The 128,126-nt window shown below is 40.0% G+C and overlaps 3 protein-coding genes across 4 annotated transcripts; 1 reads left to right on the forward strand and 2 right to left on the reverse strand.

Moving 5' to 3' along the window:
- Window positions 1–5,763: 5,763 nt before the first annotated feature.
- On the reverse strand, window positions 5,764–27,476 carry LOC136054131 (V-type proton ATPase subunit S1-like protein). Its single transcript, XM_065745212.1, has 8 exons — window positions 27,433–27,476; window positions 24,327–24,611; window positions 18,682–18,722; window positions 17,828–17,889; window positions 15,973–16,214; window positions 8,850–8,900; window positions 7,361–7,604; window positions 5,764–6,105 (listed from the first exon to the last, which is right to left on the reverse strand). The coding sequence occupies exons 2-8, from the start codon at window positions 24,605–24,607 to the stop codon at window positions 5,803–5,805; spliced, it is 1,224 nt and encodes a 407-aa protein (XP_065601284.1). The 5' UTR covers window positions 24,608–24,611; window positions 27,433–27,476; the 3' UTR covers window positions 5,764–5,802.
- Window positions 27,477–29,732: 2,256 nt separating this feature from the next.
- Window positions 29,733–31,081, forward strand: RPS23 (ribosomal protein S23). Its single transcript, XM_065745218.1, has 4 exons — window positions 29,733–29,807; window positions 30,038–30,197; window positions 30,409–30,529; window positions 30,887–31,081. Exons 1-4 carry the CDS (start codon window positions 29,804–29,806, stop codon window positions 31,031–31,033), a joined length of 432 nt encoding a protein of 143 aa, XP_065601290.1. The 5' UTR covers window positions 29,733–29,803; the 3' UTR covers window positions 31,034–31,081.
- A 6,046-nt stretch (window positions 31,082–37,127) lies between these two features.
- ATG10 (autophagy related 10) lies at window positions 37,128–121,316 on the reverse strand. 2 transcript variants are annotated; one of them, XR_010622712.1, is made up of 9 exons: window positions 121,193–121,316; window positions 120,087–120,209; window positions 115,209–115,325; window positions 69,498–69,624; window positions 62,321–62,418; window positions 41,799–41,896; window positions 41,392–41,523; window positions 40,909–41,006; window positions 37,128–37,301 (listed from the first exon to the last, which is right to left on the reverse strand). XR_010622712.1 is itself a non-coding variant. In XM_065745186.1 (8 exons), the coding sequence occupies exons 2-7, from the start codon at window positions 120,207–120,209 to the stop codon at window positions 41,406–41,408; spliced, it is 681 nt and encodes a 226-aa protein (XP_065601258.1). In that variant the 5' UTR covers window positions 121,193–121,316; the 3' UTR covers window positions 40,820–41,006; window positions 41,392–41,405. The 2 variants fall into 2 exon arrangements, 1 of the variants encoding a protein (XP_065601258.1); XM_065745186.1 differs by lacking the exon at window positions 37,128–37,301 and having other exon boundaries at window positions 40,820–41,006.
- Between the last annotated feature and the right edge of the window lie 6,810 nt (window positions 121,317–128,126).

Below are 128,126 nucleotides of genomic sequence, written 5' to 3' on the forward strand. Positions count from 1 at the left end.
TGTCAGGGCCCTTGATGGCTGTAAGAAAGTCTTTGTGTCCCAGCCTCCCAAACCTGTTTATTCTCTACACCCCTACTCAGAAATGTTACCCAGCCTTCTTTCACAATTCCCAGGTCCCTCTTGGCAGTGCGTCCTGGTAGCAAAGAGACATAATTAAGGGATAAGTCCCCTATATTGAACTACAAATCAAGTTTTTGTTTGGAAAACGTGAGTGAGAGCCCAGCTCCGGGCCCAGAAGCACACCAAGTGAGGTTGCAGTGCTGATACAAACAGCGTAGCAATACTCTCCAGCTTGGCGTCATGGGCTGCAGAAATGCTAAATTCCTTAGTGCCTGATTACGTTTCATGTGTGTAAGACATCAAGTAAGACTACTGCTAGTGAGAGGATGTGGTAGGGTTAACCAGGAAAGGAAGCACAGGGTAAATACTGAAGTATTTATTTATGTGAGCTTCTTTACGCCCCGTGAAACCCTCCTGCGCGTGGGGTTGCGGTGCTCACATTTGCCCACCAGGGGGCGGCCGTGTTCCAGGTGAATGAAACGCACCAGGCTTAGGCAGCCCCACTCATTAGACAGCCTTTGCGTTTGCTCCTTCGCAGAACAAAAGAAAATAAAACGTGTTATAACACTACCTAAAAAATATATCCTTCTAGCACTTGGCTAAAGAGCACATTCAGAGAAATATGCGTTCGGACACTGCTTGGATATGATCCTCCAGCTACTTCCACACAAACTGCTCTAAGGGTACTATACTAAGAAGCTGCATGGCACATCTTGAGAACAGAGGTCTCAGTGTGGGATAGCAGAGCATCAGTTTTAGTGTAAGCATCCATACAAACCGTTTCAGCTCCTAGACATTCCCAGCCATCCCTACAGGCAGCAGCCATGCTGACTAACAGGATCCGTGAGCTGAACAGCTGGATTTAAAGTACTTCTCATGAAATGAAAGTAGCCAAGATGTTTCAAACCAAATGGAATGAAAGCATATTTGAAACAGAGGAACATTAGCTTTGAGGCTTTGCTCCCTTGGAAATAGGCTTTGGGGCTTCTACTGATTGATAAAGGGAGCTAAGTGGAAGGACTTTCCACCAGGGCAACACTAAACATTATAGAGACCTGCATAGCAACCTAGGCTGCAAAACCTCTGCACTGTGATTTCTAATACTGTGTGTTTCAAATTCTGCACCATTTTCTCTTTTCTGCCAGCTCTCCCTTGGGCCTGAAAGTTTGTCATTTTTGTATGTGTTTCTTTTCTCTGAAAAGTGGCTGTGCTATTAAATTGATATTGCTGCCTAGGGTAAAATGTGATGACCATCTGTGTTTCACAAAGACATCACCTTGCCAGCAAGAAATTGGCTCACTGTGTTTAGTTTTGGGACTTCACACAGTGGATGTTGCTCTTCCACCCCTTGAGAAGCTTTGGTTAATACTCCGTGAAGGAAATCCACCACTAGAAGTGAGAAATCTGCTCACTGTTGATAAGGAAAAATGCTGCAGCTTCAAGGACAAGGCTTCAGGTTGTGGGAAGCCTCTCCTCAAAACCAGAAATAGAACCACAGAATCACAGAAACGTTAGGGTTGAAACAGACCTCCAATCCAACCATCAATCCATTCCCATCACACCACTAAACCATGCCTCTCAGTGCCACATCTACACATTTCTTCAGCACCTCCAGGGAGACCAATTCTTCCACTTCCCTGGGCCACTCCTTCCAATGCCTCACCACTCTTCCTGAGAAGTTTTTCCTTATTTCTCCCTTGGTGCAACTTGAGGCTGTCCTGCTCTGCTCTGCAGGCACCTGTGGAGCAGCAGAGCCTGATGGAAGCTCAGCAGCCCTATGCTGCTCCAGTGCAAGGCACCAGCTGGCCCTGCCTTGCTTAGTCAGGAATGAGTAGCAGTGCTTAAGTCTCTTTATTAAATATAAGCATTGCTGGCAGTGTTCGTCCTGAAGTGGGGGAGATGGGTCCTTTCCTGTGCCCTCTCCACGGGAAGACCAGTTGTAGATGGAAGAAAACAGCAAGTCTTGTCCAGGCCTGGAGCAGCAGCAGGCTCGTGGCCCCTAGGGTGCTTTCTGAGAACAAGATGAAGGAAGCTACATGCAGCAAGACTGATGGAATAAATGGAAAAACACACCTTGCTCTGACTGGGCACTGTCAACTTAGCTCGTGAAGTTGGCTTGCCCAGTTATGGCATTAAGATGAGGGAAGAGTTGTCATGCTTAAACAGAGGGTTATAGAGTAGATTATTGAATGCAGAAAGCAACGTAGGCAGCAATCAATGCAGATTTCCATCCTAAATCAATATTCTCTTATGTTCTCAAGCAGCAGCGCTCACCTACAAACAGGCTCAGAAGCTATCCACAAATGTCAGTTCAAATCTTTAGCTGGCACAGGACATGAGAGCCTACATGAAATTATCAACTGTAAAAAAAAAAATAGAAAAAAAAAGAAAGATCCAGAGTTACGGAGAGGAAAAGCATACAGGAAGGTTGAATCTCATTGTGAGGCATCAAAAACAATACGTATCTCCAGCAAATTTACATCACTTACTCAGAAGAATAAAAACAACTACATTTTCTGTCAAGAGATAAGCTATCAGCTGGGAGGAGAAAAGATGCAAAGGTGTACATACAAGGTTTAGCACTCTCTTCTGTCTCTTATCACGAGTGGCTTTACGTTAACAGGCTGCTCCTCTGAGGACAAGCCTTTATCTCAAATTTTGCCACAAAAATGCTATTTCTTATCTTTTGTTATAAGTTGCCGTGGAAGGCAACAAACACCTGTCATGAAAAATAGAGTTCTGAGCAGATTTTCCATCGGTGCTGACAGATATCCTTCTGGAAAAGCTGATTACTGCATAGCTGTTTTCCCTTCTCTCTCTACTGCTGCTTTCCTCTCCAGAAACAGCTGTGAATGCACCAGCTATGGCCTATGCCAATACTACATATATTACAGTGCTATTTAAGGAGGAAGCTTTCTTCAGGTTTGCAGGAATTCAGCACTACTTTCTGGACTGTGGGCACGTGTTTTTCCTCCATTTTTGCAGTCACCACAGTCTCGTGCACTGATAACCAACACTCAGCCAACAATCCACCACTGCAGCTCAATGAGCAACACTTCCAGAAAGGTACTTACAGAAATCTTTGTTTTCTGCAAGTGTAAAGTTGGCTTACACCAAGGCGTGGGGGATTCATATAAAAATTAAACGACTGCAACTGAAATATATGTTAAATAAGCATCTCTGCTGCTTGAGTTTTGTATTATTATTGCACAACGAGAACTGCAGAGCCCATGAAATTATAGAATCATAGAATCATCAAGGTTGGAAAAGTCCTCTCAAATCTTTCGGTGCAACAACCAACCTATCCCCACCGTGCCCAATGACCACATCCCCCAGTGCCACATCTACACGTTTCTTGAGCAGCCCCAGGGACAGTGACTGCACCCCCCCCGGGCTGCCTGTTCCAGTGCCCTACCACTCCTTCTGAGAAGAAATAGATCCCAACACCCAAATGAACATAGCAGCAAAATGACGCAGCATATGGCTGTGTAAAAGAGGTTTTCTTTTGTTCATGAGCCTGTTGGTGTGAATGTAGCTTGTTTTTGTAGCAGGCAGTGTTAACTTGAATTTTCTTATGTCAGAAGCAGAGTGATGGAATGCCTCAGTTGTCCTGAAATGTGCACTTGATAAGGTTTGCTTATCTGCCTCACAGAAAACAGTCTATCGGGAATGCAAAAATCCAGGTTTTGCCTTTTTCAGCCACAGTGCTTGCTTTTATACTGATGGTTTTTGATTCTCATTCTGCACCTCCACTAAAACATCACTAACGCTTTACAAATACATGGTTCCTAATTCCTGAACATCATATTTCTTCTCCATCAAACTCAACTAGTGTATTTATTACCCTTGCAGACCGTTGCTAGCACACAGGTGTGACGATTCTGAGCATTTTCACTGCCAGGTGAGAGGAGATAACCACCAAGTGTACTCCATCACCCTGACACATTGGGTGTAACACCAATTCTGACATCCTTTTGAGAAAGCTGAGGAAACAAGAGATGTTTTTTGCCTTACTTCATTGTTGGTTTTGCTTGTTTGTTTGTTTTCTCCCATGAAGTTTGCCTTGCATGTAGTGGGGTGCAGTCATCAATCATGTCCAAGTGCCTCACAGTAGGAAATGCACACACACGCACCCATCTTTAATTCTGCACCAAAATTCTGCAGTGATATGAGGGCAGAACATCATGTAGACTAGAGAACAGCTAGGGGAGGAGGTAACTTCAAAGGTCAGGCTGCCACTGACAAGTGTCAGTTTTTCACTGCCTGAAGGGAGAGAAGATCCCAGGCACAAGAGCACTGCTCTCCCAGCTCCGGAGAACATCACCTATTCAGCACGGACACCCCGAGCTCCCTCTAACACTGCCATCAACCTGTGTCTGCCACTGCAGTGTGTAAGGAAGGGGGACCAAGCCAGTGAGTGTTTCACCACCTCATGCAGAGTGCCATGGGTTCTTTATTTGCACTCCAAATCTCATTCAGGTTCCCAGACATTTCTGTTTTTGCTTGTCTCCCTTATGAAACTCTTCATGTTTGGCAGAGACCGGCCACAGGCAGCCCTGCCAAGTCCCCAGAAGCTTATCTCCTACATCTGCTTACAGTTCAACGGTGACTTTTATTTTCCCCTGAAGTGCCTTCCTAAGTCAACTAACTGCTTCGTGCTTCAAGTCTGGCCTGTGTGTCGTCTGTGCTAGTAAGTAAGAACTCTTTGGGCATCTCTGAAGGTGTTTAAAGAGCAGTGGCAGGATAAGTAAAAAAGACCATGAACAACTAACTAGCTAGGCTATTAAAAAAACTAACTAGCTATTAAAAACAAAAACAACAAAATAAGGCATTTGATTACTAAATCTGCTTTTTCAGGAGGTTCTCTAACATTCTGGATACTCTTTTTGCTGCTGGGGAGCTTCCACTTCTACTATGTTTGCATGTATTTTCAATCTTAGCATTAAGTATTCTCTATTCTAGGTGAAATACTGGAAGACTGGAGGGATTTGATAGAGAAGAACAGAAATATAGAATTATAGGGCATAATGCTCATAATCCTTCTTTTGGCATAAAGTTCAGCTGGAAAGTTAAGCATAAGCCTTTGACCAGATGTCTGCTCTTCTCCCACCAGATCTTTACAGTAAGCTTTCAGCTTACAGAGAAGTATCAGAAGATGCCTCTGTGCCATAACTATCACTGTTTCATCAGTGTAGTGGGTAATACATAGCTCAATGGCTCTCAAGGAAGAGTTCATACAGATGAAGAGGAGGGGTGTAATTCTGAATGCCAGAATTAAATACAGTTAAAAACACTGTAAAACGAATGGATGCTATTTTGTTAGGATACATAGCAGAACAGCTGAAGCAATCACAAAACCAAGAAAACTCCTACCTTCTGTAAGAATGAGCCAAGAGATTTTAGTTTTATTTTTGTCTCTTTATTTAACTTCCAAAAAAACTCCATTACTGATTCTTCTCTTCAGAACTTGGTGAGCTGGCTGCAAGGTTATGCATTCTGGTTTTCTTCTACAGGAATGAACTCCTATCACACTACATCTGTTACTCACACTGAAATCTTTTGCCCTGTTTTCAAAGGAAACTTTGAGCTGGCTATCAATATATAACAGGATGCACTGGATAAAGAGTCTATTACCTATTTTTCTTTTCATCAGCTGGTGAAAAATTTGCACAAACGACACAGAACAAGGCCAGTAGAAAAACAGTACCACTTTCACTGTTTCACTGAGACAGATGCACACTGCTAAATATAGATTTTACAGAACTGTTGGCTTCTAAGTTCATAGGATTCATTTCCACTACTTCTCAGCGGTTCTTTCTCATCTCCCATATCATTGTCTTTCATTTGTGCAAAATAGGCAGGAGAAGCTTTGCATTCGTAGTGCCTGTCAAGAGATTTCAGGTGGAGCAACATATGAAGAGCATAGGCGAGAACCAACAGCAGGATCAGCGACATAACCAACCCCATAAGAATTGCTGGAGACAAAAAGGATGCACAGTCTTTAGCATAAGCAAAATGTCCTTCTTGAATGTTAAAACCTTGAATCTACAAAGAGAACAAAAGGGCTCATATTAAATCAAGTCTTTGCAAACAATTTTGTGAATTTGCTCTGGTGCCAGTAAAAATCGTGCCACAAAATTATATATAACAGTGCTAGCTGGAGTTCATTCTGAGCTTATCCAGGTTAATCTTCTGGAAAACCAGAAGTTATTCTAGTTTCCATCACTCTGCTGCCCAAGGAATTTGCAGTTGTATTTTAAACAACATCTTCCATGACTACTCTCCACAACTTGGTCACATTTAATTGTAAGCGCGGTACCTTCCAGGTACAGTGTACTTCCAGGATCATTTGTTGAGAATTTACAGACTCTGTGTTTTAAACTGTGCGATTTTCCATGCACCAAACACACAGAATTACCTACCTTAGTATTAGACTTTTATCACTTAGCAGCCCAATCACAAGAAGAATTCATCTACAGCCAGTACAAGTTTTACTTGTGGCTTCAGTTCTAATTGTGAAGTTTACCACACTGGCATTCACAGACTTGACTGCTTCACTAAAATGGGTCCATGGACATTTACCAAATGGGGACTAAAAAGGGGAAAAGTCCCATGTCTGCGTTTACTTCCTACATATTTGTCTTGTTTTGCTTTACCCTCACTTAAAAAAAATAAACAAATTAAAAAAAAAAAGAACCAATACTGAGGTAGAGAAGTACTCAGGTCTGTCAGGGCTATCAGGCAGTTTGGGCTGGGGTTCATCCCCTAAAACTTAGGTATCTGAAAGCAAAATATCCGAGTCGAGACATTATGGGATCAATTATTGCCAAATTCAGAAATATAGACACTGTCAGATGATGATTAATCTCATCCTAAAGTAAGGACTTAGGATGAGTCAGAGGAATTATCCATTGGCTTTAGAGGCAGACTGGGGTGACTGTAACCAGGGCACAAGGTTAACATTTCTTGTCTTCAGAAGTTGAGTTAGATGAATCCCAACCTCGATGACTAGTTTTAAGAGTCTAGCTTGGACACATTTAATATTGACAGTTAATTTTACTTCCCTCATTAAGGGGAAACCCAAGCAAAACACTACAGAAAAGCTAGACAGCCATGCATCTCCCTTGATAGGGGAATGACTGCAGTAATTTAAATCTCAATCTCTATTTAATTTGTTTGAAGCTCTATGGAGATCACAAAAATTGTACATGGGAGATCATAACACTTTCTTGGAACTTAAGTACAAAACTTCCCATCAGCCTACCTGTGGGATCCATCTGGTTTAATTCTACAACATTACCTGGAAATCAATGAAAGTAACTTCCCAAAGCTTTGAAATATCATTTGCAGAGCTTGGTATCAGGAGTGCATCGTATCTCTGCAAGCTGCTCACATGTTCACAGTGGAAGGAGTAACTTGCTGGTGCATATATTCTTGTTGCATTAAATGTTGCTTGTACAGAGTGGTTGTAAAGAAGCTGCAGTCTCTGTAAGCTGAACCAGTTCTGAACAGACAGCTGGTAATAGCTGGTTGTTAGTAACAATCTGAAAGTATTTTATGGGGGAAAAAACGAAGAATATGATAGCAAGTCTAAGAGTTGGAACGATGAAGTTCACATGTCAATAATCTGAGAAGACCAACCAATATTATCAGTTTTCTCCATTTATATCATTCCAAGCTCTCACTCTGCTGAGTCTGGAAAATAATCTGTGTTCTTCCGTATCATGGCTGAAGGATTTTGTTGCTCTTCCCTACAGTGAGAGGAAAGGCAAGGGACTTTCCTAAAAACTGAAATCTGTATCCAACATTGGCATGGCATTTCCATCAACAATAGGAAAGTCTCTCAAACCACAGCCTGCTGATACATACACTCATGTGCCCACTTCCTCAGGACTCCATTGATCACAACCCGAAGTTCACAAGAAAACAGTGCAGATTTTATTGATGTTAATGAGAACATTTCATGTGTGAAATGTGTCTGTCATTCCAAGTGTACTAAATTGTTGTAATGGAAAAGGTAAAGCTCTTTTGTCACCTACACTAAAGCCCATTTTTTGCTCTCTGTGTACTATTGTTTCCTACAGTTCCACAGTATTCTATTGGTTTTACAGAGAACACTACAGGTTCATTACATATCCCAAGATGCTTAACTATCTTAACTTTAGTCACAGGACAGTAAATTAGAAAGAGTGGGTGGGTGTGGAAGAAAAGTCTAAATCATTATCCAATAATCACTCAATTTATGCATGGAGTCTTGGTAAAATTCAATCACAAACAAGATTATTTACCAGGAAATGCTGTCTTCTTTGTATACCAACTAGCAAATGTAAAGTAGGTCACAGTCGGATGCCTGTGCAGCCTACACTATCAGTTCTTTCAACAAAATTCCCAAACAAAAATTCATCTAATTGGCAAGGTCTACCAAATATCTCGGACTACTCAATTGAGATGACCTGAACTTTTCTCATGAGTAAAGACTTCAGCATAGAAGAAAAAATGCCTTAAGAAAATACAGTAGGGAAACAATACAATTGAAAATGAAAGCTCTGTTAAAAGAAAATGTCTTGGTTATATCACAGATCTGTAAAATATCTGGGCTGGAAAGAACCTTTGAAGATCATCTTGTTCTGAGCCCCCTTGCAAGGACAGGGACACCTGCCACTAGCTCATCATATCAACAGTTCTACCACATCATTTTTATCATCTTATCATCTCTCACCCCCAAAAATCACACAAATAATTGCACTAACATATGACTGCCTAATATTATTCTTTATCATGTAACTTACCTAATAACAAGTCCTTTCAGATTTCCAATATCACCAAACTTCAGAGAAAGCCTAGATCAAAAAGCAAGTAATGTCAGGCTAGATAAAAACGTCAAAGTCTTCAGAGAACAAAACAGCACAGAAAATTAAGCAGAGTTACACACAGACTTTTACTCAGCATACCTTTAAAATCTATAGAAAAAAAACCTTACAATTATTAAATCTTCCTCCATTTCAATCCATTAGTTTATATGTTAATTTGAATGAGGCCTGGACTATCCAAAAAGAACACAGCTGAAGTCTCACTTTTCAGCCATACTTAAATCCCACTGTTTCAACCTCAGTTGATAATTAGGTGCATCTGATCTACACTCACCTTTTCAAGTCATAACAGCTGATCTGTAATACATGTATTGGTCAGGTATAACCCATACATGTCGTTAAAAAGAGCTACATGTAAACAGGTATGTAATCCTCATCTTTCTAGGTACTAGACTATAATAAATGCAGATACTGTGGAAGTTCAAATTTTACACATGTGCATCATTACAGCAAAACACACTGGCTGTGAGGTAGCTCCATAAAGCTTATGTGCAGTCAGCACAGGCAATAGAAGTGGAAAGCATTAGCATGTACAAAACTAATCAGAAACATACCGCAAACTATTTAAAACCTTTTGTGAGCTTTTTGAGATTCTGAAAATTACAAAATTTGTCAGCACTGCATGAGCATTTGAGATATTTCTTCCATGGTGAACATGCATTAAATTATTGTGCAAAATGATATAAGCTGAAGTTCAATAATTTAGTAAGAAGACTTACATGACAACTTAATAACAAAAATTGCACGTTTTCACAGGCACATGCATATGCAGGTAGGCCTAAACATTGTCAGTAATCACTGTATTGTATTCACCAAGCTGCACAAGTGAAAGGAGGGTTTCAGTTTGACTATGTGTAGTGGGCACAAGAGGTGGAGCCAGCTCTGCACCAAACCTTCCCCTGTGCAGAGTCCCATTCTCACCTACACAGTCGACTCATGAAAATTACCACTAAAAATCATACAATAATGCCACGTTTCAGACCATGTGGGAGCCCCATTACTCGCCCTCCAGGGCCACAGGTTGTGGGTATCCCCTCCCTCAAATCTAGATCATCCCCTGTTTTATTATAAAGGCATATCCATAGTCCAAGGGTAGATGCATCACAAGAGGGGATTAGACACTGGCAAATATAACATTAACCTTAGTTGCCCGATTCAGGAACTGGTGCTTGAAAATCAAACAAATCACTGGCTAGTTTGTTTTATTATATTTACATACCAAATGCATATGCATTTGTAGCCAGGTCCTGGCTCCAGCTATTTTGCATTGATCAGACACTATAAAGCAGCTTGAAAGCTAATCCAAAGCCACAGCACAGGACTGTCTTAAAGAAGGCTGCAGATGAGAGAAGTTTATGGGACTTTGCTGGGGTGAGAAAAACAGGGCAATTCATCATGTGAACACTCAGCCAGATAATCCACTACCTAAGTTGCTAAGCCATTATACATCGTATCTCAGAAGTCATGGCAGTCTGGTGAAATTCCCAGTGACTGGAAAATGGGAAATTTAGCCCTAATTTTTAAAAAGAGAAAAGAAGAAGACCCAAGGACTACAGGCCAGTCAGACTCCCCTATGTGCCTGACAAGACCATGGAGCAGATCCTCCTAGAAACTATGTTAAGGTACATGGAAAACAAAGAGGTGGTTGGTGACAACCAATATGGATTCACTAGGGGCAAATTGGTGTTCTTCTATAGAGGGCTTACAGAATTGGTGGACAAGGGAAGAGCAACTGATATCATCTACCTACAAAGCATCTGACATCATCCCACACAATGTCCTTGTCTCTAAATGAAAGAAACATGGAGTTGACAGAGGATTCAGTGGAACTGGCTAGCTGGTCTCACTCAAGGAGTTGAAGGCAATGGCTGAATGTCCAGGTGGTGATGAGGGGTGCTCCTCAGAGGTCTGTATTGGGTTTGGTACTACTAAATATCTTTGTTTGTGACACAGACAATGGGACTGGGTGCACCCTCAGCAAGTTTCCAGATGACATCAACCACACAATCACAGAATATCTCAAGTTGGAAGGGACCCATAAGGATCAACAGGTCCAACTCCTAGCACCACACAGGACTACCCAAAAATCAGACTATATGACTGAGACTGTTGTCCAAACACTTCCTGAACTCCAGCAGCCCAGTGCCATGACCACTCCCCTGGGAGTCCATTCTGATGCAGTCAACACACTGAAGGGGAGGGATGCCATCAAGAGGGACCTAGAGGTGTGTCTATGTGAACCTCCTAGAGTTCAACAAGGCTAACAGCAAAGTACTACACATGGGTCAGGAGAATCTCAAATATGAATACAGGCTGGGTGAGGAATGGCTTGGGAGTAGGCCAGCAAAGAAGGGCTTATGAGTTCTGGTGGACAAAAAATTGAACATGAACCAACAATGTGCACTTGCAGCCAAGAAAATCAACTGTCCTGGGCTGCACCAAAAATAGTGTCAATAGTTGGTTGAGGGAGGTGGTTGTCCCTCTCTACACTACACTCAAGAGGCCCCACCTTCAGCACTGTTTTCAGCCCTGGGGTACAAAGGACACATGGATGTGTTGGAGCGGGTCCAGAAGAGGCCACAAGGGTGCACAGAGGCCTGGAACACCTCTCCAAGAAAGAAAGGCTGTGGAAATATCTCTAGGAGCTAAATGAAACTGCTGTTTTCAGTCACAGTATTTTTACTATGTATAATTACAGATTTGAATACTATTCAAAGGTTTGATCTAATGCTTATGTTCAAGTTAGGTACACACTGCCTAATTTCTAGACTCCTGCCTACTAGAATGGAACCAGTAACGGTGTGAGACACGAAAACAGATAATACTATAGTACATGGAGGGAAAGAAGTTCATAAGTTCATAAGTTCATAAGGTTGGAAGGGACCTACAAGATCATCTAGTCCAACCATCCTCCTATCACTATCTCTACCCAACTACTAAATTAAGTCCTTTAGCACCTCATCTAAACGCTTCTTGAACAGCGCTAGGGATGGTGCCTCAACCACCTCCCTAGGCAGGCCATTCCAGTGCCTGACCACTCTTTCAGAAAAGAAATGCTTCCTCAGGTCTAATCTAAATCTTCCCCGGCACAACTTGTGGCCATTCCCTCTCGTCCTGTCATTACTTATCAGGGAGAAGAGGCCTACCCCCTCCTCACCACAACCCCCCTTCAGGAAGTGGTAGAGTGCAATAAGGTCTCCTCTGAGCCTCCTCTTCTCCAGACTGAACAATCCCAGCTCCCTCAGCCGCTCCTCATAAGACTTGTGCTCCAGACCCCTCACCAGTTTTGTTGCCCTTCTCTGAACACGCTCCAGGGCCTCAATGTCCTTCTTGTAGTGAGGGGCCCAAAACTGAACACAGTACTCGAGGTGCGGCCGTACCAGAGCTGAGTACAGGGGGATGATCACCTCCCTGCTCCTGCTGGCTACACTATTTCTAATACAGGCCAGGATGCTGTTGGCCTTCTTGGCCACCTGGGCACACTGCCGGCTCATGTTGAGCCGAGCATCAACCAACACCCCCAGGTCCTTTTCCTCTCTACATTCTTCAAGCCATTCTGCCCCAAGCCTATAGCATTGCATGGGGTTATTGTGGCCAAAGTGCAGGACCCGGCACTTGGTCTTATTGAACCTCATCCCATTGAGCTCAGCCCAGCTGTTCAGCCTATCCAGATCCCTCTGAAGGGCCTCCCTACCCTCAGGCAGTTTGACACATCCTCCCAGCTTTGTGTCATCTGCAAACTTACTGAGCTTACATTCAATTCCCTCGTCTAGGTCATCAATAAAGATATTAAACAAGATGGGCCCCAAAACTGACCCTTGGGGGACACCACTCGTTACAGGACGCCAGCTGGACTTAACTCCATTAACCACTACCCTCTGGGCACGGCCCTCCAGCCAGTTCTCCACCCAGAGAAGAGTGAACCTGTCCACACCACGGGCTGCCAGTTTCCTTAGGAGAATACTGTGGGAGACCGTGTCAAAGGCCTTGCTGAAGTCCAGGTAGACTACATCAACAGCCTTTCCCTCATCTACCTGTCTGGTCACCCAGTCATAGAAGGAGATGAGGTTGGACAAGCACGACCTGCCCCTGGTGAACCCGTGCTGGCTGGGTCTGATCCCTTTATTGCCATGAACGTGTCGTGTGATCTCCCTCAAGATCATCTGTTCCATAACTTTCCCTGATACCGAGGTCAGGCTGACAGGCCTGTAGTTCCCCGGGTCTTCCTTACGGCCTTTCTTGTAGATGGGAGTCACATCGGCAAGCCTCCAATCTTGTGGGACCTCTCCAGATAACCAGGAATGCTGATAGATGGCAGAAAGTGGCTCGGCAATCACCTCTGCTAGCTCCCTCAGCACCCTTGGGTGGATCCCATCTGGCCCCATGGACTTGTGGCAGCTCAGATGGAGGAGTAGATCTCTGACCACCTCTGCTTGAATCACAGGGGATGCATTATGCACCCCGTCCCGGACTTCCAGGTCAGGGCAAGTACCATGTGGATAACTGTCCTGTCTATTAAAGACAGATGTGAAGAAGGCATTGAGAACCTCAGCCTTTTCCTTATCATCTGTGGTTATATTGCCTGCCTCGTTGAGTAAAGGAGGGAAATTTTCCTTAGTTTTTCTCCTGCTGTTAATATATTTGTAAAAGGGTTTCCTGTTCTCCTTTACAGCAGTAGCCAGCCTAATTTCAAGCTGGGCTTTAGCATTTCTAATTTTCTGCCTGCAGATCTTGGCCAGTTCTCTGTAGTCACCCCAAGTAGCCTGACCCATCTTCCAGAGGACACAGACTCTCTTTTTCTCTCGGAGTCTCAACAAAAGATCCCGGTTCATCCACACTGGTCTTTTGCTCCTCCGGCTTGACTTACGGGACTCCGGGACTGCCTGCTCCTGTGCCTTTAAGATTTCCATCTTGAGGAGCATCCAGGCTACCTGGACCCCTTTACCCTTCAGGAGCAAGTCCCAAGGGACCCTTGCAACAAGTGTCCTGAACAGGTCAAAGTCTGCCCTCCGGAAGTCCAAGGTAATAGTTTTGCTAGTCACCCACTTGACGGCACCGAGAATAGCAAACTCCACCATTTCATGGTCACTCTGGCCAAGACAATCTCCAACCTTCACATCCCCTACTAGTCCTTCCCTGTTAGTGAAAAGTAGGTCAAGCAAGGCATCTCCCCTGGTAGGCTCTTGCACCAGCTGTGTCAGGAAGCAATCATCCACACATTCTAGAAATCTCAAGGACTGCTTCCTCTGCGCAGTATTGTATTTCCAGCATATATCAGGGAAGTTGAAGTCCCCCATGAGAACGATTGCTGGCCATTGTGCAACATTTACGAGTTGTTTATAGAACATCTCATCTATTTCTTCATCCTGACTAGGTGGTCTATAACAGACCCCCACCACGATGTCACTCCTAAAGACTATCCCCCTGATCCTTATCCATAGACACTCTACTTTGTCATTTCCAACCACTAGTTCTTCAACATCAAAACACTCTTTGACATAGAGAGCTATGCCACCACCCTTTCTTCCCTGTCTATCCCTTCTGAAGAGCTTGTAGCCATCAATCCCAGTATTCCAGTCATGGGAGAGGTCCCACCATGTTTCTGTAATAGCCACAAGGTCATAGTTAGCCTGCCTCACAATGGCTTCAAGCTCTTCTTGTTTATTGCCCATGCTGCGTGCATTGGTATAGATGCACTTCAGCTGAGATATCTGCCTCACCCCTTTCTCCAGCACAGCCTCCTTAGGCTCTTTACTGGAGAGCCCTGTTTTATCCCCTTCCCCCGTCACAGCTAGTTTAAAGCTCTCTCAATGAGTCCAGCTAGCTCCTGGGCTAGGATTCGTTTCCCCCTTTGGGATAGGTGTGTCCCATCAACAGATAACAGGCCAGGAGCTGAGTAAACCGTCCCATGGTCAAAAAACCCAAAGTGTCTATCTCTACACCAACCTCTCAGCCAGTTATTCATCACCTGTGTTTTCCTAGCCCATTCTGTGTCCTTCACCGCCCCAGAAGGTATGGAAGCAAACACCACTTGTGCTCCCACCCCTTGAACTAATCGCCCTAATCCCCTAAAATCTCTTTTCATAGTTCGCAGACTTCTCTGAGATATTTCATTGCAGTCTGCCTGAACTACTAGTAATGGGTAGTAGTCGGTGGGGCGTATCAAGTCCGGGAGTCTTCTAGTAATGTCCCTGATCCGAGCCCCAGGGAGACAGCACACTTCCCTGCGGTTTGGGTCTGGTCTGCAAATGGGGCCCTCAGTTCCCTTTAGAAGGGAGCCACCCACTACGATCACCAGAAGTTGTCAGGCAGAAGTTCAGAAGTTGTCAGGCACACTGAAAAGGACCTATAAGAAAAAAAATGCACACCTTTCCAGTATGGCTATGGGATGGGAGGTCAGTCAGGTTAATTGGTAGGAGTGAGACAACAAACTGCTCATGCTAAAGTAATTCATGCCAGACTAGTATGCAGATTTCAGGGTTCTGGAGTCCAAATCACATCCAAACCTGTAGTGATTTTACCTTTAAGATTCAGCAATTCATAAATCAAATTCTGGGACATGGGGCTACTTAATTCTCTTTCTAAAAGCATCTTGTAACGGTGGTTTACATTACTGTAAACCATTACAATAACAGCACATATCCTATGTAGAGGTTAAGTAGCCCTCCACCCAAAGTCACATACACCCAGCCTCTACATCCCAACATTTATCATAGGGCCCATTATTCACTTTCCCAAGCAGCTACTGAAAACAGCCAGAGACTGAAGAGGTCAATAGCTCCAACCTCACAGGTAATAAAGGGAAACATGCTGGCCAAAAGGATTGAGATTACTGAAGATGAGGACAGCTATGTACATCTATATGTCCTATGAAATACTGATGTGAAAGCATCTAATTACACTGCCTTGCCGGCTGTAATGTGGCCCTGATGGGGTACTGGGTACATGGTACTGGGGCTCTATACTACATATTACAAGGTTCGTTTCTTCAGTATTTACTTACTAGACTTGTTATCTGGTACTAGTTTCACTGACATCTTACATTGCATTGTCTTCACTGCAGTTTGAATCTCCAATATCCACTGTTGCATGGACACCAAATGTCTTCTCTGTCAAATCCAGCTGTGTGTGGTTTTCAAATTTTATCATGATCCTCTTGGCCCAGAAGAGAATGCAAGGGATGCCGTTAACTGTGACATTGAGAGGGCTGTAGTGGCTGTGGGTGAATGGCCTCCAGGATGCTCTTTCCAACTGTTCCTTTCTGCTCAAGTTGTAGCTGACAACCTGATGAACCATACAGAAGACAAGTATCAAAAGATGTTTACTGCAGGAGATAATTCTCCATCCTACTAGAATAAGGTGAGCACTCGGAAAGCGTTGCTGGATGCAGCAGTACTGAGCAGAAAAGTCCCTGGCTCACACCTCACTCCCAGCACTGGGCAGTAAACCATACAGACTTAGCTCCAACACAACTAGCAAGATAGCCAATAGAAGCTAGAGTTGTTCTTCTAGTCACTCAGTAATTATTAGGACAATCGACATATTTTTCATCCCATCTCAACCCAGCACAATCAGAGTTGCCCAATATAAAAAGATGAAGCAATGCTAGAATCACAAGCTGCTTAGCCCTGTGAAAGTCTCTCTAGGACTGAGCTGTGGGAAAGCATGCAGCCTACCATACCAAAAGCATATTGGGCAGTTGTGAAGGTGAAAAAAAAAATCAATTTTAAATTGGCCTGTAGACAGCTGGGCCCATAGCATGGCTCAGTGTGGATCTCTGCTTTTACAGTAGTTCATAACATTAAATGCTGGGAACAGCAGCTTCCACCATGTTCTCTAAGCATGTCAGAAAAAATCCTATCCCCTCTGGGCCAAAGAAAGTCTGTGTGACAATATAAAGTGAGACAGTAAGTGAACAGTTCAGAAAAGATTTCAAAATTCATCATTCTCATATTTTAAGATTTCCATATTTTAGCTCTTTTTCAACTAAACACGTTTCTTGTCTAAACCTAATAATGCATGTTATGTCTGCATGGCTGTCTTGCAAGGCATATGATTGAGCAAATTCAAAGCATGAGCAAAAACAAAGCAGGTTTTCTTTCTAAGTTTCAGTCACAAACAGCACCTTGTCAGGCTACAGAAGGGACACAGTTAAGCCCCAAAGCTTTGTCTTGGCTTAAACAGAGATGGGTTTTTTGCTGTTAAGATTAGCAAATCACATCTCCCAGCTCAGACCCTGAAAGACCCTTTTGATACTTGACCTCACATATGGCACAAGGCTGCTTTAGGAATTAAAATTAGTAAGTACTCACAGCAACAAGCAGAAAGCAAGGTATGATCAGCAAGAAACACTGACTGTGAATGTTATTTGCATAAGTAATAAGGCTGCTTTCTCTGAATTATCAAAAAATAAATTTTATAAACCAGCTGTTTACATTTGAATGCATCACTTGCAGAGCTTTTGATAGGGGAATCTTTTCCTCTTCATTTCTGACAAGACCCACAGACTGGACTCAGGAAAAACTGCAATGGAATTTAAACCATCAGCAGTTTTGCTGCAGATATTCTTTTTGTAACAAGCAAAATATTGGGCACTGCAGTCAAATGGAATGGTACAGAAAAGGGGGAGAAGAATTGGATTCTTCTAATACAACCCTGTGTCTGAACACAGTGCCAGTCAGCACCAGCAGCAAAGCCTTAGCTCACTTCTCAGAAAAGCAGAAGACACTATAATGAACGTTGGGAATCCACACCACAATGACTCAGAATTCTGTTGGCTGTTTCTTGTAAATAATAGATTATTTAATTCAATAACACAAGTTAAAAGAGCTCAACATGCTATGAATTAAAAAAAAAATAGGACAAAGCTTTTCTGATACAGTTCCTTCAAACAATACCTGTGCAATTGCCACTTGATTTACATTGAATTTTGGCTTCACACCACCATCATAGCGTCGACCTGCAGATAAAAGTGTGTTATGAGCACACAGAGAAAGCATACAATCATCATGCAACCATAATCTTGCATGTTCTGATGCAAGTAGCTTTGAACAAAATCCTTGATTTTGATTTAGAATATACATGTCTTAATGTAAATATCACCTTCAACATCCATCTTAAATTTCCGTTTACCTTGCTCATAAAATAAAGTCTCCTTTCCACTCCTACCCAGCCATCCTAACTGGAAAGAACTCCAGTGGCCAAACATGACAGGATTTAGCCTACCCGCATATACATGTGTATACATCTCAAACAATAAAACCTTTTTTCTTTATGCAGCGAACTATTTTCAGAAGGTGTGTGTAAGCCTGTGTCTAGGGGTGGGAATTTCTTTCCCTACATGGGACAGAGACGGGAACATGTGACAAGAGATAGTCTGCCTGTCTTCACTGTCAGGACAGTGAAGATTCATAGCTGTGGACTCACTTCATGGACATACATCTTCACGCTTCAAACATTTAGTTCCGTTTTCTTTTGGTTAAAAAAAAAAAAGTGAAGACTTCTTTGTTCTATATTTTCACTATATTTCAGAGTCAGTCAGTACGTGACTGTTTTAACCTTGCAAATCCCTTACAGGGTACCTTGTTAAAGATGATGTTTTAACAAACGTTTTAACAAAATCAAATGTTTTAACAAAACATTTGACAAAATAGTCAGCAATACCAGAAGAAGCAATTCCTGGGAATGAAGCTTTTTTACAGCTGCACTGTGAGAGCCAGTATCCAGGCATTTAGCCTTGTGAAAGCCTTACCAGTTCTTTGCAGAGAATCTTGATCGGAAATTACACGTGAACTAGGAGAAAAGAGAAAAATATTTACTTTACAGCACCTGAAGTCTCCAAGAGGTTCACTAGAAAGAGCTCCTGCTGCTATGTTTCATTCAGTGTAATATTCACAAAGCAAAATAATTGAGAAGATGCATGCAAAGACCAGAACAATGTAAGGACAATGAGCAAGAGTGACAACACTTTAAATGCCTTCACAGCATCCTTTGTGGCAGGATGGAGTGAGTCGGAGCATCATAACCTCATGGAGAAGGAACACAGAAAGGCCTTGAAATCCACCCTACCACATCCAAGCAGCTCTAGCAGCAAGGGAATTTGATCCTTCTGCCCCTGGCTCAGTCGAAACCCATGTAATTTCGTGAGCAGGCAGAGCACTCAAGTGACCAAGAAGGCCAATGGTATCCTGGCTTGTATCACAAATAGTGCAGCCAGGAGGAGCAGGGAGGTGATGGTCCTCCTGTACTCTGCTCTGCTGAGGCCACACCTCGAGTACTGTGTTCAGTACTCATTACAAGAAAGACATCAAGGCTCTGGAGCGTATCCAGAGAAGGGCAGCAAAGCTGGTGAGGGGTCTGGAGCACAATTCCTGGGGGAGCAGCTAAGGGGACTGGGTCTGTTCAGTTTGGAGAAGAGGAGGCTCAGAGAAGGCCTTAATGCCCTCTACAACTGCATGAAAGGAGGGTGTAGCAAGGTGAGGACTGGCCTCTTCTCCCAGGTAATGACAATAGCATGAGAGAAAATTGCCTTAAGTTGCACCAGGGGAGGTTCAAGTTGGATATTTGTAAAAAAATTTCTTCTCAGAAAGAGGTATTGGAACAGGCTGCAGAGTGAGGTGATGGAGTCACCACCCCTGGAAGTGCTCAGGAAGAGGGCAGATGTGGCACTGAGGGACATGGTTCGTGGGCATGGTGGAGGTGGGTTGATGGTTAGACTGGATAATCTTAAAAGCCTTTTCCAACCTTAAGGACTCTGTTATTCTACTGTTTCACATATAACATCCTGTTTATACTTGTAGTTTGGAAGAAGGATGCTCCTTCTTCCCATGAGTGCCTCCCAGCAAAAGCATCTTTTCACAGGCATACTCGGTGCTGCCATGAATAGATCTGTTGTGTGCCTGTGCAAACTCCTCAAACCCAGAAGGCAAAACAGACAAAAGTAAGGGGAGTCCATATCTCAGCTCGTCCCTTTCTCACCAAATACCAGGCCTGATGAGCAGTTCTGCTCCTGACCATACAGACAGTCCCTTCAGCAACTAACGCAATAAAACAGAGACAGTCTCCAGAGAAAATGTGACACAGTGCAAAAAGACAGCTATGATCTGCAGCACAATGTAGTGACTCTAATCTGAGCTGAATGAGCCAAAAAGATTTTATGTTATAAAGAGTTCAATATAGATAAATCTGTTCAAAATCAGTCTGGCAGTTTTAATTAGACAAAGTGAGCCCAACTCTTTCCTCAGTCAAGAGCTGTCAAATCCCATAGACTTCAATTAGATTGTACACTTTCAGCACTGGTCCCACTGTCACCACGTTTTTGAGTCAGGTGTTAGCACTAGGCCAAGTCCTCAAAGTCATGTGGAGGTCCCACACCAAGTGAGAAGCCTGCCTTTATTTTCTTCCCTTTTTTAAAAAAAAAAAAAGAAAAATAGCTTCTCAAGAAAGGAGCAGAAGCAGAGTGGTTTTGCTATACTTACCAAACCTAAGCATTCCAGAGCATAATTCCAAAGCAAAATAATGAACTGTAACTTCAATAGGATCCCACTGAGATGTGTGTACTGGGCTTGTGTATCAACTGCCCTTAACCAAAGGATAATCACAGCCCAAGCTGCACCAGAAAGCCAGTGTCAGATCACAAAGCAGATTTCAGCATCTCCAAGAGTTCCAGTGCAAGGAATGAAAACTGGCTGTCACAAGGTATCACCAAAACAGACTGAATTTTGTTCTCTTAACCAGACAGAGCTCTCACGAAGGTTCTTTACTGACTAGGAGCTTGGGTTTGTCATTTAGGCCCAACAGTAATTTCTTTTTCCAGCTTTTCATGACAGGGAAGGCAGTAGCTCATCTGGGCATTTTTTCATGACAAAAGCTATAAAAATGAGGCACATCAAAAAGAAATTAATGTGAATTATTTAGATACTAACTCTAGTTATATTTAGTTATATCCATATATATTTAATTATGTTAGTTATGTAGTTAGCTTCTTTACTTACATATAGTTAAAAGCTCAAGGCCCATTTTTCCATTTTGGAAATTGCCATGCTGAAGCAAATAGACTAAAATTAGGATATGAGGAGACAGGTGAAATTGCATAATTCAGTTAATTTCATCACTGGAGTTTAAAAGTATTTATGTTGCTCTGGAAAGAGGAAGGGCTGTTTTTGGTATTAAGATCGTTGACAAAGAAGTCATTACTTGTCTCCCATGTGGGATAATGCTAATTCCATGGCCATGCCAAGTGGTTCACCTTGAGGAATACTCATTGATAAGCAACATCAAGCCTTCAGGAGAGCAAAGAATGAATATACGAAGCATCGTCCTCATGGCAAAAAACCTCTGCAGGGTTATACCTCAAACAGAGGTACAAATGCTCTCCACACAGCCTGTGAGGCTCAGGGTGAAGTCAGTAACAGTGCAGTCTGACTCCTTCACATCACATAAAATATACCACAGCAACTCACAGCCATGCTGCTCCCGAAGGCCAAATTGCTTCTCTCAGCACAAAGATACTCAAATATAGATGAATGTGCACAGTTGATGAAATATTCATGCTTTCATGAGGAATGAAGTAGAGAGCGTGACCCAGGAATCACCACTAAGTAACACAGCACAACAAATGCTGTCAGCCACATAGCAGTCCTCTCACGTGCCTGGGATGCAGGCAGAGGCGCAGGAGTGGAATGTCTCCACCCGGGTACCACTGTTTCTTACCCCACTCACCAGCAATGCCAGCTGCCTCCTAACCTCTTGTATACTGTGTGAAACCCCACTACAGGGTTTGCTTTGTCTCACAACCCAACTGCTGTGGCACAGGCAGTGGAATATGGGAAGGAACACCTCTATTTCTCTGAACAGAAAGAAAGTCTGTTGGTTTTATCAGGTCCACCAACTGTTTTTGACATTTATAACTGAGGTTTCATGGAAGCATACGACCTCTGACAGAAACAGGTGATCTTCAATAACCATCCCGTTGTCAAATCAGTGTCCCCTTCAGCCAAGAGCAATTGCCAGGTGACTTCTGACAGCCAGCTGCTTTTACCCTCAGCTAGACCATGCTTCGAAGGATGAAAGCATTGTAAGAAATAATGGGAAAAATAACAGCAAAATAAGAACACATATTTGTTTCTATACTCAATATGCTAACTAGAGTAAGGGGAGAAAGGAAACTATCTCTAGCTACCCTCAGAGCTTTCTTCTCCACTGCATGCAAAACTGCTAGCAGAGGGGTTGCAAATCAGTTGCAGAAAATCATTTTTAACAAACAGAAACATGCACTCGACTTAGAAAAATGTAATTCTTTTTCAGCCATCCTGTCCTATAATAACTTCAAGTCGAGGAGCACACATGGTGTGTGCTACAAGGACTACCATATCTCTTTACCAATTCAGAAATAACTAGCCCAGACACGAGAAAACAAGTATGCTGTATGTTGAACTTAATCACTCCTGGTGTGTCAGGAGCCCACATGAAATTGGCTTAGCCCTAATACAAAGTACTGGGATGACTAATCACTATGTAAAACCCAATTAAATAAGATTATAAGAATAAAGAAGTGTAAATTCCCTCTTCTCAGACAACATTATCCATCTATATAAGATAATAAAGTCTAACTTGTGTATCTAAAATGTTCACTTTGACTCCATCCCTTTGAGACCCTCATGTGAGTCTTCTGGCCACTGAAGTGCACAAAATGAATGAAGCTGGGATGCAAAAGAGGTGAAGTGTGGAGGCCACAGTTCTCATGCCATCAGCTTAGAAGGTTGTCTTTTACTTTTCATATTAACTGCTCTCACAAACTGCATCAGGTGCCAAAATACACTCTGCTGCAGTACTCTATCACTCACACATACTGTCCAGCTGCAGACCACCTCACTGACTACTGAACTAGTTTCCATAATTTATGAAATATTTATTTGAAAAATAATGTGAACCTTCATGCATACTAAAAATGAAATTATGACCAAAAGAGAGGACTGCTTGCTGAGCAGCAATGAACAGATTGTAGTCCCAGGGATGCTGTTCACAGGTAATTTCACCAAAGTTATTAAATTATAATTGTGAGTCACATTTGAGGTAAAATCTAGTTTCTCCTAAGAAACATACCTAACCAAAACTGTAATTAAATTTAGAATGTATCTGCTGAAGTTATATCATTTAAAAATATCTACAAAGCCTGTATCTCTTTACAAATTCTACATTTTAAATATTCAGAGTCACATTTTGGTAGCTCTATCTGTGATGGGATGTGGGGAGACAGATTTACATAATTGTTTTATTTTGCACTGAGTACTGTTTGATCTGTATTTGAATGCATGTCCAAACAGCTTTAGTACCTGCAAGATATTTTGAACATAAATAACAAAATCAAGCTCACAGAAAGTCTAGCAAATTACAGACATGATCTCACCTCCGCTGAATACAAAAGTCCCATTCAATTCAACAGCATTAGAAGCATAACTAAATGTCTTAACTTTTATTAAAATAAAGTTCATGCAGTGTTTCACTTCCTTCTCTCAAATTTTGATCTGATTGCAGAGAAGTGCAATTATACTAAGAAAGCACTGACAAATCTGAAAACTGGCAGTGGAGAACAAGAAGTAAGCTATTTAAATGAAAACATATTGTGGCACTTAATGGTAACTGACGACCAGCTCCCTTAATACAAGCTTAAGCAAATCACCAAATGTCCTTCTTCCCTTAGTGCACAGATTTTATTGCCAGCTGTGATCTCCATCACCATATTTGATGTGTGTTATTAGTGACCTGGGGGCATGATTCAACTAATACAGTTTAGGCTCTTAACACCTTTATAATGTTTGGCGTTAGAAAGCCCTCTTTCCCCTTCTTTGATTTGGGATTCCTATTAATATTTCATTACATTTAGAAAGGGCACAATAAACAGTGATGAATCCAAACTCCTTGCAAACTCAACTCTAAGTCTTTTTAGCAATGTTGAATCCGTGCTTCTGCACAAGTAGAATATTTTAGCACCCACATTTCATGGAGCAGTTTTCACACCTTTGCTGTTATTCTATTTGTATTTCTTAAAAATAAAAAAATAAAAAAGCCAGGGAAAGTCAGAGCAGGAGAATCATGAGCAAGAGAATCATTACAAGTAATGTAAGACAGATGCTCAGAAAACATTCATTTTAAACCATTCTTAGTGTTATACATAAAATTGCTTTAAAGTTGCATTTTTATACACCGTAGGCTTCAAAATTATTAATTTCTACATTCACCCCAGCTGCTCTCTGACCCAAGAGGAAAACTGAAACCATGCTCTGATATTCTAACCCACAGCCAAATCTTCCACACGACACACACCACTAAAGGACAACATTCAACAAAAGCACCCAACTTCACCAAGGGTCAGTCAGCAAGCACTCCATCACTCACCTGCCATCCACTGTGGCAAGCATTTTCTCCACAGATGCTGAGAAGCCCAGGCATGAGAACAGAATGAACAACCTCAGTGCAGCGTTTCTTTCCATGGAGAAGAGCCGGTGCCTCCACACCGAGCACATCTGCTCCTCTGGGCCGGGGAGGGCTGCACGGCGGTGTGATGGACAGCAGATGCAGCCAACGAGAGTCGCTCTGCTCTGGTACCCAACGGGAGAGTCTCTCCGTATGCTCTGATGTACACTGACTGCGTGCACTTGGCCGTGGGCAGGGCCCATGTCCCTGCAAAGATTACTGGCTTGGGGAGAAAAAGGCATTGGGATGTGAGATGTCTTTCAGGAAAAAAAAAAAAAACAGATAAAAAAGAAAATGTGTGGTCTCTGCAAGCTCTGACTACACTAAAGCTGCACTGAGGACTGCTTGTTATGTGCACGCAACCTAAGCCTTAAAGAAAGGTGAAGGCTATGTTTCCAAACAGCTCATAAATTTCTCTATCAGTAGGATAACCTGATAAGGATTGTATTCTAACGAAGACTTATAATATCTTTAGAGTACTAGTGCTAGCTGCATTTTAATGATGGAAAATGGACATGAAGAGCTCAGAAGTCAAACATTCAAAGTTGGTTTACTTCAGTTTCACTCCATTTGTGTAAGTCCACTTCTCCGGCTCAGTTGTTTACATACCTACATACAACATGAAGCAGAACTAACACTGACAAATGTCCACAACATGACAGTGCCTCCACTGGGGAGCTGTCAGACTGATCTGTCTGATCTGCCTGAGGATCCAGGCTCCACACCTAGCACAGGTTGGATCAGGTCATTCTGACAAGGACAGGTGGACCATGGGCATGGGCATCTCCTTCCATAAGTCTCCTGCCCTCATGAGACTCATCAGAATGGACTTTCAGGTTGGATATTAGGAAAATATTTATTCACTGAAGGAGTGGCTGGGCAGTGGAAAAGGCTGCCCAGGGTGGTGGTGGAGTCGCTGTTCCTGGAAGTTTTCAAGAGATGTAGAGACGTGGCAGCACTGAAGGACACAGTGGGCATGGTGGGGATGGGCTGAAGTGTTGGACTTGGTGATCTTAGTGGTCCTTTCCAACCTTAATGATTCTAGGATTCTACTACTGCAGTTCATTCTGTGCAGAAGAGGGTAGGACACAAATAATTGTTTCATAACGACTACTGTCCATGTGACTTCTTTACATAAACTAACAGCATAATACTTACTAACTTGAATTCCAAGTTAGGAATGCAGGGAAAGCTGAAATCAGAGCAGTTACTGGTGGATCCAGTGTCAAAACTGTGCTCTTCCACCTGCTCACATCCAGTCTGGCCTCAGTTATGAGCCCACCTATGAATGATAATCAAATTGGGAAAAAACAGAAATGACTTCTTAGTATAGGCCTTCAGCACAGACAGCCCATTCTTGACAGATCGGTCTTGAGAGAAAGTCTCAATCAGTGCTCAGCTCATATTTGAGGTCATGTTGCACCCAATTCCATTTAGGTATCCAGACAGGAGATAGCCATGACCAGTTCCAGCCAATAGCCACCTTCATACACCTGTCTATTTATCCTCATACACCGTACCCAACTCAAACCAAACCTGTACCCAGCCCTAAGGCATGCTGGTACCTTGTTTGGCAGCTAATGAATGCTACCCACTGATGTGATCACAGAGTAAGACCTACTACACTGATTAAGAGCTCCTGTCTATTACATTCCAGATACAAGATTAAGACAGGGGCTTTAGTATTGTAACTATTCAGAAGGATTTGCCATCTTAATTTCTCTTTCAGGGATACAGAGAGTATTCACTAATCTTAAAAATCTCCCAACAGCCTGCCCATAGTCTTCTATCTAGATGCTTCTATCCAATTTAAGGTGGAATCCAGATACTTAGGAGAGTCCTCACTTGAAAAATGAGGTGTGGGAGAGCAGTGAAAAATAATGACCAGGTGACATTAAGCTCTACATTTTCTGAGAAACATCAGAAATTTATAATGGAGTGAATACAACATCACGAGAATCACAGAATCACAGAACTGTAGGGTTTGGAAGGGACCTCTAGAGATAATTGAGTCCAACTCCCTGCCAAAGCAGCTCCCTAGCCCAGGTTGCACAGGTAGGCACCAGGTGGGTCTGGAACATCTCCAGAGAAGGAGACTCCACCACCTCTGTGTGCAGCTGTGCCACTGCTCCGTCACTGCACTGTGAAGAAGTTCCCAGGCACATTTGTGCAGAACTTCCTATGCTTCAGTTTGTGGCCATTTCCTCTCATCCTATCACCACACACTGCTGAGAAGAGTCCAACCTTGTCCCTTTGCCTCACACTCCTTAGATATTTATAGACGTGGATCCCCTCCAAGTGGCTCAGCTGAGAATTTTAAGAAATCATGAAAGGAGGCAGAAGTGTCACACACATTTGTAAAAATCAGCAAAGGACATGTTAAATCTATACCACCCCTGCTGCATAGTTCCTTTCAAGCAAGTTTTTTTGTTGTTGTTTCTAAATAAAAAGACACAGTCTTCCTATTTCTGCCCTGAGATTTCAAACATGTGGGTATTTTGTATGTGTTCATTTTTCACAAATACAGGAGCAAATGCTGAGAAAGAAAAATAATGTAATTCAAATACTTGCTGCACAGATTAACAAACTGTGCATCCTTTGAAGCAGAGGAAGGGAGACAAAATGGTATCAACATTTGGCAGACCATGGCTAAACTAAGTCTGTGCAGGCTGAATACAATGAGACATCCATTCTCTGTCAACAGAGTGTATATTTAATTGTACTTCCTGCCTGCACGTTTCTGTGGGATTCTCAATTTTACAGGGAAAACACTTTCTCAGTCGACTGTCTCACAGACTGAGGGGAAAAGTGTATATTAGTGTGCTCAGAAATAAGGTTCTTTTGCAGACAACCAAGAGAACACATAATGCCAAACTTCTAACACGGGTTAAACCGATATAAATCAGTGAAAATATACTGACTTTCTCACTATGTGCTACTAGCACATGCTGATAGTAATTTACTAACTAGCAGTCATCACCTGACCAACTGAGAGAAACAATAAGCACTAACAAAAATCCTTCCTTACCTCTTGGCAATTGTTGATAATACAAACCATTCTATACCATGTTTAAAAAGGTTCCTTTTGTGAGAGCTTCAAGAATAAACAGACTACACTGAAAGCAAAGAAGCCATCCTATGTGTGCACTTTGTTCTGGTGAAGAATTACAATTAAACATCCAACCCTGCAATAAAACTTCTATAAAACCTGTAAAGAAAACTTTTTGAATAGAGCCCTTATGCAGTAATCTTGACTAGGACTCTGCAAATGCATCCCAACAAATCTCCTATGGGACAAAGCCAACAATAAACTAACAGTTTTGTTTACACCCACAGGATGGGCTAGGGTGGGCTGAGAGTGGCTAATATTTCAAATAAGATTGAAGTGCTGATTACTGTCATGATTTTTTCATCTGACAGCAAGGAACTACTTAGGATTATTCTTCATGCAAAACTTGTCCTCTGATCATAAAGCTGTTATACTTGTTTGTTCCTTAGCATCATGGTATTTCAAACACTTCTGCTGCAAAATGTATAGCAGTCAGGGAGAAGACGCGTCAGATCTCATCGTGCCTCTTTTTGGATCTGCTCCTTCACCACTCTTCTTGTTTGGGATTTGTCTTGCAGAAAAAGTAGTAAAGACAGCAGTTGGCAATTACATTCATCCTAAGGATTCAGAGTTTTATGTGGTTTGTGAAGCAAACAATCACCGAGACCAATAGGTAAGCCAATCAGCATTCCTGGCCTTCCACACACCCCAAATGTGTCACCACAGTTCAGCAAGCTCTCTGTCAAAGAGGATGATTACATAAATGTTGATGGAGGCCTGGAGATGACAGCTGTTCTGCCTGATGCTGCAGTGATTATGTACGCAGTGAGTTTGCATGCAACGAATGAGAGTGCAGACCATTTTAAACATGGATAATTTATCTCTTTGGAGGGCATATCCTCAGGCTGACAATGGCACTATTTATTTTCAACACAAGTTTACCTTCAGATGACACATCAGGTCACTGTGATCAGAACAGCTTTTTACAATAATGAGGCTAACGAAGTAAAAAGTATGACATATAAGCCACTGTACAAACACTTCTTAAGAAACCATTCCTATTTTTGTAGGTTAAGGTAATGAGGCGTTTCTCTGGTTCACGTCCAGCTACAACATATCGATTCCTGAAATACAATGAAGGTAGGGACAGAAAATTGGCTTTGTTACAAAGTTTATCCCCGTTTCAGTAAAACCTCCTCTTGGCAGCTCATTCGCCTATGACATCTTCAGCCATCTACACCACACAGACTGTGGTGCTAAAAAACTGAATTGTCACAACACAGCCACCTTCTCACCCCCATTCTACTACTGAAATCCTTCCCATTTACCTCAAAGGATCCCAGTCTATCCCAAGGAGTCTTCATACACAAGCGGGACCTTGCTGCAGCTGGTTGGTGGGGACGGAGACCAGCAAAGGCTGAGGTATGCTTGTTCAGCCTGGAGAAAGCTCAGGGGAGACCTCACCGCAGCCAAAAAGCTCCCTGGAGAAGCATTTCATACAACTACGCGTAGCAACGGGCCAAGATGGCATAGTTTTAAAGTGGCTAAGGTGTTAGGAGGAAACTGCACACAATGAGAACCATAGCACAGCTGCTCAGAGAAGCCGTGGGTGCTCAGGGCCAGGATGGACCAGCCTCATCACGGGGGTGGGGGGAGGGGCAGGCGGCCTGCACGCAGCAAGTCGGGCGGGCTTTAAGATCCCTTCCAACCCAAGTCACTCCGGGATTCTACGATGGAGAGAAAACAAACACCAAAAGCGCAGCCTGTGTCACAGCGCAGACGTACGCCGAAAGGAGACCCCAGCAGAGCGAGAGCACAATCGCACCAACACGTGGCGCGCTCCCCTCCCCCCGCCTCACAGCGCCGCAATGGCGGCGGCCGCGGAGGCGCGGCGGGCTCACAGCGCCCCCTAGCGGCGGGCGGACCGCGGCTGCTCGGGGAGGGTCACGTGTTGCAGCCTCGCGCCGCTCTCTGCGGGGGGGGGACGCGGCCGCGGGTGCCGTGTGTGCTGGGTCGCGTCACCGCGCCTTCACCCGCTGAAGGACAGCGTTTGCTTCCCGTTTCCGTTCCCTTCCTTTTATACACTCGACGCTATTTTAAGATTGTAAAACACTTCCACAAATGTAACTTCCGTGTAATTTTTGAAGCTATCGGGAGCTCCGTGACGCTCACCCGCCGGCCCCGGCGCGCCCACACCTCAGCCCGCTCACAGCCGAGCACGCCCTCCGCCTGCCGGGCTTTTTCAGTCAGGCGCGGCGCGGGCAGCCCGCGGTGGGTCCTTGCTTCCGCAGCTAGGCGGCGCGCAGCGGGCGGCTCGCTTCCTTTTGCGCTCGGCAGCCGCGGCGGAAGGATGGGTGAGCGCGGTGGGGCCGCGCCGCGGGTTTGGGGAGCGGGGGATCGGCGGCTGGGCTTGAGGGTCGGGCGGAGTGGGAGGGTTCCGTGCTTTGTCTGCGAGCCTGCCGCCCTGGAGCGCCGCTGGAGTCCTGCGGAAGCGGCGCGGCCGTTTCTCGCCGCGTGGCCGGGCCTCTCCGCTGGGCTCGGGCCTGGGAGCGCATCCTCACCTCTCCCTCCCGCCCTCCCGCAGGGAAGTGCCGTGGTCTCCGCACCGCTCGCAAGCTGCGCAGCCACCGCCGCGACCAGAAGTGGCACGACAAGCAGTACAAGAAGGCGCACTTGGGCACGGCGCTGAAGGCCAATCCGTTCGGGGGAGCGTCCCACGCCAAGGGGATCGTCCTCGAGAAAGTGTGGGTGAAAGCTGGGGGGCGGACCGCGGGATGGGGCTGAGGAACAGGGCTACGGGGAAGCAGCGAGCAGAGCTGTTGGATTTTCTGTGCGGGGTAGCGCTAGCAGTCTGTGGATATCAGATTTCTGATTACATGCTGCGGTGTAGTAAGGGCCTGCTAGCTCATCGAACGATTTTTTTCGCTGATGTGTTTTTGTGTCTTTCCATTTCAGCGGAGTAGAAGCTAAACAGCCCAACTCTGCCATCAGGAAATGTGTGAGAGTCCAGCTCATCAAGAATGGCAAAAAAATAACAGCCTTTGTTCCCAATGATGGCTGCCTGAACTTCATTGAGGTGAGTGATACTGACTGATGATATATTGCATGTCAAGGTAAAGAAACACTCGGTGGATTTAGGTGATGGTTAGGCAAGGTTTCATGTCATCCTGCACAACGTGTATCCTAACGCAGTAGCTGCAGAGTGAGACAGAAGACATCAGAGGTGCTTGTGTGCTTTCCATTTTGTTGGCAAAGTCATTTTTTCAGCTACCCTTTCCAAAACACTGAAGGGGATATTAATCTGTGTGTGTATTGAAAACCTTCAGTATTTTTCCCTGGAAAGTTTGCGTTGGGGCTCAGATATAACACAGATTAGGAAGTGTGGATGGGCTTGTTGCTTATACTTTTGAAACTGCATGTTTTTTCTTTGCAGGAGAACGATGAAGTGCTGGTTGCTGGTTTTGGTCGGAAGGGTCATGCTGTTGGTGACATTCCTGGAGTTCGCTTCAAGGTTGTCAAAGTAGCCAATGTTTCTCTGTTGGCCTTGTACAAGGGCAAGAAAGAGAGACCAAGATCATAAGTTTCTATTAACCTGCCAAGAATATCAATAAAATTTTTCATTGGAAGAGCTTCTGTCTCATTCTTTAGTTTATAGTTCTTTTTAATGTGGTGTGTGATGCTAACACGTGCATAGTCCAGCAGAGCTGACAAGCCCTGTGTGCACAGTGAACACAAGTGTCTGCAGCAGCTACAGTTTCTGATGATGATGAGCTCAGTTTTCAAGCTCCACGCTTAAGTCCAGACTGGCTTCTTGGTGTCCAACCTACAGTGGTTCCAATGGAGCTGCATCAAAGCCAGTGTCAATCACTATGAGTTGCTTCTCTGCTGGAAAGGGTCAGGGAGTGAGAAGTTTCTTTGTGCAGTGAAATTGTTCCCTCTGTCAACACCTAGATAGTGTGGAAAGAAAATTTTTGAAGAGGGCGTTTCTAATCTGGTGTGCAGCTCTTACAGAATACAGCAGAGCTGCTAGGATCTTTCACTAGTCATGATATTTTTTGAGAGAATTCCTATTTTATAAAATACTACTGAACTCCAGAAAGGGAGATCCACTTCTGGAGTATTGGAAAATAGAAGTGTTGCTTCCAATTTTATGATGGCCCACAGTGTCAGAGGCAGACAGTGGTGACATGGCAGGAGAGGTTGAACCTTACAACCAACAGCAGATGGCAGCAAAGTGGTGTCTGACAGGAAGGTCACCTGCACCAGTCCTTGTGCACAATATGCAGGTGCTTTTTCATCACCAGTGAAATTGCATACCTGGTGGTGGTGACTGCTGAAAAACAGTTCTGTAGCTGTGAATTTGCTCTATCAAACGGTGGCACTGAGCTCTTTGTAATGGTTGTAGCTTCCATGGAAATAAACAGGAGGCAGTACTTGCTGAGCAGCCTGCACACTCCGTATTCAAATAATGGCACTGATTCCAGTTTCTAGTGTGAAGGCAAGCAGACACACCTGGCACACAATTCATCACTTTGGTCCTGAAGGGATTCCTAAGGGATTTACCTAATTTCATCTCTGTCCTCCTCAGCCCCCAAACTTCACCCAGCTGCTTTCATGTTACGTGAAAGGTGTTAAATAGTTTGACTTGAGCAAGTCTTGATGATTTGAAGGTACTAATTTCTTTCAGTGCATTCCAGTTATTATCTGTTAACTATTGTCATACTGACTTAATATTATCTTTGAGCAATGCTTTTTGCTTTCCTTTTGCCACATTAAAACAAACTAATTAGTTGGGATTTTTTGTTTGCTTTGTGATTTTGAGTTGGTTGATTTGGCATCTCTCAGGGGTCACTATACCACGATCAAACTACTGAAGCTTTTATCACTTTGTATTTTTAATCATTCTTATCTCTGTATTGCCCAGTTGTTCAATATCACATTAAAAATGGATGTTAACATAGAATTATAAGACAATAAATAAAGAGGTCAAAACATCCCTCTATGTTGGCCTTTAAACCACTGCCAAATCTTTTGTTCTGTCAATACCAGCACTCTTCTTATCTCAAGTTTGGCCCTTTGAAATTACATTTCACATGGAGCTTACAGTGGAGCACTGGGTTCTTAGTTTCATGCTAGAGCAATCTTATGCAACACAAACTAAAAATATCCATTTGGCTGAAGTTATGAGTAAACAATTCCCTCGTTAACACCATGGTCCATCTGTGTGTTCATCCATAAGGCTCTGCTGCAATTAGCATTCACTCGTTTATACGGAAGAGGAATAAAGTTTAAGAGCAGGCTGAGAATCTTTGCCACTGTTTTGCAGATTAGTCATCTAGTTGTCTGTGGGATTTAGACTCAGATCTTTGCTCAGATCAGGCACAGAGGCAGTGCTGAGCTTTGTTTTTCGATGGCCTTGCTAACGCTGTAACTGCTGTCTTAGTGAAAACGTATTTGTATCTCCTTCCAAACTTGGGGAAAGTTGCTGTCTGTGATTCCAGATTTAGGACTCCCTTAGTTGCAACCTGACTTAAATATTCTTGGATTTTCAGACCTTGACTTCAGAGGCACAGTTCTCTTTAGTGCAGAGAAACTGAGGCTGAGAAGACCAGGGCCACAGTGAGTGGGGAAGACACAAGAGCACAAAACAGAAAGAAGAGGGAGGAGTTTTGCAGGAGCTCCACCAGTCTGTAGAAGCAGTGTACATGCACAGCACCACAATGTACGCCAGCCAACCAGCACACCGGGATCTGGTGAAGACTCCAGATGGACACCACACCATCAGCTATCCCCACAGCTTTGGTACTCACTGCCACCTCCTTACTTCACTGAGATGTGTGGTTTGATATCTCATCTTGGATAGTGGATGGTTAACTGGTTAACAGTTAACTCCTGGCATTTTTGTTCTTTCCTGAAATCATGTGTGTTTTCTGGCTGCGTTCTCTTTTCACCCAAAATATTAACGTGGACAGATTTTAAGGCACTCTACATCTGCCCAATAATCCCATATTTGTCACTACCACGTGTCTGCTGTGGCTCTGTGCACAACAGAGTGTGCACACGGTAGAAATGCACACATATACCACTGTGAAATCTCTGAAATTTAGCCTTAATCTAGGAGCAGAACTGAGTATGGTGGCATCCTAACCTGAAAGAACTGGCTGCCCGTAGTATTTATCCTTAATATGCACGTAATAAATTATATTATTTATCCATAATATGCATCAAACCAAGCACATGTAAACAGGTGACAGAAATAATAAATGATTACATGCAAACCAGACCAGTGAAAATGTGATTTTGTGTTTTTTTTTTCAGGTGATCCTTGGTTACAGTAAGATTAGAACCTGCTGGATTAGCAGATCAGCCACTGCACTCAAGGCTGTGATTCCCACTTGCAGACCTGACAGCAATTCTGGTGCAAGAGGCAGATCCCTGTCAGTTTAACCAACAAATCAGTCTCGTGTACACTGCTGGTGTTACAATATTTCACCCGAGTTTATCGCTAGCAAACTGAGTCTTATCATTCCTATTGTGATTTCCTTTTCTTCGTCAGCGAAAAATATCAGAATGGCTTTCAGCAAAAAAAGAAAGTAATTATACTTCAGCCATCAAAGAGGACTGTTAAAGAAGAAGTTGTAATTCATATTCTTTTCAAGCTCTGAAGACAACCTGGCAATCGAGGAAACCAGGGTTTATCAGGGGGCGAAAGGAGCCGACTGTGAAAGCTGGGCACTGCCGTGAGATGGTCTCGCCACTAGATGTTGCTGTTAGTATGATGGAGGGGAAAAGCTGGAGCACGAAAGGTGTAAACCAAAAAGTTGCTCATGCGCACATCGACCGAGGAAGTCTTCGAAATGGGAAAGTTCGCTTTCCAGTGCTTCAGTGAGTTCCCATTAGGGCACTTACTGCCTTATTGTCTTTGTGTACCCACTTGGGGGAAAGATGCCACACAGAAACACCGGAGCTTACGGTGTGAATTCACTGCCCTTGTTAGATCAAAAACATGGAAGAGTACAGAAGATTACTACCCATTGGGCATGTGGACATTTTCCAGGCTTGGTTAAATTAGGTTGTTTTTTGTTTTAAGTCTTGCAAAGACAATATTTGATAATATTTAGTTCCAGAAAGTGAGCAAACACACAGAACTGGGAGCAGGAGAAGCAAAGCACAAAATTATTAAAGGTAGTTGCAGATTTTCGGTTGCATTTTGCCACTAGTTTCATCAACATGTTTAGTTGTGTCTGGTCAGAATTTGAGCACCAGAATGCTTCCAGGATGTATATCTGCAAAACCTGTCAGTGCTCAAGAACAACTTCCATTATTTGAATGCTGCACAAAAGAATTTAGAGGAAGATGAGCCAAGCCAGACTTTTATCACAAAGTTGCTAGTAAAGTGGTTCAAAGACTAATTAAAAGACACTATGTGTCTTTAAGACACTGTCTTAACACAACCAATTCCTCCAAAACAGAAATCAGAGGTAAACTTGTGCAATCAATACAGCAGACATGTAAATGTTGAAGCAGTTAGTTAACCATATGAAGCCTGCCTGACTGCTGGATGCAGGAGAATGAACCTTACAGACCCTGGAGAATCAGTATTTGGCCCACAGAGGCCTGGATGGAATTCACTGAAAATCATGACTTTGACATGGATAAGATGCAAAGAAAAGAAGGATTAGTTATTTCCTACAGGCTGCCAGACCTTCCACCTCTGCTCAGCCTGGATCTGTGGGCTCTACCTGCGCCTGATGTGGGGTGACATCAACTGTGACACTTTGCAATTTGCAGAGACAAAAGTCATGAAGACATGCCTCTGCATTGTAAGGTGATGGACTCCAAGGGATGGATTCCAAACTCAACACTGAAGATTCATTTCTCTGGTGATGCAGAGACCGTCTACTGTGATCCTTCTCTATCTACTGCCTAATCCCAGACAGCAGCAAAGCTTGGGAAACGAGGCACCTGAATACTATCTACCTGTCTGTCTGTCCATCCATCTATCCATCCATCCATCCATCCATCCATCCATCCATCCATCCATCCATCCATCCATCCATCCATCTATCTATCTGTCTGTCTGTCTGTCTATCTATCTATCCTTCATCTGCATGACTCCTGAGCCTGGCAGAGTCACGGGGAAGGACATGGTCCAACTTTTTCAGACTGAGTGACTTCCTCTAGCGTGCTGTACTAACAACATTATTGAAAAATAGTACTGCAGGAAAACATGCTGTTTCCTAGCAGGCCAGAGGAAAAAAAGGTGGTGTTCAAGGTGAGACTCTGTAAAATCACTCTTTCCGAACAGCAGTTAACTCTTCTCCCACTTCAGGCTGAAATTCATCTTCAGTAGGTGACATTTTCAACAAGCTCTCTAACATTTAAGTGAAAGTTTGCTGTTTTTTCCAGGCACTTCAAGACATGAAGGTAACTGCTGCTACATCTTCCTAACTCTTCCTGAGCACTCAGCCCAAAGCTACTCTCTTCAGGGCTACACTCCTAGCATGCATCTCCTCTGTAATTAGCCTGGCTTTCTAAATTATTAATTAATGCTGCAGCTACTCAACAGGGCAGCTCTGAACTTTATGCATATACTTTTTATTCTGGATGGTACAAATTCATTGCTAAGAAATGGTTTAAAATCCTTGAAACACTTTCTAAAGCCTACATGTGATAAGAAACATACTGAAATCACATGCTGTATTCTCTAGAAGAGAGTACTGTGGAAGAAACAATTGCAATTCACAGCTCAGGGGAAAGAGCAATTGTTTTCTTTCGTGCTAGAGCTGGAATTATATGCAATATAAATACAGATGTCCAAACAAACTCATTAAATTGTAGTCACAGCAAACAGCAAAAATAATAATAATAAAAAAAGATATTGAAGAAGTTCTGCTGAAATTCACAGAGTTGCTGCAAGAATTGATACTGATACTTCACCATATTCTGCTCTAATTAACTAGCACAGCACTGACTGTTGTGAAAACAAGCATGTGATTTGACCCAGTAAGTGTTTCTTTTAGTAACCAAAACCAAACAACAACAAACCTTCTGGCTGACCAGATGGAGGATAAATTCCAACCTGATCATTCTGACACAAATGAGGGATTATGTAGGTTGGATCTGCATTCTAAAGCAGAGCATGTTTTTGGCTTAGCTGAACACATATAGAATTCATTTTTCTTGCTGATTCCTGTAACTAAGGGCAGTTATGAACTGGTTCCCTTAAAAGGAGCCTCCAGAAGCCACGGTCCTCAACACGACTTCCCAGATTAGCAAGGATGAATGACTGAGCAAATTTACAAAACTCTTTCGGTCCAGAATTTTTTATTTTTTCTAGTCTGCAACATTTCAGATACATATTCAAAACCCAAGTTTAGATCAACAAATTTGCTAAGTGAAGCTGATAAATACTGTAGCACTTAATTTGATTTTGAAATAAAACAGTATTTCTATACATATGCAATCTCTGTAATACATCCTCTAGGTTTTTAAGGCACAGAAGCAAATGGGGAGTGATACCTACCTCTATTTAAGTCACTAGAAAGTAGATTGTTAATCACGGTAACAGCTCGCTTTAATCCCAAATATTTAGGTTACCCTGTATTGGTCTCTCAATCTAAGCTTAGAGCATTTGTACTAACTTAACTGAATTTTTGTTTGGTGGTATTCTGGGCACATTTCAAGGAAGTACTGACTTTGATGATGTTACTGCTCTGTTCTTTAGTTGCTTATGATGTTAAAAGGTTAAGAACTGTAGCAAGGCAGGAAACTGTCAGTTTGCTTATCCACTTCATGCTCTCTATTATCACCATCGTGTCCAACAAGCTGGGAACAGGGTCAAGGCACTGCAAGGGAATTTGGAGAGGTTTTATCAGCAGGAAGGAAGAGAGACATTGCTTCAGAAACTAGGAAGAGCTATGAGTTTGCAGCTAAGTGAATGTGAGGATATAAGATATGCAGGAGGTAGGGTGATTACCGGCAGAGGATGTCTAGAAGCTGGAGTGTGACTGTCAGGACACTGACAGAGCAGTACCCTGCTGGGTGAAGCCATCCATTAGCAAGTGCCTGGGGTTGTCTCTGACAGGGGAAATCTTCAGTGTAGTATAATTGCTATGCTCTGTCCAAATAACCCTCAGTTTTGTTTACAATTGATAAATTAATGCAGAAAGTAAAAGCTGTTGAGAATTCCTTCACATCAAATGAAGTATATCTCAGAATGGTTTGGGTTGGAAGGGACATTAAAGCCCACCTAGTTCTAACCCCCTGCCATGGGCAGGTTGCCACCCATTGGCTAACACTGTCTAACCTGGCCTTGGGAGCCTCCAGGGATGGGGCACCCCCAACTTCTCTGGGCAGTCTGTGCCAGAGTGTCACCACCCTCTGCATAAAGAATCTCTTCCTAACATATAACCCAAATCTCCCCCTTTAGTTTACCTTCATCCTATCACTATCGAACAGTATAAAAAGTCCTTCTCCCTCCTGATTGTAAGTTCACTTCAAATACAAAATGGCCACGTCTCCCCAGAGCCTTCTCTTCTCCAGGTAGAACAAGCTCAGCTTCCTTAGACTTCCATACTGGAGAGGTGCTCCAGCCCTCTGGTCATCTTCAAGGCCCTCCTCTGGACTTGCTTCAGAAGCTCCGTATCTTTCTTGTGCTGGGGGCCCCATGTCTGGAAGCAGTTCTGCAGATGGGGCCTCATGGTGACAGAGTAGAGGGGGACACTCCTCCCCCCTCTTCTGGCTACTCCACTGTTGATGCAGCCCGGAGTACAGCTGGCCTTCCGGGCTGCAAGCACACATTCATTGCTAGTTCATGTCCAGCTTTTTGTCCACCAGGACCCCCAAGTCCTTCTCTGCAGGACTGCTTTCAAGTTCCCCCACACTGTACAGATATTTGAGATCACTGTGACTGAAGTGTAACACTTTGTATTCGGCCTTTTTGAGCCTCGTTATGTTCCCAGGGGCTCACCTTTTCAAGTCTGTTCATGTCCCCTTGGATGGCATTCCTTCCTTGTCATATCAACTGCACCACTCAGTTTGGTGTGATCTGCAAACTTGCTGATGGTGCACTCAATCCCACTTTCTACATCACTGACAAAGATGTTGGAAAGCACACAAATTCATTTTTTTATTGCAGTTATTGAATGGCAGAATGTTAAGGTGCAGTGGAAGGCTGGTGGAGTGGGAAAGGTGATTTGAGTGTATTTTCCTAGACATTTCTTATTTATTTCTCCTTGTCTATAATTACAGTTAGTTTACACTGTTTAGTTACACTGTCCAAAGAACAGTGTCCCACAGATAATACTTAACATACTTACTTCTAATAATAAGCCTTTGCAATGATAATGAAGGAACCCAACTGCTCAAAGCCTATTTTAAATAGTAGTACTCAAAACCAGCTTCTGCTTTTGAGCCAGAAAAGGCAAGAGCTGATCTCAAAAAAAAAAGTCTATGAAACTATGCTTATAAACTTTGCAAAGCAGGAATTTGGCACTTGAATCTTCTAAAGGTCTAACAATTACTCCTGAAAACAATATTCAAGGGTGTTCAAGGCTCTTTTCATTTCCTTTATCAAATAACAGCTCTTGTCCAGTATTTGGAAACATTAATACTAACATGACATCTGTACATTGTTTCAAAACCACTCTGCACTCAGGATTACATCTTTGCTTTATATTCCTTAAAAGTGGAATTTCTTCCCAGGAATTGACTGTCAGCACAGTACCAGGAAATACCAGGAAAATGAGCACGTGCAATCCTCAGGTACACTGATGCAGCGTTTGATTCAGCGTTGATGGCTGATATGAAAAATTCCATCAGTCCTTTCCACTTTGCTGATCCTAAGAACAGCAGCAGCTAATTCAGACCTTAATTAAAATAACAATTCCTGAGTCCAGTTCTTAGTTATCCAGGGAACAAAGGTCCCAGGGGCTTGCATGCACAGAGCGAGTGTACCACTGTGCTGTGCAGAGGCAGCAGAGCTGGCCAGCAATGCTGAGCAGCTGAGAGCAGCTGACTGCTTTCACCCCTTTGTTCTACTGCATTGCAGACAAAGATGACAGAGTAAGGATGAACAGTTAACAGCTCTTACAACTGCTGTTAGCTGCTTTTTTGTTTTCCTCCTGTGCGAATATTAAGTTTCAAAAGGGGCTAGGGATGTAACCATCAAGCACATGTTACTGAAAGTGTTAAGAAAGATAATGTAGATGCTCTTATGGTACATGAATGGAAGTCCATGTTTTACACATCTTACATGGGAAAATGCCTTTTCTGATTGGTGTGACCCAGACTAGGATAAATGAGGTGGTTTTATTATTAATTTCAAAGGGTTGGCAAAACAATACTGCACCAATGAAATTTCAAAGGCTTTATTTCAATCCACTATAAACATATGATGCAAGTTTAAAATATGCAACCAATCACAATATCAGGAAAAAAAGCAAAACAAAACAAAAGAACAAACAACCAAAATTTGAAAAGTGCTGCATCTTACATTTCCAGCTCTGATGTGACATACATTAGATACTGCTGAACATAAAAAGTAAAATTTGCAATTCCATCCTGCTTAGGACTAGTGGACTGTTTCATATTACACATAAATGTGACTGGGAAGGAATCCAAGATGGCTTGTACTGAAGTTAGGTCTGTTTCTCAGTGACTGCACTACTATGTGATTCCTACTTGTGCAAACTTCAGCAGCTGTCAGGGGATGCCTGCACAGAGCCTGCAGGATAGGGACTGAACACGTGAACAACTACTAGTACAATGATAAATACTAATTGACTACAACAGTTACTCCCTCAGGGAATGGCAAAGCTCCCTTCAGAGGCACTGAGGCAGGTAAAAACCTGATGTTCACACAGCATAGCATTAGGCACCTTGAACTCCAGAACCATACCTGCTTAGTAACAGTACAGACTATAAGTACTCTCTGTTCACAGAGGCCTGATCTAGTTTGCTTTATGAAGCATGGCATACAGAATATCTTCTTAGAAAAGTTTCATTCAGCCCTGGGATTCGGGTATCTTATGTGTGTGACGTGGAATACAAGGAGGGTCAGTGTATCAGGCTATGCTGGAGAAGGTTGTTCCTAGGCAGTGCAGTCCCATACACTGATTGCTACAAGCTTAAACCACATTCTGCAAGCCCTTCCTGTATATATCATCACACACTGTGCAGTAGAAATGTGAAAGTAGGTACATTTAGTAGACCCAAACACAGCAGTTCAACCCTTAATCAAGGAACTGCATTTCTGTGAAACCCAATTAAGGCCACAACCACTGTAAAGCAGAAGAAAATGAGTGACTTCAAAGTGTCAGTGCCATCACAAGGGCATGCAAGTATTGGTGGTGTTTGGGCAGCCAACTCTTAAGGCTTCACCTGTAACGTGAAGGCAAGTGCTTGCAAAAGAGAGAGCCTTGAACAGTCATCTTTTGGTGTTGTACTGCTTACCAATCACACAGAATTCCTTCAGTCTTTGTTTCTTCTCTACTGAAGTCTGCAGTAGCTTTACTACATGGCTGTTATCACCTGTCCTCAAGCTCAGGGGTCTGAAGTGGAAACATCAAACGGGAAAAAGAGAAGGGATGAAATTTCTGCAGCAGAGTTTTGATAAACTGCACCATCAACAGTGAGCTGGGAGGTCCACCATAAAACGCTCTTATACACCAGAGAGATACCTCCCTCTCAGGAACCTTCTGGCAGTCAGGAAAAGTCACAGCAACATGCCACACAGACATCTCTCAGTGCAAATTTCTAATGCAAAGCAAGATATGTAATAAGGCAGTTCTGTAAGCAAAACACCAAAATCTGAGTCCTAAATGAACTGAATAAAGAGCTGCAAAGGCAAAGATAATGTTTTTGTCAGTTATCTGATTTTTTTGTAGTTTTGGAGGATGATGTGAGAAAAAAAGAGGTGATGTAACTTTCTCTTACCTCTCAATAAAATTTCAGTCAATTTTAGCATCTGTATTCTCCTCAAGTCCTACCTTTGCGTAACTCAAGGGTAGATTTAGACCCACGACTGGGCCTACAGTACTTAACCACAATACAATGTAATTTCTATGTCTAGGAAAAAAAAAAAGACATTAAAGAATCCATAAATATCTCATTCAACTTTCCCTGGATTACAAATACAGTTGATAGCCATGAAGTAACTTAAAACGGAGCTACTCCTTCACTTCAGCTATATCAAGTGCGTTAAAACTTTCAGCAGTGAAATGACTGTACAGAATCCCCTTCCATTTGGGCCAAGAAAGTTTATCTGCCCATGTCCACTTCCTGGCTAACTTCCTTCATCCTTTATGCACATAAACCCTGCAAAGCACAGTAGTGTTTCTCACCTGTTCTCTTTTTGTGAACTGGTCAGTATAGAGCACATGAACTCATTAGTCCGGCAGGGGTGTAGAACAAAAAATGGCTGTCCAAGTAAGGGATGCTCCTAAGAAAGAATGACATTTGTTTTATTATAAAGAAAACAGAAAATACATAAATACAAAAGATGTAGTGCTGTTTCTATTCAGAAACATTCAAGTCTTGACTTCAGAAGTACTGCTTTAAAAACTGTTTACAGGCCACAAGATACGTTTGTGATATTGCAGTAAATGATAGAATTACAATAGCCTAGCCAAAAACTTCAATGTCATTCTAACTTGAACTCAAACCTGTTTTGTTTCCCAGCAGTATGGAGACTGGAAATAGGTACTTGAGCGCTGCAGAAGGGTGCATTTGATGCAATTTTTCTCTTCTCAAAACTTGACCCACACTGTTCTTCTACTAAGTCATTACCAAATCAATACTTAACAGTATGTTATCTCACCTAAAAAGAGAAATAAAACCACCAAGTATGCTATGCCACAGTTCTAGTTCAAATGCAGAGGTTCCCAAAAGCAGCTCATGTTACTGTATCAGTATCTCTCCAATGCAAGTACACAAAGCTATTGTATTTGATCATATGTAATATATAAAACAAAACTGCTCCATGGAAAATATCTATAACATAAAGCACTGTCAAACTTCTGCGGGGAAGAAAACAGAGTTTAGTGTGGAGCTTGCAAAGGAAAGCAAGGATGAAGAGCCATGGAGATGGCCTTATCTTCCACTAGATGGCATATTCTTATTTAGGCTATTCTACAGAAAAATGTCCTGAATTGTCACTGCTTGTTAGGAAGCCCAATCAAAACTGTCCTGAGAAAAAAAAACCTTATTTGGTTTTTAGTTAAGTTTGCAGTCAGACACACTCCCCACAAGACTTTCTGTGTTCCTTTCCAACTTCACACAGCACAAAGTGCTGCTGAAAACTTAATCCCACGTTCCATAAAGCTTTCACTTTCTTCTCCAACAGGCACTCACACTGAGTATGTGTTCTGACTTAATCAAGCTTGCACTCAATCCCCGGCTGTAACAGGGATATCACATCTGCTTTTATCTGAAGTGATACCAAGAGATCAGCAGATCTGACAGTCTCATGCACCATGCCCTGGGGAACTGATTTTCTTCAATGCTGCTGAGGTCACTTTTCCTGCTTTCCACCAGAACACTCTTCCTCACCCTCACACTCAGTAAGGGCATAAGCACTTAATACAGCACAGCAGGGAACAGCTAGGGGGTGATCCCGGACAAGGAGGATGTCAGACACAAAGGGCTTGCCTGTGTACAGCTGAGCACGGTGTGCGTGGCCATCTGCTGAAGCTTCAAAGCATCACACATCATGCACAGCAGGGGTGAGGAGGGAATCAGGCACAGGACACCCAAACTAAACAGCAGGATCATCGCCTCCATACTGCATCCTCCCTCTGTGACATGAGCCTGGCTGGCAGCACGGGGCTGCTCATCATGGCCTCAGTAATAACAACAAGCACTGATGTGATGGGTGACTGATCCTTGGCTAAAGACCCTGCTCACTTTGCTTCTTGTGGTGGCTTCATTTCTGGTTCTCCAGAAACTGCACCAAGTTTACGCTCTGAGACATATTTTTTTCCTCTGCCCATGCTGCTGCAGCCAAAGTTCCCATGTTCTGTGACTGCATTTTGTGACTGCATTGCCTTCACTGAAGAAAAAAGGCTCATCAAGACTTCTTGCCAGGCAGTTAAAATTCCTTCTACAACCTTTTGCTTACAAGCAGAAAGACTGTCCTGTCATCTTCAGCAAAGAGGGTATATCCCATAATGCCTCTTTCAGTTAAAGGACACATGGTTCTCATGCTAAAAACACACTCATGAGTAGCCACTATTTTTTGTCTCAGAGAACTTCAGAACACTTCCAAAAGCTTCAGAACACATAAAAATAATATTCAGAAGGCTGCGTTTTTACACTGCAGTGCAAGTAGATAAGTTATGCATTAATGCTACCATCTGCTGTTGGTTACAGTGAACTGATGCTTTCTTCCATTTAGAAATACTGGCAGTTTTAATCAAAAAATCCTTTCAAATAATTTGCTAGCTTAAACCAGTTTACATCTCTAAGAAATTCTGAAAAACACACAGCCTGTGCCAGTGTTAGTCCTCAAAGACAGTAAAGACTTTTAGTTAACAATGTTTACAAAAGAATTAAACAAAGAAAAAAGTAGCAATTTCAGGCTACTTTCTTAGAAGAGCAAAGAGTGCAAGGAGTTAATACACACACCCAAAAGAAGATCATTTGAGTTTTAAATATCATAGCACTCTGAAAACAAAGCATAATTTTCCAAAGCTTAATACTGAGCCTGAAGTCAATCCCAACTATCAACATAGTACTTCATTCTATCCCCTCCCACTTCATGGTTGAGACAACTACCAGTGAGTGACAAATGGATGCCAGAGTTCATTTCTTAAAATAACTTATTAACCTTATGTTCTACATTTCTCTTTTAGTTTCTCTTCTTCTTAGAAGATGACATAGTGAGACTGAAAAATTCCCTAACTCTAACAACGAGATGTCCATATGGATCACAGAATCATAGAATCACAGTGTTGGAGAGGACCTACAAGATCATCTAGTCCAAACATCCATCCATTACCATAGCTACCACAAGCTACTAAACCATTTCTTGTAGCTCCAACACTGCCAGGACAGCAACTCCACCACCTCCCTGTGCAGGCCATCCCAGTGCCTGGCCACTCTCTGAGAGAAAAAGTTTTTCCTTATGTCCAATCTAAACCTTCTCTGGTACAACTTGTGGCCATTTCCTTGGGTCCTGTTTGTTGCCTGGGAGAAGAGGCCAAACCTCTCCCCATCACAACTGCACTTCTGGAAGTGGTAGAGTGCAGTGAGGTCTCCCCTGAGCCTCCAATTCTCCAAACTAAACAAGCCCAGCTGCTTCAGCCACTCCTCATCAGACTTGTGCTCCAGACCTCTCACCAGTTTCATTGCACTTCTCTGGACACATTCCAGAGCCTCAATGTCTTTCCTGTAGTGAGGGGCCCAAAACTGAACACAGCACTCAAAGTGAGGGCTCACTAGTGCTGAGTACAGGGGGATGATCACCTCCCTGCTCCTGCTGGCCACACTATTCCTAATGCAGGCCAGGATGCTGTTGGCCTTCCTGGCCACTTGGGCATACTGCTCACTCATGTTCAGCTGAGCATCAACCAACACCCCCAGGTCCCTCTCCTCTTCGCACATCATCCAGCCACTCATCCCCAAGCCTATAGCGCTGCATAGGGTTATTGTGGCCAAAATGCATGACCCAACATGGTCTTGTTGAACCTCATCCGATTCACCTCAGCCCAGCAATCCAGCTTAACTAGATCCCTCTGGAGGGCCTCCCTACCCTCAGGCAGATCCACACCGCCCCCCAACTTGGAGTCATCTGCAGTCTTACTGAGGGCTACCCCTAGTCTAGGTCATCAATAATGTACGTGGAACACCACTTGTAACGCATTAAGCTGGACTTAACCCCATTAACCACTACCTCACAACCACAGCCCTCTAGCCAGTTCCTTACCCAAATAAGGGTATACCTGTCCAGCCCATGGGCAGCCAGTTTCCCCAGGAGAATACTGTGAGAGACCGTGTCAAAGTCTAGGCAGACTACAACATCAGCCTTTCCCTCATCTACTAGACTTGTCATTCAGTCATAAAAGGAGATAAGGTTGGTCAAGCACAACCCGCCTTTCATGAACCCATGCTGGCTGGGCCTGATCCCCTGGATGCCACACATGTGCTGTGTCATCTCACCCAAGATGATGTGCTCCATAACTTTCCCTGCTACCAAGGTCAAGCTGATGGGGCTGTAGTTCCCCAGATCCTCCTTACAGCCCTTGAAAAAGCACAGGGCATTGCTACTCAGTTTTCAAAGAGGGTAAAATCCTTGGTTCTATCTTTAGTCTCATATGACATATATGTAATAAAGACATAAAGGCTCTGAGAACACTTGGTTTGGGTTAGTCAAACCCTCCTCCTCCCAAGTCTCCCATACTTGTCAACTTTTCAAGGGTTGCTTCATACATTTTCTGAAGCAACAGAAGTGCCAGAGTGGTCCAAATCTTGTTACAATACCCATCATTTCTAATGTCAACAATGAAGTGTCTACAAAGTCAGAAGACTTTATTACTGCACAGATACTTCAACAAGACAGTACATCGGCATGATGTCAAGCAAACAGTAGTGCCTAAAGTGGGAATTTTTCAGTAAGCTTACTGCATTAGTTTATCTTTCCCACCCTAAATAAAAGAATGAAACTGCAAGAATCCCGTACCATTCAGAACTGTTCAAAGCCTGAAAGATAGGAATACATCACACACTGCGTGTCTGATGGGAAAAACACAAAAGCAGAAGAGATTAAAAGGAATAACAAGTGAAGGCCCATAATCAGGAGTCTCTAAAAAGGGAAATGGCTGAGGTAAGGAAGAGAACTGCTGAGTGGTCAGTGAAAACATTCTGAGAGCACCAGATCTGATTCAGTCCAATTCTGAATTCCAAATCGTGTACATAATGGACTCCCCATGAGGCTTAATGTATACTCAAGGTTAAATGACTGACACAGCAGCACTGAGGAACTACCAGACAGCTGCCTCCCCCCCAAAAAAAAAAAAAAAAAAAAAAGGAGTTATCAAAGCTCTGAATGATTTCAGAATGGCTAGCAAGCCATAGAGCCTTTTTATTGTCAGGTCACCAGTTCAGATTCAGCCTGGGCTGCCAGTAGCTAGAACTCATTATTATATGATGGCTGTATATGCAACTGTTGGACTTCAAACAGGCCAACTGGCATTAATTAGTGCCTTGTTGGTGGTGGCTGTAGACAAGTCCAGAACTAAGGGTAGTAGCTTATCTTGTCACTCCAGGGGTATCTCAGTAGGAGTGATGTGCTCTGTCAGGAAAAATAGGCAATATGCACGTGAAATAGTACTCTGATGAAAATACTAGGGCAGGAACGCTAGCCTTCAGCTAGCCTCTTCTGTGCACCTATTAAGAGGAAAGCATCAAGTCCTACTAAAGTTTTACACACACACACACAAAGATCACATTAAGTCTTAAGTCACATAAGTCTTTTTATTTTTGATTGGTCATGTAGCAATGCCTTTTACTATTTATGATTTTCAAGTCAATTCTCACGATTAGACACTGGCATTCTGTAGAAAGAATTGTTTAGAGCTTGCTCTCAACCCTTCTGGACAGCAATACCTGGGCAGTTTATCTGAAATTTGCGATTTTATATTCTTGCATCTATCTCTACACTGCCCTGTAACACTGCTCAGCAGCAGGCACTGCAGTCCACCACACATCTGTGTATCTGACTCTCAACCCAATTTAAAGGAAAATGAGATTTTTACAGGGAGCAACTAGCTCCAGTGAATGTGAAAGCCCAAATCATTGCCAAGTTTACTCCCTGAAGGAAACTGTCTTTATTATGTAACTTCAAGAGTGACCCAAAAGGATGATCCACACCCATTTCTGTAGCTGAAGAAAGGCTAAGTGAACTGGGTCTGTTTAGCCTTGAGAAAAGAAGACTGAGAGGGGACCTGATCCAGGTTTATAATTATCTGACGTGTGGGGGACAAAGTGGCGAGGCCAGACTCTTTTCAGCAGTGTGTGGAGACAGGACAAGGGGGAACGGACAGAAACTGCAGCACAGGAGGTTCTGCACGAATGTGCACAAGAACTTCTTTACAGTGAGGGTGATGGAGCACTGGCACAGCTGCACAGGGGGGTGGTGGAGTCTCCTTGTCTGGAGATATTCAAGACCCACCTGGACGCCTACCTGTGCGACCTGGTGTAGGGAACCTGCTTTGGCAGGGGGGTTGGGCTCAATGATCTCTTGAGGTCCATTCCAACCCCTGTGATTCTATGATTCTATGTGAAATATTTCATTGGTGGTTTGGTGATGAATGCACCTCTGTTTAAAGACACTACAGAAGACTGAATGTGACTGAGCAGCGTGATAGCTTCCTACTTGTTAGCTGAGCAGCTAAAACCATCCCTGTAGCTGGGGTTATGGATTATGAGGTCAAACTGGCAAGCTTAAACTTCTTTCACTGAGGTCTATGTTAGGTAGCGTGCCCGAGCTCTTGGCAACAACAACGAGAAAAAAACACTACAGGCTACCAGAGACTGAAGAACAGCTCTGTTTTAGAAGCAGCTTTTTCTACGTGCTGTAGAAAGGTCTGCTTTTGAAGTCTGTCACGGATGCAAAGGCTCCATTACTGCCTTTCAACCATTCTGTCATCATTTACTAACACAACTGGATTTCCCTCACAAAGTTACAAGGAGTGAAGGTGTAAGCTTCATCCCCTCCCTGTGCAGTGCCTGTAACACTGCAAAATGTTAGACATGAATCTGGATAGTGGTAAAAATTTGTGCAGTTCCTAAGTGCACGCAGAATAAAATACAAAACTTCCATTAGATTGGATTATGTCAGTTTATCTAGCAGTGCATGTAGGAAATACTATCCATGTCAACTTTAAATTAAAAATAAACATTACTTCAGGTAACGGGTAATTGCTTGTAGGTAGCTGTATTGTGCTCTGCTCTTCTCTTCCCCAGTCAGCAGGTACTTTGTTGTCAGTACATCTGTTGTAACAGCACCATTTATCTTCTGTGTCATAACTGGAGATTGTCCAGTAGTAATAGCTTCTATTTTCTCCAGTGCTACATTAACCTGCCTCCGAGCATACATCATAACTTTTATGGCCATTTATGATAGAGCAAGGGATTTGTGTCTGAACTACCTTTGCCCAGATCTAGTTTGCATGATGTCACTTTACAAAAATAACTCACTGAGGGGTGTCAGAACTTCCACGTGGAATATCTTATCAAACAAGCTAACACCGATTGTTTTCAGGTATCTTCCCAGCAGGGTTTGCAATCCCAGTTATCAGGTCAGAAAAAGATGGTAGGATTAACACATAATGTCCCCAAAATCTCTTCCACTCGCAGGTACAGGAATGGTGAGTCGATGAAAGAAGCTGCATGTCCTTCCCTTTTCTCCAACTCTTAACCACAGTTACTCAAATGTTTGTTTTTAAGTAAAAATCCCTCACTTAGGATTATGGTGCTAGAAGTATTTTACAACCCTGAATTCACAAACTCCTTTTTCATTCCTTATTTTTATATATGCCAACACTAACTTACTTGTCAACAAAATCAAATTCCTCTCATTCAGAAAGATGGTAATTAAATTTTGCTTTTCAAATTGAACACATGTCCCACAAGCAGAACAATAACTGTACACATGTGAAACTTAACATGTACTGAACTTGAGGTCAAAAGACTTCATGCTTCAATTACACATGCATCCCAGTTCAGATATAGAAAAAAAAAAATAGCAAGTAACAAACCCCCATGAATAAGAGCTAGGGAACCTTTAAGCCATATGCATTACAAGAACCAGCAATGGTGCTAAGACAACAGGACAGCAACAGCTGTCAGATGAAAAATATTCCAAATGTCTCTCTCCTACTGTTTCCTTCTTCTTACACAAGTTTTTCCTCTAATAATGCAAACACTACAACAGAAACTCAATTACTGCGTTACTGCTATGTTGCAGAAGCAGCGTTATGGAAGTGCAATCACACCAGGAACTTTTATCACCCAGTTAGAAGGTGCAGATCTCAGCAATAAACTTGTTAGAATACTAACTGTGTAGGACTTTTCCATTCTACTGACATAGGTCACAACATTACTATTAATGCAGCCACTTCACAAAAATAATGTTTAAGTAATAGGACTGGTATTGCTTACATATAAATGATAATTTAAAAAAATAAAAAAAAACCTTCAGAGATGGCAAAAAGGCTGGTGAAAGAAATGTGCTTTCTGTAATAGCTGCCAGATTAAAAAAATTTTAAATTCAAAAGCTTCTCTTATCTTAGTGGGCACAGGATACAGTTTAATACCTGGGATGGGTAACATATTTGTCACCTTGATTCCAATTTAGAATGGAAGCCAAGTCATCCTCCTGTTACAACTGAGGAATGTTTCTGTAACTTTGCAGTAAAACTACTGCACTTCTCCCAAGCCTGCTGAAGATGAAAGAAGCTACTTCTGCCTGTAAAGACTACTAAAGAATGACTATAAAAGTGCAGCAATCACTGTTTTCCTGCATTTTCTGAGATAAACAAAATAAATCTGCACTGATACTGAGCTGGGGAAAACTACAGACTGGCTAAGGAGTCCAATGGAACAAAATAGTAAAAACAGACCAAAAAAGCAAGTTTCTGTAATTACTGCATCACTTTTTGGAGAAGTCTACAGAGGAATTCTCTTCTATGCTCAAGTTCTTTGCAGGAGAGCATTTACTATTGTCCTTATGACGTTAGTGGATGTGTTTCCTGTGTATCTCTAAAGACATACCAGCTAACTTCAGCGGCAATTTTACATTAATCCATTACTATGAACCCCTCACAGTCAAATGAAATTTCTTTTTGCATCAAGATTAAAGACTTAAGCTGAAAAGGCAATTAATCAAACTGCTAAGAGGAAAATGGAATTGCTTTGGCAGATTCCACAGCACAAATACATGAGGTTACTCAATACAGCCAGAAATTCTGCAAGATGAAGCACACCTACCACTTTGTACCTGCTGCTTCAAATCCATCGTGGTCAAGAAGACGGAAATGCAGGCTCCAAAGAAACACTTCATGGCACAAACTGACAATGCCCTTTCCATAAATGACATTTAAAACCCTGCAAACGACATTAAGCCTGAATGTAGCCCTTTGTCTACATTTCACAGTAAAATTGTTTTCTTGCTTTGGACAAAGCTCTGACCACCATGTTCCACACATGCTAACTTTTGCTACTTGTGCTGACAGCTGCAGCTTTTGCTGAATGTGACACTTGAACATTTCTGCAGTCAAATGCCACAAACACATCAATCTTTCTTTTCTGTTTGTAAAGCTATCTGAACTATCAGAGTGTATCCAAAACCAGAGCAGTACTTCTGTCCACAATCTCTGAAGACAGCTTTGCTTCTCTTGTCTAATGCACAGCACAAGTTAAAAATTCACAGACAAAGCCAGTTATCCAGAAACTGGGTTTTCAAGGGCAGCAGATGGAAATGAGTTTAAATAGGAGCTTTTACTTCAGTTTGCTTAACATCGTTAGGTCTCTTTTACTTCAGGTGTATTCAAAAGATAAATATAATCTCCACACAGTGATTTCTCTAACTATAACGGTGGTAACAACAGAAACTCTCTAAGGTCTGATGTGCATGTGTACCTTTTGAGCAGAGTTAACTAATTATGCTAATGCTTTAAGAACAGAGAATAAAAAAATGTAATAAATGAATAGATTACCAAGATCTACTATGTCTCATTCCTTAAACCAATTAATCTGGCCAATTCTAAAGCAATGAGGCGATTATCCTTTTTTACGATTAATAAATGAATTTAGTAATTTATTTAACCCATAACGCAATATCCTTGAAAGGGATCCAAACACAAGCATAACATAAATCAAGAATAGACAACAGTACTAACATGTACATGTGTAAAATAAGGTTTCAGTTATTAAATTTAAGAACAATTGGAATCAAAGCACTAGGTGACGCTCAGACAAAACTATGTTTTCAAAGCCTAAACTTCTCACAAGGATGTAACTTGCATTTAGGATTCTTTAAGAAAACTCTATAGCTAAAAATTGGCAGGTCCATAATTACATTGTCAAGAAATGGCATCTCAGCCATTTTTCCAAGAAAATAAACAGATGATTCTTCTTCCATGCTTGCCAAAATGAGATTAATTCAGTTGTCACAATTTTAGTTATGTAGCATATAGTCTTAATTAATTACTATTTAAAATCTGTTCTTAAGTGAAGAGATTCATCTAAGGCGCAAAGCTGAAAGATCCAACAAGCTGTGGAAGTATGGAAAAGATACCAGGGACAGACTTCCCACCCTGATTAAAAAACAGTACATTCAGAAAATAATAATCTGTAATAACATTTGACAAATGCACCCCTAAAGGGCTCACTTTATAGTTCCAGGAGTTCCTGGACAAAAAGACCTTGAGAAGAGAGATTTCATTGGAATTTTGAGCTTGAAATACTGTAACTAGCAAATGTGATGGCAAATATTTCTATCTTCTCTTTACAATTTACCAGTAAGGTAGTATGACTGATAGCTACAGCACAGTCAGTTAATAGATCACAGGGTAATGAATGGAAAGCAAAATTCTGCTGCAGCAAAGTAGCAGAATGCTAATTTAACTACATCAGATATAAGGAGGCAATGAAGAGTCCAAAAAAGTGTGAGACAACCCTCAATCCCAGTTTGGGCCAAGGGAAGACTATCTTTACTCCTCATCTCTTCCTATAATGTCAGATGACTATGTCCCTCTCCTTCTGTTAAAGCACTTTGTTGCCTATTACTTGAAATACCATCTGTTGGAGCAGTACTCTGAACAACTACTGAAACTGCAAATATTATATTCTTGCTCAGACATTGTAACACCATCTACTCGTGGCAATTTTACTCATGACAAGCTTCACAGAAGGCTACAGACACTGTATAGCCTACAAGCCTGACCTGTCACGAGTCTGCTGAAGGTAGTCAAGGATCTTCATACACAGGCTGGCAAAGGCAGAAGTTGAAACTGGGGTTCATATCCAAGAGAAAAGGAAAGGCACAACAAAGGTGGACAACAGAAAATGTCCAAAAGAACTGCAATTGTCCCCAGAAAGGCTGAAGACCCTCCTCAGGACTGCAACTGAGTGCTTCAATGACATCAGTATCCAGAGTTTTAAACAGTCTTTGAACACTTTGGTGTCTGTAACAGCACAAGTGAAACACCAAACTCTCTCCTAAGACCAAAAGTGTATGCAAGTGTAAACTCACCTTTTCTGCAAGGGCATTTTGGGTGATGTATCTCCTTATTCGTGAATTAGGCTGCAATGCAGCCAGAAATGCAACAAGGGGAGTCAAAGCAGAGCTCCGATCAACTTTCAACTCTAAGAGCTGTCAGCTGGCTTTGTGAGCTTTGGAGTCTCCATGCATTTTCATTAACTACTCTGACTCTACGGAGAACATCCATCTTCTCTAATGATTTCATTATTTTACCTGAAGCTCAGACTGCCTTAAGAATGGAAGCAGCACCTTGCTGGAATGGACTAGAGGTCTATCTAGCAATGCACCTTGTGTCCAGCAGCAGCAGCCAGAAAGGCTATTTTAGAAAAACACAAGCCTGGCTTTTCTCTGCCTTGATTCCTTCTGTACTGTTTCAGCATGTTGTATTAGAGTGCGTGAAGTAATTTTGTAGCCAGCCATTTATGGACAAGTGGTTTCATGAATTTCTCTAACTGCTTTCAAACTGCTGATATCATCTGCTCCTAGAACTTGAGAGCACAGGTACTTAGGCATAAATACCTAAATACCATTTTAAATGGCAATCTAGGAGCTTTACTAATAATATTAAAAAAAATAAAAGTCTGCAGAAGTGCTTGTCCAGAAGCCCCCATGCCATAGAAATAAAACTGGACATTCATACAAAGTTCACAACGGTTTTATGACCATGCCAGTTGTCTTTCACATGGATGTTGCCGCATAATTTAGAATTTTTCATTAAAACATTCGATAAGATGGGAACATTCAGTACCAAGCTTCATGCCAGTAATGAACTGCTGGATCTATACAGGTCTGCTGCATAGGAAAGACACCTCAGCTCACTATGAGTAATGTCAGACCAGGTAGAAAATACACAATTCCATCTCTTTCAAAACATCTCTACCAGAGGATATCTGTGAAATTTCTCTTATCAGAGAAACTGCAAATGTAGCATTGACACCATTTTTCTATAGAACAATGAGGATCAATACTATTACACTGTAATTCATTCAATTAATTATGAATTGGTGTTGAAATATTACTAAACCTCTATTTCAGAATAACTGATCAATTCAAGTACTAGGCTTGAATAGCTAACCTGAACTGTGTGGAAATTGGCAAGGGCCCTCCTACCACTTTTTATTTCTACATGAACATTTTCAGCTAAGCCTCTTTTTTAGTTTGGTTTTTTTTTTGTTGTTTTTTTACATCATTTAGTATTAGTCTGCTGTTTGTTCTTTTCCTCCTATGAAATTGGTCAGACTAGGTTTATGACCATAACATCTTACTGGAAGAAACTTGACTCATTGTGACTATACATTATTTATTAATGCTTAATTTTTAAACAAAACCCACTTGCTAGATCATACAGTACTGTTCCTTGTTTTCAGCCACAGAAGCTCAATATATCACAGAAACTTCTTGTTTTAAATACACATTTGCCCACTTCTCCATTCTTAGATTTTCTTTTTCCCTCTGAAACAACCTTCCAATCCATGCTGGTAATACTCCCTTTCCTCAGGATGTTGTACTAATAATTTTCCAAAAATATTAGCAGGGGATCCATAGCAACTGTTGATCTGACTCAAAATGATTTAAGAGCAATCTTAGCAACCTTCTGTTAAGATATACTTTATACAGCCTCCCCCACTTAGCAAAATCCCACAATATGGCAAGAAAGATTTGTATGTCTAAGAATAGCTACCTACACACATTTCTCAAGATGACTGAGCCATAATGATTTAAATCCTCCCTACCACAGTTTCAGCAAGATGTGACTCTACAACACTATATCAATGTGTTCTACTCAGAGTTTTGAATCTTTTTCCTTTTCTAAATCACACCATTAACATCCCTGCCATTTTAGAAATAATGTTTATTGATTTTTCTGTTAACACTGCTATAAATTAAGTGATGTAATGGACAGGATTATTGAAGTACTATAAAGAATATGTCTTTCAGATACTTAACTACATACTGAAAAAGCACAGACACTGGAAAAATAATGCAGTTCTCTGCTGTTCTTCGAAGTTTAGGTTTGGAAAGCTACTTTTTATATGACAGAATGGACACATGACAGAGATGATGTTACAACTACCTGCTAAGTACCGAATGACAGAAGAAAAACACATGATTCAGAAGAAATTGACAAATAAATATGAAGAAAAAAGTCAGAAATAAGAAAATTCCTTATCACTTATGATTCTGAAACTTAAGATTTGTAATTTTGGGGACATAGCTGCTAAAATCCCTTTTTTGCAGTAGAGGTGTTGTTAGAAAATGCCAACAGCTTTGATCATTGTAGGTGAAGAATCAAAAAAGTGCTAAGTACTCTGAAACTGAAGATGGACAAACAACACAAAAGAAAAATAGTAGAATCACCATCAGCCTTCCAGAATTAGTTCTGGTTTCTATTTACGGGTTATACAAGGTGAGCTTTTAAACTAAAATTTGAAACATTGTGGAAGCTCTTTCAGCAGGTTATCATGAAGCCAACAATGATCTCCCAGTTTCAGGAATTTATTCAAGGTTACAGGGCAGCAGGAACATACCAAGGAAGAAATAACCTTTTAAAAAAAGTGTATTCATGAAACAGAGCCATGAAGCTGTAAAGGGTCTGCTGCACAAGTCCTGTGAGGAGCAGCTGATGAACTGCAATTGTTAAGTTGAGAAGAGGAAGCTTAGGGGAGACCGTATCACTACAATTGCCTGAAAGAATGTTGTGGTGAGCTGGGCATCAGCTTCTTCTCCCATGTAACAGCGACAGGATAAGAGGGAATGGCCTCAGGTTTCACGAGGGGAGGATGAAGATGGATATTAGGAAAAGAAATATCCTCAAAAGGAGTGGTGAGGTATTGTAACAGGCTGTCCAGGGAGATGGTGGAGTCACTGTCCCTGCAGGTGTTTAAGAGTACACGTGGCACTTATGGATCTTGTTTAGTAGGCATTGTGGTGATGGGTTAATAGTTGGATGGGTTGATTTGAATGATTCCATGATAAGTTAGATCACTAGATTCCTCTTTTCTGCAATGCCACAAAAATGGCACATACTTCCACATCAGTGTAACCACTGGAAACATAGGAATCTTAAACTTTTTGCACCCATTTGGGTGTGAAATTTCAGGCTGACAATCTGAGTTCCTAAAATTCAGGCCTGTAACTATCTTTACCAATTACTGCATTTAGAGTCAGTATCAGAATGCTGTCAATGTTTTTCTTTCTAGGGCATCTCCAAAGCACTAAAACAAGCAAAACATCAAATCAATATGCTATACATGAAACTCGTCCACTCCCATGCTTAGGGACATACACACAGATTATGAATTCACATTTTTTTGTAACAGATACACTGGGTCTGAATAGTTTATAGTTAAAGCTGGCATGGCACAGAGAAGGAGGGAGAGAACACGAAGTCTATAACTTCCATAATCCTTCAGTGCTCCGAGTCACATATTTGTTCTTTTAGACTGTTTCTACAGGACCTTCAATTCACCAAGTTTTCATTCTTGTCTTATTGGGCAGTTTTCCAGCTGCTGAACCTCCCATTATAACACAATTTGATTTCTATCCTTGGATGTTTGATTTTACATTCCATTATCGCTATGCATTGATTAAGCCTGGGCTCATATACTTGATTGTATATATGGGTTTCACAGAGGAAGGTCATGGTTTATGACAACATAACACTCATAAGACAACATAACACAACATAAAAGCTTTGTTTTCATAACAAAACTTTTGTTGATGCTTGTTCCTGTCTGTGATGATGTTCATTCACCAGATTTAAAACTGCTTCAAAACACTAAACAAATAACAGAGACTGGCACAACTGAGAATAACAAAAAATGGACTTGGGCACACATTTGTAGGGGTATATATCTGGCATCCTCTAAAATTCTCACTCAACTTCTTCCTAGCCTTCAGAATATTTCTTTTTCAGACTGCCAAGGCCCTCCTCCCAGGAAAAAAACAAAAAACAAAAAAAACAAAAAAACAACAAAAAAAACCACTTTTCTGCTTCTCACCACGTACATAAACAACTACAACTTGTGAAGATCAGCATCTGGTCTATGCCTGATTTTACTCCTAGCATTATGTCTGCAATGTGAGTACACCAGAGCCCTTAAAACAGTATGCCTACCAAACCTGGTCTCACATAAAACAGGGAAACAGTACTTTTACCTCACTTAACTCTACAAGTAAGAAGAGAACTCATCTGAGATGCGAGAGACCTAGATTCAGCTTTCTTTTCTGTTTGCTTTTCCTAGGAGAGCCATTCACCACTGACCTACATGGTATTTTGAGGTGGTAACATTTTACTTTCCGTTACCAAAGTTGTTCTATCCTGGACACAGTTTTATAAACATATGCCAGGACAAAGGGAAGATGGAAGTGAACACTGCCTTCACCTACTGCCCAATCCAATAAATATTCAAATACTTCATAACAACTTCTAGAAGGTGTCTGGAAAATAAATACAGCTTTATAGTTCACCTTTGAATAGGTAGCTGTATGCATAACCAGGCCGTAAGTTAGAAAGGCAGGTGTGTAAAACTAGAAGACAAAATTTGACATTCACAGGTACTTATGGGCTGGCTATAACTATGTAGTCACTTTTAATTGCTGCACATCTCCTATTCACATCAGGGGTGATTTCTAAAATGACAGCAGATAAAATACAGTCTTTTAAAATGAACTTTAGATATCTCTTTTCTATAAATTCTTGGTAGTTAAACCACACACTACCTGTGGTAAAATGAGTTCACTTGAAGAGTAGGATTTCTTCCCCCTTTCCTCTTTTCCATTCTTTACTCTCCACTGTTCGGTTTTGACACTCCTATACTTGTGGGTCCTTTCCCTTTTAAACTGTCTCATCATTTATCATCACACCATGTCACTTTTGGACTTCTGACAACTTTGGATGCATCTGGTACATCACACCTGGATTATCATATGGTGGATCCGACATTGACTTTCATAAAGGAGGACCATTAGGTTGGAGCTTTCATACACAATGCCACTATGTATCTACCCAAAACCATACTGGATTTCTCTGCTAAATATCAGAACATATGTGAGAGAAGCACGTCTTTCTTGCTGGCATCCATTACCATGGTGACTTATTTCATCAATCCTTCGTATAGACCTCTATTATCATTTACCTTAAATTTCTTTTAGCTGGATACACTGACTCATAGCTATGGGGAATGTTTCCTGTTTTGTTCTCTATCATAAACTGAAATCTCTTCAGGACTTTCAGAGTTATTTTCACATTCATCCTGTTTTCAACTTCTCTTGTGATATTTCTGTTTCCCCCCAGTCCACCCTCCTGAACATTTACATCTCTTATTCCTTCTAAAACCAATATATATCTGCCTTAATAAGTACTTTTGAAATGCCATGAAAGCAGAGGGGGGGGAAAAAAGAGGGCTGGAAGCCTGAGGTGTCCAGAAGGTCGCCTAAGATGCTGACAAGAGGGATGAAGGGCTGGGATTTCATCCTAATTCTCATAGATCCTAATAGAACAGAACAAACCAGCGAGAGGACAGCTGAGGAAAGCTATCTGTTTGCATTTCAGGAGAGAGTACAGCAGGCACTCAGAAAGCAGTTTCTTCTAAAGACCCCATTTCTACCATCCATTAATTCAAAAAGGCAAAGAGTCATTCTTCTGAAATACATAGAGAGTAGTAACTAATACAGGATATCCTCACAAGCACTCACCAGGTAACAAGAAAACTATTCTGGACACAGACAAGCAATGTCTGCAATTCCATTTCTTACTCTTCATAAAAAGAAGCTAAAATCACAGTTGGCAAGGGTTCTAAAATGCAACAGTAATCCATAAATACTCCTTAATTTTCCTGTCATTGCAGAATTAAGCTACTTCCAGCTCACACAGATCTTACCAGGTGTGCTAAATTGATGTCATTATAAACCATCAGGAAATACCCACAGAGACCTGTAGCAACATTTAGAAGTTTTGTTAAACAGCTGTGTGTTGTAATTGATTTGTATTATTTAGAACAGCTAAAGCAAGTTATCTCCGGATGTAGAAAAGGGAAGACTGAAGACTCCAGGGAGATTTAACTCACAAGAAAGCCAATCATAAGAACTTCATTTGAGCATTTTAAGATTATTACTAGAGGAAGTGCAATTAAATCATCACCATTTATCAATTATAATCATAAAATACTATGCACCTTATCATACTTATTTATTTATGAGAAGGTAACCAGTTGATTTCTGCTTTCTGCAATAAAAATCATCCAGTCAGTAAAAATGTCTTAAGGCACTTTCTCTGAAAATTAATGTGACTTTCCAATGGTAATCAAAGGTAACAGAAAAACTTTATCTGAAATCTGTTTTTAACTCATCAGCAATGTAGCTGCCAAACAGCTAAACTCTTTAGAGTTTAGGCAGTGTTGTACTTCTGCTCTCAGATGTATCCACATAGGATGAGCCAAAATACAGTCATATCATAACTACACATGGCACATTTCATAAAACACACAGGATATAAGACCCAAATGCTTAGTTGAAGATTGTGGGTCTGTGACTTATAAATGGCAGCATTTTTTTTTCCCCTAGCCTACCAACCCTTTAAATCAAGGGTTAAAAGTTAAGTAACTTTATCCAATGACAGTTTTTTGTTCATTTTTTTCTCCCAAAAGTGAATTGCTTATAGAGCCTAAAATTTTTGCTCTACTCTGGAGCAAAATCCTAAATGTTCTTTCTCTGCTATTCACGTGTACTGAGAGTTCAAGACTGTTTTGATGAGTTTGCCCAGTGACTTGCAATATATGATCTGTGTCCCTGCAGGCAAAGCCTAACCCACATAACAAAATGGGTCAGCAGAAAAGCGGAAGAGAAGATAAACTGTATATTTCAGTTCAGAACCCTGACCCACTTGAAGGCATAAACACACTTTTTCTTGTAGACCTAACTTGTTTTGATCTGAGCCTTGCAGGCTATTGCTTACAGTATGTTTGTGTTATCTTCTATAATTCTTTTGAGAATTCTCTGATTTTCACTGTTGTCTTCTATATGATCTGGCATATGTATCTCTTGATTTACGAGGGGAAGCATTATACCAGCAGTTGCTGGCACTTATAAAACTACAGTGTTGGCACTGATAATTGTGCCAGTGCTTTTCCTACCCTCTGACTTGGTCAGAGAGGTACCAAAAACCATGTATTCCTTTTATATTCTGATTGCTTGACTGAATGACCACAAGTGAATGCATCCTTGCTGCCTGGTGCCTTTCTGCTTTCATCTAAAATTAAAACTACAGACCTCATAGTGCTGCTTTCCCAGAGGCTCTCTCGCAGACATGTAGAAAAGGACAATTTCAATCCAGGAACACAGTCAGGGCCCACAGACCCTGTTCAACACTGATGTGAAACAGGCTTACCTCACTCAAGACAGTGAAATTCAACAGCTTTAAGCCACAGAAGACATATGTACAAAAGATGTAGGAAAAAGAAAAAAAAAAGGTAATTCCAATATACATATTCAGTAGACCTGCTGAAGGATCTTACCATCTCCAGCTTCCACCTGCCTGCAGTTCCAATATGCTTCAGGATCAGTCTGTATTATTCTAGAACAGTTTAACTTAGTCCTCAATGTCCTTATTTAATGGCATATTACCTTCATGTGCTATATTCAAAAATATTTTGCTGCATAACTAATAATTTCTCTGAAATATACTTTCTTATATCCTAATTTCTGTTTGTCACAAGACTCACATGAGCTGAAGTGCCTCTGGAAAAATGCCACCAAGTCAAGAGGTTCAGCACACCATACATTTTAGCATCTGTAAAACATGCCTCTGTAAGCTTCCATATGAATGGGTCTCATACACATTTCTAGCTATAATATGCAGGACAGTTTTACTCTACTGTTCATTAAGAGTGATGTCCAGGTGGGAGTCTTCTAGTTTTCCTTTCAGCTTCCATTACTCTGATTTTACGTATTTCAAACACATTCTTTACACTTTATTCTCAGTAGCTCTGTGTTATGATTTATTACCTACACAGGGTTGTAGGTTCTTGCACTGCTTTGCATCAAATAGAAAGAAACTGTGCTTCCTTCTGAAGGTGAATGTGGCTTTAAGCCACAGAGGAACCTGGAAGGGTGTAGAGAAGGCAAAAGCACCTCCAAACTGCACCACCTGCACACTGCAGACACTTCTATACATCTCTGCAGGTGGGAATATAAACTATCCACAAGCCAAAGCGGCTCAGCTGGAACACTAGAGATGTTAACCCTGAAGGATTCCTACCATCTGACTTTAGAATGAGTGGTCTCTACCCACCAGGAATGCAAGAAGATGGAGGCAGAGTTAACTGAATCCTCTGCTTCTCTATGCAGAAACAATGATCATTCAACTACAAATCTTACACTTCGGCTATAAATCACAAACTTTACAACCGGAACTATAAAACTTCCATGTACAGATAGGCAGTTACCTGCTATTATTCTACTGAATTTAAATTTCTCATTTTCGTTCTGCAGTAGACAAACTCGGTAATTAACACTTTATTTAAAAGTATCTATTATGAGAGAATCTGCAAACTCATAATTAGAATTCAGAAATGTATAGCAAACATTGGATAACCAATGTCTGTGAGATTCCCAGGGAGCTATTATAATACAAATAATAGTCTGTGGCTGCAAAAACACGAATGTTGCTTGTGTTCTCATGATTGAGTACCATTTACAAACAGTAATTAAGTTGTATTAGTTGAATTATGGGAACACCTGTAGACCTCAACTGAGGTTACATTCCTGTTGTGCCAGCTGCTGTGTTAAGAAACCTGTGTACCTGAAAACAACTAATACCAAGATGGTGATGGAAGCAGTAAAAGAACAGAGACATCAGTATCTTCCTCTGATGATAAAAACTTCACTTCTACTCTTTGTCCTAACTTGCACTGCAGGCCTGGAGCAATCAGCTCAGCTCTGAGCTGCATGTTACTCTTTCTGTGTACAAGTGAGACTCTTTTCAAGACAGCCACCATGCAACTCTGGGAACAGGGCATAAATTACTGAAATAATCTAGTGGCTTCAAGACCACTTCAAATAAAAGTGATTTGAATAGCTCTAAAACAAGGCAGTGATAGCAGAGTTTACTAATCTGTTTCCTCTTGTAAAACGCAGTATTCATTAACCACTGATTCTTAAGCACAGTTGTCAGGAATAACATATTATTTGATTGAGAGATTAATTTTCTCTCTTTCAATCCTAGGAATTGCATGTTTATTTAAAATCAAAAATTATACACTTTTTTTGGTAATATGATTAACAGTCAACATGGGAAATGTTGCACTACTAGGTAGCATGCAGGTAAATAAGACTACTTTTTTATCTACCCACATCCATGATCACTCAGGAATCACCAAAAGGCTTTGGAGATTTTAAATGAGAGATATTGTCACATTAACATTTAAGTGGTGAATTATTCATTCTTCAAAATCCAGGACCGAAACTGTTGTTGGTTAGTGGCTCAAACAGGACCTCAGTAAGACTTTCACACATTTTATTTGTGCTCTAGAGAGAAATAAGACCAATGAGGATTTGGGCATATATTGCACTCACTAATTTTGTATAGAACCACTCACTCCTCACCTGCTGTGTAATAGTGTCCCATGGCCCTTCCTGCAGACGAGCCTGGTAGCACACGTGAACAGTTTTCCATATTTCATCCAGTTTTAAAGGTCTTCCATCTGTGGGAGTGAGAAGGGGAAAAGCACCCACAGTTAACACACTTAAGCAGGCTATATCTTTAGTAGAGAGCAGCAGAAGTAAATACAAAAATACTGATTATCTGGAGGGAGAGGGAAACAATCACATCAAAATGTAATTGAGTCACTTCTGGCCTCATAACTCCAAACAGCACAGCTCAAATCCTAACTGGATGTGCAAATAAAATTATCTTGAATTCTCAAAACTAATCTAAATACTCTGGTCATCTTTATTTTTCATCACCTGAGAGCAACAACTTACATGTCAGGTTGCAAGTTGTAAAGTTAAACTAATTATCTAAAACAGTGCTTGGGTAAGAGATTAAAAACCACTGTCTTTCAGTAACATGACAGACATGGCTTTGTTGCTGCAGGCTTTTAGTGGTGGAGTTAGTGTTATGCCAAGACATTAGTGTCAACCATTTTGAAAATACGCACGTCAATTTTTTCCTGAATATTTTCTCTTGACAAACAGCAATAGGATATTTGTGTATACTTCCAGTAAGCAGCTTCATTTCAGCATTTATTAGGTGTCAAAGACTATTATTCTGTGATAAGTAGTTTTATTGTACTGGCATTTTCATGTCTGTAGAATGAACAAAATTTATTCAGCCAATTAACATTTGAATACCATGTTTAGGTGTAAGTTAAAAACAGCTGCCTACAGCCTCTGTTTTAGTCTCTGCACCCATTTTATAAAGCAGCTCCAAGTTTTGCCCTTACCTAGGCAAGACAGAGCAGGAACATTAAGATATGTAGCAAATGAAGTATCTGTGCAGGGTCAGTGGATATGCTAAGCCATCCTCAGGAAGGTGAGACCTGCTACATCTTCATGGCCTACAGCCGACTTTGGCAGATATCAAAGTTGCTCTGGAGACAGTCTAGCACCTGCTAAGGAATTTGCTCCTAGCATGTAAGATAAGTTTAGAAGGAAATTTACGCCCAGACCATCAGTGTATAGGTAATGCAAAATGCCATGGATGCTTGCAGTTTTATGATTGCCTGCAAAGGAGATCCAGAAAAAGTCCCACTGCAAAATGTAAAATATTTGAATGAAAAATTTCATCTGCTTCTCTAGATTTTACTCTGTACACCTTTGTGTTTTGAATTGTTGGAGCAAACTTTGAGCAAATTATACAGATTGAGATTATATACATGGAATGTATTATTCTAACTTTAACTATTTCATTTATAGAAATGATCAAATACATAACAACTATTAAGCACACTGTAGTTAAAAATCACCAGAGTTTTGCTTTTACTTCAGCAGTACATCTTCCATCATATTTCAGTATAGTATTATTTTCATTTCAGACAGAAATATGAATAAGCTTAAACTAAAACTTTTACATTACATAAGTGAGATAAAGGTAAAAAACTTCACTAGCAAAATAGTTATAAAGTGATTGCATTGTTTCATATAGGAACAAAAAAATTGATCTGGGTATTCTGTGGATTTACATAGTGAAATACGTTTGGATTTAAGTTTCCCTCAAATTTTGAATTTTCTCCACAAATTTAATATCTTTCACTAAACTTTACATGAGTTTGAAATTAGCCATTTCTTTTATTTTAATTAAGGTTTCATACATACTCCTAAGTAAATGCCTATAAATTCTTATCTGAGCTTGTCCAGCTTAGTTTCCTAGAAGATAGGAAGACAAATACAGCAGGAAATAATAACTTCTCCATACATAAAATGGACATGAGGTTCAGCTACAAGCTGGGAACTGTACAACCCTTGCAAATGAACACATGATCAGTAGGCAGCTTCCACACTGCCTCTTGCAGGATGAAGACCTGAAAGGCTAGCGTGTTCCCTCTGCATAAAGGAAATAAAATACAACAACTAAAGTAAAACAAACTAGAATTGAATAAAAAATACATCAAGATACCAAATGACTGACAGAAGTATGAGAAATAGAAGGGTTTTAAGTCTTGGCAGTCTGTTTTGTTTTTGTTGGAATGTAAGTATTTATGATAGAACTCATTTCAGGTAATCTGGTGGGCCTTACATTTTAAACTCCTTGGCTTGTGTGAGGACAGTACAACCGAAGCCATTTTACTCCCAAGCTCCCACCCTTGCACAAATACACACACCTGTATTCTCTCAGTACTTTTACTCCACTGTCTACAGGGCTGCCAGCACACACAGGTTCAGCAGCCCATTTTGCATCTCTGCAATCCCTGGGTGCCCAGCTGGGCAGACAGGCTGGTCAGAAATTGTTGCTGCTGGCAGTATGGGTCACACAGCAGTCACTGGGCCTCACCACTGCTGCATCTCCACACTCATCCCAAGCCCTATGCTAGGTTTAGCTGGAAGCTGGTGCGTCGACAAGAGAAAATTTGTGGTTTTGTGTAATTCAGCTTATTAAATAATCACACAGTTTGCCACAAAGAGTGAAAGGAAATGCATACCATACAGCAGGAGCCATGTGTGGGCCAGCCCAGGCTTACTGTACCTTTTTGAAACACTGTGTTCATAAAGCCACAAACCTGCACACAACCCATCATCAGTACCAACACAGGTGAAACACAGACTTTGATGCAACAAACATGATATCCACCCGGCAAGAGAGGCCAAAAGTACCCGGAAAACAAGCAACAAAGGTTTTATAAGAGAAAGGTGCTAAAGGATGGGAATAAAAAACTCCTGAATACTGCCTCTGCCACTAACTAGCTGTGAGTTTGAATCAACTGGTTCACCTGCACTAGCCATCAAGCAAGACTAACTACAGCCTTCCTGCTGGAAGCTCAGATTCACATGATTTAAATTGTCTTGGCTAATAAACTTTCTGAGAAAGTCTTGTTGAAGTCAGCTGGGGTTAACTCACTTATGTCACCAAAAGCTAGTTTAAATAGCTTAAAAGCAGATGGTTTTTTTTGTTTTTTTTTTTTGTTTCGTTTGTTTTGGGTTTTTTTTGTTTGTTCGTTTTTTATGTTTACGCCATGATACAATTCATTCTTACAGGATGAGGTCTTAAGAAGAACTATTTTTCTGAGAAAGAACAGAGTGGTTTCATGCTTCTGACTTCAGAGAGTAAGCCTGATTTCTGGAAAGCGCATCAGTCAGGCTCAGCACTGTTATGAATACAAAAAGTCATGCCTTCAGGGTTGGAGGAAGTTACATTATCTCACAAGCTGTCTTTCTCTAACCACTGATTAGCATGGCTTTTATTGGCAGGAACCTATCTATGTCAGAGAGCTAGACATACTCTGAGCAGGTCAATTTGAAAATCCCCTCTCTTCGCTCTTTTCTAGGTGAGTGAAGCTGTAGTCTTTACTGACTCCCATTAGTCCTACACTTTGTGGTGCTTTGCCAGTATTAACGATTCTTCCTCTGCCTTTGTAGAAGAAGAAGAAGCAGACTGTGAGACAAGTCATTCTTTTCTTGCAGGGTGTTTTCTGACTGTGTGCACCTATAATTTTGCTACTGCTACCTCACTGCCAGTGCAAGAGTTGCTTGAATTGTAAGGCTTTAGATGAAGACAGTTCAGGAAAAGAACAAAGTTCCTTGACATCTTAAAGATGAAGAAAAGGGGAAAATACTCTGCTGATTAAAGAAAGCTTACTGGACCTAGCCCAGCCCATCTGGCTGATGCCAGCACTGAAGGGAAAGGCTAATTGCCTAGACCATCTGTCTCTAAGAGGGCTAATTGCTGACATCAGATCTCAGCAAGGGTTCGTGCATTTCTTCAGCTACCTCTTCGGTAATCCCAGAAGCCAGAGAAAAGAGTTCTTGCTTTTAAAGGTATGGCATAGATAAAACTGATCTTGGAGAACAATCACCTAGTTCTCTGACACTCTGAGGTACTGAGGACCACTGCCCTGAGCTCCTGAAACAGACTAGGACTTCATATGCCACATGGGAAGTATAATGAGATAGTGAAAAATGTTTCTTATATGTATGTATATGTACCCTGAAATCATCTTCTTGTCTCCCACAATGTTTCCAATCATCCTTCCAGGCAGTCACCACACTACATCATTTTCAGTTGAACTACATCCTTGCACAGAACAAGATTACCCCTGCAAACCTATTCCCAGAGACAACCAAAATGTTTAGATGCTCTTCAGAACGTTTTGGTCCTATTGCAATTGTACTTGTACCCCCTGTACAGATTCAACTTCCTCTGACAACAACATTAAAACAAAAAGGTCTAAAGATGAATACCAGAAAATAAGTTATCACACGGAATTTAAAAAGCAGCAAGGCTAAGGATACTACGTAACTGCAACTTTTGTCTTTCTGCAAGAAGGACTGACACGCAACTGTGATCACAACTGCTAGCAGAAAGGAGTGAAAACCAGATGACACAAGCTCCTGAAGAGGTAAACCCTGCAAAGAGGATAGGAAAAAAATCCACTGATTTTTTTCAGACGTCTTTTTCCTACGAGTTTCTTCAGGAATCAATGAAAATTCATATATGATGGAAGAAACGAAGGACTTAACTGTTCTAGAAGAGTTCTTAAAGTCTATTTGGAATACTGCAGATTTGGACAGGTTGGCACCAGTTGCTACCATGGCATACAAAGTGAAGAAGTGAATACTGCAAAACAAGCAGAACTACTTAGTCAGGTTGAACAGAAGAATTATTATTTCCTAGGCAAGCCTCGAGTTGTAATGGCCACTTAACATACTGCCAGAGAGGAAGCAGAGTGTTAAATTCAGCCTTCTTGCTCTTCTGCTGGGAAAGACAAGACAGGGCAGGGTTGTGGAAACACTGCAAGGATTATAACCCACCTTCACCTCTTGCAACATGCTCTAATTAGCATGAGGATCAGTATGGACAGGATTCAGGGGAAACCATGAGTAGTTCACTAGAGACTTGTGAAGAACCCATTCTGCTCGTTAATCTGCAAACAATAGTAGGAATTTAGAGTGGGAAATCGATTCAGTACTCAGAAGATTCTTCCACCTCTATTTCAGATAAAGAATGCAGTGAGCATTTCTAGCTAAGAAAGAAAGTGAGGAGCCTGACACAGAAAGACTGTGACCCTTGTAAGGGAAAAATATCAGGGCTTTACCTAGTTTCCTACATAACAGACACAAGGCAAGACAAAAGAAACCTTTGGCAGATAGCTCTGGTGGCTGTGACTGCACCTAAACCCCATGCTGGGGCATTAAGACAGCACGGGCACAGGCAGTTAAATTATTTGCAGTTATGACAAAATGTTTCATTTTCAAAACTAAACTATCTGGAATTGAAATCAGAGAGTATTAGCTGAAAATATCTCGGAGAAGGACTTGTTACCAGTATTTTGTAACCTCTCTTCAAGAGTTAGAGAATGTTAGGTGTTGGAAGAAAATGTTAAATATGAAACGCAGGTTAGGTGACTTAAGGAATTATTTGAAAAAAGTCCTTGTTTTCCATCGTGAAAGGTTCCCAAGAAGCATTTTAAACCATAATCTTACTTGCAGGAACAATAACAAATCTGTACTGCAAGGGGAGCTGTTGGCACATAATACTACGACTGTGCATTAGATCATCCACTAGCTTCTGTAATATCCACTTCCAGATATAAGGAGTCATGTTTCAACACCTCCGATTCCCTGATGCTGACAAGCTAAACAACTTGTTTTGTCTCTGGGAGCTCTTCTCTGGTGATTAACTGCTTATGGTGAATACTAATTATATGAAAGTACAGTACAGTCAAAATAGTGTCCTATTTCTTCTACCTGCAGCACCTCCATCCTCTTCTGTAGAGACTGTGCACTATTAATCCAGCTAAAACCAAGATGATGGCATTTTTCAGAACCACAAATAGGTTAATCTGTCTTTTTCAAGCAAAACTTCCCTCATCCTTCTGTCTGCACAATAAGTTTAAAAGCAAAACACTGCACATTTATAAATGCTTGTAATAGAATAGAAATTTGCAGCAGGATGTGTGCAAATGAGTTCTGCTGGTGGAAGGCAGAGCAGTGTCCCCTATTCTCCATGTCTCGGTTTGAAAATTTGCCCCAAATTATCCATTCCTGAAACTGCACCTCCGACTAAAATCTTTTCACAAGGGAGTCTATGAGAATTTGTTCTTCAATTTTAAATCTAAAGTGCCTTTTAAAATGCTAACACTGCAAAATTAGAAACCATTAAACAATATAAGGCAGAGAGTGATTAAATCTACCAAACACATTTGAAGCAGCTTAAGCTACTTTTTAATTAAAAAGAAAAAGATATCTCTGGCAACATTCAGACATCTTTATCTAGATCAGGTTAGGAGATTATTCAAAACACAAAAGATGCTGATGCTACCACGTAGGAGACTGAAGAAAATGACTTGAAGATTTCAGTCCCTCAGCCCTTGGTACACAGTCGTTGGGTAGAGAGGAAGAGAGCACAGCCAGTGCTGCAGTATGATCGCTCTTTGCTTGCTGATTAAATAAGTGACACTAACGGTGGCCTTGGAGGGAGGCTCTGTGTTCCTCCTTCCTTCCTGACAGGATGGCAAGTCACAGTGGTTGTAGCAATTGAGTAATGCATAACAAGATGTACACTTCAGGAGGAAAGAATATCTGTTAGTTTCAGGAACCAGTTTTCAGAGAGAAAAAGGTAATACCTTATCACTACTATTTTCTTATACGAACTGTAAGAAAACAGTTATAAGTTAAATAGAAAACAACATACATTTAAAGGTACACTTAGACCCCCAGCCTTGGAGCTCAAATTTAGGCTTCAGAGAAACATAAACAGACCTGCTGAAGCACTGCAATTATGTCCACTTGTTTCATAGCCAAAGACAGACCTGCAGCTTTAAGGTTTTCGTATTCATTTAAAGAAAAGAACAAGAAAAATGACCAGTAGTTTTAGTCAACCACAGGCAAGATGCCAGGAGCCAAAGTTCAGCCTCCTTCAGGCTGAGATGATATCATCTATTCCAAGGTCCTGAAGCTCTCTGTCTGGAGTATTACAAAATTTACTGGTGAACAGCCTCATCTCTTACTTTCTTATTACACATGATCATTACTCAGTTTCTCTGTTTAATTTAAAATTTGAGTTTTTAAGAGCTACAGCATCTGACATATTCTTTTATGTTACTGTCTAACAGAAAATGGATCTTACCTAAAAAGCAAGCCCTAAAATAAAGCACAGGTACTTGGTAGCTGCTGGAATACAAGACATGATATTCATAGCGAATTACTTCTTCTGTTGCACAGACTCCAGCTACTTCAGAATCATCCAAAGATTCCTGAAACAATAAACACAAACACAAAATTACATCAAGTTTTGTATTTCCATCAAGAGGAAATTGATTACAACTGTTGTAATTAATAAACATACAGAACAGAAAAAATAGCAATCACCCCTTTCACAGCACTACAATTTTAATATGAGCATGAAAATCACAAAAATCCAAACCCTGCAAAGATGTGTTACACTTAACTTTTACAAACTGTGAGCTCTGTGTAAACATTTGCAGAATTGAGGCCTTTTTAAGCACAGGCTGCTTATGTGGGCAAAGGAAAAAGGCAAACACTTTCTTAAATCTCTATGTCAGAATACCCATACAATAAGGTAAGCACATCTGCATCTCTTCTGACTGCCATCAGTGTAAACCATTTTAAAAGTGTATTCCTGAATAATCAGGTTTTGCCTGCCAAAGGACAAATCAACGGTATCCACCAAAAGATTTCTGTTCTGCTTTCTTTAAAGACTTTTTGCAAAAGTCTGGTTTTAATAATAACACTTCCAAAAGTGGAGACCGTTTTTCTCCTGTTACTGTATATTTTGGGTGCAAAGTAATCTATACATGTTGCTAGCCTGAAATAAATCTGAAGAGATGAAACTTATTGCATTAAAATATTTCCCAGCTGGAACAAAAATCCCTTAACATGTGTATTAGTTTTCTTAATTTCAAAATAATATTCAAATTGTATTAAACGCCCAGCTATTCTGACTTTTCTAAAAGCTGCCAAATCTTCACAACTCTGAAATTGGACACATTAAATTAATAATGCCATGAAGATTAAATGTTAGAACAAACTTTCCAAGAAGACACTATGGGCGTGGACCTGTTTGGTTTTCAAACCCCAGATTTTGATGCATGAACTATGCAATGATAATGCCCCACAGGTTGGGCGTTTACTCAGCAAGTTTATTGTTTCCCACCACGAATATTGGTTTGCTGTTTCTGTCCAAACACAATGAAAAAGACTGAATGGAAAAGAAGCAGCAGCTTTGAATCCCATGCTGGTTCAACAAACGAGAAATACAAAGAATTTTGCATTTTTATCTCACATTTACAGCTAAACCACAAATCAATCTATGAGGTGGTATAGTAACAGATAAACTACAGTGGTAATGACATACAAAACAGTTTTTTTGTTTCTTTCTTTCTTTCTTTCTTTCTTTTGTAGTTCATATTTCCCCCATGTTTGTTATATTAGACAACCAACCAGCTTCAGCTGATGGAAGCATGTGGATAGAAGATCATGAATGAAGAACCCAGACCGTGGGAACCTACAGACCAAGGTACTGTAAATACATTTTTGGACATGAAATGAGATGGTCATGGAATAAAAGGCTTCTGGGAAGTTCTGCACAGCTGCAGCTCAGGAAACGGGTATCTAAAGTACTGAAAGGGAACATTAAAGCAAATCCTAGTTTTAAAAAACTGTATGTGAAGGGATATTAAAGACTACATGCCAGAAGGGACAACGATGATTGCTGATTCTGACTTCAGGTGAACTTAGTTATGCCATGCCTGGCTCCTATAAAGCCATGTAAAAGACTAAGAAAGACAAGTTTTCCTCTTCCTGCACATAACATAACATCTGATCAGATGTCAAATAGAGCAGGATAACATTAAATATATATATATATATATATCCCTCTCTTCAGGAAAAGACAGACTCTCTATTGTAAATAATTTTATTTACATCAATCTACTTTCAGTGCTTTGGTGTGAATTGTAAGAGAAAGAAAACCAGCAGCACTTAGCAAATGAAATCAAAAAACAACATGACTTTTGAGTTCATAGAGGTAGGAAAGTGAAAGAGTCCACATTCAGAACTGAACCTAGACTGAAATTTGCAAAACCCTTTTGGATCAGTCTTCTGGAATCAAAACAGTGCTGCTTTAAAGACATTAACTCTGCCATCAGATAATATGCTTAGTCACTAGCTTACCTTGCCCTACAAAGAACTTCTGGAAATGACAGAACTACCTGGCCATGTGTTAAATATTGTTCTACCAAAAAAGGTGCAAGTATACACATACTTTTCTCTCCTGCTTTCTGTACGTAAGGTGAAATAGCTCTAAACTCTCACATAAACACTGATTTGTGTTAATTTTAGACTGAATGACAAAGGAGTCATAATCTTTACTACCAGTAAATACCTAAGAAAATAAATAACTTAAAATCAAAAATTAAATACTCAAAGCTGCACATCCTTAGGGAAAACATCTTTTGTAAATAACCTACTTACTATCTCAGTAAGTCATAAATTAAGCTAAGAATAACGTTGTCATCAAGAATTCAGATTGCTGGGTTAGCAAGGATTTCAACTGGTAAGCAACTTCTGTCTTTGTTTTTGGGATGAGGAGAAGGAAAGCAAATAAGTCAGTCAGTCCTTCTAATTTTATTGTTCCTTGAGATGGTCAGAGAGAAAACTCTCTTGAGAAATCCTGCCATTACCAGGATATTAGACAGTGGGCCACTTACCAAAGCATCCTATTACTTCCTGAGAAAGCTGATTTTCTGCAGAAGTGGCCTTCCCAGAAGATGTAAGAAGTCGGAAGAAAAATTTTTTCTCTGAAAGAGTGGTCAGGCACTGGAATGGCCTGCCTAGGGAGGTGGTTGAGGCACCATCCCTAGCGCTGTTCAAGAAGCGCTAGATTAGAGGTGCTAAGGGATTTGATTTAGTAGTTGGGTAGGGATAGTGATAGGAGGATGGTTGGACTAGATGATCTTCTAGGTCCTTTCCAACCTAATCTATCTATGATTCTATGAATCTATGAAGGATGGCCAGAAAAGCAGCAGACAAGGGAAGAAGGCTGTATAAACAGCTTTGCTCTAAACAAATTACTGCACTGGAGAGTAAAACGTTTGTGCACACATACATTTTGCATTATCTCAGAGTTCTCCAACCAACTATTTAAGCAGTGTCTGAAATCAAGAACACATCTCTATGCAGAGCTGGAAGAAGGTGGTCTTGGGTCTACTACAAAGTTTCTGTGCTTATTCAGAACAGTTTCTGATAATCAGACCTCTTTTTGTGCCATTTCTAGTGACAAGCGGGTGCATTGTATTTGAGATCTGCATAGAAAGACAGATAGCTGAATCCTTCTTAGGGCTATTTCTAATCTCCTTTCCTTTTGGTAAACGGCAGTGGCAAGACTTCTTATATAAAAAATGCAGCACTGATGTGTAATCCTGTCCTCTACAGCCCCTGTAAATATGATGCATAGGATTTATCCAAGGAAAGTACATCTTGGAGCCTAAACGTTCTGATGGTATCTCTCTCACTGATGAGATGAACTCTGCTGATGAGAGGAATAAAATGAGTACAGTCACTTTAGGCGATTCTCTGGAACATCTGAAAATTATGCATGGCTGAATAAGGCCATGGAAGCTCAGAGTGTTATAACAGCCCAAAAGAAGAGATTTATTTTGCCTGTTTAACCAACTACTGATAAAGCCATAAACATAAAATGTAGGTGTAACTCAGAAAAAAAAAAGAAATCACAGAATTTTCCTTTCACCTGATAGGCTATTTAAATTTTTCTTCAAGTAATTGTTCTACACTCCCTTTCAAACTATTGAATGTTTTCTCCTATGAATGTATACAGTTGATCCATCTCTTTCAGCTAATACAAAATGTTAGTTATTGTAATAGACAACACTGAAATCAATTTTAACATCAGGATATCGCAACTTTTAGAAAGCATTCATACGTGTACATGATAACAAAACTAATTCACAATTTTGCTTTGATCTTGTCAAAACAAACACATATGCATAAAGAAATAGGTTCATTAATGTGTTAACAGAAAATTCTCACTAAATTGCAATCCTTAAAGATGAGATAAATAATTTGATTTCTCTTTTCTTTTTTTTTCTTTGGTTTCTGCATTGCAATTTGCTTGCATGGTTGCCATGCTTCACATTAAAACTGTGAATCCTGGACTCACCAACTGTTTCCTAAACAAATTGGGAATTTGTCATCAGGAAGCATCTGCTACTCTGTTGCTCTCATGTAAAATCGTTCTTGTGCTACTATAATGGACTGCTGAGCAGATGTTTAAAAGCAATGTATCTATTACAAAAAAGATAAGCAGCAACCACCTAATTAATTATATTAGTTCCATCATAAATGAATTATCACTAATTTTAATTGATATAAAATTGTTCTCAACCTTTAAGTATCCCCTAAACAAATTAAGTTGATTTGTCCCTTTTAAAAAGCTAAATTATTTAAATCAACAGATCAGAAATGAGGCCGCGCATCGCTCTGAAGGCAAAGTAACATGTTTGCACTACTTCCATTCCTCCTGATGAAGATGACAAGTTAACAACCTCTGATGACATCTGAGAGCAGGACAGAGCTACCAGCGTGCTCTGACGCTGCACGAAGCCACAGCAGCCACAGGATAGGGCAGCTTGCTTCTGGAAAGAGGGCTGGAACGGAAAGGGAAGGGACAAGAATAGGCGAAGTGAAATGGAAGGAGGCAGAATTAACAGATGGAGAAGGGATTTTCCTCTGCTGACACCACACATTTCCCTCTCTCCACCTCACACACAGAGGCAGGCTGAGCCAGTATTCCTTCCTCAGCCCAAATTCCCTTTGAAATGCTAAAGCAGGACCTAAAGTATTTTTCTGGGGGAAAAAGGGAAGAGAAGTGGTTTGAACGGCAGCAGGCACACTTCTCTTGGACATCACATCTGCCTTTCTCCCAGTTCCCATGTTCCTCTTTTCTGTTTTGGGCACCCTGATGCCATTTCCTCCTGCTTCCAGGGAGCCTCGTGGGATTCTCCTCACACACAGACAGGGTAGGACAGGGCTGTGGGCAGCAGAGAGGGGAGGAAAAGGTGATGGAGGAGCAGCCACTGGGACCAGCAGCCATGTTCCTGGGGTTAAGCAAGACACAGTCCAGATTAGTAAGAAAGCTGCTTTCATTCCTTAGAATATATTTACAACTAATTACATTTGGCCTCTAAATTTGAAAACAAATGTATCATGCATGTACCTCTTTAACTGTTTCTCCAAAAAATGACTGTGAGCTCCCACGTGAAACACAAGAGCTCCACAGAGCAGCTCCCCTCCCAGTCCAACACTTTCCCTGTGGCAAATACATGAAAACTGAATGGCAGGACAGTGTTCTGCAGACAGAATTAAAGCAGAGCGTAATGTGGAGGGTGCGGCAGCACGGGGAGATTGTATCTGCACTCTTTATTCTTCCTCCTGGGTGTTCTCCACCTCTATTAGGATTGCGTCTCCCTTCTTTGCCTGCAGCCCCACCATTCCAGTCTCTGCAGGTCACCTTGCTGATGATTTTGTAGCTGTAGCACAGACTCTCACATCATCCCAGGGTTTGGAGGCCCAGGCACAGCTGCCCAGAGAGATGTGTGTGCCCCATGCATGGAGGCTGTCAAAGCCAGGATGGATGGGGCCCTGAGCGGCCTCATCTGGTGGGGGGCAACCAGCTCACAGCAGAGGCTGGAGCTGGGTGGGCTTTAAGGTTTCTTCTGGCACAAGTCATTATGTGATTCTATGAATCCCACCATCACAAAGACCCTGGCTGCAATGCCTGACTGAAGGCTGAATGAGCCATAGTCCTGGACTCTGCTCCCAGAACAGTCCCTGGTGTGGATGCTGCAACACAACCTACAAAATGCAAAAAAAGTCCCCTTGCAAAAATAAACATCCTGAAGACAAAGGAAAAAAAAAAAACACTGTTAAGAACCTCAAAACCACCCCAGCACATGCTCTTTGTTTTAATACAGTTTCAGTTTGCATTATGTGACTGTATTTTCCTTTCAACTACCAAATATTCACGTTATGCCAAAACTCACAGACTCTAACACACTTACCCCTCTGTATCTGGTCTGTAAAAATGAGTAAAAATGTGGACATTTTCCTGAATATTTTAAGAATGAATGGTATACAAATATCACTGCTAACAGTTTCAGCAGCTTGGTACCCACTAATAAATTGCTTTTTTATCTTAAACATATACCAGGAATCCAGCAGTCTCTGTGTGCTTTGCAGTGCAACCATCATTAGTGACAGACAAGGTAATAAAAGTACAACAAAAGAGATCCGTGAAATAACAAAGTTACCTTAAGGATTTATTTACTATATGCAACTACAGAATGCTCCCTACTGTCTTGTGTTTCTTAAAATTCAATTAGCCAAGTAAAGAACCAACTAAATACTGCCCTTTGGTAACAGAGGAAGAAAGCAACCGAGCACAGCGATGCTGCTAATACCAAACCCAAAGCATTCTCTTCTGGAAGACACAGCTTCCTGGAGAAGCTACTAAGCCACCTATGGAAAATAGACATGCACTAAGGTAAACAAGGAATGGATTCCTGTGGGAACAAGGATCTCGGAAATAATTCATTTCCCAAAGGAAAACATTCTAACTGCAAGTCAGCACCCTGACTGATGCTGCTAAAGAATCCAGGGAATATTAGAATGGCTGGTTTTTCCCAAAATACACAAGTTGCTAACAAAAAAAAAACAAAAAAACCATGCAGCCTTTCGTCATGCAAGGCATACCAAAACCAACAGTTCCACCCCAAAAAGACGCAGCACATAAAATTTTAGTAGTCCCTCATGCATTAACAATCGTTTCTAATGGTTGGAAATTAGATTTGTCTTTTGATTGCTTTAAAACTGTTATCACAAGTGAAAGCAAAAACTATTCAAGTGAAAGAGGCAACAGACCATGAAAACAGAACTGTTTTGAATTTATTTTTTCCCTCCACATAAAGGTAGGGAATTCTTTCAAAATCCGTTCTTCATTCTTCTCCTGTTGTCACATTCAAAATGCAGAATTTGGTGGTTTCACTCCTCCCCTAAGAGTATTTTCTTTACCTTTTAGCGTATAAAACAGGGCTTAGGTAGAAAATCCCTCCTGGTGGAAATCACAGCACACACAGCGAGGCCAGGAAAGGAGGTGAGACAGTGTGGAGAGCAGGATGGACAAAGCTAAGTGTTAAACAAGAAGCTAGCTAACCTGGCAACACAAGTGGCACGTCCTAAGGCATGGACATGTACCCATGTTCTGATGCACGAGCTGCAGGCATGCATTTACTTAAAATCCCTCCATATCAAAATTCTTCCTCCACCTCAGGCATGTGCATCAGCCCTTCTTTATCAGGATGCATGGTGGAACAAAAAGGCTTTTGACATGGTCCTCATAGCATCCCTCTCTCTAAGTTGAAAACATATGAATTCGATGGATGGAATGTTTGGTAGATAAGGAACTGGTTACAAGACCAAAACCAAAGAGTGACCACTAATGGCTCCAATGTTCAGAGGAGGATCAGTAATGAGTGGCGACCCAAGGGGATCAACACTGGGATCAGTGCTCCATCAATGGCATTAGAAGTGGACCCTTGGCAAGTTTGTGGATGACACCAAGCTGTGGGGTGCAGTTTCACAGCCCTGACAAAAAGGACTTGAGGGTACTGGTAGATGGCAATCTGGACATGAGCCAAGAATGTGTCCTTGTAGCCTACAAAGCCAACCATATCCTGGGCTGCATCAAAAGAAGCGCGGCCAGCAGAGTGAGGGAGGTGATCCTGCCCCTCTGCTGCACTGGTGAGGCCTCACCTGTGGCACTGTGAGCAGATCTGGAGTCCTCAGTACTGGAGAGATGTGAATCTGTTCAAGTGAGTCCAGAGAAGGGTCACAAAAATGGGCCATGGGATCGAATACCTTCTCTACAAGGGCAGACTGAGAGAGTTGTGGCTGTTCAGCCTGGAGAACAGAAGTCTCCAGGGAGATCTGGGAGTGGCCTCTCAGTACCTACAGAGAAGCAATTAGAAAAAGGGAAGAGACTCCTTAGCAGAGTCTGTTGTGATAGAACAAAAGGAAATGGTTTCAATTTAAAAGAAGGGAGATTTAGGCTGGGTGTAAGGAAGAAGTTTTTTTTACTATAAGGATGGTGAAGCACTGGCACAGGTTGCCCACAGAGGTGGTGGAAAGCAGGCTGGAGGGGCTCTGAGCACCTCACAGTGTAGGTGTCCCCGTTCACTGCAGTGGAGTTGGAATAGATGGCCTTCAAGGGTCCCTTCCAACTTAAACAATTATTTGATTCTCCGAAGAAGCGGCTGGAGATGGTGGCACTCTTATCTCTGCTTTCTTGCTACCAGCCTTACTGAAAGAATTACCATGCAGCACAGACAAGGTGCAGGGATCACTTAGCATAGGTCCATCTTCAGAGAGAGAAGCCTCAATCTCACACTTCAGGCAAGCAGTGAAAGCATCAAGCCAAAGTCCTTCTCTTGAATTCTGTCCAGACGAATGAAATTGCAGCATTTTCTCATTATTTTTATTATCTTGAGTTTGTAAAAATTCTAAGAACTTACTACGAGACTATGCATTACTGTGTAAGACTATTGCCTTTTTTGGACCTAACTGCTTTCCTGGATTGAGCTCCATGCTTCATAACTGCATGCTTTATGATAGGCAAAAAAGAAAAAATACTGATACATCAGAAAAGAAAGGTATCAGTTCAGCTGTATTTTAGGTCAGTTTTATCTTTTTAGAACAAGATTATTATTTCTGCATTGAGAAGCTCAGCAACCCAGTTTTGGCCACAGTTAATTCAACAGGGAGACTGACAGAAATTCCTGAAGCTCTTTACTTTACAGAAGACAAACTCAAATCCTCATTAATTTCTCAGATGGGAAACTGTATGAAAATGGTGCCAAGACTGACAGTGTTTAGCAGTAATTGAAGTGAAAAAGTTACAGACAGAAATGCTCAAATAGTCAAAAAATCTGGCATGATAAAAACAAGAAATTTAAAGTTACAGGTTGTGATTACGAGCAGCTGGAAGGGAAACAAGGATGGTGAGGTCCAGAAGCCACATGCTATGCAGAGCTCCTAATTAAGTGCATGTCTGTCAAAATGACACTGCATGGCCATAAGCTGCACTATACAATCACAACAATTAGAAACCATAATAATAAACCAGGTAGCTTAATAACAACCAACTCATTTCAGTATGAGTTCCGATTAAGTTAAATACATGTTAAGCCTGAAGCACATACATTACTATCTTATTAAGACAATAGGAAGAGAAAATTAAAATGGAATGGTCTACTCCAAAATCAAAATAATCATAATTCAGAAACCATCATACAAAATAATTATGAACTCACTTGTAAATTCTCAAAAATACTCTGATTTGCTCCCACACTTCTATAAAAATCAGTGTCATGTTAGGATCCAGTGATCTTTTCTTTTTGGAAAGGTGTAACTATAATAAATACTGCTTTAAGGAACAGGGCCAGAGTTTACCAAGTCAAATCAGTTTGGTTTTATCTGCTCTGAAAATCTGTTTATTAATAAGTGATGTAATACAGATGGACTTAATGTCTACTCTGCAGTCACTGCTACGTAGGAAATGCAAAGTCCTGCATTTAAATCTGACAGGTCAAAAGCCTTTCAATTCATTTTCAAACAAAATACTCTGTATATTCTAAGTATTAATAACTATAATGTTATCAAATGCCATTTATCACAACTATCCCAAATGTATATTGGTGACATTCATAGTGGATGGAAAGAAAATACTGAATGCTTCTTTTATTAATGTGATATCAAATGAAAATGGCCACGCTATATTACATGATAGTATTAATTTTCAGGAATGCAGTATATAATAGAACTCAATGTAAATTTAATCACTAGCAGGCTTTACAAAGGAGTAATTGTAATTTGACAAAATGTAGCTAAAATCCACAAAATTCAAATGAGAAGACACAATGCAGAACATTCTTATAATTAAAAATAGACTGTTATGGCACTATCTAACAATAACGATAGTTATGCTATGTTGCTATTGTTGAACAGCATTGCTGGGAGACTTCTGTGGGCAAACAGAGAAAATACACAAGCAGCAAACATACCTCAGCCATAACCAGCAGTTCTGGTAAAACACTTGTTCTGAACAACTGAACTGTACCCAGAAACCAGCTCTGCTCCAAACTAAGAATGTGAAGAGGAAGATTCAGATAAAACTTTTTACAGTGTTTCTAAATTGAATAAATCCTCTTAATAGCTTCCATCTTCAGACAAAGTTTGCTTTAATTGAGGAGAAAGCTCAATACAACACCAGGAATAGATTTGCAACAAAACACTTGGGAAGATCATCACTGCCATGACCAGCCAGCACCACTGCAGCAGCAGGTTCACAAAAGCCAGGAGTGGCACACGTGGCCAAGCTCCTACACACTGCTGCCACAGATAATTTAGAGATGCAAAACCCAAACAATCCAAGAATGACTGAATATATGAAAGCATCTCATTCTAGGGGGCTGAGTGAGTAAGGGACATCATGGTGCACAGGTCTGTGCAGATCAGTTTTGCTTGCAGGAGGCACTAGCTGTGAGAGGCCTGACAGCCCCAGTTTCCGTGGCTCCATCAAAAAGTGATGCACTTGACATCTCCTAGGATCAGAAGCATGAGATACATGAAAGAGAAGAGCTAGTAACACCCCACATTTGCACAGAAAGAGACAGAACAGCTTTGGCTGTTCGCTGCGCTTTTCCCCCTAATTTCCCTCCAAAGCTACTCCATAGCTCCTGGAGCTGATTTGTTCCTTCAATTCAATTAAAGCATCTCAGGGATTATTTCAGATATTCACTCCTATTTAAAACAAACTGAAATCACAGCTAAGACGATAAAGTATTTAATTGGTTAAATTGCTCTTGCTTTCCAAAGCTGAGATATTCCAAGTGTCCCGAAGGCATTTAATGCCAAAACAGGAAGCCAAAGAGGAGAGCACTCAGCAATTCTAATCTTGCACACATCTCTTGGAAAGTATTTTCCTAAACATTTTCTGAAAGAACCTTTTATTTTACTGCGTGCTGCAGCACGTACCCCAAATAGAGTCCCTCAGAAACTGCAACATATTTAATAATTATTTCTGGTTATATAAAGGAATCAATCTAGAATCAACTATGAACACGCACTTCTAAATATTAAACTTCATGTATTCGCAAAACAAAGGATGTAGAGGAATAAACAGCTAAAAATACACAGGGTGTATTTTTAACATCCTGCACTATAACTTTATTCATAAGACCCAGGCTATGAATGATAGTGCTGCACCAAAATCAAATACATATTTTAATTGATTTCTTTCTTAACTGCTGTTTATGGGCTTCTGCAACTCAACTGCAACCCCTGAAAGAATAATTTTAGAAGAAATGCCTGGTGTCCACATGATATTTTAAGCATTACCACAGAGGTACCCATTCCATAACATTTCAGGTGCAAGAGGACCTCTGCATTTTTGACCTTGCCAAGATACTATGTGAGACAACCAAGAATTTACGCTTGTGGGAATCAGTTCCCAAGTACCAGGACCCTTCAAACACTACATTCCACAAAACCATATGCACTTAATAGAAAAAAGGCAAATGTTGGCTTTTAATATCAACGCATATGTTTTAACAAACGTTTGCACACGAGTGAACATGATGAGTAGGTACACAGGCTTTTTTATTTTTATATTTTTATAGCAGACATTAAGCCGAAGCACTCAAACAAGAACTGAAGTTTCCTAACTAATTGGGTTCCTGTGCATGGTTGATCCACTTAGGTGATTTTCTAATCTCTTCTTAGGGGGCTCTTTATCCCTTGTAGTGCACAAGGGACAAGCAGCCAGCAGCAGCATGACACTTCTTTATTCCTGTTTTCAGTGTGCAGCATCCAAGTCATAGATTGGGAAACAAGTGTGGGAAGCTCTACTGAGGGTCCTCATATCAAAATAAATGATAAAACCCAGTTTCTACAGAAATGACTCACACATGACTACAGAGGATGACAGAGGAAAATGCTTAAAAAAATGAAGGTTTAATTGAACTTTGGGTGGCAATTTCGTGACTCACTGGGAGTTACCTTTTCAAGAGAAAGAAGGTGGAGGCATGATATCAGTGCTGATTAAGAAATGACTTTGTTCGGGATGCTTAGTCACTGGTAAGCATCTACATAAAAAAAAGACTTCTCTCAACAAAATGATATCATTTGCATTTGGGTCACTAATGTTTTCAGTCAGGTCTAGTACAGCCATTAAGTATTCTAAAATAGGAAAAGAGATGGAAAATTTGAAAGATTCATCTGTTCACCAAACTGAATAAAATCATAAATCATAAACGAAAAACAGTAGAACACTGTCTACATACATAAAAAAATCTAGATTAAAAAAAAAACACATTATTTGGAATGTCATGGCTGTCATGCAAACCCCACATGACTGGAAAAAGGGAAACATCACTCCTATTTATAAGAAAGGGAGAAAAGAGGACCCAGGGAACAACATGCCAGCAAATATCACCTCTGTGCTGGAAATTATCTGTATGGAAAAGATCATGGAACAGATCCCTGTGGAAGAAACATTAAGGCACATGAGGGATGAGCAGGTGACCTGAGACAGCCAGCATAGCCTCACCAAGAGAAGGTCATGCCTCACCAATCTGGTGGCCTTCTATGATAGAATTACAGCACTGGTCAACAACAGGGATGCAACTGATGTCATCTACCTATACTTGCCCAAGTCCTCTGACACAGTCTCCAACCAATCCTTATATCTAAATTGGAGAGATACAGACTTGAACTTTTTACACAGATTGATGAGATAAAACAAGGGGGAATGGTTTTAAACTAAAGGAGGAAAGATTTAGATTAGATGACAGGGGAAGTTTTTCACTGAGAGGGTTTCCCAGAGAAGCTGTGGATGCCCCATCCCTGAAGGTGCTCAGCATCAGGTTGGATGGGGCCTGGACAGCCTCATATGGTGCTTCAGATAGCCACCCTGCCCACAGCAGGAGAGTTGGAACTGGACGACCCCTGAGGTCCCTTCCAACACAAGCCAATCTATTATTTTATGAAAATACAATCTAGAAAAAGACCTGATAACATCGTTATCGGAGAGCAAGTACAGTCCTTGACACTTCGAGCCACAGTTAGTGAAAGGGCTGCATCTGCATTACACAGGACCCTGGCAGAGGTCAAGAAAAGCATTCCCAGTGTCACACTGATTCAAGAACTTGGGCAATACAGGAAGAATCAGAGGTTTCTGGTGGGTTTCTGGTGCAAGCCCTGAAGTAAAATATTATCGAATTCCCTCTTAGAAAGTGTTTTCAAGTGCCTTCATACTGGTTGTGAATCAGGCAGAGAAACACAAGTAACACAGACAAAGTTAACTCAGTTTGGGGCAAAATCATCTGGGGTTAGAATTATTTAAAGAAAAAAAGGGCTTATAATAGTACAAATAGGATCTACAGGATTTTATGTGGATAGGGATCTCTCAAATATTGTCAGAGAGATTAGTGCTGCCAGGAACTGCAGGAGACAAACTCGGTAGGAAAAGATCACAGAATAGATGTTTCTAATACTGACAAGGCTCACCTTTCCTTAGATGTGATACTTGAGTTATTTCTTCATCAAAATCTCTTGGATTAAAAAAAAAAAAAAAGTTTTATATATTTTAACAGAGTTTCAACATTATTACAGCATTGTTACTTTTGTAAAGTGGGTCTGACTCAAAGGTTTTAATTACACAAGTAAACGAATACAAAAGGACAGGTATATATATGACATTAAGCATACCTGATTTATTGTCTTGGTCAAAAATTCTAACCCGACCAATTAGCACATTTCCTATCAGGTCAGAATCTCCACCATCAGACTATGAAGATTCATGAAATTTAAATGTCTTGGACTGAAGAACAGATTTCTGCTCTGCTTTCTTGGGTCAGCCAGGAATTCTGCACAATAAAGATGTGGCTTTTGGTACTTTACAACAGATCTTAACCTTGTATAATGAACTGAGAAACTCACTTTGGCCTGAAATGCAAACACAGTGATGGAACAGTTACACCACAGATCTTCCAGTACTGAGAATCTATTTACAGAAACTGTCCACAGAACACCTTTATAGATTTCTGTAAATATTTTTTAAATCCTTAATTTAATTTTTAAAAATTGAGATTATGATTTAAAGCACTGTAGCAAAAAAGGTGAGGGAATAGAATCCAGAAGAGGTTTAAATCTATTAAAGTCAGAGATATAAAAACTCCCTAAAACCTGCATTCTGAATGACTAAAAAAAAGCACCATAGACAAAAGCTTCAGATTTAGCTGAATTCTAAGGTGATTACCTTAGAATGGATGATAACAAAAAAAAAAAAAAAAAAAGTAAAGAAAAACCTGCAGTGAATGAAAGAGAGCAATGGCAAGGGAAAAGAGCTACATCTTGAAGTCTAAGTCAGAAGGAGAAAGCAAGAACTGATAGTATTCAAGATAAATTGACACTGATGAATGGCAAAAGGCTCACGAGACATGAGTAGAACATCATCAAGGGAAAAAAAATGTGGTGAAAAAAAGTAAGACTTAGGTTCAAATAAAAAGAATTTAACACAGGAACAGCCACAAACCCAATTTCAGACTCTGTCTCACTGCACTGCAGTAGAAGATGAGAATGCTCCATAATTGTTAACAAGGATGAGGGTACATTCATCCTGTGATACACAACTGTGACATATCTTGATCACCCAAGGGAGAGCCAAGGAGGGAACCAGAACAATTTCCAGTCCAAGAGTCAGGGGGAGCAGGCACAGGAAAGCAAAGGTGCAGAAGTAGCAAGTTTTTACCACTGAATGTGTTGAGTGAGAATATCTGAATGAAAAATAACAGAGTATTTACATTTAAGAAAAATAATAATAATAATAACCTATCTAGCTAACTGCATTCTGACCTCAGCATATACAGGGGTAGAACAATTTTTGAATGTAAGAACAATAAAACATATAGCTGTATGGAAACTGGAAAAAAAATTAGTTTACCAAGGAGACAGCAGTCCAAACTAACCTGTTATCTTTATCTGATAAGATAACTGAATTGGTGGACAAGGAAATGCAGGAGATCTAATCTGCCTGGATTCGAATAAACATCATATACTGTGCCAAATGAGAAATTACTATTTAAACTGAAGAAGTTTGGGTTTATATTAAAAAGTAATGCATAAGAAACTGGCAAAAGGGCGGTAATAAGGGGATATGCTGAACAGCAAATTACTGACTGGGAGACCACTGACTAGCTGAGTACCCCTAAAACTGGTCCACAAAGTAATCTTGGTTAAATTTTGCCTTAATAAGCTGAGCACAAAAGCAGGAGATTGTAGGCACATTTTGCTGATGACACAAAGTTGGGAAGTGCTGTCAATAGAGCAGAGGTAGTGTTACAGGAAATGGTGTTCATAACACAAGTGCTGCCACATCAAGTTCATCCACAAGCTGACCTCAGCACTTCTCCCTCCCTCTGTCAGAAAAGTATTGACAGTATCAACAAATGAAAAGACAAATGCCCCTCATTCTCATATTGTAGCTATAGGTTCTCCCTACCTTTCACAGATGTCTTTTTACAAGAAAAGAATCTGGACTGCTAGCAATCCAAGCAAATTCTGGTATTTCCAACCCATGAGGGAATTCAGATTTTTAGTATTTGTCTTTTTTTTAATCAACACTGAAGTTAGATATGAACATTTATCGGACCAAAAAAAAAGTGAAATATTAAACAAAGAAAATATCTGCATTTCTAATTTAAAGTGTGCCATGTAAATCTGATAGCCAATTGATCTAAGCCAGCTGGACATTCAGTGAAATAATCCTGTTCCGGAATAACCAAACACAGCTCTGGTTCTCACCCATACATTGCAGCTTCTAGCCCCTACTAGGAGGGGGTCCCACTAGTCCCTACTAGGAGGCCATTCATCAGCACTTCACTACCCCAACAGCTACACTCAAAAGCAATACTGTATTCTACCATCAAAACCATAGTGCAGCTTTCCCCAGCAGGGTGTTGGTAGGAAAAGATGTAATAAATACAGCTACGCAGCATAGTGCAGCTTATTGTTGAACTCCTGCTAGAAAAGTTTAATACATCATCACACTTTCAGTAGGATTAAGCTGATCCTATGTAAGCTACTTCATTTTCATTTGACTAATTAGAAAAACAAGTTCTTGAAGAAAAAGTTGACTTTGAAGAAAAGAATTTTTTCCATTAAAAACCTTCTCTAACACCTTCACCTCTACCACAGGATTCATATAGCTCTAAGTAAAAAAGAGAATTACAGGCATATAAACCTGACAGCAAATATAATTAAGAAAAAAAAAAACTAGAGAGCAAACTAAGACTAGTCAAAGAAAATTCATTTATTTCATGTTGATACCAGGGACATTCCAAATCCTTTCATAATGCTTTTACTGTGTGACCATATTGAGCACACTGACAAAAGTGCTTCATGAGCCAAAGCATGCATTTACATGATAGACTGTAAAACCAAAATCAATTTACTGCAGCTCACCAAGTACAAGCCTCTTACATCAGTTTTGTCCACTGTCTCTGCAAACAAGGAACAACAGGCAAAAAAAACCAAGGTCTGGAGCTAGAGCATTCACCACCCACTCCAGGCCTGCCCTGTGCATCATCCACCACACCTAGGCTGTTGGCAGTGTAGAGAGGAGAGATGGCAGCAGCATTTTGATAAAGCAAGAGTGCATCCCCATGGTCTGATTTCTGGTTTATCAGGCAGATTTATCTCTGGAGGAGCAGGATGTGGTCCTACCACCAGAGGAAAAACATCCAGCTGCAGACTGCGCCCTGCTGTGCTGGCATGGCCTGCTGGTATAGCATGCTTAATGCAGAGCTGCCTCATTATTGAGATATTTTCAAGTTTATATTCTTTCTGAAGAGCCTTTTAAAATGTTTCCATTTCAGTGGAATTAGAAACAGCATTCCCATTTTTCCCTCAAGTATAGATGTTCATACTCAAATTCATTCCATACTTCCCAGCAATTACAAGAGATAACTAGAAAAAAAAAATGTATTTTCTTCCCATTGTCATCAGAGACCCAGACCTCCAACAGGAAGTCATATTTCATTTCACACTAAACTCTAGGCTAGAGGGGGTTAAGCTAGCCCTCTGTTTTTGCTCTCATGCCATTTCTTTTTCCTCCTCTTCAAATTGTCCTCCAGTCATTCAGAGATATGGGTCACCAGAGAAATGTGTAACTGCTTACAACACAATATGTTAGTACTCAAACAGAAAACATGGATGCTACTCAAGCTGAATGAACAACGTGCAGCAGGGGAATCTATAATGATATACATGCTCTCATTACTGCAGAACATGCAGGAAGAATTCCTCACATCATACCCTGTGTTTTATTTGGACAATATAACGTTTCCCCTCTCTCTGCTCAAGGAAAACTGCGAAACGAAAATTGGATGATAATAAAAACAGTACAAGTGGGGTCAAATTTATTCCTTTCTTAATTCTACACTTTCACATGTCACATAGAAGGAGTCCTGGCTATGTATAGCTTTATTGTAAAATGCAGTTTGTTCTAACTTTAAAGCTCAGGTTGATGATCCGTAATAAATATCAAACAGCTCACTTCAGAAATCTTGACCCTCAAAGACTCAATACACACATGACTTAAGTCATAACATTTTCGGTTATTACACAATTCCAGCTTGAAAAAAAGAAAAAGACAAAATTGTCAGTAACAAGCCTGAAAGGATCTACATGTAATAGTAGAATACAAGATCCTATCAGTTCATCTGGTCATTAGTTAAAATTGGAGTGGTCAAAAGGAAAGTAAACACAATATGGAGAGGAATTCACTCAAGGTAAAGGTCTTGCCGTAACAGTTTTATTGGATAGTATGGAGAGGCTTTTTTTTTCCCCCCACAAAAAGTGGCACTGCAAAATGTACTACTTATTCTGCATCATCATTGCTAGTTATAAAGTTATTTTACCTTGTTAACTTCTACAGCTAGCAAGCACAAGCTATTCTGCAAAGATGGAGACAGAAAGGTGAAGTGTTTTCATCAATCTTACGTGACAAATGTGCAAGAGAACTCGGAGTATAAATTACTGACTCTTTGTGCCTCCTTGCTGTGTATTTCCAAATGCTCAAACCAACAATTAGCTACCTTGCAACTCTGTATTTTAGCAAAAAATCTTTAAATACAGCTCTGAAATTGTTTATGAACATCAGCAATCTTTAGAACAACTGGATAACAGGAAAATACGTAAGACGTTTTAAACAGACATTTTTGTTTCCAATGCAAACATTCCAAAATGAAGAGAAAGTATTATACAGTGCTCAGAAAGTCCTTCTCATTGCTGTTTGAATTTAAAGTGAAATCAGTAACTGTGCTCAGCTATTTATTAAATGTCTATACCATCTATAAGCACAGGACAATACTATCATAACCCTGCCTCAAAAGACCTTAAAATACATCTTGGAACCTTTGCAGCTTTGGCCACTGCTGAAATTAGTTCCATCTGTGCCTTGACTTCTCTGATCCCAACTCTGCATGTCCGGATGGCATCTCTATATTTTTACTAGGCCACCCATCCCTGCTTCCACTGCCTGTACCTTTCTTTTTTCTCCCTCAGTTTACCAGCAGGTCCTGGCTCAGCCATGCCTGTTTCCTGACTCCTCTGCTTGATTTCTCATACCAGGGGATAGAGAGCTCTCATTATCTCAGAATGGTGTCCTTGAAGAGCTGCCAACTGTGCTCTGTTCCTACGCCCCTAAGGACAGTTTCCAAGGGGATCTCATCCAGTAATTCCTTAAAGAGCTGGAAGTTTGCTCTCCTGAAATTTAGGGTCCTCTAATAAATGAGAAGGGAGAAATGGCTTCAACAGACTGAGAGAAGGCTGAAGTACTCAAAGAGTATTGTCTGATGTGGCTGCCAAGACATTCTCCATTGTATTTGTAAAGTCATGGCTGTCAGGCAAATTCCATGGTGACTGGAAAAAAGGAAACATCACTCCTATTTTTAAGTGAGAAAGGAAAACACGGTGGATGACAGGCCAGTGGGCTTCACCTATGTTCCTGGGAAATTCATGGAGCAGACCATAATCATGGAATAGATGTTAGATTACATGAGAGAGGAGATGGTGATCTTTGATAGCCAGCATCATGCCTCCCCAATCTGGTGGCCTTCTATGATAGAGTGACAGCACCTGTGAACAAAGAAAGGGCAGCTGGTGCCATCTACCAGGACCTGTAAGGCTTTTGACATGGTTACACATCACATCTTTATCTCTAAATTGGAGAGATATGATCTGAAGTCTGGACTATTAGGCAGATAAAGAATTGGTTGGCTGGCTGCAGGCAGACTGCTGAGGCTAGCAGTTCTACATCCAGGCAGTGGCCAGTCATGACCCCCAAGGGCCCATTTTGGGACAGGTGCTCTTCACTATATTTATCAACGACACAGACAGTGTTACTGAATGTACTCTCAGCAAGTTTGCTGCTGACATCAAGTTGAGTGGAAGAGAGCCTTTAAAACAAGTATCTTTTCCAGTAACTGCTAGGTGCTAAAGAAGCAACAGCAAGTGCAAAGTATGCTTTAACTTATACATTAAGTATATCTTTAACTTCAAAGTATAATTTAAACATTGAAACAGTTAGCTCTTTAACAAATCTGTCTTCTATTTAGATAAGGATTAATCATGTAAGTGCATGCCATAAGTATACTTAAATATAGTTGTACACACTCTGATTTAAAATTCTCTTCAAATCTTTTCCTCTGTTAGCATTCACGTTGGCTCTTCAATCAGAGTTTTCCTCATAGTAAAGAATTTTAATTTTTTGACATAAGATAGCAGCAGAAAATCTCAGTTATTGATAAAATCTTGGGAGGAAAAATAAAAATAGGAAAAAAAAAAAGATTTTACACCAACAAATAAATAAACACATTTTGACATATAGCTAAACTATGAAGTATAACTATGTATGCTGGTATGAGCTAGGTGCAGCTATGTTCTTGACACAGCTACTGTCTACTGGTGATCTGCCTTGTTTCATCTGCCACGGCAGTTGTGCATCAGCAGACTTCTTGGTATATGATGCAGTTTTACACAAACCTATTTGATTCAGAACAGAAAAGAAAAAGCATACGAGTAAGTACAGAATCCCTGCATCATGTCAGCCTTACAGACCTTACAGACTGCACGTTGAGCTTTTCTGAGGTTCAGGTTTTCCAAAATAAGGAGGCATTAGATACAAGTCATCCCTACAAATTAACCGATACACTCTTGTCAGAGCTGGATGATTACAAATGCAGAACAGCACGCAGTAACAACCTACTTCTCTTAAACAGGGAATTTATGGTGCAGGATTCCTGTAAGCTCTATCCTGAAACCATAGTCCTCCTTCTTTCACTCCTCCTCTGGCAGCCTTGAAATGTTGTGAGAAACAACCTAACTTCCAACCAGATTTCTGTATCTTTCACCCCTTTCATATCAGGTGCTTTCAAAATACATAACATTTTCCAGGTTCTCTCTTAATCACAGTGGTATTGAAGGAACTGTTAATATTACAGATATTTAGTAACATATGTATTATTGAACCAAAAGATACACGTCCTTTGGAACAAAAAATAAAAATAAAAAAATCAGATGCTAGATAGAAGTACGCAACTTCCCTGGATGAAAATGTAAGAAGAGGGTTTTAATTAACCCTTTGTTATGGAGATAAGACTCAAGAAAACAAATAAAAAATATACGCCCTGATGAAAGCCCAGAACATTTCTCAGAGATTTCATTTTGTTTTTGAAGATTGTTAGTCTGTTGAGAAATAGCAGTTGTATAAGTTATACTGCTTGTGTAAATTGTAAAATCCTTGTTTCTCTTCCTAAAAGACCATATATGTATGTACATAACACTGTTCTAGTTTCATGTTAACAAGCCTCTGAGATGTCACATAGAAGCTGCATTCAGCTTAAAGTTTCCAACATACTTAGCTACTGATGCATATGTTTATAATGACTTTTTAAATGTCCATTCCGCTTAATATTTACACTTCCCTACTTTTTCATAAATCTTTGTCTCTGATGCTTTACACATCCATTTCTTTAGTCCCTGTGAACTCATTCTTTGGAAGAAAAGCAGAGCAATCACATCTCTATCTGTGCAGAAAAGCAAACAATTATACTGTCTGCTCCGAGGCTTGTCATTTTGATGAAGAAACATGACTTAGTGCTCATATTATTGCTATTGATTGCCAATCACAATTGGGAACTGTCTGAGTCACTCAGACAAAATTAACCTAAAAAGAGCATATTAATATTAGATTTTCTGGCATAAGAACATAATCCTATTATCAAGGTTAATTTCTTCTTTCAGAATAACCCTCTAATAAGACAATGAGTATACAGATGGTATACCCTCTTCCCTACTTGTGCCTGCACGGATGCACTTCCAGGCACAGCTGGTCAGATAAAGGACAGTCCTCCACAAGCCCATACAGGGTATGTACAAATCTCATATATCTTGGGGACCCTTCTGTGGCACTGAGCAGGGGAAGAACACTAACACAGGTCAAGAGAACAGCGCCTATGCAAACCCAGAACTACTTGCCTTACTGGTATCACGTAAATAAGGACCTCTGAAAGTTGAGTATTAAAAATGCAATACAGGTGAAGATATTATTTCTGAAAACAAAGAATGCTCACCTGGTTTAGGAAAAGGAAATAAAAATTCAACATTTCTACAGATGACGTCGTCTATTCAGTCTTCATTTCATCACCATGAAAAAAGTATTCACCTCAAACTCTTTACTATGTATTGGCTCTTTTTTTGTCAAATAGAAGTAAAATAATAAGCTCAAACAAAAATCATAAAGATGCAGAGGGTTGAGAACAAGGGCATGGGAAGTTAAGAACAACGTTAACATTCAAAACTCATCTATTTCAGTAGGGCAAGCTTTCAGCAACAATATGTAAAATGGCACTTTCAGAAACATTTGCTCTTTTTCCAAATGACTGCATCTTCAGTGACTAACAGGTAAGTAATAAGGACCATGTAATAGCACATATGCTTCAGCTCATAGCATGGTTCCTTGAATACCAGTCATTTGTAACAACTGGATAAAAGTCCCATTCCAAAGCTGGGAGTATGCAGAAGTATGCAATGACCTGGGGGATTGTCTAGGGCTTTGCTTTATGAATACCAGTCCAGTGCCAGGACATTTTCTCTCAGTCAGCAGCTGATGCCAGGTACACTTGGACCACGCCAGTTGGTAGAAGTCATGCACAGCTCTAGAAAATCTCAGTACACTCAGGTTGTAAATCCCTGTTACATGACAGCTTCTCTTGGACACATCTTCTCTGGAGAAATATGTCTGATCAGTTCTGTTCATTTTTAACACAAGATAACTTAGAAACAAAAACAAGTTTCATCCAGCAAAGCAAAAATTATGTTCTTAGCTACAAAGTTGGCAACAAGATTGCCAAGATAGAAGCATATAGCTAGAGGTTTTTTAATGAAATTGTATTTCATTAAAAACAGTATTCTTAACTATCAGAGTATCTTCCTACTGAAAAGCAAATCTTACCTACAGTGAAGCTAATGCCTGACTCAGCAGCATCTTTTCCTCCTCATTTCACCACAGGTCAGCTCTGAAGCTACATTGCAAAAGAAGGACCAGTTTTCCAGTCCATGAGGCAGCTCAGAGCAGTGCTCTTTCCACAACCTCCCTCTGCCTTGTGTTCAGGATCGGATCTCTCATTCCCCTCTTCTCTGCCTTAGTAATCATTTCCTCTTACCTTTTCATCAGGTAAGAAAGCAGTGTTTAGATTGAAAAGCTAAAATTCTCTGTAACAACTTATACTTACAGTACCAAGAAGAACAAAAAGATCAAGCAAGAGGATCTAATCATTTGTTGATCCCATCCTACCACAACTACTCAATGTCTAAAAGTTCATCATAGAAGTGGAAGTGAGCTACCTGCAGCCCACAGAACTGCTTAGAATTACTATAGCAGTAACACTTTGGAGAGTGCTATCAGTTCCACACCATATAAGCACAAAAGCTCCTGGTGCAGCATGTGGGGAAAAAAAAAACAACAAACACAAGCAATATGCACCACTGCTAAGCAAGTTTTAGCAGGTAACACTATTTATCTGTACCAATGACCTTCTCTCTATCCCTTCTATCTATTCTGTCTAGTGTTTCTCTGCATGTCCCATTCATGGCCTTCCTGTGCAGAGTCCAACTGTAGAAAATGCTCCTGTACCCTTTCTCACGCATCCAGAAGTGTGACCATGCAATCTCACCCCCAAGCCCTCAGCCCACTGTCTCTCACTAACCTCGTCTCCTTTTAAAAGCTTCCGTGATGCAGACATGCCCCTAAGGAAACATAAACCAGCTGAAAGCACGACAAACAGTAACAGCACAACTCCATCTGAGCCTGAGCAGAGGCCAGATCCAGAGAACTACCTGCTGATTTCAGGTTGAGAAGAATTAAAAAATGAGAAATGAGGAAGAAACATCTCATCCTGCTTCCAAGAACAAATTTCTATTGTCTCAAACCCCACTAGATACTCAGAGACTGCTCAGTGACCTGAAACATTAAGCATTCCCCTCTGTGGGCCTCTTAGTTCTTCTCTCAGAAGTTCAGCAGGGTAAAGAACCCTGGGTGGAAAGAAGCACTCGAGACTCGAGGTACAATGCAATCTCGTAATGACTTTGGTGCCTAAAACTCAGTGAAAAGAATACAGGTAAGAAAAACAGATAAAAATGGGAAAACTCTTGAAGAGTGACTGTTACATTAACAGGAATGGCTTAAAAGAAGGAGGAATATGAAAAGAGAACATAGAAGCCTGATTTTGAAATGAAAAAAATCTGAGGAATTCAGAGGATAACAGTTTCTCAAAATTAGATCTCAGGCTTTCAAGATCTCTTACCTAGAGCAAAAGTGACAATCTCTCTTACTTGGCTATTGTAAAGATGAGAGTCCTATTTCCCAAACAATGGAAAACATGTATTCTTGCACAATCTCTGCTCACATTTCCTCACTCTCCAAGCAGCCTTGCAAAATCTGATACGCAACAATAAGGGCATTAACTTTAAATACCTGTCCTTCACCACAGCCATGGATAACAACAAACAAAAAATAAGAATGTATGAGATACAAGGGGAAGGGACCTTCTGGGTCATTAAGTTCAGACTCTCTCTGTTCAGGTATCAAACATCATATAATGCTTTATACTAAATATATGTAGCTTAATCTGAAAATTATATGGCTTCAGGACACTGCTGTTTCTTTTGGAAAGATACTGCAGCATTTCACTTCACTTACTGCATATTTATCCATGGTCAGTTTATATCTTTTAATTCCAAAGCCAACATTTTAGTTGGGTTTAAATAGCTCTTTCATTCCCAGGCATTTCAAACCTCTTTTCTCCAATGTATTAACACAGTTAAATCATGTTCTTTTTGAGGCTTTTTTTTTCCAGGCTAAACAAGACTATTTCTTCTAGAAGTTTCTCCTAAGACAGTCTCCTCCCAATTGCAGTTGGATTAGACAATCTCTGAAGGTCCCTTCTCAATGAACTATTCCAATCAACAAAAAAAAATTCCACCTGATTGTACAGTGCCTATTTCAGCTGAGAGCACCATCTAGACAGAACCTAAAACTATCTTTATTTTCTTTATGCCCATTAGCAACTCACAGTAATTCTATGATCAAGTGAAACATTCATTTCTTTCTCCTCCTCAGTCATTTCCAACTAATGAGCCACAAGCTTCTGTCACAGAATTTTCTTATCCTTACTCCCTAAGTACATGACCTTATACTTTGCACCAATACATTTCATCCTGTTTCTGCTGTATCAGTCCTCAAGGTCCTCTGGCTTTCTCTGCAGGAATTTCTTCTTTTCTTCCTATATTGATGATGCCTCCATATTTTTCTGCCATCAGCAAATTTAATTAACCCACTCCTACTTCCTGTACTATAATTACTAGTTAAAATGTTAGATCTGTCCACAGACTGATGTTGTGGTATTATCACTGACTTTTATCTTCCTCTATGCTTTTAATAAAAAATGTTTTACTGAACTATAAACAGATTAGGAGTATTTCTTCTTTCTCCAACTAATGACCTATTTTGCCAAATAATGCCACATTTCAGTAGGTCTGTTTTCCATAAATGCATCTTCCATTCTACACTCTTTCGACTATCATATATTTATTCCTTAAGACCTTATTAAAAAATATTAGGCACTACTGATTTCAGGCTTAGAAACCTATCACTTTCCACATTTTTTTAATTAGAAATACAAAACCTTTTCCTTTTCTTTCATTTCAAAACCTTCTCTCAAATAAGACAGATATCTAACAAAAATTCTAGTATAAGGAAGCTATTTGTTACTTTCTGCCACACCATATTCACTCAAACACTGCTTTCCCTCCATCAAAGCAATTTCTACACATAGCCCATTCTCACCAGCAATCCCGCCTCCTCTGAAACGGTCTATACTGAAAATGGGAATTTATTTTCATTTGTTTGGAGAGTAAAATATAATTGTCTGCAATCTTTTCACTGGGCTTGCTTCTCCTCCTTTCTTTCTATCCTGTAGGGATAAAGAACCATTTGACATTCATCTTAACAAATTTTCAGACCTATTTTCAAGGTATAATACATGTTCACTTCGTGGAAATTCTTGCTTTTTATCTAAAACTTAAAAATTGTATCTTTGCTCCATTCCTTAAAGTTGCTTTATTCTCCTGCTAATCTTATTTTAACAGCTGAGTTTCAGACTATTCTGAACTTTCAATTCAAGGGCATTAAAAGTGTATTTCAGCCAAAATGATTAAATATGTTCAATAAGCTACAGTTTGACCTTTTGAAATTAATAAACTCAAGGTAGATGAACAACTTAAGTCTATTTTAAACAGAGTGATATCATCATACAATCAATCAAGCTTGTTTTCTGAAGCCAGCTATTATGTAATTCCTACTAAATACTAAAACCAAATCTGAAAAGAGTTTTAGGTTTTCCTCAATAAAAACCCAACTGCTGAAAAAAATCCACTAGCTGTTACATCCAAAAGACTCTTATCATTTTTATAAATAATAACTGAGTAATAATTAAGTTTAATAATGCCATAATCAAGAACAAATCATTTGCAATAGATGGCAGGGGAATGTAATTGTACAAGCTTGCTTTCAAATTTTGTTGCTGTTGTCGTGAAAACCTCTTTTTCAATTAACAGCTGAAACAAGTTGTAAAACCTCCAAAATTGATTTCTAATTCCATAACATCTTCCCTTACCTATTTTTGGAGAAAGAGGTTGCAGAACCTTTTTCGTTTCTTTCAAATACTACAGATGTGATTGCTATTTATCTACCATTATGAAAAACAGTCAAGACAAACATTATCTATCAAGCTGCAGCAGCAGGATAAATGAAAAATAAGGAGACAAAAAGGATTACACATTCTGTGAATCTTACCCTGAAATGAACAGGAGTACAAAACTGCACAGAATCCAAATACCAAAGGTATGAACAGATGGAAACTATTCAGTGCATGCAGCCATTTTATTATATTGTTCAGTTTCACAGCATTATCAGTATAAATCACCCGTTCTATCAAAAATCATCTTCAGAACTTCTGCATAGACATAGCTCAGGTATCAGAAGCAACATACACACACACATTACTGTGATATCCACTTGGAATAACATAATATCCTGCCTCTCTATGAGGTTAATTATGCTTAACGAAGCAACACGTAAGGACTAATCTGCTTCTAGAAGTAAGCACTTACAATTCCTTCAACAACAGAAGAAACTGAAGGTCCCTTAAAAAGCAGCTTATAATCTAAGCTATTTATTTCCTGGTTAAAGCCACATGTCCGAAATATTTGGAAAAGTCTATTATCTTTTTATCACTTCTCTGTTATTTGAAAGATACCATTAATAATTATAAACATTGTAGGTGTAGTAGGAGTACTTAGTTCCAGTCTAACTGCCTATTTCAAGGATTTTTATAAACGCTAATCAATGCTTTAAATTCCTAGCACCTTACTGAAATATTATTAAAATATATATGTCTCAGAGCTAGATGAACACAACTGTATTTACTCAATAGCCACAGATATTTTTAAATACCTGTTCTTTGGTACTATTGAGAATTTAAAAGACAGACTAACAGAAAAGAAAATAGGGGGGGGGAACACCATTTTGCTCTCCTTTCCTCTCTCCTGATGCAGAAAATTACACCATTCTTAACTTTACTTTTAACATTCTGAAACTGCTATAAAATTAGTCTCCAATGACTAGAACAAACCCATGCCCTTCCCTTCCAAAGTACTGCACCAGCTCAATTCCCTCCTACTTGTAACACTTGTTTATGTTCATCCACTCACTCCTTGTAAGTGTATCTACATATTTTTAGTAAGTTAGTTCAAAGTGTAAGTGCTCATTTCTTATAATTATGATTTAAAATTTGCTAGGCACTTGATTTTGATTTGCTGAATTGTTGCATTACTTATGTAAGGTTCTTAAATGTTCTTCAGTCACTACAGAAAACTGATTATGCTTTTTAATTGTGTATTATTTACATCTTTAAGGAGTATTGTCCCTTAAGAGAGACTTGGTATGTATAAGGGACCATCTTGACACAGAAAGATTTCTAGTCAATACTGAGAAATGATAGAGCATTCACTGGAACACCTACAACATAACTTGCTGCCAACACATTAGGCTCTTGGAAAATTGGTGTTCATGCGTAATTAGAAGACCTACAATAGAGGTCTGCCTTTGAAAAACAACAGGTAGAAGCTAATTCTCAATGATACAGCTTATAGCAACACCAGCAAGCAAACTCTGAAATTACCAGCTAGATAAAACACTGAGAACACATTTCAGGAAAAAATAAGTGTATCAGATTACAACAGGGATTTCAATTGAAGATAATAAAGTGCATTAACTAAAAGACATCAGTAACAACCCTTCTCACATTATTTTTGTTTCTTCCTTTTTACCAATATTTCCATCGCAGAAGCATCAGAGCAGTTTTCACAAAGACTTTTACAGAAGAGCTTTAAAGTAACTGCTTAAAGAGGTATGTCTAGAGATGGATTTGAAATAAAATTCTAAGGCAAGGTGCTACTGTAGCAGCAAAATATTCTTCTCATGCAGAGACAAAGAAAACAGGTAATGATAGTAGAGGGGTGAAAAACCTGGAGAAATACATTGAACAGTAAATGAAGTCTAATATTAAAAATCTGATTACAGTGGTAAAAAGCACTCTGTCTAGGTTAACAATAGCCAGGTTGCTCTAGAAGCCTAGGGAACACAGGTATCTAAGAATACAGCCTAGCCAGAATGTTTGAAAACATTGTTTATAAATATATTTTTCATCAGTACGTGTGCAATTCAGTTTGATTCAAAAAGTTGGATATTACCAAGCTGTGCATGTCTGATCACTAAGTCTGCTGTCACATGTAAAGCAGGTTCAGATACAGTTCACACTAGGGTGGGTCCTTACATTAGCTTCAACAAAAGCTGCATAGGATTTCAACACACTTTCAGTCTGCTATGGCTACTATTACTCATGAAATAGCATCATTAAAAATTTTGAAATCAAACAAAAATAATCCCTAAACATTAAAAATAATAATTAGAGAAAGGAAGCATTTCCAATACTGAATTGCGAAAGAAAATTTCCAGCTCATTTTCCTCTCAAATATAACCATGTCTCACAAGTATGAAAGAAACCCAGCACACTAAGTCCAGTGTTTTTTCCTGGAAGCATTAAGACTTGTTGCATATACAAAGAAACTGGTAATGAAGTTCCATGCAATCATTGGGTTTTCAGCACAGGTCTTGGGATTTACCATGGAAATTCAGTAGTTGGGACCACGTTTGTCCAGAAATTTAGGTCAGATTTACCGAGTACTGAGTATCTATACAACATAGGATCAAAAATGCTAATAGAAAGGTTTTGCACAGTTTTGCTATTCACAAGCATTCAGATATGCCTCATGGGGACAGGGGTGGTAACAGTGAAAGCATTTCCCTGAAAAATGCAATGACTTAATAATCATATGCTCTGCATACTGCCGCAGGGCTACAGGACTGACCACCAGCAATTTCACTTTACCCACAGTTAGTCAGTGCATTCTGTTTTCCCAGCACATACCTACTTGAGGAAAGAGGAAAACCATCACAACAGAAAAAAAAAAAAAAACAAAAAAAACCCTACTTATTTGTCAGTCTAGTTGTTTAATCAACTTGTGTTTGTTTTCCCATATTGCATCAAATCCACACGACAAAACATTTTGAAGTTGCTCATCAAGCTGCTTGTTAAATATTATACACTCATAATTACCTTGAATTATTTTTCAGTGATTTGCCTGATTGATTTTTCTTTCCTTCAGATTTGAATCTTGTGGTCAGCTGATGTATCATTCTAAGGGCAAGACTGGGACATTTACAAGGTCCATGTCATATGGATTTACAGGCACACTGCAAGTTAACACAACTTGCAATGTGTGTTGGTATCTGTCTTCCACTCAGCCACTGATTTTCACAGAATTTACAGAAGCTTAATTACATTTCAAAATCTCTACCTTGCTCAAATGTGGTTGACATCACTCCACTGATGAAAAAAGCATTTGCATAGAGACATAAATAAGCACTAGAGAAAATCAAAACAGATCTGCTAATACAGTCAAAAGAAGAGCGTTATACCTTGCTAACTCTAGGTCTGTCAGAACTCTTGGATTCTCATCTTTGCAATGTTTAATATTTTTCCTAGAATTCCGTGCAGTTAACGGTATTCTCAGAAACTTGAGCAATTATGGTTTACATAGAAATCATGTCTTTGATTTTAAATGACAAATGTTTCTGTTCTTTCAAAGTACAGAGGAAAAAAAACCCAAGTAACGTGAATACTACACATCCAGCAACAGACAGTAAATAAAATATGAAAACTCATGTGAGTTTCTACCATTTACGCTATTTAAACAGCTGTAGTTTTTAATACTAATTTTAGAAAACAAAGTGATTTTACCTAATGTCACACTGTGGCATCAAAGTTTTGACTACACTGTCCCTATTGTTCTTTATATGTATTTCTACATCTTCTGTACCGCAAATCATCATGTTTCTTTCACTTTCTACATCAGATGGAAAACAGTTTCTAAGCCTTTCTTGTTTTATTTTTTCACCCCACCAGTCATTACCGGACTGTTAAAACTTCTCTGGCATACATTAAACAGATGCTGTGAAACCGCTGAAGCACAAGACCCGTGGGAAAGAGATATTTAAATAACATTTGTGACATCCTGCATGGGATTGAGGAATTCATATCGAAAGCTTTTTCCTCCTCCTGTTCATTTCAGCAAATGTACAACCGTTCAGGACAACTAACCATATCTTACCTTACTTCCTCAATCTTGGATAAGACTCTTCCAATCCAAAATTCTCAATCAAATAAGCAGGTTTCTATTTAAGCACCTGTGTGGCCTTAATTTCCAAAGCACTACACACTGGGAAGATTCCACTAAAAATAGCTGCAGGACTCACCACTGCTAAGTGCCAGGTCAGTTGAGAAACCTTCAACAAGCTTCTAGGGATTACTCAAAATCTAATGGCCCAGATGCAAAAAAATTGGATGATGATTAGTCATTTTTAAATAATTCCTTTACACATTTTTCACTTCCAACATGATCGGAATTATCTGCTAACATTCCAGAAGAGAGGATTTGATGGAGATAGTGCATAAAGGAAGAGAAACAAAGACTTTGTGATCAGAACAGAGAATTCCATTTGCTTAAGTCAGGTATTTAATTCCAGTTTGCTTGTGTTTTAGCTGTGTTGTTGAGGAAATAATTGAAGGCTTCTAAAAACAGACTGTATCTAACTACTGCCACAACTCAAGCAGACAAGATCTCTATTTGGAGACACTCAAGGGCACATACCTCTCTTCACTGAAGAACTCAGGTTCTCACTTTAGAGGACTACTTCAACAGACATAAAGAGTACACAACAGGGGCCTGGGACCTGTGCCCATACCAGCTAACAACCCAGGAGGGAAAAGAACCCAACACACACACAGTATGCACAGCTTCAAGACGTACTTCACAGGTTCACTGTGGTAAAGACGTACAGCAGGACCTCTTAAGATCATTACAGTGGGAAATCAACCAAAAAACGGGTACCTACAGCCACAGGCGTTACCATGCTATTATCCATTGGAGCTATCCTTTCATCCTAAATGTTTCAATACCAAAACCCCTTGAAGAAAAACAAATAATAAACCACACTATATACGAAGTTTTGCATTTGTTTCAATTATTTCAAAATCCTGTGACACAGTAGCTGATTGTTTGAAATGGAAATCTGCAACTTATCAGCATACGACGCATAATAATGAAGTGTAAAAAGTGGCTAAGACATGAATATTTTAAAACTCTGTAGGGAGAACAAACTATCCAATTTTAAAGAACATGATACAAGTGCATTTAGCCCTTGACCTGTGATGCCATATGTCTGCATCTTGTTTATACCTTCCCAAAGTTCTTCTGCAACACTGTCAGAGTACACCTTAGGTCTTTAAACCTCTCATTAGCTGTAAAACAAAATGCATTTCACTTCACTAATCCTTTCACTTTCCATGAAATACTGACCTTTTTTTTTTGTCTCCCACAAGTAACTTATCAATAGGAGATGAATATCAATCATATTCTAGCACCTACAAACTGGACCTTTTCCAGTCTCATAACCTGCCAGAAGGGGAAAAGCTAAGAAAGATTAGTATTTCAACAGCACCACTGTAGTATGTGAGGCATACAACACACTGTGACAAGCTCCATGAGCAATTGTGGTTAAATCATTACAAAGTTCTACCACTAACACTTCTACACTTCCCCATGTAGTCTCAGTCAATCCAGCCCCTTGTTCGCGTCTTCTGAAAGCAAGACAAGATTTACACCTGCATATTATTATACAGCATTTAATTGTAATGGAAAGAATGGAATGAATTCCTACCAGAACTTACAAGAGAACAGCCAGCAAGTTCACTTACCTGATCACTGCTACAGGACATGCAAGAGAGATAATGGCTAACCTGGCACCCTTGCTATGAACATATCACCAAAGACACTGGCCAGAAGAACATCATTATTCCAGAGGCTCAGGAATGGCCGAGAGCTGGACTCTTAACTGGTTTGTGCTGAAAAACACACCTTCCCCTTATCTCCCGGTCTGACAAGAAATAAGCACATTAATCTTGACTTTCATCCTAATAGACCTCCACACCTTTAATTATGAAAGCTACAAATACTAACACTGCCAGAAAGCTGAGACACGTAGTTTCTCCGAAGGTTCCTCATGAGGACCTAACAATGATCCTCACTCTACAGCAGAGTGAGGAAACTGGCAACTCCAATATTGCTCCCTGTTAGGAACCAGAAAGAGGAGAAACACCTGAAAATAAAGTTGTCTTCTTTTATAACAGAGATCGAAAAAAGTCAGTTCCAGTGCTTCCCCATCTTTTAATTCACAAAACTGTATTTCCCTCACAAAACAACACCTTCCAGTAGCTATTTCACATCCTGAACATTAAGCAGCCCAGATGTAACAAGGAAAATAACTACAGAGAGCCTAAGAAAGAAGGCTAGGATGTTAGCTGACACAAGCCAAAAAATTTAAAACAAAAACTGAAATTTCAGTCTAAGACAGACATCTTGGCACAGATAATGCAAGATTTTCCTTTGAGTATTGTCAGTCAAGATCCTCACTCTTGGGAGTGCACCTTCACAGTACATCCCAAATACATACAACATGTGGAGATGCTTTAAAATTTGATGATATTTGCATTTGGACTGACAACTTCTTGTAATACATTTGACACCAAGCACTTCAGGAACAAAGAACTGAGCCGATTTCAACTCAAGTCTTTTCCAAAGAATAACGGGCAGCTACACATGAATGAACAAGTGAACAGTTTGCTACAGTAATGAATGCCTCTGAAAACAGCAAGTTTGCAGGCACCAGATGGAAGAAGAACATTACTGCAATTCCTGCATTCCATTGTGCAACAGCCAACAGAGCCGTTAACGCTTTCTGGTGATTTCTAAGCTTTTTAATGTGTTTTCTTTTGAAGGTGTTTTTTTGTTCCCTGTCAGCCTCCAAGCTAGGTTCAGCTGCCTTGGAAAGAAATTTTATTGGCAAGTCATCAAATAAGGAAAAGTTGGATGGATAAATAAATAAATAAATAAATAAATAAGGAAAATACGGATGAAAATAAATGCTACTAATCATATTACAAAGCCTGTTAGATTGACACAAAGCTGAAGTTATAAAATACAAGCTATTACCTGCATCATGAGTTTTCCACATCCTACAGGCCACAGCTTTCTCTCTTCTATGCTTAGAAGGGTGTTTATGCATTTTAGTTTATCACTGAAACGTCTCATGGTTGAGAGAAGTCTTCACACTTTTTTTTTAGAAAGCAAACGTATATTTTATTAAGCATACAGCATTGTCCTCTTCAGAATTCAGAGCAAAATGGTAAAAACAGATTAGCTATTTTGACTGATATTACCACAGATCATCAAGAGAAAGCTTCCCACCGAGTAAAATGAAATATGCCCAGTTACAGACATCAGTTTACACTCCGCAGTGCATCTTCCCACCCTCAAACATATAGGAACACTTAAACAATGTTCCCTTCACTTGGAATGCATAAATGAGAGTGTCTCATTTGAACTGTCAGTAAACATGTCTAAGCAGCGTCTGAACTAGTCTCTGGCAAAACAGTGCAGAAAAATTACACAACATTAACAAGCTGAATTCAAGTTAAAAACTACCTGCTGTTATTAAACATCTACAGCCTTATTCATCCTGGAAAACATCTGTGTCTCATACAAATTCACAGAATGAAATTCATTCCTGCTGTAAACTGAATAATAATTTTGAAATTGGGCCATTCATAATACCATCAGTACCACATTTTAACATTCTGCCTTAGTGGTGACATACTGACCACCAGCACAGTACTGAACCTTATTTCCACAGCTACATTTTTACTGGACATGTGCTACAACTTGACCATTACAAGAGAAGAAAGCAATGTCTCCTAATTAGTCCTTATGAGGCTAGACAACTTACTATTATTATTGACAACAACATATTTATTAACTAAAGAAAATATTATCCTATAGCACAACTTCATAAATCTCCATCAATTTCAGCGTTACTTGGTTATAGGTGGAAAAGATCAGGCTTCAGAATCACATTTATGCACTGTGACCTTGAGAGGAAAACAAAACTAATACATCAGTAATCAATCAGTACACCCAAACCTGCACTGGCTGTTGTCTTCTTTTGTTTTTTAATTACTAAGGCTAACAAAATTGGTGGCATAAAAAGATTTAGTACACAAGAAAAAAAAGTATGGGACTGCTTATTTCTCTTAACTAGGAAATAATGACTGCTTTTGTAACATGGGAAAAAATTCACTTAATAAACAGTGACCCACTAGTTGTTCAGAGATTATAATGGTGAGAGAGTGCTGGGCAAGGAAAAAGATGACACACCATTGGACCTCACAGAGAAAAGAATAGTGACAATGACTGGGGACTGTTAAGGTGGGTAAAGTAACCAGAAACCAGGAGCACAGTTGCATAGCCTAACACTACAATAACATCAATGTCAAAAAGAAAGGTTAAAGATACCACTTTTCATAACTTCCAAGGTAAACTTCTCCTTACGTTTCTGGTAGATCTAAATTTTCAGTGGCCCAACCCTGGCATACCCAGGCAATTAGGTCTCAGGTCCATATCACCCAAAGCAGAGTTCCTGAGGCTCTCTGCTGGATTGTTATCCACAGTACAAGACTTAAACACAGCTGGAGGGGCAATTAATAAGGAATCTCTTAACAAGAAGTAAAATAATTTTCAGTAATAAAGAAAACAAGCAATTGAAGAACTTCTCAACCTAGGTACTTTCCACAGTGCTGCAACACGTGGAATTCTGGCCATTTTGCCTGGTTCACAGGAAAACACTGCTTCCTGTAGTGCCCTAAATCTGCAACCTTCACTCCAAGTCAACATGACCCACATGTTACAGGTGAATAGTACAAACATGCTAATGTGAATGATGAAAACATATAATGCTGCTAGAAAACACAGGCACTTGGACAAAATCAGAGTATTGTTCCAATACTGATAAGCGTTGCCTCTATAAAAGTAGAGCATAATACTGTACCAGCACAACTAAATATAAAAGAAACAAAGGGAGGCACATAAGCAAGACTGACAAAATGTAATATTTTGAGGTTCACCATAAAAAGACTAAAAACTGACAACACTGTAATTTAGCTTTTCATAGTAAAACAGTACTGACAAAGACTGCAGCGTCACAGGATGGGGAAGAACCCCATCTGCAGCCAGCACAGATATATCACTTAGCACGATGCTGCAGCTATGCCACCCAGAGTGCTAGTAACAAGATTCCTTCTTCACACTATCCAACCATATGAGCCACCACCACTAAGTAAGGGCATAAAACCAAAGCACAGCTTGAAATTAAGGTCTCCAAAACGCTACTCATGATACAGGCAGCTCTTAGCTCTGTGTACCCTATACTAGTCAATTTAATACACAGTTCTGTATTGATTATTTTGAGAAGTATTCATGATCCTCCAAGCCACCTTATCCTTACTTTCATAAAGCCAAATTATTCCAATACATAAATTTATTTTTAGGAATGCAGAGATTTTAATCTTTTTATTATATTTGACATCTCTGCCGGAGTCGATATACGTTTTTGGAGCATATTCCTCTTGCATTGTGCATATCTCAATGATTCATCAATTCTGAAGAATTACTGACAGTTTTTATCTTTAGTTCTACTCAACTTCAAGGTGCATAGTTTTCATTTTTAAACCCACACAATTAAGAAATACAGCAAGAGTAAAATTGGGAGTAACAAATATGTGTCTTCTATCCACTCTACTGAGCTTTTAACCACACATCTGTTCCTGTAAATGAGCCACACTGAGACAAAACAATATAGTGTACAGCCTCTTGCAACTACTAAAAGTTCTGAAAACTTAGATGAGAAGTGTTTGGTATCTACCTGCTCACACAAAATAAAATATCATAGTACTCTTCTGATATGTTTCTCCAATATTTCCATTCCCATTATCTCCAAAAACAAACTTTTAGGGAATGAATCCCACAGCAGTGCTCTAAGAGGTTCTCATACTGAGCAGAAGCTGCATTTTTTAAGTTTGAAGACCTTGGTCTAGAGTTTTCTTTTCTAGATAAAAAAAACTCAACTACAAATATCTCTGAACCACTTTTCAGAAGTCATCAAGCAATGCACTAAAGTCAGCAAAACAACAACACTTTTTAATATCTATAACATACTATCACTAGGCCACATGAAGGAGCTTATAAATAATTTCATCAGTTGTATTACTGGTCTGTCAAAGTCTAGGCTCTGGGTAAACCATAATCAGTGACTAGTCTCAGTGCATGCTTCATTTATTTACTGCAAAAGTAAGACATTCTGCAAGCAATATGGCATGTCTTCAACTACTGTAACTCTAAGTGAACTGTCACATTCACTTAACAAAGCTGAAGTGGAAATTTTTTTTTCAGTGTTTGACACAAAATTTATTTGCTAATATTGTCAACTCCAAATACTGAGATAGCACATGGAATGTTGAAACCACTTTAACATCTAAACTAAGAAGAAATTAGTTTTGGAGGTCACACAGTGTGCTTCTTCAGTTCCCCAAAAGGTTCATAATTAGTTGGTATTTGTACCAGTTCTAAGGTTTGTAAAAACTTAGGCACATTCCAGTGGATAAATCTGAACTGCAATCAAAGAACAAATGAGATAAAGATTACTCCTTATGCACAATAGCCAAGACAACACCATGCCATCAAAACTCTTGAAAACTGCATCTATTTACTTTCTAAAAGATCTGCCTGAATATCAAAGTGACATGCTGAAAATGATCTGCAAAGGTATGGGGCTGGGGGGAGAGAAAACCTTCCACCTTTCTAGAACTCTGTAAGAGAAGAATATAGCTGACTTCCAAGAAGTCTGAGACATCCCACCAATAAAGGAATCCTGAAAGATGCATCTTGGACCCAAATAACCTCTGTCACCTTGGCATTCCTTCTTTATTGAGGTTTCTCCAGTTCAAGGAAAGGGGAGTAGTCTCGATATCAAAGTTTCTTCCAGACTTGATATTTCTAAACAATGTCATTTTTTCACCAAACTTTTTCGTCAAAAACACAGTTAATATAGAATCCACACCCCATTTTTTTTCTTGTGGTTTAATAAAAAACAATTCCATTTTCACACTGATATATTTTTGAACACAATCACAAGGATCTTCGCTGCATTTTGCAGCTCACTTTAGATCTACTTAAAATAAGCGGTTTATTAATTTGTTTATTTTTAAGAGGTTTCCATCAACAATTTGGGCTTTCTTTTTGTAACCTAGAAGTTTAGGAGGTTTGTTGTATACATGCTAGACAATGAAGCATTAATGGAATTTGGGTGATTGGCCTGGCTAATACAGAATTATGGGTCACAGACACGTACTGTGGCAAAATGAAGGCTGCCTAGCAGCGCTCTGGGCAGCAACACCAAAGGAAAAGCTGGTTCCAGAGAGACCGAATGGAATATAAAAAGGAAACCTAGCATGCTGAAAACAGTCTGAGTAGGTCTGAACTGAACCAGAATTAGAATTTTTCCTTCCTATAAAGGTTATCAAACCTTCCTCCATCGGATTTTCAAGGAAATATAATATAGGTTGAGTATATACGCCATGATTTACTCCCTCCCCAGAGCAAGAGGGAAACTATGGGAAAGACTATGGGTAAAATCACAAGTTCCTGAGGCAGCCATGCTGCTCTTAAGCTGTGATCATTCATTATGAACTGATGTTTTATGCGAGTATGTAATACTTGATTTTCTTCCTCTGCTAAGGACATTTTATTATTTTCTCCAGTGAGAGCTGGATTTCATTAAATGTATTTACATTTTTCTCCTTAAGTACTTTTCCTGGGTTTTCACTTTACATTTTTTACCCATCCAACAAATACCGTGGTTATGCCAATGTTTACACTGAGTTCATCTTATTTACTTTTGCACACAAAAGGAGTTGTTCTTAATTCTAAAAATACTGGACTTGTTTGGAGAAAAAAATGATTAATAATTGCAAAGATTTATAATTTTCTACTTGTAATAAACTGAACACCACAGTTGAACAGCACATCACATAGCATCAAGAAGGATGAGAAAGATGTCAGACTCATTCCCACATCCTTTATCAGGCAAATCTTCACTTACACTATTGAACATCTGCCAGCAAAGGTAAAGTTGATTTAAAAATAAATATATAAGTTAATCAACATGTTTGCAAAGCTCTTTGCTCATTTTCCAAAGGCAACATCAGACATTAAGAGACCTTCAACATTCCCAACCTGCCTACTCCTACATAAAGTAGCAATGGCTGTAACTTCAGAAACGGTTCCAGGCTGACTCACTACTTCTGCAATACCCAGAAGAGCTGAGACAAACCACACACAGAGAATTATGACTTCAAGTTATTGCTTCCCTTCAGCTATTCGAATAATAAACAAAAAAAAATGCACAAAGCGAATCCAGATTTTCCTATTTTGCTCTTTCAGAATATAAGCTCTTTGATGCATGTGGGCTATCCTGTCTTTGAGTTTTGTACAGGATTTTTCACCTTGTCAACAATTCATGCAATAATATATGGCAGTAATTGTTCTGTCCCTGCTTGAGAGGTGTCTATGTAGAGCTTAACAAAAGTTGGAGACGAATGAAGTCGATGGTAAATACTAATATCCAAAATCATAGCCAGTGTTCCAGTGAAATTCAGAGCTACGCAGGCTCATAACAAAATAAGTGACAAACAACTCCACAGCTTTTAAGCACTTCCAAACAAAGAGAGGAAAAAAAGAAAAAAAAAAGGGCAAGAGTCCAAATTGAAAGCAGAAGCTTTGCCTCAGTCAAGATACCAATGCCACAGTATCTCTCAAAATCAAGCCCCGGATAAGTTCATCAAAATTATTCCTTCCCCTGCACAGCTGGTTTTCATTGCAACCAATCTCACTGAAAAGCTTGTGGCACAAAACTCACATGAATCTCAGCTATAAGTTTGGTCAGTATAGGACTGTCAACACAGAAGTATTTAAAATATATTTCTACATGTAAATTAAATTATACAAAAGACAACATGATTCCATGTTCGTTGATACAGATTCTGACAGATCTCCTGGGAGGGAAGGTTTGGACATTGATCTGGATCAAGAAAGAACTGAATACTGCTATTGAATTAGCCCAAATACAGTGGTTACACAAGATTCATGCTGTCTGCAGAAAAGCATAGATGACACTGAACTGGCATAAAGAGAGGACAGCAAAGGACAAAAAGTGAATAAAAATCTAACCAGATGAAAATTGCACGTTGCAGCTTTCAAATGGCACAATGCATTTGTATCGCTTCCACGCTTTGCATTTCACAATATTTTCAGCTGAGATTTATTATCTCTTCAGCTCATATCCTAGGGACAGAATCCCATCTCACCAATTAGCAGTGAGCATCCACAAGGTTGGTCAAAAGTATGAATATAGTTACTAACTGTGTCATCAGTAATTTCTGTTTACCAATCTGAATAACTATACTACCAGATGTAGATGTTGGGCAGGACGTAATTCTTCAAGGAAAGGAGCTAAAGTCCTTTTTCATATTAAACATTCTAATTAAATTGAATCCACAGAAATCTGACAACAGCTTTTCATGGGAACACTCTCTTTTTCTATCCTTTTCGAGTAAGGTGGCAAATGGAAAGAGATAGGGTCTGCATGAAACGTGACACCCAGGCACCTGGTGAGACAAATGGCTTGACAACTCAGTCACCAAGTACACAGAAACTTCCTGAAACTGTTCTAAGTAGGTAACAGCATTTAAGCTTACCTGTCTCCAAACAACCTGCCTTTAAAACGTCAGTACATCTATGCAGACATAAATCCTTCCATTTACCTTAAACTAAGCTTATGCTAAATGTCATTTAAATAAAACGAAGAAAACACAGCTCATGACTCTTACAATGCACCTTCTCAGAAGCAGGGTAGCACACCCTCTCACAGCTAACACCATATGCAGCCCTCACACGAGTTCATGAGCTAACTCTATTGCCTAGGACAGCTAAGGAATTAGCAAGAGAGCGTCTGGAGTGCTGCAGATGCCAAAGGCACACTGACAAGTGAAAAGATAACTAGGAGACAGTTTGAATTCCACAGGCATGCCAGGGAGTTATCATCAATTAAGTATTATGTGCACGATACAACCCTTCAAGTTTAAGAAAATGGAAAACCTGCTTTGTATTAGATAACATGCCACACTGCTGCAGTTCAGCATAAAGGTTCCAAACCTGTCCTCAGTTTCTGCTATATTCTGCTCTGAAATATGTATAAGCTTTACTGTCAAAGCGAAACCTCAGCCTCAGTGAAGCCAACAGCAAAAACTGCTACGACCTTTAATGAGTGAACATGCATGCTTCATTGTACAAGATATATATTACAAAATGCAGATTACTACATCGGAGTCAACCACCTAGCTTCCTTGAACATCAATGCAGAAAAATAGGTGCATCCTCTCTCAAAACATTCTGATTTATAGACAATAATCACTTTTCACCGCCTCAGGCTGAAACAGAGATTTAAGTTACAAGCTCTATATTGCAGATACAGAAAAAACAGAAGAAGAAAAAAAGCCTGCACATTTTTTTCTTGGTTTTCAGACTCTTTTCAATCTCTTTATCAAAACACAAGTCAAGTAAGTGGAACCAAGCATACCACATAACAGACTGCTGCGAAGAAAAGACTACAACACATTAACTCATTCCTCCCTCATCTGAAGACCCCAAATGTTTAGATAACAGAGAATAAGATGGAAAGTTTGAAAAGCCAACTGTCCATGCCCAATGACTGGGAATAAATCTTCCAAATAATTTGAACTGTTTCACTGGAGATCCCATGAGATTGACACAGTTTTGATAATATGATATCTGAAAACAGATTTTCTATTTTAATATGTTTATTTTATAATTTTTTCTGCACTGTTATCATTATATTTTGGTATTTCTTGAGAGATTTTAAAACAAACAAAGCAGGAACAACTTCATTTCTCTGCAGTTTCGCCAATATTAAAATTCTTCACTATAAAAGGATGTACCCACTGAATTATTCCATGTCACCTCTTCACTGATGTGCCTGCTGGTTCAATTACTCAAACAGGAGTTCCATCCCCATTCTGGACAGCTTTCCACTATTTCTCCCCAGCTTCAAAATTTTGTTTCCTACTGATTTTCGCCTGCCAAAACTAGTGTTCCACTCAGAATTTCTGAACAGGATTCCCAGGAACACTATAGAGGAAACTGTTGGGACTTTTTATGCCATGCCATATACTACAGTATATTTTTTTGCTCTTTTTGTTTTTCTTTTCGTTAAGAACACTTTCTGTTCTTAACAATGGATACTGATTACAATGACTTTAATTTCCTAGCTTTGCCATTCTTACTGTTGCTAATTAACAATCTTACAAAAAACTTTCTCCAATGATACCCTGAAGGAGAAGATCAGACTAACAACAAAAATACCTGTGAGACACTAGCAGCAGTGATAAAATACAGAAAAGATATAGATCACTATGGTAATTCTGAAATTTGAAATATGAATCTATCAATCAATGACAGACAGCCTGCAAAGGAAATTTAAATTGTTATTTAGACATCCTTTAGTTTCAAATATCTAAAAATAAGATTTCTAAATGCGTCTATGAAAAGGCACTTAGCACTGAATACATAGCTTTACTTACATGTCCATAGCAAGTTTCATACTTTAACTTACTGGTGTGCTTCTACTATTCTCCAGATTAAACAACTTCACCTTTAACAGCCTAGTTACATGCCAGTTCAAGGAAGAACATAAATACAATTTGATCTGTGTCAGACTGCAAATATTTTGGAAACCATTTTTTCTTATGTATACTCACTGCACTCTACCACTTCCAGAAGTGCAGTTGTGATGGGGAGAGGTTTGGCCTCTTCTCCCAGGCAACAAACAGGACCCAAGGAAATGGCCACAAGTTGTACCAGAGAAGGTTTAGATTGGACATAAGGAAAAACTTTTTCTCTCAGAGAGTGGCCAGGCACTGGGATGGCCTGCACAGGGAGGTGGTGGAGTTGCTGTCCCTGGCAGTGTTCAAGAGGCATCTGGATGAGGAGCTACAAGAAATGGTTTAGTAGCTTGTGGTAGCTATGGTGATGGGTGGTTGGTTGGACTAGATGATCTTGTAGGTCCTTTCCAACACTGTGATTCTATGATTCTATACCATTATGTCTAATAAACTACATAATTGACAAATACATTTATCTTGCTTTACTCTTCATCTTTATTGTTAACCTTGCAACATGAGTAAATGCTTCACACAGAGAAACAGATACATGTTTAAGGTCCCTTCCAACCTACACATACCTATGATTCACAAGAATGCTTTCCACAATATTTAAAGTGTAATTATTAATATTAGAATCTTGATAAACCACAAAATTTGGACTGGAACTATATTTCAGTATATATAAGACTCTGCTTATTCTAGCATTTCAGTAGACAAAAGGTGCTGCTTTGGTATACTAGTCTCTGAATACTTTTTTTTTTTACTCTTTCTACAGATGATCTCTCTTAGCAGAACACAGGTGTCTAGATTTTTCACTTGCCTGGGCTACATTAAGTAAAGATGAATTGTCCTGGGCAGCATATACATAAGTTACTCCAAAAGTAATGCCTTCTGTTTAATTCCACACAAACTACAACCAATATGAAGAGCACAATCACACTATTTCACAGAGCAAATTCTCAGCTACAAAATGCTATTTTTCAACACAGTCACCAACATTAGCTATGAATTTTCACCAGCAACGAACAAGACTTTGCATGCCATGCTTATAACAATCTGCACCAGCTCAGGCAACCCACTGCCACAGTTACACTGCTGAAAAACACCATCCAATGCCTCACTGTGCTCAAATTCACTGTTTGGTCTCCATAAACATTCAGCAAACATCAGTGAATATCAAATGGTGATGTTTCTTTTTGCAAGGAGGAATTCGATTACACATCTTTGCTACATCTGCACTACCATGTCAGACATCATTCTGTCAGACTGTCCCTCTTGCCATCTGTCACAGTGAATCAAAATGTAACACAGTACATTGGGAAGGTTCAATCTCTACTGCCATGAGTATCTGCCTCAGATGTCACGAGCCAACACCCAAAAACAGGAGGCATTACTTTTAGAGCAGCCCCTGTAAAATATACAGTCTCATTAATATGTAAATAACAAAACAATTTAATTTTTAATATTTTTCTTAAAACAAAAAAAAGGGCCAAAACCATATGACTGGAGAGATACTTGACCTTGCTTTTGTGAAACAAATGCATCATACTGGTTCAATGCAGTGGTTGCAATCCTTAGTGAGGTCTCAAGGAGTTCATCAGATTTTTGATGACATTTCACTCTTCCTGTACATCATCCTTGACAGTTTTTCACATATGTGCATATTGCCAAAAAGCAATGTCATGAATAAGGTGTGATTGTGAAGCAAAGGCCTAGCCTTCGCTGATAAGAGAGGGATTACACAAGCCTGGTTAAAAACATGGTCAGAATTTTTAGTTGAATATCTGATTGCAACTCTACGTATTCTATTTGAAAACGTACAGGTCACGTACTTATAAGAACTGAAAACAGTGCCACAAACATAAACTGATGATCTTTTCAGCAACCTTGAAAACTATTTTCAAATACCTTTATCACAACAGAAAGCACGGCTGCATACTCTTTGCTGTTCAGAGCCCTCTGTTTAGCCAACATATCAACATGCACACAGTTATGTGCCATCACATGAGTAAGCACTGCCCTCCCCATGCCCTACTTTCAGTCGACACAGCAATAATAGCACAGCAATGTTGTGAGCAGTGGTTGTGTGGGGGCCACTCTGTGGGGAAGAGCCTTACAGCATGGGGAGGGGGCAGTCACAGTGCCAGCCAGGCCAGGCTGCAGGCTGTGGGTTGGATGAGCCTGTTCCAGAGGGAGGTCTAAGCAGCTTTTAGACAAGTTATTTTATAACATACTCTAAAGAAAACTTGATTCATTGTTGAAACAGCCATGATAATAAAGAGCAATTCTGAATATAAACAAGTAATCTCTTCTTACGAACCAGGCCTGAATTATATAAACAATGCTGTAAACACAGCTAAATAACAACCTCTGAAGCACCTACATTAACCTACATTTTAAGAAACTACAATATCAAGGGAAGCCTAAAATGGTTCAGCTGCATTTGAGATGACTTACATCACCTGCTATCTAACAAACATAAGGTAATGATTCTAAAGATAGTAAAAATCCTAACTGGTATCAAATCTGGTGTACCAGCAATGGAGTTGTAAAGCTTTCCCACTTTTTTCAGTGCATCCAAAGAGCCACCTCATCAGCAAACGACCAACCCGCAAAGAAGACCTAGTCCTGTGAACCCCAGCTGCTCTTCAAGGTACTCTGAAGATGCTCCCTCATTCCTGTACACACACTGAGCAGCCAAATCAAGCGTAAGGATCAGAGTTCTACCTCCCAGCAAAAGCCATCTTTCACCTAGCCAGATATCAACTTTCAAACCTTTTAAAAAACAAAGTCTTTGAGAGGTTTACCCTTCAAAATACAGCTGAAAAGCAGGAGTGAACTCAAATCAGAAGAAACAACTACCTATCAGATGGTATGATTGCTTACATGGAGTTTCTTTCAAAAGTTAGACTATAAGAACACTTATTTCAGACCCTGTACCACAGACCGAGTCTCTGAGAGGAAAAAAGAAGAAAAGTTGTGGTGATGAACAAAGGAATTGCTGCAGGAAAGGGCAACTGGAAAATGCACTATGTCAATCTATTCAACAGCTTGTAACATAAGGAATCCATTGTTTTCAGTCAATTATAATCTAAAACTTCTCTTTTTGATTATGGTAATAACAAAACAAGTGACTTTCCACTGTTTATATCTTGATCAGTCAATAATTTGAAGACCTAATGCAGAATCAAACAAGCAAATAATTATTTAAAACAATTTGCCCTCTGTTTAATGAAGATAATTCATTTTCTGGAAGAACGAAGTTCACTTCCCTTCATGAACATGTGAACATGTGACCAGTTCATGAACTATTTTCTTTTCCACCACTAGTTTCAAAAAACTGCTCAATATTTAAGAATTAGCATGCAGTAACATTAGAAATTAAGTGTACAATAGGCATAAAATTTCTACACACTACTTATTTCTTCAGAAAAAATATGAATTGAGTACCCAGTTCAAAAAAACCTTATTGTTATTTTTTTAATGTAAGTGAAAAATTAATGTGCAAAAAAATTACCATCCTTCCATGACAAAAGCACATGGATAGTAGATGCTGGAGCTTTTCCATTTTCTCACAGATTTCACCTCCACGTTAACTACACACATTAACTAGAAGCACTGTTCTGAAAAATAACTAAAAGCCATTGACAACAGAAGATCTGAAATCTTACTGGAAGGATTTAATACTACTATTTATTTTTTTTTAATCCTGTTCACATTTTATTTTATAAACACAGAAGTTTAAAATCCATACTTACTTCAACATGTGTAAGCAACATTTGTTCAATGTTATCATTTTTCTTCTTGAGATCTGGCGAGATGCTTTTATTTGTTACCTGGAAATGTGTTTTACTGAGATAACCATCACCAAGGTCCTGTGTTCAGAACAGAAAAAAAAGAAAACAATCTGTAACAAAAATGCTAAGTACTATTAAAGTTACAGAAAATAAACAGAGCACAATATACAAGCAGGAGCTCCAAGACTTTTTACAGAAACCAATGATTGTGCTGCTTCTCAGAATCATCTCACAGGTAGTTTATATTGTTCTCAGTGCTAAAAGAAATCAAAGGTCCTAAAAGTGGAAATAAAATTTAGTACAGGATGACTGCCAAAGAATCGGGAGACAGCACACTAAGGTTCTGAAGAGACAAACAGCTAATAATAACTTGCGATGTATTCATACCACTAGAAGCTTCCAAATTCTTAGTAGTTTGTTTCATTTGAGATCTGTTTACGTTCCAACTTTCATAAAGTATGAAGAAAAAAAAAATTCTAACAACCTTTAGAACTTGAGTGTGTGCTTGTTCCCTCCTCTTGATCACTTCTGAGGGTCAAATGTAAGAGGAAACAGCAATGCTTTACTTTCTCTCAGTTCCCTTTTTATCATTCTGCTTCCCAGACAGCCTGGCCTACTGTTGTAGAAGGCACTTTTGCCACTTCAGAGTTGCAGTAGTAGTTCTAAGCAGCCTTCCCTCTTTGTTCACTATCTACACACATGTATAACAATTAGTTTTTCAATTCTAAGAGTAGAAGAATAAAAAAAAACAGATCACTGGAAAAACATACACTCTGAAAGGAAGAAAGGGCGTATGGAAGACAAAGAACAGTAGTTACACGTTAAGAACGTATTTTTCAAAGGAAACAAATAAATTGAGGTTTTATTAGCTGTTTCATTACATTTTTATTTTAGACAAACACAGAAAGCACATGTGCAACATCTGATGAAAAAGAATTCTATTCAAAACAGTCTCTTTACTGAATTCATTAATGTGACATTAGATTGCTCAACAAGGCCACAGATTTAACCATAATATGACTCTTCGGTCAATCTATTATTTCTGACACTGTTTGTTTCATGTATTTTGATCTTTTAATCAACACAGAGTTTTTCAGATATACCAGTTCTCTCCTTCCAGTGACACTGTAGAATACAGGCACCTCCAACACACTACACCTATATGGGTACTTTGTTCTTACCAAGCTTCACACCTTAAATAAAACACTCATGTCACCTACATGTATTTTTGCATGTGAATTTTTAAGCACAAATCATGCTACAAGCAATTATCTTACTCAACAGTACAATTCTGACAAACTTTGCTGGATGTCATGGCTGTATCAACTGCATCCTGTGCTCCAAAGAACCAAGCATGTGGAGGACAACAGAGATGGAAAAACTGAAGCCCATACTGGTAACATAAAAACCACTCTATTCATTTTCAGACTCTCTCAAGCCTCTCCCTGTGGAGTTCTGTGCAAGCGTCAGTGGGAATAAAGCTGCCTACTTTGTATTTACTGCCCTAAGAGCAGCAAAGAAGGTACTACCACCACCCACAGAGGCGGAATGCCCCAAGGCACAATGAGCTTTGCCAGAGAGGATCTGGATACAACATTCATCTCCCGGAACCAGTTTTTCCAGTGAGGGGAAAGAAGAAGCCAAAGCCATACAGCCTTTGCACTCCATGGTATTTGAATGCCACGAAAAATATCTACAGACACCAGGAAACATGGGACTAGAAGCCTCTGTGCTTGATAGCAGTACATCAAAGGTCAGTGAAGTGTGTGGCTGGAACAAGGAGCATCCTTCCTTCTGCACTTCCACCCCTGCTAACTGCTAATAAATCAGTACTGTAGCAAGGATTTTGATCCTCATTAATGTAGAAAAGGAGTACCTTTCTACTCCAGCTGTCTTGTAAGTATCATGAACAACAGTGAACTAATATAGACTTTGATGTGATTACCCAGATTAACCTAACTAATATGAAACAAACTTAAAACAGAAATGAAATGGTGGGACAGCTGTCACAGACAAGATTTAATTATCCATCCCTAATAACAACTGGTTTTACTACCCACATTTTAACTCCATCAAGTCCTACAACTGAGGCACTCTTAGCTTTTCTTTTCTTTTACCTTTCTTTCAAAAGGAAAAACAAAAACAAAAGGATTATAAAAACAACATGGTTTAGAAAATTCCACTTTCAGATGTAAATACAGGGTTCTGCTGGGGTCACATGAGCTCATGCCATAGTACAAAACAATGAGTATTTCATCATCTAAGTTTAATCTCTATCAAAAACATAGGAACCTAAGAGTGCAGTTGTACAAGCCTGTGTGGTCTTATTGCCATCAACGGGTCTATTCATGCAAGTGTGGAATGAGGAATGGGATCTGAGCACATTACACTGGCAAAATTGAGTGCTTCAAACTTCCTATATCACAAATATTGCTTAAAAAAAAAGTCAAAAAGACAATGAGAAATCCTTTTAATGAAAAGCTTCCCTCAGAGATCATATAGTATAACTGAATCTGAATGGTCAGCTTTTTGTTACTCTCTGACACCACAAAATTGTTAACTCAGCCCATTAAAAAAAGGCTCAGTTTTTTTCTATACATGTGAACACAAATCGCTCATTTTGCTATTTCCAGCAAAGCTTCATATTTCACAGAAAGTTCAAAGTTTGACCTACGTATTGAATTCCCGATAGAGGACCATAGCATCTTTCTTTGTTGAATAAATCCCTCATAAATACAGCCTTCGACTCAAATATAAAGTTTCAAATGGCTGCCTACAAGAAAGGGTGCATTGTAACACTTGGCTAATATTTGCACTGTTTTAAAAACTACTGAGGTGAATTCATTTAAAGCCAAGACCCAAAATTGTTTTATCTGTGATGAAAGAGTGACAAATGGTAACCCTTCCATTTAAGTACAATTATTTAAATAGAAATAATACCATATATCTGCTCTCCAATTTCCAGCATTTCAAAATGGTTTATGAATGATTCCTCTCCCCAGAATTATTCAAAGGACAGAAAACAAGACATGAAAACAAAAGACCACCAGTCAACAAAAAATAAAAATTAAATTCTGCACAGCAGAGAATAAATACAAAGATACCATCGAGCATCTCAAACCCTCCATTACTGAAAATCAGTCAGAGAAACATAAAAGTGTAAGAAAATCTACACTGTTCAACCAAAAGTGATGGAAAGTGAAATCCTAACTGGGTATGAATCTACAGTTAGATGGAAAATTACAGGAGCATTCAAAGAAGAAAAATCAAGTGTTCAAAACATTTCTGTTGTTATCTGAGGTCATACAGAAATGACACAGCCATGTGCCACCAGCAGTGGTTAGACAGGACATTAGCATGAAGAGGTAATGACTGCGTATTTTCAAGTCAGCACATAATAACTGCTGATGTTCTTTATGTCTTTGAACACTATTTGAGTTTCAGAGTACCTGGGAGAAGGCCAGAATGTAACCATGTACCCCTAAAATCAGACACTAGGCAACATACACACCTGTATACTATACACTATCCCAAGACTTCAAATGAAATTCAGTAATTAAAGGAATTTACTCTTTTTTGTTGTGGATGTTTAAGAAAATAGTCAGTAATGTACAAAGACCTATTTTTTCATAAGTGTTATACAGTATATACCCAAACTTATGTAAATTAACCATTGATATCAAAAGCAGAAATTAAAAGAAATAATATAGCCATAATATAACCCCAAACTGACCTGTCACACACTGAAGGATGAATAAAACAATCTCAAATGCAACTTAAAAAAATGGGGAATCATCATAAAAGAAGTGATTCTAATGGGGTCCTGTGGGATCAGTCTTAGCCCCATGCTATTTAAAATTTTGATTAATGACCTAGATACAATACGTAATTATTACTGCTGAACTTTGAAGATGACAGGGAAGCAAAAAATAATGAGCACTGACCACATACTGACCAGTAATAGATTATTATAGTTGCTGTATGCAAATAATTAATTGTATTTTAATACAAAAGATAGTCACACATCTAGAACAAAGACTGCAAGTTGAAGGATTAGATCCTAAGGCACAAAACCTCTGCACAGATTTATGGATAATTAGTCAAACAGGAACATCCCATGTGGTATTTTAGTTTAAAGGGCTGAAGTTATTTAGGGAGGTTGGAATTTCAAATTGATGCAACATCCATCTTCCAGTTCTGACCATGAAGAAGAAAGGATGCTGATACATTGAAAAGGAACCCAGGATCCACAGGAATACCAGAAAAAAAAACCACCAAACAGCCAAGGAGATCAACTTATTTTACTTAGCTCAGACAAGATTAAGGGATGAATTGATATGAATCCAGAAGTACCAAAACGGGAAGAATTCTGATAAAAGTCTCCAGATTCACAGGTAAGGTGTAAGTTCAAGTGGCTGGAAGTTTAAACTAGGCAAATGAGATTAAAACTAATGTTTTCTTCAAATTCGAAGAACAGCCAGACCTTAGCTAGCCTTGCTGAAAATTGTAACTGTTTCCCCATCTTTGGGAATTCTGAAAATAAAGGTGGCATAATGCCTTAAAAGGCATCAAAACAGACATCACCTGAGATTATTCTGTGTCTCTGTTACATAAGCCCCAGGAGTTGCTTCTAGATTCATTAATTCTATTCAAAAGTCTTAGTCTAAATGCTCAGATAAACTATTTCTGTGTTCCCTTGCTCACAGACAAGCTGCGAAAGAATGTCATTTACTTCACACAAAATAAACAATCCTAAAGGATCTTACAGCTCCTAGCAGTTGCAAACTACTAAGAGAGGCCAGCAAGCTAACTAAAAATGAACACTTTGATTATTTTTACCTTGGTAGTTCTCCACTCCCAGCCATCCCCTATTTGCTGTGAATGTTTAATAAACTCTTCACAGTACTGCTTGAATCTTTTCTCTTCCAAAAAAAAGTCTTCAACAGCCATGCTACAGGACATCTGCAGAACAAACTAAGCGTTAGTACCGACAGACAAACACTAAAAATAACGCACGCTGATTTATAGCAACTGAATAGCAAAATAATAAAGCAGTGGAGAACGCTTTGTTTCTTTAAGACAAAGAAACAATTCAAATGCAACACTTCAGAGAATCATAAAATGGCTGAGGTCAAAAGGCATCCCAGGTGATCGTCCAGTCCAAATCTTATGCCTGAAGCAGCATGAGCTACAGAAGGCTGCCCAGGACCGTTTCCAGATGGGTTATGACTATCCCCAAGGAAGCTGTCACCACCTCTGTGGTAATTAAATGATGGAACAGAAGTGATACTTTTATTATTATATGTTTAAATAGCAAGAAATGTACATATGTTTCAGTTTGTGTTTACTGCTTTTCACTGAACAGCATGGGGAAAACTCTATCTCCAAGTTACCTACTCCTTCCTATCTGGTATTTACATACTTACACACGTGGGTAAGATCAGATCCCCTGAGCCCTCTCCGGGCTAACATTCCTACCCTGCCAGCTTTCTTCTCGTGTCTGCCACCACACCCTTAGCCATCGCCATCACGGCAACCTTCCGCTCAACTCAAGAGCAGCACGGCCTTCCTTGTACAGGAGAGACGTGGCAAGGGCAGACGTGTCTGTGTGCACTCACTCATGGGTTCATTTCACCACTCCTAGCACCTTCTCCACGGGGAACCAAGAGCAGAGGGTTAATGTGCGTGTGGCCTGCTGCTGCACAGCCCAGCTGGGGCACCTCCAGCCAGAACGGACCCTCTTCAATGCAGGCACCGGGCACGGCCGAGCTGCGCAGACACACACACGCAGGGCCGGGGAACACCGTTTTGGTCTCTTAGGATTAGTGCCCAGCTCGCTGCAGGCTCTGGCGGCCGCCACACCGTCACCCTGCCCGCTTGGGGCACTTAAATCTGCGTGATTTCCTGTGGCAGGCCGCCCGAGCCCCCAAGCAGCACAAGTTTACCTGGATGCGAAGAGATAGGAAATTTGGAAACGGCTTCCCCAAATTTCCCAATCCGGATCGGGCACCGCCCGCCCGCTGCAGCGCGGCTACCGCGCCCGGCGCTGCGTTTCAGCGGACGGCGGCAGCAGCACAGCCCGCGGCCCCACAGCGGCTAACCGGGAAGCCCGGGACAGCCCGGCCCGCCCCGGGGCCGCGCCACAGACCGACGGGCGCGCGGGACGACCTCGGGGCGGGGGGGCGGTGCAGGGCTGCAGGACGCCACGCCCCCGGCCAGCTCCGGCCCGCTGCTCGTGCGCATGCGCAATGGAGGCAGCGTGCGCTGCCCAGCGCTTGGGGAGCGCGGCGGGACGGGGAGGGTGGGTGGCTGATGCGCATGCGCGGTGGGAGGCGGTGGTGCTGGGTTTATTTCGTAATGCAGTACCCGTTGGTGCAGTGTAAGGAGTAACGGGTTAAAGTAGAAGGAGAAATTTAGCCCGGAGAGCTGTGGGTGCCCCTTCCCTGGAGCCCTGGGCAGCCTCACCTAGGGAGGGCAGCCTGCCCATGAATCCGAGCTGGTGGGTTTTAAAGGTTCCTTCCAATCCAAACCATCCTATAATTTTTATATATATGTTTTTTTTTTAATATTTTTGGGGTAATCAGGGCTGAAACCTGAGTCTATCTTTTCCATTCTTCAGGTGCTGGCTCCAGGAATAAAGCTTCCTCTCCCCTCCCCTCCCCTCCCTCCCGATTGCCACAGCTGGTGGGAGACACGCAGAGGTGGCACCTTAAGCCCACGCCATCCTCCAGGCCTTTACACTTAGGAGTTTGGGTGATGTAAGTGGCACCTGTGTGTGCATCACAGACTTCAAGGTGCTCAGAGCCCATCCAGCCTGCCCTTGAATGTCTCCAGAGATGGAGCATCTGTCACCTCTCTGGGCAACCTGTGCCAGTGTTTTGCCACTCTGACTGTAAAAAGCTTCGTCCTTATATCTCATCTAAATTTGTCCTCTTTTAGTGTTAAACCACTTCCCCTTGTCCTATTGCCACAGACACTGCTAAAGATTCTGTCCCCTTCTTTCTTTCAGCCCCACCTTTATAATACTGGAACACCACTCAGGTCTCACCGGAGCTTCTTCTTCAGCAGCACTCTTGGAGTACCAAAGTAGGCCTTCCCTTCCTTCAGCTCTTCTCTCTCTGCCCCTCCTCCTTCTGTCCAAACAAGAAGAGATGTTAGAGCTAGATAAATTTAGTTCAGGCTTGGCTTCAGCCAAAAGCTCAACAATGCCAGTTTTATTTGAATGTTTCTAATTAATTTTCAAGATTTAATCTTGGGTTCTGTCCCCGCAGTATAAATATATAACAATATATTACGACTTTCGTCTAGTGGAAACAAGAGAGGGACATGAAATGAAAAAAGCCAGGTCACCTGAGCATCATCTTATAACTGATGTTTAAGTAGAAAAAATGCAAAATGATTATATAGGTTTCTGGTGTGGAACAGAACAGAAAAGTTGGAAGTGACCTATAAAGACCATCAAGTTCAACTGCCTGGCCACCTGAGGGCTAAACAAAAGCTAAAGCAAGTTGCTGAGGGCATTGTCCCAATGTCACTTAAACACTGACAGCTGTGGGGCATAATTCATCTCTTAGGAAACCTGTGCTAGTGTTTGAGCACCTCGTGATACAGAAACGTTTCCTAATGTCCAGTCTGTAGCCTCTTAAATTGCTTTTCGTTATGATTATCTGCTAACTGCACAAAGCACCTAGCATTTGTCTACTACTTATCTGTGCTAGACTGATAATGTGCATCTAATATGCTCTATCTCTGCTAGATAAATGCTAGAAGAATTATTTTTAAGCTCACGAGTCTATTAGACCAAAGAAGTAAGGTCTTATCCAGTGTGACTAGATTATCCAAATAATGCTAATTACAGAATTAACAATATTTTGATACACTTAAGTAGAACATGATGTTGACTTTACCACTGTAGCTGTAAACTAGTGTTTTAAAGAGTTTTGTAACTGCTCTAGGAAGAGTCAGCAAGCTGACCCATCAGCTTTGAAGTCAATGCTATTCAGTATGGAGCCTCCATATCCATAGGATGCTTTGCTATAGCTGATGGTAAGGTGACATTTTTCGTCTGCACTAACACCAATTTGCCTGTAATCCACAGGGTATGGAAACTTTGCAAGGGCCAAAGCTTTTTTTCCTGGAATATTATGAGGTAAACCATTTCTCTTTATTCTTAAAAAATCCATTTTCTAGTTTTTGGCTGTTAGCAGCCTAGTTCTTCAAATATATACCATGATTCATATTTAAATATAATTTTCACAGCTCATCCTGAAAAATGTAATGTTCCATGTAAATCCATAATTTTCAACATTAGGTATATATGAGAAAAGATTTGTTTCACTAAATTATTCTGAGAAGATTTAATTGTGCAGTGTCAGTGTGCATTGAACAGGTTACTGTACCTCCACAGATTATTATTTTGACTGCATATATTAATTTAGAAAGCTGTTGTACAACATGGGTGATGCCATTAAAACTACAAGCTGTGATGTTATAGTCATTACTTAATCATTATATGAATTTATTATTTATATTGTTATTGGCTGTTTCCTTTAAATGTTGGTGTTTTGAAATTTGGTGCAGAAACGTTGTCACCCAGCCTTGAGTTGTAAAGGAAGATTTTACACCGTGGAATATATACTGTGAGCCATTTTTGCTAACAGAAAATGCCTGTGTTATTGAAAAAATGTCACGTAATGTACATTGCCTTGGAAGCTAGAGCTCCTGATTTCTAATTTTAGCTTTGTTACTGTCTCTTTGCATTTTCTCAGGCAAGAATCATAGGTTTAAGACATTGTGCATTTTAAAAGTGGCTGCTGGAGCCCCAGATTTTACATTGAATTTAGCAGTGGATCTGCCATGGCTGGTAGATTCCAGAAAAATAAGCTGTAGTTTTTGTATATTTGGATCCATTCACAGATTAAGACTACTAATTTCATTTCCCTATGTTCCTTTCTCTTTTTCTCCTTCTTCAAAGTAGATCAGACTCACAGTATATTCTTAGAATGTCTAGGACCAGTTGGGTCATTTCACCAAGTTGTAGTGAATGTCTCTTTATCAAAGGAGATGTGTTTGCTGTAGTTCTAAAACTGCTTGTCAACAGACCCCAATTATAATTGTAGAATCACAGAATGGCTTGGGTTGGAAGGGTCCTCAAAGGTTATGCAGTTCAACTCCCTACACGATGAAACCACCAGTTCAGGTCACTCAGGGCCCCATGCAGCCTGGCCTTGAATAACTCCAGGGATGGGGCACCCACAGCCTCTGGGGACAACCTGTTACAGTGTGTCACCACTCTCTCAGTGAAAAATTTTCCCCAGACATCAAATCTAAATCTCCCCATTTTAGTTTAGAACCTTTCTCCAATGTCCTATCACTGTCTACCTGTTTAAAAAGCTGATTTCCCTCCTGCTTAAAAGCTCCCTTGTATTATTGCCACCGTCAAGTTTCCCCTGGGCCTTCTCTTCTCCAGTCTGAACAAGCCCAGCTTCCTCAGCGTGAACGTGAGGGTTTCTGTCCCTTCCTTTCCTTCTCCTGCTTGTACTGTGAATAAATTCCCCAGTTTCCTATCTCATCTCTGCCATACAAAAGCATTAATTGTTCATTGTGTCACTACTTAGATATTGATAAGCAGAGGTATAGGTCATCAGGCCATGTTTTACTCTGAATACTAAATATATATATTTACAAAATCATCAAACATTGATAATTTTTTAGAGCAAAATACAGTAATAGTAGGAGCTTTGTTGGATGGGATTTGATGAGATATTAGAACTAAATTGTATGAAGATAGCAGAGAATAATCTTTCATCGTCTAGGAGGTGGACCAAGTGATCTCTGAGAGGTCTTTTTCATCTCTTCTTTCTTGTCTTCGGTTCCAGGGAAGTACTCTTCGTTCAGAACTCATTGATCAGTCAGGAGACTCAGACAACACTCTGCTAGTAGTGCTCTCCAAAGAACAAAGGCAACACTGCATCTCTAGAATTGATAGAATTAAGATGATGTGCTTTCAATTTTATAAATCCTTCTTAGTTTGATTCAGATCTTGAGCAATTCACAGTAATTCTAATGCTATTTCTTCCACTTTGGTTTTTGATTACTCTTGATTTCCAGCGGTGAGCAATGTACCTGGCTTGCAGAGTGATACTACAAAGGAATATTGTTAGCTAAGCCAAATAAGAAAGGATGGATTAGACAAAGAAAAATGGTTTTGAAAATCTCATGAGGCTATTTGACTCCATGTTCAAAAGCAAAATGTCATTTGTACTATAACACATCCTGTCTTCATTTGCTCTACTGATATGGTTGCAGAAGCAAATGTACCTCATTTGCAGTTAAGAAGGATTGCATATACGGGCAACATCTGCAAAAGTGATATGTGGAACTTCATTCCAGTTGAAACTGGGACTAGCAAACATCAGCCATGACCACTCACTTAATTTAAATCTCTTAATTTTCTACTAAATTAATTGACCTAATAGAGATTCTGCACAAATAATACGTAATAAGAATTAAAAATATGCTCTTCTGAATTCTTCTGCTTTCTTTGTTTAGGAGACTTCATAGACAAAATTCCCCTGATAGAAATTGTTAGTTGAAGAGGTACCATTTCAAAATTGGTAATGGAGATACAAGCCTTACTTTTCAGTAATAACTGCAATATTCTTATGGTGCTCTTACAACGTAGAAGAGTAGTGTTATTTTCCTTTTGTTGGTAGAAACAGAGGAATTAACTTGGTGAAGGCTGTGGTAACTCATTGTTAAGTTGGTGAATGGAGCTGAGTTTTGCAGATCCAAGATTTGCCTTCAGTTTATTCGTCTTCTTGGTACTGCGATTGTTCTGAGAGAAAGTTCAAAAGGAAACAGACCAAGAGGTGTACAAACAGCATACATTTTTCATGGATATTTTTCTTTTACTCCCGCAGCTATGAATCGGCACTGAGGAAAGTACTTGTATAATGCAGCAATTCTTCTATTCTTCAGGTTTTAACAATTGTTCTACTTTTACCTTTTGCTTTTACTGTAAGAGTTTAATCTTTCAGGATTCAGATTTTTTTCTGATGTGTTTTGTCTTCTCTTTTTTGTTAGTGTTGGTTATGTTGCATTTTTTTTTATTTCCTTTTTTTAATATTTTTTTCCTATTAGACCAATTTGAGACAGGCTGCATATGAAATTATTGTGTCATTAGTACAAAACATAACAGCAAATGAAGGCCTCAGAAATGATGCTCCTAAGCAGTGGAGCTTTGAAAATAATGAGGAGAACTATTTGATACAGAAAGATATTTTTTTAAATCAACTTACACGTTCATGGTCAAAACAACATTGAAATATCTGCAGGCAGTGGAGCAGAGGTCATTATAGCAAAGGATCATATGAAAATTCAGTAAAAAATTACTACTAGAATCCATAGCAAATATGTATGTATATCCAAAAAATTAACAGGTTACCATCTGTCTCTCATGTGTCATTAAGCCAGCAAAACTATGCAACCACTGTCACCTTTGCTGAAATCAGCAAATCAGAAATTGTTTCAGAGTACGGTGTATTAAATTTTTTTTTCAGGATGCTAACTAGATCTGAGCTAAAATTCATTCTGTACATGTAGGTTAAATAAAACCTATTGTAAAGCTCCAGAATAAATTAGCCCAGAGTCCTAGTTGGTCTGGTATAGCTCTGAAGGTCCACCTCATAATGAACACTGAAGTGAGTTAATACTGGCAGATATTGGTGTTATGGAATAAGCATTTTATTCTCAATTCCTACAGTATGTTTTGAACCAAAATTATAAGGTAATGTGCAAAGCTATGTTTTGAGAATATTTTCTTCAGATGAGTGGTACAAAGGTCAAGAGGGAAGCTTTCTGGATAGAAAATGACAGGCAAGAGTGGAGCAATTATCATCTACCTCATATAGAGAAAAGATTCTGAGCTTAACGAGAAGACTCTGAGCTTAACAAGGAGGTTTACTGCAAAAGTTAAGTCTGTTATTGTAGGAGGCTGAATGAATTGAAATACGAGAGAATTTCTTCATGAGTTAAGAATGAGTTTTTATATATTTTTAAGCCAATTTATATATTTTGACCAATCTCACTAATGTCCCACTAATAAAGAACCATCTTATTGGAAGGGACAGCACATGATCATCTTGTCTGTCATGGCAACTTCCTGGCCGTAGATTTCTGGCACCCTCATCCAGGGAGGTGTGTATCAGTAATTCTTCTGTACTGCATTTGTAATGAATCCTGTAGTTGTACCAACAGGAATGTACTCCAAGTAATGCCTGTGACATAAATTACACAATGAATCAAGGTATTAACCTTACCTGCACAAGTGAAAGAAAAGAGAGGAGGTATGGAGCCACCTTTCCTCATTCTGGGCAGTTGTTCTTACTTACTCAGAGTGAAATAATCCCTTCACAGCAGTTTTCCAATCCGTATCAAGCCTGTTTCCTATCCTGGAGTCTCATCTGTACTTTTAACATAACGTCAACAGCTTCTTAGGAGAAAATGCATCTTGAAAATCAGTCTGAATTCAAGTATGTATGGGCAATTGGTGCATGTTGTGTCCCAGCAAGTTTGACTTACTGGATGTTACTCATGTCACACCATTACATACACATGAGATCCAGCACAGCTATAGGTTTCATTTCAGTATTTATAGGGATCATCATATGTGTCTCTACAGAAATCAGATTGTTTTTTGTTGGTTTTCTGTTTGTTTGTTTGGGGGGTTTTGTGCTTTGCAAAACCTCATTTTTCACCCTATGCTCTCAAAGTGAGAAATAAATGGCTGTCAGAGGATGATATTTTTATAGCTGAATATGGTCCCAAATACTTCTAGAGTTACTAAGGGACCACAGGTGCCCTCAGGTTGTCCTCAGA

Source organism: Cyrtonyx montezumae, unplaced genomic scaffold (assembly GCF_038088225.1).
Source record: "Cyrtonyx montezumae isolate F1298 unplaced genomic scaffold, pur_monq_1.0 scaffold_34, whole genome shotgun sequence".
NCBI lineage: Eukaryota > Metazoa > Chordata > Aves > Galliformes > Odontophoridae > Cyrtonyx > Cyrtonyx montezumae.

Coding starts and splice junctions, on each gene's coding strand:
- ATG10 (XM_065745186.1), bottom strand. CDS start 120,209: ATGTCCTGTAGCATGGCTGTTGAAGACTTTTTTTTGGAAGAGAAAAGA. Junction 115,326..120,086: donor GGGAGTGGAGAACTACCAAG/GTAAAAATAATC, acceptor TTCTGAACACAG/GACCTTGGTGATGGTTATCT. Junction 41,897..62,320: donor GGGACACTATTACACAGCAG/GTGAGGAGTGAG, acceptor ATTCTTTCTTAG/GAGCATCCCTTACTTGGACA.
- LOC136054131 (XM_065745212.1), bottom strand. CDS start 24,607: ATGGGCCCTGCCCACGGCCAAGTGCACGCAGTCAGTGTACATCAGAGC. Junction 18,723..24,326: donor CTTGCCACAGTGGATGGCAG/GTGAGTGATGGA, acceptor CTTTTCTCCTAG/TTCACGTGTAATTTCCGATC. Junction 7,605..8,849: donor CTGAAAGGACTTGTTATTAG/GTAAGTTACATG, acceptor AAATACTTTCAG/ATTGTTACTAACAACCAGCT.
- RPS23 (XM_065745218.1), top strand. Junction 30,198..30,408: donor GGGATCGTCCTCGAGAAAGT/GTGGGTGAAAGC, acceptor TTTCCATTTCAG/CGGAGTAGAAGCTAAACAGC. Junction 30,530..30,886: donor GCTGCCTGAACTTCATTGAG/GTGAGTGATACT, acceptor TTTTCTTTGCAG/GAGAACGATGAAGTGCTGGT.